General features: G+C 39.6%; 2 protein-coding genes, 3 long non-coding RNA genes and 8 other non-coding genes across 13 annotated transcripts; 10 read left to right on the top strand and 3 right to left on the bottom strand.

Annotated features, from left to right (window-relative positions):
• The first annotated feature begins 13,904 nt into the window (after positions 1-13,904).
• Positions 13,905-13,977, top strand: trnav-uac (transfer RNA valine (anticodon UAC)). Its single transcript has one exon. It is a non-coding gene; the product is annotated as a tRNA-Val (tRNA).
• Positions 13,978-15,284: 1,307 nt separating this feature from the next.
• trnar-ucu (transfer RNA arginine (anticodon UCU)) lies at positions 15,285-15,377 on the bottom strand. Its single transcript has 2 exons — positions 15,341-15,377; positions 15,285-15,320 (listed from the first exon to the last, which is right to left on the bottom strand). It is a non-coding gene; the product is annotated as a tRNA-Arg (tRNA).
• Positions 15,378-15,594: 217 nt separating this feature from the next.
• trnav-uac (transfer RNA valine (anticodon UAC)) lies at positions 15,595-15,667 on the top strand. The gene has a single exon. It is a non-coding gene; the product is annotated as a tRNA-Val (tRNA).
• A 1,306-nt stretch (positions 15,668-16,973) lies between these two features.
• On the bottom strand, positions 16,974-17,066 carry trnar-ucu (transfer RNA arginine (anticodon UCU)). Its single transcript has 2 exons — positions 17,030-17,066; positions 16,974-17,009 (listed from the first exon to the last, which is right to left on the bottom strand). It is a non-coding gene; the product is annotated as a tRNA-Arg (tRNA).
• Positions 17,067-17,283: 217 nt separating this feature from the next.
• trnav-uac (transfer RNA valine (anticodon UAC)) lies at positions 17,284-17,356 on the top strand. Its single transcript has one exon. It is a non-coding gene; the product is annotated as a tRNA-Val (tRNA).
• A 12,104-nt stretch (positions 17,357-29,460) lies between these two features.
• Positions 29,461-39,743, top strand: LOC148836261 (cell surface glycoprotein CD200 receptor 1-B-like). Its single transcript, XM_088912601.1, has 4 exons — positions 29,461-29,642; positions 31,028-31,102; positions 36,612-36,917; positions 37,955-39,743. The coding sequence occupies exons 1-4, from the start codon at positions 29,579-29,581 to the stop codon at positions 38,263-38,265; spliced, it is 756 nt and encodes a 251-aa protein (XP_088768727.1). The 5' UTR covers positions 29,461-29,578; the 3' UTR covers positions 38,266-39,743.
• Positions 39,744-45,037: 5,294 nt separating this feature from the next.
• Positions 45,038-49,299, top strand: LOC148836260 (uncharacterized). The gene is made up of 3 exons (XR_016090973.1): positions 45,038-45,420; positions 46,212-46,523; positions 48,296-49,299. It is a non-coding gene; the product is annotated as an uncharacterized LOC148836260 (long non-coding RNA).
• A 20,637-nt stretch (positions 49,300-69,936) lies between these two features.
• Positions 69,937-70,009, top strand: trnav-uac (transfer RNA valine (anticodon UAC)). The gene has a single exon. It is a non-coding gene; the product is annotated as a tRNA-Val (tRNA).
• A 1,306-nt stretch (positions 70,010-71,315) lies between these two features.
• On the bottom strand, positions 71,316-71,408 carry trnar-ucu (transfer RNA arginine (anticodon UCU)). The gene is made up of 2 exons: positions 71,372-71,408; positions 71,316-71,351 (listed from the first exon to the last, which is right to left on the bottom strand). It is a non-coding gene; the product is annotated as a tRNA-Arg (tRNA).
• A 217-nt stretch (positions 71,409-71,625) lies between these two features.
• Positions 71,626-71,698, top strand: trnav-uac (transfer RNA valine (anticodon UAC)). The gene has a single exon. It is a non-coding gene; the product is annotated as a tRNA-Val (tRNA).
• Positions 71,699-83,812: 12,114 nt separating this feature from the next.
• LOC148836256 (cell surface glycoprotein CD200 receptor 1-B-like) lies at positions 83,813-94,095 on the top strand. Its single transcript, XM_088912429.1, has 4 exons — positions 83,813-83,994; positions 85,380-85,454; positions 90,964-91,269; positions 92,307-94,095. Exons 1-4 carry the CDS (start codon positions 83,931-83,933, stop codon positions 92,615-92,617), a joined length of 756 nt encoding a protein of 251 aa, XP_088768555.1. The 5' UTR covers positions 83,813-83,930; the 3' UTR covers positions 92,618-94,095.
• Positions 94,096-99,388: 5,293 nt separating this feature from the next.
• On the top strand, positions 99,389-103,650 carry LOC148836255 (uncharacterized). The gene is made up of 3 exons (XR_016090955.1): positions 99,389-99,771; positions 100,563-100,874; positions 102,647-103,650. It is a non-coding gene; the product is annotated as an uncharacterized LOC148836255 (long non-coding RNA).
• Positions 103,651-115,914: 12,264 nt separating this feature from the next.
• LOC148836254 (uncharacterized) lies at positions 115,915-120,176 on the top strand. The gene is made up of 3 exons (XR_016090956.1): positions 115,915-116,297; positions 117,089-117,400; positions 119,173-120,176. It is a non-coding gene; the product is annotated as an uncharacterized LOC148836254 (long non-coding RNA).
• Positions 120,177-127,774: the final 7,598 nt, after the last annotated feature.

The following is a 127,774-nucleotide window of genomic DNA, read 5'->3' as shown; positions in this document are numbered from 1 at the left end:
AAAACTCAATGTAATGTTAGACAGCTACAGTTACAATACACTATGTGCATTCACAGTTTCCGTTCACTGGAATGCAAGGAGGAAGAAATAGCAGAAAGAGATTACTGGGCTCATATTAACTAATGAATTGCAGCTAAGTAGGGGAGGTTTGAGCTCTTTTTTAACATGGGTGCTCAACTCCAGGAGGTTTAAATCTTCACCTCCACCTTTTTTTTGAGCAAAGAAAAGGCTTTTCAGATTGTAAGAAAAGCAGTAATCTTCTGTCCCCCCAGGAATCCCAGGATTGACGTTGCGCAACCCTGGTTTGTAAGCTCAGAGCTCTCTAGATCAGGGGTTCCCAGTCCTGGTCCCGAAGTCCAGCAAGCTGCCGGTTTTCATTCCAGCCCAACTTAATTGTTCAGCTCTGAAGCCTTATGTGAACTTTTAAGTTGGAATTTTTTTTTTTTACTTCATACATGCAATAGTTAAAAGCCAACTTCTAACATATTTAAAAACAGAAAACAGTCAAACAATTCAATTCCCATTATTCAGTCCACTAAGGGTGCACACTCTGCAGGACAATCTGCTGGTGAACTCCAGGTCTGGATCAGCATTTTTTGGTTGCATTTGGAGTAATTTCTCCCTCTCATAAATAATGGAGGCATCAACTTGTCATGATCGTCATCCCTCCTCAAGGACGCTCCGACCCTTTCAAATTTTAGTTAATTATGTGCACCTGCCTGTTATTATTTAAGCCTGGCGCTTTCGCTATTCCTCGCTTAGCATTGGAAGATCGACGCCACAAGGCTTGCCTATTCCCCGGACTCGCGGGTAGCCCGTGGGTAGGCCTTATTCCCTGGCGTCCTGACCATCTGAGTCTGGGGCTGGGAGCGCCTGGCCTCGTTATCCTGTTTTTAACTCCCTTTTCCTGTTCCGGATCCCGTTCCAGATTTTAACCTTGTCTGTCTTGGATGGTTCTCGCGGCACCTTGACCCTGGACTGCGCCCCAGTTTCCTTTTTGGACTGTTTGGACTTTTTCGCTTGTGCCAAGCCCCCCAAATACTGGATCACCATCCTCACGACCCCTGTCTAACATCCTGTCCTGATCCTTCAGCGTTTTTTCCCAGTTGTCCTTTTCCAGTTATAATGGATATTAAAAGTCTACACACCCTTATTCAAATTGCAGGTTTTTCTGATGTAAAGCCAGAAATCAAGATAAATCATGTCAGACATTTTTCCATCTTTAATATAACCTTGCAACCAACAAAATTCAGGAGAAAAACAAACAGATAATTATTAGGAAAAATAATTGAAATTAAAAACCTACAACACCCTGGTTGCATAAGTGTGCACCCCCCAACTAATACTTTGTGGAAGCACCTTTTGCATTTAACACAGCAGTAAGTCTTTGTGAATAAGTCTCTATCAACTTAAGTCTCTATCAACACCTGGACTTTGCAATTTTATCCCACTCTTCCTTGTAAAAAAGTTCAAGCTCCTTCATATTGCCAGGGTATCTCCTGTGCACAGCCCTCTTTAGGTCATTCTAGGTTTTCTATGGGATTGAGGTCTGGTCTGATTGAGCCATTCCAAGACTTTGATCTTCCCTTTCTGAAGCCATTCCTTGGTTGACTTGGATGTGTGCTTTGGGTCGTTATCATGTTGGAAGGTATAATTCCTCTTCATCTTCAGCTTTCTGACAGAGGCCAGCAGGTTTTGTGCCAAAATATCTTGATATTTTGAGCTATTCATTATCCCATCTATCTTGACTAGAGCCCCTGTCCCAGCTGAAGAGAAGCAGCCCCAAAGCATGATGCTGCCACCACCATGCTTCATAGTAGGTATGGTGTTCTTTGGATGATGAGCTGTGTTGTCTTTGCACCAAACATATCTTTTAGAATTAAGGCCAAAAAGTTCACCCTTTTTCTCATCAGACCATAAGACATTTTCTCCATGTACCTATGTCAGAAAGCCATAGGTAAACTAGCTGGTGCTAAATTACAAATAACCAGAGGCGGAGTCGTAATCCATAAGGAAGCCGAGAGTCAAAACCAGAACGAGAGCAGAAGTACCAAAACCGAAACCAGGAGACGTAGATGGAGAACAAACCAGGGTCAGGCAGCCAAAAACCAAGTAGTAAATAACAATAAGACTGGGAGTAGCTCTAGCCAGGAAAATCCTACGTCCGTCTCCTGAGAGCATAGGCCTCATCCCCGACACCTCCCACTTCCTGAGCCCGGGGTCTGGAGGATCTCGCCCCGTCACCCTTGGGCCTCCATCTTTTGGCTGTGTTCGTGTTTTCCCCCTTCCCGGGGATTTTAACCTTGTCGCGTCCCAGGATGGATTACTCGCTGCTGGACTCCCAGACTGTGCCCTGACCTGCCTTTGGACCCGTTTGGGTTTGGATGCCATTCTTTGTCTCCCCCGTTCACTGTCTCACGGATTGTCACTATTATTTTTTGCACTATTAAACCCCTGTGTGTTTCCTTTTACCACGCCTCCTGTTTTCTCCAGCTCTTACAGCATCACATCATACAAGACCTGGCACGGATCTCAGTTCGTGGCCGTAACATTATTTTTCCTAATAATTATCTATTTGTTTTTCTCTTGAATTTTGTTGCTTGCAAGATCACATTAAAGATGGAAAAATGTCTGACATGGTTTATCTTGATTTCTGGCTTTTCATCACAAAAACCTGCAATTTCAATAAGGGTGTTTAGACTTTTTATATCCACTGTACTTCTGGATTATACTGTACCATGTCCATAGGGTCCTAAGCTATGCACTTCACGGGAGCCTGGACCAGCACCCGTAACACAACTATTGTAACAAAATATATAAACACAACCATCAACAACAAAAACACTGTAATGCTGCCATTACCAGTCAGTTCTTACAGCTCATGTCACTGTAGATAGCGCTGCTAATATAGTATTAACAGTTTCTTACAGCGCATGTTCATCACTTTACTGCAAAACATTTTCATAAATTTCCCTGCATTTCTAAAAAATAATCTGCAAGTACAGAAAACTAGCTCTTGAAATTGATGGAGAAATTGAAATGGAAAATAATGGCCACTTTGCTGACCTTCTAAATAATCAGGACTTTGCTACAGCAACCTACTGTGGTCATATCATAAAAGCTGAAACTTTCGTAACTAGACAAAACAGAAACGAAATCTGCTACTATCTATAGAGTTCCCCTGTTAACACACGGGGGGACTGAAACCACTGTGAATTAGCACTCTGATGTACAATTAGTCTGAAACTTAGTGTGTAAGTATTAGATCTTTAATCCTGGACTTTTCCTGAATGTTGGAAAAAACATATACCAATAGCAGTTGCATGTTCCTCTAATTAATTTAAATACAGGTATCAAAAGAATCATTTTTGCTGTCACAAGATGTTTTAAATGCATGGAGATAAAAACTTTTCTTCCATTAAGTGTGCCCTGCATTGCTACAGAGCTGTAATGAGCCTTCAGGTTCTCAATTTACCTGGAATAATTACTAATTGATAGTTAATTATTATTGCTATCTAATGTCCGAGCCCCCAACACAGAGCTCGTTCTAAGGCTTAATTGGATACAAAAGGTAAGATGGTATAGCAGCTCATCACTAAAATTAAACTCACAAAAATTAGAACACGGGATCTTACAAACTCTCGGAGTAAGGACGAATAGTAGCTTGTTTTTGTTTTTGCAGCTACTGAAGAAATTGGACCACTTCCTGATTTGATTACTGAAGTCAGTGGCTGTTTCCTTCTGATTTTACCACTGAAGACACATTGAGTTTGAAAGTTGGAGAGTACATGAGTTGCACTGACTGCTTTACTCAGGAAAATTGTTTTTACATTCAGTCTTTAATTATAGTAGATGTACTACTATTGTTGATGAAAATTATTTTTAAATTTGTATGTTAAAAAGTTGATTTTATTTATTTTCCAAATAAATATAATGATATCAGACTAATTGCACATAAAAATGATGTTTGTATGAAAAAACACAGTTTAGAATAGAAAACGAGAAGCATCTTTACTTGAAAAAAAAAGAATTTTAGTTCATTTCTTGATATGGCACTTTCGCCATCAACGTCGGCATTCACCAAGGATCGGCCCTTTCGCCCCTGCTCTTTGTGCTCTGCATGGAGACGGCGACGGCCGACCTCCAGGCACCTCACCCGTGGTCGCTGCTTTACGCCGACGATGTCTTCTTGGCGGATGAAGAACGTTCATTGTAATAAAGACCTTGTGCTGACATTCCGTGATGTGATTAAGGTATTCTCACACTGGGCACCTCTTTTCTTCTTTTGAAACATAAATACAGCACATGTTTAGTTTGGTTTTGGTAACCAGTCCTGGTTATGTTAGAACCTAAGGTGTGCAATTCATTTCGCAGTGGAACCTGGAACTCAATCCTCCAGAAGCCCAGGATAGAAAGGCAAGAAGCAGCCAAGTGTTTATCTTGCAGAACACTTCTGTAGTAACTGCACTTTCCTGCAAGGACTCACCCTGTTCACTCACTGTTTTGGTATAGTGATGCACTCCGCTGGGGGATTTTATTGCAGATGGCCTCAGTGTCTCAACACTGACCTCATCTCTTCTGATACAAGGAGAGATGGGCATCCAACAGGACTGCAAGAGGCTGAAATGAGACAGTATTGAAGAATTGAAGAGTAGGAGAAGGCAGTAACTCTGCTTAAATCCCATCCAGCACATTGGAGTTCAGTACAAGGTGATCTAACGTTTACATTGGCCCAGCTGGAGAGCATTGAGGAAGATTACGTTTGAAACAATTTCTGCTGAAAGGGATACCATCACCTGCCACCACCAGGCCCTCTGAGAGCACATGGGAGTTCTGATGAATACAGTGCAAAGAGATACCTTTATCTTATACCTTCATCTTTAAACTCCCTCACTATGCTCCCTTACTCTACAACGTATTAGGCAGGAGCATTGTCATCGTACAGCCTGATCTTTATAGATCTCAGCAACTAAGCAGAACAAGGCCATGTCAGTAGTGGGTTACCATTAATGCCTTAAGCAATAATACTGAATGATAGTGATCAATTCAGAAGTACATTGAACATGAACCTAACAGTCCTGTAAATTTCCTGTGAGCTTCACCAAACCTTTGGTTATGCCTCTAAAAATTAAATTATCTGTACTCTTTTTCTTTTTACTCTTGATTTGTGAACATTGCTACACATCTACAACACATGGAAGAGAGTCAAAGTTCGTACTGGAGACAAATCCGGAGCTGCGATACAATTCTTGTAAGATATAAGTTTTAAAGAGGCATTGGGGATGACAGTAAATTGCAGAGACAACAAATTTGGGAAAGTAACAATGACTGCTTCACTGAGGCTGCTTTCACTTTAAATGATGCTTTAATTTATGGAAGGTGATACCCGTGGAAATTAAAATTAGAGAGACCCAACCCAAATGAGAAAACAATTGGAAAATGTGTGGTTTCGTGCCAGCTTCTTCTGGGGGGTGGCAATTTATCAGAATGATGGTAGCTTCTGTTTCTAACACAGTTGCTTTCATTTCTTGTTTTGTTCAGAAGCACAGTACAGAAAACTGTGTACTACCTTTGTTTTCGTCTTTTTTGGGCACACAGTCAAGAGTCTGAGCAAACCTGAAGCATGAGGCTATTAGAGGTTACGTAAAGTGAGAACCACAGTTTCCTTGAGCAGGACATTCAAATTTCTATTCTGTCTGCTGGCTTACATTTACTTTTATAGAGTCCAGTGACGGAGAAGCAGTGAGGTGACACTGTGACTTGCCTGTGCAGTAGCCCTGTGCAGGGGTACGAGCTCCTGCTGTAAACTGTATGTCTCTTTTAATTCTGCAGTCACACAGCATGCAAGTGGACACAGTTGTCTGTGCTTTTGTTCTACTGCTGAGACAAATTCAAACTCAATGTAAGAGAAACACCAGCTCCAGTAAATAGTAATAACAGAAAATATCTGTAGGAAGGTAGTAGCCTTACCATTGCTGTTAAGAGCAGACAGTACTGTATGGTTTTTAGCACTGCCCTTGGTCATGCTCATGTCTTTCCATAGCACAATATGGCAGAACTTGGTGAAACATAAAAGGAACTTCATAATTTAGAATAATGCAAGCACTGTTAATTAAAACTCAAAGGAAAATCTTGCCAAAAGACACAATTATTAAAATGTGCTCCCTTAAATGTACAGAGAGAACACTGGAACTACACTGATAATTATATTTAAACGTTTATTTATTATTTCTTAATACTTATTTTGGTCACAATTCAAGTGTCCTTGCCATTTATACTCTATACTTTACACAAGAGAGATGCACATTTAAAAACTGTTTTAGCAAAAAGACTGTGGGAGTCTGGAACACAGTACTTGCCATTTTGTTAAAGCCAATACTATGGAATCTTTCAAGAAAAGGCTGAATGAGATCTGTAGATAAATTAGTCACTAATTACCTAATGGACTAAGGGAACATTCGGCCCAAGTAGTCAATCAGGTTGATAGCAGTTAAATACTAAACTCCTCCCATTTGCAACATTACAAAAGTTATCAATTTGTTATCAATTTTTTCAACTTTCATTTTTAGTTCGTTTTTGGAGGAGATCATCATAAATTGCAGTCTAGCTCATAAACAAATGGTACATAATGGAAACGTTTAATTATGTCACAAAACTCTTTCTCGAAAACAATGTTTAAATTATTTTTTACAGAATTTGTAATGTAAGTTTTATCACGGGGAAAGATGTGTCTCTACAATGTTTGAACTGGACAGCTAAGGGACTATGGCTTGAAAAATGGGAATTCAACAGGACCAATGGGACTGAGTTTTGGGTGCTTTTCCGGTCTGACAAGAATACTGTAAAGAGCAGTTGTGGTGATTCCAGAATCACAATAATGAAGAAGCACGGCAGTCATTTTCTTCACATATCACACTTTCAGAGTTCTGATGAAGGGAGTTACAGGTGTCAGATTGCTGAGACTAATGGGATGCATACGATGCATTTTAAAGTATCTGCACAAGGTGAGTAAAAAGATTGCTGACACTTGACAATACCAAATACTCTGTGTGTGGTGTGTGTTTTTTTTCTTTATAAACAGCGCATCATTTTCTAAAGTCACATTCATGACCAAGAAATTGAGAAAACAATGGAGACTCTAATAAAATAAAATTTAGTTTAGATGAATGCAGCAGAGCATATGGATCTGACTAACAAAGTTAACAATAACACACAAACACTGTTGTATTTATTTTCTGGCTGCACTACCTGAATGGAGAAAGGAGACCCACTGCTTTGACCCCTTAGACTCCTCGGCCTAGAACTGCATACTCAGCTACACTGTGTCATCAGTGTACATCACAAAACCTTTTATTTAACTACCTTGTCCTACCTAGTACCTTGTGTGTAAAAAATGTTCATAGCAAGTTAAAGACAAGTGCACGATTATGGGTAAAGATTTTAACAAAATTCAAAAAGTGTAATCTCAGTCTGTAACTGACAAAAGAATTCAGTGCTTAATCAAGACATATTTAGAAGAAGATATTACAGAGCGACACATTGACATGAGTGACTGTTTATAGGCCAACAATACAGGCAGTATGCGGTACAAAAAAGTATTCATCAGATCTGTTCACGACTTGGTTTGTATCATTCAAGGTGGTTTCCTTCCCGTGTTCAAAGAAAAGCAAATTAAGAAACAAATAAAAAATCACTTTTGAAATCTGAAATTGAAGTGAGTGTACATTATATACACCCATTCAACTCTCCTGTCCACATGTTCACTGAGTTAGATTAACATGGCTGGCTTCCTTCCTCACAGGCAGAAACACGTGAAAAGTCTTGGATGGTTTAAGACAGGGGTGTCCAAACTTTTTTTATTGTAGGCCAGATGGAAAACAAAATATAGAGTGGCAGGCCACAGGCTACCCCTAATAATAAAAATAAACAATACCCGATATAAGTGCATTCCAATAACCAAATTGCCTTTTAATTTAGGATACCACCCTAATAGGTGAGTTTTAAGCATTTTGTACTGTAAGCTTGAAATGACCTATATAAATAATAATATTATCTAATTTTTATATACCTGTAAGATTTCACAACGTTTACTAACTAGTGATGACTCTACTAATGGGAGGTTTTTTCTACTAAGTCAGGTGTGAGTGTTGTTGTGGAGATTCGGAGCACATCAGACACACTTGCCTCTGAACTCGGGGGAAAAGTATCGAGTTAAGGGCGGTAAGGGCTGAAGGAAACAGGGGGCGTAATTCGGGGGGAAAAACACACAGGGTTTTAATAGTGCAACAAAGTATCTGTGACAGTTCCTGAAACTGGCCCCCAAATCCGAGCGGGTCTGAAGGAGGGTCAGTGCACAGTCCATGAGTCCAAAGCCATCAGATCCTCAGGCATTCAGCAGCCTGGTGATAGGCGGGGCCTCGCGACATCCGAACCCTAATGCTGAGCCATGACCACTGGAGGCACTGGGAATAAATAGAGGGAGACAAAACAAGGCACACCTGGAGAATATACCAGCAATCACGCAGAGCTAATGATGGGAGAAGTGGAGCATCCTCTTGGGGAGGGATGTCGACTATGACATTTGTGTTCAAATTTGTATTTGTTGTTACTTTTAATACAATGGTGAATATAATTGAGGTTCTACCTTTTAGTTTAAGCTTTGAAAATCATGCAATGATTAAGTTAGGCAGGGACATGTCATTGTTTCTTATTTTTGATTTTCTTTAAAAATTGTTTTAAAAATCAGCTTCCCACTTCTACCTTGCCGTAACTATAGTGGGGATGTTCAGGATCTTTGATTTGTTTTGTGGAGCCACTCTTTTTCCTTAGTTCACGCATGCTGCACTTGGGGTTGTTAATAATATTACTTATTATTATTGTTAGATATTAGTTGTATTAAGGGTAACTGTGGTGTCCATCATGGCATTCGGTTCATTTTACTCTGCGCCCAACTTTGGAGCAGTTTGAGAAATGTCGCAAGCCAGATGTTTTATCAATAGCAGGTTTTAGTCTCTCGGTTTACTGGGGATGTATCAGATGTTAAACTGAGGAATCGATATACCCCCACGCCCCAGAAAGGTAAAGGTGATAAAGGTGATAAAAATACATTCAAAAGTGTGCAGTATGTTAACACAAACTCTAACAGAGCCACTTGTGAGAGCAAGGTGACTTTCTGCTCAATTACGTGAGAGCTACAGCACAGTCAGATAGATCTTAAATTCTTTAAGCAACATTAGCTGTTTGCCAAATTCACCTACTTTGCACAGTACACGACTTCTGAGAAGATATCTTTTTCTCTCGTGCAATTTCACCCAAGGTTTATTTTTTATAATTCTGAAACTTGGCCAATTTGCCTCAGGGACTCATTCATAGTCTAATCAAAATAACCCCCCCTCCGGGTCTCATCTCCCTCTGTTCCATGAATCCATGAAGTCAGATCCACAGATATACCGAAACAGTAGTGCACACGGCAATGAATGGCAGTGAGTTCATATACTGTATAAATATACTGTATATACAGTATGAGACAGTACTATACAGTATATGTGAAATATTTTTTCTTAATCCAAATTTAAAGTTAAATAATATAACTGCAATGTAAAAAATATAGCCAAAAGGATCACTCTAAAGGTGAAATTCCAAGCTAAAAAGACAACTCAACGTGTCTTCTCTGTAACACTTCAGTTTACAGCTCGTCCATGGTCATTCATTATTAATAATATATTGCCTTTAAATTGGAACATTTTTACATATATAAAGAGGTGATACACAACGTGTCTCCTCTATAACTCTTCAGTTTACAGAATATATGGTTTAAAGTTTTAAATTTAAAGTTAAATTGTTAAATTCTGAAATTTGGATTAAGACAGAATATAGATTTTCTCAATTCGGATGTAAACCTCAAAGAGATACATCACATTTACAACAAGCTATAATAGTGGACTATTTTTATCTATTCAGCTATGTAAGAAACAAACCAAAAGTAATTCTCTGATCGGGCTTTGATTGGCCTGGGTGCAGCACGCTACATTACAGTCTATTGCCCATTACTACTATAAGGACAATAAAAGCTTTTTTTAAAAAAACAAATGTGAAAATGTTTCCAAAACATCCATTTTACCTGCTTAATTACATGAATCCATATTAGTATTACTATCAAGTGGTATCTTTTTTTTTTACAATAATACAGTAACAGCAAGTGGTGTTCTTACTACGTATTCTTAGAAAAGGATAAAACGTTATAACTTTTTATGAAGTACAGTATAAACTTTATAATGTTAGAACAAGTACATTAAAACCATAACCCACTGTAAGTCACCAAGTTAAAGACTTTGATGCATAAAGTATTTATGAAGAAAGTGGAATACTGGTGTGTACTTTTTTATATTTAGCTACCACTACCATCTACTGTGTGTACATTAGGTACGTATTACGTTATACTACTGTTTTTATTTTCAGCTACCAAAATTTACCTTTGGATTTTCTGCAAGTGGAGGTAAACCTGAAAGAGGCACATCATGGATAATAATAAACTTTTTTTTATATATCCAACTGAGCAATCTTGCTTTTATAAAATATACCTACTTTTAATTAGTGTTTAATTAATGTTTAACATGCTGTAATACACAGTTTAGTAAAACTAATAAAAGTCTAAGCAGTATACAACTTAAATTCTTTAATTGGAAAAAGATTGTCCGGGATATGAAACCTGGTGTTTTCTGGCGAAAGCCCAAATTCTTCACATGCCACGTTAAGCTTTCACTGCTCCACCTGGCGGTTTTACAAAGTAGTGCAACCCTATTTGAAAAAACTGTGGTACCCGCAGCCCCTGAACTGCAAACTACTGCAGTATTCCCTGTGCATTTTGAATGGCTGGATCTGTACTTATTACAAGTGAAAATTATCCCTTTAGTTGAGCAATATCTCCAGCTCATTGATAAGACCTGAGTGCCGAATTCATGTTATCTCCCGAGGGGGTTGCTTTCTATTAGCAACATGCTAGAACAATTCTGGATATACTGTCCTTAAATATGCAAATAAAATCACTGCACTATAAAGATAACTTACAAATCCATATATAAAGTCACAACTATGATCACGTGCTCTGTTGACTTGGAAATTATGTCTCTTTTGGAAAAATCTCTGTCTTTAAAGTCAGCATTGACCTTATACAAGTAACATGGTTGAACATGTCTGTGCTAAAGGTCTTGAGCACTCAAGTTAAAGACATTTAGTAATCTTTACATCTCTAATGAAAATTATGTTTTTTTTCTTTCTTGCAGGATCTGCCTTACATTGAACCATAATATGTATATGTGGAAAAGACCAATACAATCTACAACAGGTCATTTTTGGCTGTGATTAAATCTTTCCTGCCTGATACTGTGCATCAAACAGCCTTGGTTTATCATTAAATACCACATTCAAGCTTATACTGCAGTTCTCACTGACTTGCTCTCTTGTTCCTTGAGTACTAATGGACTAGTTTTCACTTATTGACTGTTATGTTAAAAGAGTCTCATATTTAAAATTTGGAGCATGTGAAACAAATTTCCTAGTTTTTTAACTAGTAATTTTATTTTTCAATTAAGTAATAGATCTGTGGAACACGGCCCTTCCTGTCAATTTGATGTCAAATGGCTGGATGAAACAGAACGTTATCTCAGTACATTGGTCATGGTCAGAAAGATATCTGTTTCAGTCTTAAAGAAGTAGCTCACCACAGATAGGAAAATGATTCTTTAAGCACCTAGAAAAAGGAAAATACAGGAATCTACTTTGAGCTTCAAGAAGGAAATGTGACTATTTTCAGCAAATGGTAGCATTTCTTTGAAAGTTGCAGACACCATAGCTAGAGGCTTTCAGGAGTCTTTCCAGAAACTGATTTTGTTCAATCTGGCAGCACATGTAACAATTCACAAGACAGGTTAAGAGGAGCTAACGAGTCTGAAGTTCACTGAATCCGTAATTTGTTTCAGCAGACTAGAAGTGCTGAAGGTGTGGGGATTTATTGTGCAGTAACTGTTCACAGCTCTTATGTTATAAATATATAAAGTAGCTCTTTACTTGAACATGTTAAATGTTGTATAATAATAATAATAATAATTAATAATTGCTTACACTTATATAGCGCTTTTCTGGACACTCCACTCAAAGCGCTTTACAGGTAATGGGGACTCCCCTCCACCACCACCAATGTGCTGCATCCGCCTGGATGTATCATCGTTTGGATGGGAAATTGCATTTAAAGGCCCACTGCCCAATTCATTTACATCTTAATCAGATTTGGTTGTACTCAGACATGGGATTTAGGTTCCAGTCCCTTTGGGGGCATGGGTTTGTAATGCCACCGCTGCTAGAGTGCATTGCAGTGCACGGGATGTGTTTAAAAGCCACTTTGCAGAAAAATAGCAGGAAGAAGAGAGGCACGTAGAAGCCTTCTAACAGGAGGGCTTCTATGCTGGTGAGAGCACACTGGCTTAGAGTTTCTTAGGTCTTTCAGACTCTTTGGGGTGTTTTCTAACCTGCTGGTTGGAAGACTTGATCAAGCTGTCTAATCACCAGGAATGATCCTGTCAAACGCCATAAGTAGTGCATGGTTGTATTTGTGAAAGGTGACGGGGCAGAGAAGAAAAAAAACACTCCACAAAACTAAGCATTCAGTGAAATAATTTTAATTTGATTTCAGTTTGCCTCCCGACCTTTCTCTATTATGTCTTTAAGTAAAATATATGCAGTCTGACTACACCACCCTCAATACAGGTGAGGGAACCTTTTCTTATAATGCTCAGGTTCTTTTACTCCCAGACTAATTCACAGGCAAGACACCAACATGGCTTAATCAGACATGTATTCAATTCAGATAGGACAAAAGTACTAAACAACTCCAGCCCCATTAGGTGAATGCCTGTACACGAACACCAAGGAACAAAGAGTTACATGTGACTAATAAGCAAATGCTCTAAATAAAATAGCAAAACAACCCACTTGATCCACTTCAAAAAGGCTACCCAGTAATATTTTTGTTGTAAGGCCAGCCACACCAAATTAAACCAGAATAAGTTACAATCTCCAGCCACTTTCAGTTTATGTACGTAAAAAAGAACTAAAATGGAATTAAATTTGTACAAAAATCCCCAACAACAAACATTAAACCTCAATTACGATTTCAGCCTTATCCGTACAGAGAACAATAAAAACGGCATACTAAAAGGGACCATGAAATACAGAGAACCTGAACAGAGAGGGAAGGAAGTCCCGGAAACTGTCACTATAAAAAACTCCAAACCATCTGCTGTAATACTTGATCAATCCAAGCGGGAAGAAAATAAAACTAAATACATTACTGATGCCCGTCTTTCTCAGCACTCATCCAGTACACTCTCCCACCTCAAGTTCTTACAACAAAAATAGATGCAGGCCAGCAATTGCAAGACACAGATCCGTTCTACCCCGCTCAGTCAACTCCAGCTTTAAAATCTGCCATCACAACTTAAAAAAAGCCAGCCGTAGTAAAAACACAATCGATCCTGTGGCCACTCATATTCAGAAAAAACACCACAAAGAAAAAGCTACTGATTTCACTTGATTTCCCATTACAAGTGATCTTAAAGAGCTGTGGATTTTCAAATCTATTGCAAAACGCTTGTGGGGAGATGACAAATGATGACACTGAATCACTGTTCTCCTGACCTTTCACCCGAACCTATAACCCTACCGTTCTGTGACATCACCAGTTACTTTAGAATTCTACACATTCCTGTGTCCACAGCACGGAGGACAGTGTCCCAGATCTGAAGCAGCAAAATCAGACGCAACAGCTGGAATACAGATCGTATTGTACACTGTCACAAGAGGGGTTCCCGTGCGGATCCTATTCCTTCTGGAGGCAGACTCTGTCCTAAGGTTCCATAGTGTAGTGGTTATCACGTCTGCTTTACACGCTGTAGGGCCTGGGTTCGATCCCCAGTGGAACCAAGATCGTTGTTCCTCCTAACCCCGTCCCCCAAAAGCCATCGCATCCTTCCTTTAACGTGATGAGTAAAATAGTAAAGATGTCTCTACCGTGAAATACTTGCAGCGTTAATGGTGTCAGAGCAAGGTGATCGCTCGGACGTGGTCTACTCCTGCCTCGTGTGCGACTGCGCTTCCTAGCAAACACAAAGGGGCTGCTGGTCTCCCTCAAGTTTTCCACAGTTCCTGTTCATCTCCCAGAATCACCAATGCACACACTGACTAGAAAAAGACATGAATATCACACGAGTTCCCCTTTTATGTTCTAAGTACATCAACATTCACTATTACCCCAAGACACAGAAAACCAGCATCTGCAGCCCCAAAAGATACTTCCAAGGGCCACAATGGATTCCCACGGGTCAGCAGTCCTTTTAGGTAACAAAGAGAGGGCGTTAGAAAGTCTATGACGCTACAAAGAAGAGCAGCTGCACATAGAAGAGGGATGCCACACATCCAATTTCCCAAATCTCTCTTTGGGCTATGTGGGGAGTCCTCCTGCAGGCTGCACCATGCATTCCCCTCATTTCAATAGCGGTTCACCAGGCCAGTTTCTATGGTCCTTGCCTAGAGCTAATCAAAGTCTCTGCACAGTACCTCCATTCCACTGCCAATGGCTCGCGTGATCTGCAGTTCCTGGACCCATGGTTCCTCTCCTGTGTGGTCTCGCAGCCTGCGGTTTCCCTTGCGCTGCCTGTCCTGGGTCGAGGGCTTTGCGGAAAGAGAGAGTGCCCCTCTATTCAGGCTCCCATCTTCTTAGCCCTTCCGTTAGCCACTCCCCCCCCCCCACCCAGGGGGTTTTCCACTGCTTATCAGGAGGAGGCCTGGGTCGTTTGAGAACTGGGAGTATGCAGACCTTAGGTGTTATGGGCCCTATCACTTCTTTGTTTCCTGCCCCCTCCCCCTCTGCCCAAGGTGTGGTTCAAACTGGCTCAGCAGCCACTCACACCTCTGTGCCTCAGTACCTAAGGTGTGTTAATTGCTTCCTGTCAGGATGGCCAGTGTCTTCTTAACCTGCTGCTAATTGTGACCTGTTCGTCATCTGCATGAGGCGATCGTCAGTGCTCGCGGAACAAAAGAGAAGGGGGCGCTTTTAGGGCTTGGCGGTTGTGCTTCGACCAAAGCCATCTTCTGAGCACCTTAGAACACTCTCAGGCGCATCCAGTACACACCATAAGGAGAAACACGTTCCACAGCAGAGGGATGACACTTCTACTTGAAATGCGAGCTCTTTCAGAAAGAATGAGCACACTGCGAATTAGTGCAAAGGTCGACTCTGGTGGGACTCGAACCCACAACCTTTGAATGTCTTCACACACTCACCGTCTAGAAGTCCAATGCGCTATCCATTGCGCCACAGAGCCACTGCTCACCTGACCTTTCACCCGAACCTTTAACCCTACCGTTCTGTGACATCACCAGTTACTTTAGAATTCTACACATTCCTGTGTCCACAGCACGGAGGACAGTGTCCCAGATCTGAAGCAGGAAAATCAGACGCAATACAGATCGTATTGTACACTGTCACAAGAGGGGTTCCCGTGCGGATCCTATTCCTTCTGGAGGCAGACTCTGTCCTGAGGTTCCATAGTGTAGTGGTTATCACGTCTGCTTTACACGCAGTAGGGCCTGGGTTTGATCCCCAGTGGAACCAAGATCGTTGTTCCTCCTAACCCCGTCCCCCGAAAGCCATCGCATCCTTCCTTTAACGTGATGAGTAAAATAGTAAAGATGTCTCTACCGTGAAATACTTGCAGCGTTAATGGTGTCAGAGCAAGGTGATCGCTCGGACGTGGTCTACTCCTGCCTCGTGTGCGACTGCGCTTCCTAGCAAACACAAAGGGGCTGCTGGTCTCTCTCAAGTTTTCCACAGTTCCTGTTCATCTCCCAGAATCACCAATGCACACACTGACTAGAAAAAGACATGAATATCACACGAGTTCCCCTTTTATGTTCTAAGTACATCAACATTCACTATTACCCCAAGACACAGAAAACCAGCATCTGCAGCCCCAAAAGATACTTCCAAGGGCCACAATGGATTCCCATGGGTCAGCAGTCCTTTTAGGTAACAAAGAGAGGGCGTTAGAAAGTCTATGACGCTACAAAGAAGAGCAGCTGCACATAGAAGAGGGATGCCACACATCCAATTTCCCAAATCTCTCTTTGGGCTATGTGGGGAGTCCTCCTGCAGGCTGCACCATGCATTCCCCTCATTTCAATAGCGGTTCACCAGGCCAGTTTCTATGGTCCTTGCCTAGAGCTAATCAAAGTCTCTGCACAGTACCTCCATTCCACTGCCAATGGCTCGCGTGATCTGCAGTTCCTGGACCCGTGGTTCCTCTCCTGTGTGGTCTCGCAGCCTGCGGTTTCCCTTGCGCTGCCTGCCCTGGGTCGAGGGCTTTGCGGAAAGAGAGAGTGCCCCTCTATTCAGGCTCCCATCTTCTTAGCCCTTCCGTTAGCCACTCCCCCCCCCCACCCAGGGGGTTTTCCACTGCTTATCAGGAGGAGGCCTGGGTCGTTTGAGAACTGGGAGTATGCAGACCTTAGGTGTTATGGGCCCTATCACTTCTTTGTTTCCTACCCCCTCCCCCTCTGCCCAAGGTGTGGTTCAAACTGGCTCAGCAGCCACTCACACCTCTGTGCCTCAGTACCTAAGGTGTGTTAATTGCTTCCTGTCAGGATGGCCAGTGTCTTCTTAACCTGTTGCTAATTGTGACCTGTTCGTCATCTGCATGAGGCGATCGTCAGTGCTCGCGGAACAAAAGAGAAGGGGGCGCTTTTAGGGCTTGGCGGTTGTGCTTCGACCAAAGCCATCTTCTGAGCACCTTAGAACACTCTCAGGCGCATCCAGTACACACCATAAGGAGAAACACGTTCCACAGCAGAGGGATGACACTTCTACTTGAAATGCGAGCTCTTTCAGAAAGACCGAGCACACTGCGAATTAGTGCAAAAGTCGACTCTGGTGGGACTCGAACCCACAACCTTTGAATGTCTTCACACACTCACCGTCTAGAAGTCCAATGCGCTATCCATTGCGCCACAGAGCCACTGCTCACGTGACCTTTCACCCGAACCTTTAACCCTACCGTTCTGTGACATCACCAGTTACTTTAGAATTCTACACATTCCTGTGTCCACAGCACGGAGGACAGTGTCCCAGATCTGAAGCAGGAAAATCAGACGCAATACAGATCGTATTGTACACTGTCACAAGAGGGGTTCCCGTGCGGATCCTATTCCTTCTGGAGGCAGACTCTGTCCTGAGGTTCCATAGTGTAGTGGTTATCACGTCTGCTTTACACGCAGTAGGGCCTGGGTTCGATCCCCAGTGGAACCAAGATCGTTGTTCCTCCTAACCCCGTCCCCCGAAAGCCATCGCATCCTTCCTTTAACGTGATGAGTAAAATAGTAAAGATGTCTCTACCGTGAAATACTTGCAGCGTTAATGGTGTCAGAGCAAGGTGATCGCTCGGACGTGGTTTACTCCTGCCTCGTGTGCGACTGCTCTTCCTAGTGTTAGAAAGTCTTTGACGCTACAAAGAAGAGCAGCTACACATAGAGGACCCCTATCAATTCTTTGTTTCCTGCCACCTCCACCTCTGCCCAAGGTGTGGTTCAAACTGGCTCAACAGCCACTCACACCTCTGTGCCTCAGTACCTAAGGTGTGTTAATTGCCTCCTGTCAGGATGGTCAGTGTGTTCTTATCCTGTTTCTAATTGTGCCCTGCTGTTGTTTGTTGTCTGCCTCAGAAAACTTGAAGTGTAAAATCTTGGGGTGGAGGCATACATTTCACAATCCTGGCTACTAACGCAACTTAATTAATCACAGCCTGTTCCTCCTTCTACAGTTTGCATTCTGTGACAATCTCAAATTCAAGCCACAGAGCTGTCTAAACCTTTACTCAGTGCGGTATGAGGTTTGATGTAAACTGTATTGACGGGAAAGTGTATTTTAAGGCCCACTGCCTAATGCCCTTACATTTCACTTAGGCGCTCGTTAGTGATCGCGGAAAAATAGAGAAGAAGGCACTTTTAGGGCTGGGGTCTTGGGTTTGCGCAGCCAAGTGGCATAAGGTGCTGATTTTTAGGTTTCAGGGGGGTGGGCTCGAATTCCACCGGTGTCAGAGCGCATTGCATCGCACGGGATGTGTTTTAAAGCAACTTCACAGAAAAATATCAGAAACAAGAGAGCCATGTAGAATCTTTCTAAAAGGAGGGCTTCTACACCAGGGAGGCTTTGCGTTTCTTTGGTCTTTCAGAGTCTTCGGGGCATTTTTTAAACTGCTGGTTAGATGACGCGATCAAGCTATCTAGTCACCAGGAATGATCCATTCAAACGCCAAAGTAGTGCATGGTAGTAGGTGACGGGGCAGAGAAGAAAAAAAGAACACTCCACAAGACTAAGCAGTCAGTAAAATAGTTTTTATTTGATTTCAGTTTGCCTCCCGACCTTTCTCTATTATGTCTTTAAATAAAATAAATGCAGTCTGACTACACCACCCTCAATACAGGTGAGGGAACTTTTTCTTATAATGCTCAGGTTCTTTTACTCCGCTGACCCATACTAATTCACAGGCAAGACACCAACTTGACTTAATCAGACATGTATTCAATTCAGATACACCAAACAACTCCTGCTACTGTAAGACTAAGAAGCAAATGCTTAAAATTAGATAGCGAAACAACCCACTTGCTCCTGAAGGACTGAATGCGTCGACCAAATCCATTTGTTGAGCACCTTAGAAGACTCTCAGATGCATCAAGTACGCACCATAAGGAGAAAGGCAAGTAACAGCAAACGGTGACACTTCTACTTGAAATACAAGCTCTTTAAGAAGAGCAAAGACACTGCAAGTTAGTGCAGAAGGTAACTCTGGGGGTATTTGAACCCACACCCTTTAGATGCCTTTTTTAACATCAATGTTCAGAAATCTAATGAGCTATTCATTGCCCCACAGAGCAATGCCTTTCCTGGTTTTTCACCTGACCTTTTAAACTTACCATTCTGTGACCTCACCAGTTACTTTAGAATTCTGTAAGCAGTTTTAATGTCTACTTTTGACGCAGAAGAGCCTGTTCAATCCCTGGTGTGAGCATGTTTGTTGCTCGTCATAACATTTTAATTCCATTTTAATCTCCACTGTCCAATCACATTACATCACAATCAGATGCTGATTAGTTCTTGAAGAAAAAGATAAGAAGGCACTTTCATGAGTGTACCTCAGGCTTAGTGTGGCCCAGTGGTCACGTTTGCTAGTTTTTTAACTTTAGTTCCTTCAAGTTAATGGGTTGGAATCCAACCACTGCCAAAGCACATTGCAATGCAAAGAAGCATTTTAATGATACTGTGCAGAAAAACGAATGAAAACAGAAAAAAGCCTGAAAGAAAGAAATCTTTTACACTCGTGAAAGCATGCAAATTTTGCATTTGTTAGATTACACATGTAATAATAATAATAATAATAATTTCTTACACGTATATAGCCCTTTTCTGGACACTCCACTCAAAGTGCTTTACAGGTATTGGGGATGCCCCTCCACCAATGCACAGCATCCACCTGGATGATGTGACGGCAGCCATAGTGCACCAGAATGCTCCCCACACATCAGCTATCAGTGGGGAAGAGAACAGAGTGATGAAGCCAATTCATAGATGGGGATTCTTAGGGGGCCATGATTGGTAAAGGCCAATGGGACGCTGGAGTTCCACCCCTATTCTTTTCAAGAAAAGCCCCAGGATTTTTAATGACCACTGAGAGGCAGGACCTTGACTTTACAACTCATCTAAAGAACAGCACCATTTTACAGTATAGTATCCCGCTCACTATACTGGGCCATTAGGACCCACACAGACAGCAGGGTGAGCACCCCCTGCTAGCCACACTAACACCTCTTCCAGCAGCAACTAGCTTTTTCCAGGAAGTCCCCCATTCAATTACTGACTAGGCTCACAACTGCTTAGCTTTAGGGGGTTGCCATTTTTGAGATGCAGGGTGATATGGCTTCTGGCGTTTACAGTACTCTATATAACTCTTAAAGGCTTTTAAAACATCTTGAACAAATTTTCTCATCACCAGAAATGATGCTTTCAAATACAGTTAGTATTGGAAGGTTGTATTTGCTCCTAACAAGTTCCAGATTTTCCAATTTCCTATGACAAAAGTTTAAGAGAGATTATCGCTCTCTACAGACAACAACAAAAAAACACAAGAAACACAAGGGACGTGTATTTATTGTGAGTCCAAGTTGGGCAGCACACACTTAAGGGTCTTTGCTGCAAGTGGATCCCCAATGTCACCACACCCCTTTCAGACCACTGGGCAAATTTTCTGCTCTACCATTGGAGCTAATTCCCCTTTTCATGTACTCTCCTCTGAGAGTAGTGCTGTATATGGCCCCCCTCCGGGCCTCTCTTCCATAGTAATACACTAAATGAGAGCCTTTTGGACTTTTTACCTGCCTTGTTATTGTTTTTGACACATTCCATCTAAATAATAGCTCGACTGAGGGTCTCTGACCCATATTATTTGCAGTTCCCAAAGCCCAGAGACCAGTCCGCCCAAGCTACACCACCCTTGACCAGTCCCCTGTACCAGCTCCACTCACTGTTTTGTCACTGTCTCAGCCCTGGCCTGTCACATGGACTTAGGTCATCATGGTATGGACAGATGCCTTATGGGAATAGGAGTTCTACTGCTACTAAGTCCCTTATGGGTAGTATCAGTGCCAGGATACCCTTCAATTTTGTGTCAGTTTTACAATATCTGTGTTGGTGTGACAGATGCACACCAACCTCTGTCAGTGTCTAGGTTCTGTAGTGTCCTCACTGCCATAGCAGCCACAGGCTAGGACTCTGGTACCTTCTGGTATCTCCTGAACCATAGCAGACACCTATCTCTATGGGCAGTGTACAGCACACATTTTACAAAGACTTCTGAGCCTTGGCTCAGCAAAGTCTTCACCTTTTGTGGTAGATACCCACATCTCTTGGTCTTTGACCTGAGTTTAACAAAAAAGTTTCAAGGAGAAATTCTTATATGCTACATAGTCCTATCTGTTCTGTTCTATATCATGTCCTATAAAAGAAAATCCAACGTGTTTCACCATTTCCAAATCTGTTCAGTCTTGTTATCTAGGTATGCTTCCTTCTGTCTCCCTGAGGAAGAAAGACAGCACAGTTCTTCGGTTGTCTGTAACATCCTTTTCAGTCTCCAGAGTCCTACACAACTTGTTCTTTTGTACTCCCTGGATAAGCTCTACAAAAATACAGGATAGAAAAAGAAAAGAGCCCCCATGTCTCCTTGCTCCAGCCTCTGAAATCTACTCTTCAGTGGCCAAAGCTTATATATCCCCTCTCAGACCAGAACTCTAGGGTTTGAATAAGGGGCCAGGGTCTCAAGGTGATCACAACAGGGAAGGAGTAAAGGGGAGACAGGCATCTTTCAAACCAAATAACTGTTAATGATCAGGAGGCACAGAGCACTGTCCCAGCTTCTCCAGGATAATCAGGTAGGATGCCTGGAAGGAGGTGTCAATGAAATACTGATCACACTGTACGGTGCCTCACTACGTTAGTGCATTGTAATGTGCAGGGCAATATGTACAAATTGCAAATACCTAACAATGAATTATCTGATTGCAAATATTGACAGTAGTATAGCAATGCACTGTAATATTGGTTGAAATCATAAGTGACAACAAAGGCAACCGCTGAGCTTGGATGAAAAGTGGCCTGTGGAAAAAGTGTTTACCCCAGTCTATGGAAGTAGGCATGAGAAGTTCAGTAAAGTCAGTTCACTCTGATAATCACACCATGTGGTGACAGTAGCCCAGGCAGCAGGAAGTGAATGTGTCAAACCAGTTTCTCAGTATCTGAGAACAGACAATGCTCTTCTGGATCTGAAGAGGTTTGTCCAAATGTAGGAGAGCTGAAGAGCCTTGATAGTTGTAACAGTTTATTAAGTATAGTTGTATAGCTATAGTTGTTGTTAAGGATTGTTGTAACAGTTTATTAAGCACTGGAAGTCTCAGGACATTCAAAGACATGACAGAGAACTGGTGTTTTAAGGTTTTATGCTTCTCTGCAACTTTGAACCTGGTGATTTGTGGTAAGCTTCCCCACGTTGTCTGAGAGATCTAAATGATGTGTCAACATAAACACTCAAACACACACTTAGATCCTCTTCTCGCTCTAAGCTTCCCCATTTGTTTTTAAAGTTTGTGCTTTCTACTGTTGTGGAATTTTATCGAAGAAGAGCCAGGAGAGGTATTCTCATTCACTCAGTAAGGTATTTATTCATATTGCAATATGGGAAAAAGCCATCGCCCGTCTGTGCAGAGAAGTGAAAGCTGATTCAAAAGCAAGCAGGGAGAGCCCTTGTTTTATATCTTTTTTAAGCTAATGCAACACTTCAAGGACAGGCAAAGCAGTAATTTTCCATTCCTTATAGGTTTCTGCTTTAAGCAAAGAAGAGCAGTTATTCAAATAGTTTCTCATACTCCCTTCTTCAAGCAGCAGAGATAAACATTATTAAAACATCCCGTGCCCTTGACGAGTTGGGTGCTATCACACTTTGTTCTAAGTATCCAGCTGCTTCTGCAGCACAGCTCTGTCCGTAAACAACATTTTTAGGATAAAACACCTTTTCTCAGTAACTTTCCATTACACTACCTACAGAACTAAGTGCATTTGTCTATACTAATAATAATCTGTCAGGTGTTAGACCAGTCTTGAATTTTATCTAAAAAAAATATTTTCATTTGCTGCTTCTATGGTATATGCAAATCCTCTTAATCAGGTGTCATCTGAAAAGTTGACTAGTTTAATAACTATCCATATCCATATCAAAATCCATATCTTTGGCATACATTAGGAATTAGCAGAGGTCTTAGTACATATCCCTGTGGTACATATCCCTCACCCCAATTTGAGCATTCTTCATTTATCTTTTTCCTTTATCTACATCTCCTGGTTTCCATTTCAGTAAATTTTTTGTGTGTCATTGGAGGAAAGCCTCAGTCGATGTATTTAACTATGACTAAACTTTTGGGAATAATTTAATTCCATTCATATATTGTTCTTTACAGAATCAGGTACACACAGTAGAAGAGAGAGTAGAGTACTTTACTTTATAAGAGTATAAACTTATTTTTCCTATGAGAAAATCCAATCTGCTATAGAGTAATTTATTTGGTTACTATGAACCAAAAGACAATACAGTAAATCCTAAAATCTTACAAATGCTTATATTAAATGAGGCATCATAGAAACAAAAAAACAGAAAGCAAGACTGTTGAGACCCCAAGTTTCTAGGGGTAAAGGGGTGTAACATTTAGGATGGATTTGGATGCAGGTGGATTTCTGGTGAGGACTTAGCAAGCGTGACAACAAGTTTGGTGCAAAAAGGATTTATTTTAAAGTGAATACGTGAGTGGTACGTAATAGGACACAATAACACACAGGGAAAGGGAACTAGAGTGGTGCAAAGAGAAGAAAATAACAAACAAAATGGAGCTGGCTAATAAAATGAGGGGAAGCTGATCTAACTACAAAACAAAACCCGAAGCATTCGGTCTTCTGTGTCTTCTAACACCCTAGCTAAACCTTCAGTAACTACTCAAAACCATACAAGACAAAAGGCACTCACCCGCCCTAAACTAGTGTTACTAATACAAAGATCAACTACGTGTGTACAATGTACCCAACAACCTAAACTAACCCTTAACACAAAAGTTCACACAAATACACAAGTGACTATGAATACAAATAAGTGAAAACAAAAGAAGACACAAGGAATAGGATACAAAGGAGCACAGAGGTTGATATAACACGTTTGGGCAAGGTAATGGCGAAATAAAGGAAAATACAAACAAACAAACGTACAAGGAGACAAATATAAAACAACAAAGCCGAAGCTGTACGAAAACACACACACACAAAGCGAAACGAACGAAAATGGAGAAGCGAAGCCGAAGCAAAACGAAAGTGAAATGAAGCTGAGCCGAGCAGAACCAAAGTCAAGCGAAAGGGCCCTTCATTCTGAAAACCTCCAAGTTAAATATTGAATAAGCTGACTTCTGGTTGGCCGAGAAGCTGATTGATGATGATGTAATACGGAAACAATGGTGTAATGATGGACCAGTGGGGAGGGAGAACAATCAAAGTCAGGAAGTGTGGAACATAGCGACAAAAACACACATGGACCACACACTGGAACGTAACAAAGACAATGAAAATAAAATGAAATAATTGCAGGTAAAATAGTAAAAAAATAAGGGACTGTTTTACTGAGAACGAAAAGAGAGTCACATACACCAACCATTTGCATTTACAATACCTGCTGAACATATTGGGATAGCAATTTGTATTTGTGATTATGAGATCCATATGAATGAGTACAATATATGTATTATTTTGCCAATTCCAGGCAAACGTGACCATCTTACAACAAAATCATAGTTGGTGTTCGACACAGTAACCATAACATCTAGAAAACGTTCACTTTAAATGCATTTCAGAAATTAAAAGTCACTGCAGAAACTTTGACGTCTTGTCTGTTCTTGGCATCTTCTTCCTTTAATTTTCTCTTCTGCTGTAAAATGCTGCTCAATTGGATTTTAATCTGGAGATCGGCTTGGCCAGTCTAAGGCATTCTAACATTTTTTCTGATAATATATAATATAATGTTTTTTAGCTCAAGTGAGCCATGTATGACATTATCTCCTCCATGCCTCTCAGATGAGCCAGTGTTTTTGGAAGATTTGCAATTCTTTTTTCTCCACACCCTAACTTCTCCATCACTTTGGTAGAGGTCTATCTTGGTCTCATATGTCCATGAAACATTATTCCAATGTTTTGTCTTAGTGTTTCCAACCAATCAGTACTACCGTGATAGGTTTAAATCATGTGATATATCCTTCTGCTGTCTTACTTTTCTAGGAACTTTGGTTTTAATAATAATAACTTTTATCTATAAAGCAAATTTCCAAACTCAAAGATGCTGTACATTGTGAGTAAAGAAAAAGACAAAAAAAGTACAATTAAAAGTAACCAAAGAAATAAATAAACAAGAGCATACAGGTTTTTATTGATGTGGGCGATCGGCCGTAAACCTGGAATGTGTTGATGAGCTGCTGATGAGGCAGCTTCAATTCGAAAGGAACAAACAGAATTTATCAACAGTAAATCCAGACTTTGCAAGAACTTCATTCAGATTATAGGAAAAACAGTTACATTACATTACAGGACTTTTCCATTAGCAAAAAGAGGATCAGTGGGAGTTGCTCCTTGAAAGACGAGAAGCTGAAGATAATAGAGTAGAGGTTCTTAAGGGCTGATGTAGAAAGGCTTAAATTGGTCATACGCAGATCTTATTTTACATTAATTTTACATTTGAGAAGAGGTGGAAGGATGGAAAACATCTTAAGGAAGTCCAGTAGGAACTGAGGGTGTGAGGTGCAAATATAGAGTAGTATTTTACATCAGCTGGAGGTAGTGATGGAAAGGGCGATACAGGGGAATACAAGATCTGAATAAGGATGACCTGGACGGGGATCTTGTTAGAATCCAGGGATAATATCCTAAACTTTGAAAACATGAAAGAGAAATCAGAAATATTATTGAAATTACATACAGGGATGTGAGCTGCACCAATTAGAAATTATTCTTAAGAGAAAGCCTTTGAGATGACTGAGGAATTTCATGATAAGTTTAGAAGATGTTTCTTTGTTAAGTATAAACGGCAACATTATATGACTTAATAAGCATTCATTGTTTCCAATTGTGGCCTCAAAAGAAGCATGTATGAAAGCTGGAAACTGTTTGAATAAAGAGGAGCAATGATAAGAAGGAGAGAGCTGTAGCTGTAAAAAACTTTTCGGAAAGAAGATTCATCATAAAAAACAACTCATTCCATTTTTTAAAAGAAGCACCACCACCAAAGTTTTACCTCAAATTGCAAAGTAGGACTGGGGTAAGGATCATACTAATGATGCAAGTTTGAGAAGATGTGAACTAAAAGGTATAGCCTGCATGGCATAGTTTAGGTGGCCCAGCAGAGACAGAAGTTCCTTACGTGCAAAATGTAACTGACAGCAAGGTGGGAAAATACAATGGGATGCAGTCACGAGGAAGGTAGGATGTCAGTCAGAGCTGGGGCTGAAGTGATGGCATCAGGAGCAGCAAGGGCTCTTTTTTAACTTTTCTGCGTGTTTTTCGGAGCACGGCCCGATGAATGTGAGGAGAGGCTCAGTCGGTCAGCAGGCAGACTCTTTGCATCTGATTGGATGACATCATCAGGTGATGCATAAGTTTACTGGAAGCCCAGGACTTGTTTGTTGGACACCTTTAATATGTAAAAAGCTGCAACTCTCCTAGTTGTATATTGTGAACAGATTTTGGGTTAAAGGAGAGTATGATGAGGGTTTTTCTAAATCCAGTTAATAAAGGCAGGAAAGGTCTCATCCACTTTGAAACATGATCTGCAAACGTCACAGCAGGTTTGTGTTCGTCCAGAGCAGCCTGGGTTTGCAGGAGAAATAAAAGAAGGGCTGTGAGGCTGGATTTTTTTATAGTGACTGAATGACAATGGCAAATTCCAGTCTTTCGAAAGGCATGGAATCTTGGAAAGGGACTGGGGGATGAGGCTGGATGAGGTTCATAAGCGAATGACTGAGATGGCAAAGCAGCAGATGAAGCACCTGCAGGTACAGGGAAAATGTGGATTATGATTGAGATCCAAAAATATTAATTGGAACAGCAAGCTGGAATATCCATTGCAAAGTGAAAATAAACAGCAGTATTAATAAAGGTAGGGAAAAACAGAGTTGCAGAAAGATGTATCCCAATGAGAGAAGGGGATTGTGTACAGTATTTCTAGTATTTTAGGTGAGATGATGTCACAAGTGATTGCGAATGACTGGCAGCTGAGACTGATTGAATTTGGTTATCATCCCTCCCGAACTTTCATTATAAACTCCATTTACTGATACAACCTTGTTCTCTTGGTCTCAGCAGTTAACCCATTTCCTGTCACCATTTACCAAAGGGACACAAACCCACCCAGTGCAGTGATGAAGAGCTCTGGTAACTTCTTTGTGAGCTGAGGGTCTGAGTCAAAGAGCCAAAGAACTCAATGGTCATTGATTATTAATTTGGCTCAACCTTTTATCAAAAGTGACTTCATGTGCACAGTCTGCAACTGTACTGCAAGCAACTGTGTTGCTAAAGGGTACAACAGTAATGCTCCTCCTGTGATCTGAACCCACAACTTACCAGTTATTAGTCCATTGCATGGATTATTAGTTCAGTCCTGCATAGATGGTGCTACAACTATTTAATAGCTCTGAATTTTAAATGTATTTGCATCTTTCAATACTGTGTTGATGATTAAAATACTGAAGGAATGGAAATCTAAAAGATTTTAATTCATTAACAGTCAGTTTAATGCCCTGCATATGTTAGTGAAGTAATCAACAATGCTCAGTCTTAGTTACAGTAAAGTACTACAGGGCTGGATGCTATCGTAAGCTAAAGAAGTGCTCTAAGCAGTAATCATTCACTTTGACATTAAACAGCTTTCACTGTTTATTTTCAGCTTCTGCTGTGTTATGTCAGATAATAATCAACTGTTTCCATATAGTTTAGATGGTAATATAATGATTTACACCTTAACAGCACTTAGTGCCGAAAACCACAACTTCCTGCAGTGACTATTTTTTTACTTTTGAAAGGTTAAATGGTATCAAGGCAGGAACTCAATTCACTATTTGCAACAGATGACTTTTAACAGGAGTGGAATTTGGAAGAAACATGGAGCGGTTAGCTTGTACACCACAACAGCCTTAGTTTGTGACTAAGAACCACATTCAGGCTCAGAGTTCTCACTGATCTGCTATCATGTTTCTTGTGCCTCAATGGACTAATTACTGGTTATTTGACTCACATGTTCCATGTGAGTCACTTTAAGACTTTGAAGAACACAAAACTAACGTTGTATTCTCTTTTTCACGCAAGAAGTTTCAACTAACAAATATGAATAATTGTAAAGGTTGGAATTTTACACTTAAATGAAATATTACATTTGTGATACTGAACATTATCATTGTGAGACAGGTCATGGTCAGAACTCTTTAGCCAATATCTGTTTTAATTTTAAAGTAGGAGTTACCTAACTTGTGCATAACCTTTGGGACACCACATTGCTCGATCAGCTCAGACTGCTTTTTAGGAACTTTGCTATCACAGCTCACCAAAGATATGAAAAGGATCCTTTAAACCATAGTTGTATAATGTCTTTATGACCTTTATAAATGTTGATTTCCAAAGCATTCTAATTTGACACTTCTGCTGAATATTTGCCTCTAGATCAGGTCAGGGATTTGCAAAACACATTGAATATTGTTACAGGCTGAGGTAGATGAAAATGAAGGTGTCTCTAAGAGTCTAGACACAATGGGTAATACCTACTGTAACCTAGTGTTGCTCCACTTCCACTTCTACTTCCCAGAGCTTCAAACCAAGAGATGTTTACTTAGTTGTGCTCAGTGTGAGACATACTGGTCAAAATAATCTTCTGGTTTACCTTAGTTATTTAAGTTCTGGGTAAATGGTTAAGTGTCAATCAACAGTCCAGACATATGAGATCAGATCAAGACAGAGAAAGGAGGGAAAAAAGAGAAGACCATGAGGGAAATACAGACTGCAAGAGAGAGATGAGACAAGAGCAGACAGAACTTAAAGCATGTGCCAGGCAAACGTTCCTCGTTCGACAACATCCAAAAACACCCAATTGAAACGAAGTATTTGAATCTTACTTAAGAGAGTTACTGTAGCTATGCTGTAATTTGTAGGGAACTTGGTGTTCCTGAGTGAAGAATTTGTCTGTTTAGACTGCTTCTCCTGCTTAGTGGGTGCATTTTAGAATAGGGAGATAGGCTCCAGGATATAACTTTGTGGCGTCCGGGTTAGAGAAAGACAGATTTAATTGTAGGTTATATTCTATTTAGTTTAGAAGTCAGTCTTGGGTGCCAACAGAAAACCTCTCCTGCGCATAGTCACTGTCTTGACCCTTCTCAAGAGTTCACCTCATTTAGTCTTCCACACTAGCAGTCAAGTGCCTGATTGATCTGCCACTTCATTCTCCACTACTATGTACCATTTACAAATGCCTAAAATTGAATTGTCTGATTAGTAATATTAACGTCACTGTAGCAATTCACTGTATCAGTAATATAGGTAACAACAAACGTGACTGCTGAGCTTGGATGAAAAGTGGACAGTGGAAAAGTGATTACCCCAGTATATGCGTACAGCAAGTAGGCTTGAGAAGTTCTGTAAAGCCTGTGCACTCTGATAATCACACCACGTGCTTATAGTGGAAAAAATAGCCCAGGCAGCAGGAAATGAATGTTTCAAGACAGTTTCTCAGTATCTGAGAAGAACAGACAATGCTCTGCTGGATCACCAGTGATTTATCTAAATATAGGAGAGCCTGGCTGACTCGGACAGTTGCCTTGTAACAGTTTAGTGAGCACTGAAAGTCTTGGGACTGTTGAAGACATGACAGAGAACTGGATAATTAAGATTTTATGCTGCTTTGCAGCTCTGAGTGTGGTGATTCATGGTAAGCCCATGTCTTTCTCAATATCCCAGGTGTATCTAAGATGTATATTGAATTCTCATGTACTTTTTGTGTTCCTTTGAGTTTAAACAGAGCACAAAAGACTTGTGATTTTCAAACTGGATTTAAAATGTTACTGTCAAGTATTTTGTTATTTTATGTTGGATTCTCATTAACAAAACATTTTTGACTTAGTATATTTTAAGTATTTGAGGTGCATGAAACATCTCAGTAAATCAATATGTATATCAAAGCTCAGTGTCCCATAAAATTTACTGTTTCTTCACAATGACATTTTAGAGGAATGGTCACAAACCAGAGGGGACCATTTGACCCATCTAGCCCATTTGGTAGTGAGAAGTTAATTGATCTGAGGAACTCATCCTGAACCAGAGGGTATCAGCTTTACAATATGCCTGGGCAACTTGTTCTACACTCCCCTCAACCCTTTGTGTAAAGTCCACTGTTTTGACTTTTTCTGTGACTTTGATGATTTTGAAAACTTGTATGACTTCCCCTCATAGTTTCCTCTGTTGAAGACAGTTATTTCAGAAAGTCAGTGTAGGATATTCCTTAAAGTCCCTTAATACAATTGTTTGCTCTTTACTGGACTGATTCCAGAGCACCATCATCATTATTGTAACCTGGTAACCAAAATATTAACATTCTAAAACTCTAGAATATTCAAAATATAGCAAATTCTAAATGAGGCCTGTCTAGTGCATTGTACAATTGTAACACGGTATCCCTTAATTTGAATTACATACTATTGACCATATAGCCTAACAGTTTGTTTGCCTTTTATTGCTTCCCCATATTGTCTGGGAAATGGAAATGATGTGTCAACATAAACCCTGAAGTGTCTTTTTGTTTTTCATAAGTAGCCTCTTTTAGCTCAAAGCTTCCCACTTTGTATTTATTGTTTTTGTGTTGTACTTGCAAAACTCATTGAAAAACTTGCATTTTTCTACATAAAAAATAATCTGTCAGGTGTTTGACCAGTCTTGACTTTTAGCTAAATGTTTTGGATTTTCATTTGCAGCTTATACAGTGCTTGCTATTCGACTTAATCAGGTATCATCTGATAAAATGACTAGTTGAATAACTATACCAGAATCTATAACAGAGATATAAATTAGGGAAACAGCAGAGGTCCTAGTAAATATCTGTGTGGTACTCCACTAATTACATCACCTTCATCCCTCATCTACACCCTCTGTTTTTATGTATTAACCATTTTAAAACCAAATGCATACATTTCCCTTCCTGTTGTGAGTTTTAAATGTACTTCCAAATAGTTTTCACTGGTGTCCCCTAGTTCATGTTTCACTGTTGATTCTGAAGATGTCCACTTGGTCAGCTTTGACTAATATTGATTTCCCTTGTAGGCGATGCTGCTAATGTCACTGAAGAAAAGCTACAGTCAACACCCATAACATCAACTAAACCATTGGGAGTAATGGGTAATCTTTCATTCCATTCACATGCTTTTATTTGCAGTATCAGTCATATACAGTAAAATGTAATGAATTTTCCCCTCAAAAGAAAAAATTGTTATGTTTATGAATTTATTTTAATGTGAAAATAGAATATGTTATAAGGTAATTCATGACAACAGAAACTAAATCAAGTAATTTCAGATTTAAAAAATAGGGACTGTTTTAATGAGAAAGAAAACAGTCACATTACATTTACACTGACAATTTGCATTTACATTGCCAACCAAACATATTGGGATAGCAATTTGTATTTGTGATTATTACATCAATATAAGCAATATAAATGAGTACAATATTTATTTTATTATTGGCAATTCCAGGCATACTTGTGACCATATCACAACAAAATCAAACTTGCTGTTCAACACAGTGACCATAACAACTAGAACACTTTCACTTTAAATACATTTCAGAATGTAAAAGTCATTGCAGATATTTTGACTTCTTATCTGATCTTGACATGTTTTGCCTTCAGTTTTCTCTTCAGCCTGTAATATACTACTCAATCAAATTTAAATCTGGAGATGGATCTGGACAGTATAATATTTTCTAATATATTTTCCTAATGAATATAAGTGAGCTATGCATTACATTACCTCCTCCATTACCTCCATTACCTCCTCCAAACTCCTCCAGTGTTTTTTTGGAGCATCTGCAGTTCCTTTTTTTCTCCACACCCTAACTGTAATGTGAGCCAGTCCAGGCTCCCATGAAGCGTAGTTCAGGATGTAAGTAAGAAAGTGGAGAAGGACATCAGGGGAAGGTTCAACAGGATAAGATGGGTAGACAGACAGGGGGGTGTGACGACAGTGATCCGGTGCTTGAGGGGTGTGGTAAGTGCAAACAAATCCAGACAGTCCAAAGGGGGAATCCGGGGCGCAGTCCAAAGTCCAAAACCGGGGGATCCATCCAAGACGATACAAACAAGGTTAAAATCCGGAACAGGATCCAGAACAGGGACAGGGAATAAAACCAAGGTAACGAGGCCAGGCGCTCCGAGCCCCAAATGGTCAGGACACAGTGATGAACCTACGCCGTCGGGTCTCTCCTGGACCCGCTGGTAGGCGGGCTTCCGGACGACCGTCTTCCAATGAAGAGCGGGGAATAGCGAGAGCACCAGGCTTAAATAAGGAGGCAGAACAGGGGGCAGGTGCACGTAATCAACTGAAATACGAAAGGGCAGGAGCGCCCTTAAGAGGAGGGATAATGATCATGACACTAACTTCTCCATCGCTTTTGTAGAGGTCTGTCTTGGTCTCATATGTCCATGAAACATATTCATCTTAGTGTTTCCAACCAATCAGTACTATCATAAGAGGTTTAAATCATGTGATGTGTGCATTATAGTTCTACTGTCTCAGTTTTCTATGAACTGTGGTTTTAATAATAATAACATTTATTTATAAAGTGCCTTTCCAAACCCAAGGACGCTGTATATTGTGAATAAAGAAAAAGACAAAAAAAGTACAATTAAAAGTAAACAAAAAACAAACAAGAGCATACAGGTTTTTATAGATGTAGGCAATCAGACATAGACCTTGGTAAAAATGTCAATTTTCAGTTTGGATTTGAAGAGAGTTAAAGAAGTTGTCTTTTGTAGAGTCTGAGGAAGGTCATTCCATAACACTGGAGCAGTGAGAGAAAAGGCACGGTCACCAAAAGTCTGTAATTTAGTCCTGAATACAGTGAGTAGAGGACCAGCCTCAACTGAATGGGGCCTACGGGAGGGAGTGTATACATGGAGAAGGTCGGAGATGTATGATGGAGCCAGATTGTTTAGAGCCTTGAAAATCAGTAACAAGATCTTATATTGAATACTGTATGTGACTTTATAGACCCACTCCTAGTGTAGGAGTCATATGTTGCCAGGGTCCAGTGTGAGTTAGTATTCTAGCTGCAGTTTTGAACATATTGCAACTTGTTGAGAAGAGAGGTTTGGATCCCATAGAGCAGTGGTTCTCAAACCTTTTGGACCAAGTACCACCCCTGATCAAAGCATCCAAGTACCATCTACAAGTCATCTTCTCATATGAACTAAAGAAAATCTCAATGACCAACATGAGCACGCTCACACACTCACACACACATATAATAAAAATAGTACTGAGCACTAATTTAATTAATATCGTACCACCTTGTAGCCATTTTCTGACACTTGCTAACACTAGCAGTGCTGTCTGTGTCAGGTTCAGTGCAAGAGCTAGTGTCCATGGCCAATAGGGTTACCATACATCTGGATTTTCCTGGCCATGTCCTCTATTTTGATCCTTATATCTCCGTCTGGGGGGAATTTTCAAATATGCAGAAACGTCCGGGATTTCAACCCCATTATTTTCACCATGAAGAATAATTAACAAAAGTTATAAAGATAGTTAAAAAGAGAGAATTTCTTAACTTCTCTAGTTCACTTCACAACCTATGTTATCAGTCAGTTTTCGTCCTGTACGTGTATGATTATGTCATGAGAGAGCGAATTTGTGCATCAATATCAGTGTCTTTACTCAGTCTCTGCAGTGCAGAAGCATTCCCTCGAAAGGCTCCCTATTTTGTTTCTCATTTTCCTACTCTCAAACACAATGTAAGTGTAAATTCACAGCAGAACTAAAAATAACATTTCCATGTTGTCAAAGTGGCAGAGAAGACTGGGAAGCTGAATGTTTGGTGTGTAAGCCTTGTACTTTTGTCTCCGTGACAGATAAAGGTGTACTTGACTTGCAAGCTCATGTTGACTCAGAAAAACACATAAAGGCAATTCGAGGAGAGAGTTTGTCAACTAAATTAACAGATTATTTTGTAAAATCTGGCAGCAAAACAGAGGATACTGCTATTGCAGCAGAGGGGACTTATGCATTTCACACAGTTAAACATCATCACAGTTACTTTACCAATGAACATAAAACATGGGATATTTTGAAAACCCTCTTCATCCCATCCCTCTTCCCAGATAAGCCATTAGGAAAGTTTCTCAGGGTGTTCTCTTTTTCTGATGTTCAAATATGGTAACCCTAGTGGCCGATGTATAATCCTCCTCGTTCTCAATGGGTGTGCATGATCTATCGGAGCTGGCGTCAGTACTCTTGGCATCTATTCCTTTCAGCCATGACATAATACTTGATTTTTGCGAGGTATTCATTTTCGATCACTTGTTCTGTTGGCGAATGTGGCTCTAAGCTGCGTCTCTGAAAGCTCGAGAGGAGTATGAACGCTCAAGTATTAGGGCGTGCTGTATCAACGTAGCTAAGTACGTAGACTGCGTATTTGACACATAAACCAATTTTATTAAAACAGAAAATATGAAAACCCGTCTCAAGCTTTCTGAAACCAATTAAGTAAACTACAGTTAAAAAATGTACATAATTTTTAATTATTCAATTTTTAATTCCCAATTTTTCAGTGCACACGACAAATTTCCAGGGTCATTTGGTGTACCACCAGGGGGCGCTCCACGTACGACAGTTCGAGAACACCTGCCTAGAGTAGAGTTGATTTTGATACCTTCATTCCACATTCTGGAGTTTTTGGTGATTTCAGGGACAGGTGTTTTAAGTTTTTCCCTTACAGCTATGACAATTTTCCTGTTATCAATTGCAAAAGCTGCAGGATATTCCAAATTTTTCATTTTTTGTATTTTCACTTTGACTTTGGACATGAAACACTGAAGTCAAAGAATAAACAGATTTATAGAAAGGTTAACAACCCAACAATGAACACCGGTCCATCAAGAGACATCTATCAGCCAATTGTCCCAATATATGCGCTCTTTCAAAATAACAGTTCAATGCAGTTAATTTATTTAATCAGCCCAAGTGGATAGAAGTGAATTGATTTAAAACTAGAAGAGTACAGTATTCATTGTGTAGGTTCCAGTTTAACATTCACTCTTTCAATACTTTTGGAGAGCACTGTACTTTATGTTAAGCTTTATGTTAGTGCTGCACTAAGTGAAATATCAGTAATGTAATGGTGCAGATAAAGTCCAGAATATTAATATTATGAGTGCATGAGATGCACAGTAATTGCAAACTGTACAACAAAAGTACAACAAGGAGAGATCATTTCCCTGCTCATTGATAAGAATTTTACAGTTTTACATAATGTGGCTTTTTTGTTTTTACATATTACTGTATATGCAAATTCCACTACAAAAATATATTAACTCCTCTGACAAAACTACTCCAGCACAACCTACAGCCTTGCCTCCCAGCATGCCTTGCAGCAATTGGACAGCTGAGATTGGGCCAGTGAGCTCTGGTGATGTCCAGGTCCCATTGCACCCAAACAGAGTGACCTTCTTGTTCAAAGAAAGGTTGGTCTCCTGATTCCCACAATAAATCAATGCATGAAAAAGTGCTAAGACCACTCATCATGATGCTAATTACAGTGGCCAAACAGAGATGCCAGTAAGCTTTAACACCTTTCTGACACTCCAGGGATCCCGTGGAAATACACAGAAATTGTAAATAGGAAGAAAGAAGCAGGAAAATCCATCCAAGAAATTCATTGTTCAAACATCTGATGGTTCTTCAGTACCTGCAGTACACGTACATCACAAGTCAGTTGATCACCTGACTAAGAGAAGCCCTTTATGATGATTTTTAATGTGAGTTACCAAGCTGGCTAGTATGAATAAAAGCAAGACAGCAGTGTAATAATGAAGAATGGTCTAAAAGACTGCAGATCGAGTCTCACTTTGTACAGAAAACTTGGAGAAAGATGAATCTGTAATACAAAAAAGAGAAAAGACATGGACAAGACACACCTAATTGCTTAATAAAAAGACAAGGAGATTAAAGCAGTGCAACATTAAGGAGCAGAAGTTACAGAAGTGTTTTGTAACAATTATAATAATATTAAAAAATATTATTTGTTCTGTGTAAATATATTACAAATGTCATCCCAAGAATAAAATGAAATCTAAAAACAACCATCATATGTCTTGAAAGTAGCTATTTATCAGGCAGCCTTCACTCTCTTACTTTTAATACTGTGACCATTGCCAATAACTATTATATTTTCTCATATTGATAATTTGTCAACTTTTCGTTGATGTCAGTAATATGATAATTACTGAAAATTAAATAATTATAATTGAATACTACAAAACACTTGTTGCCTTTTAGTCAAAACACTGAGACAAATACATTTTTTCGTCTTCCTAATTTAGTGTTTTAAGCACAAATTTGTTTTTACTAAGGAAGGACAGTGAACACCAGTCCATCCCGGGCACACACAGACACATGCAACACACCAGGTCCAATATTCCCAAAAGCCAATTAATCTACTGTACTAGTACTGTATGTCTTTCGACTGTGGGAGGAGACCAGCGCACCAGGAGGAAAACATTCAAAATCCACAAAGTTGGCACCCCAGTTCACTCTTCCTAGTGCCCCAGTGCTGAGAGGCAGCAAAGCTAACCACTGTGCCACCATGGTAGCTGAAGTCATGTGTTATTAATTCCATTTTATTTACACAGAACACAGAAGTGAGATTGTTGAACTGGACAGGAGTGTTGATCTGATGTGCACAAACCAGACCTGGAACAACATGATGTTTGTTGTCTGGAAGAAAAAGAAAGAAGGGAAAGAGGAGTGTAATATAGCAAAGAGTACCAGTGAGCCAGAAGTTAATTCCTGTAAGGATGGAAAAAGGATACAAAACAGACAGAATGGAACATATCTGCACATCCCTCATTTTCAGTACAAGGATGAAGGGATTTACTACTGTGAGGTAGTTTATAAGGGAGGCTTGCACGCTTCACAGATCAACGTGTCTGCTAGAGGTAAGAAAAATCTCTCTAATCGACGGATTTTAATAAAGTGTCTCCACAAATTGTAGGTTTTACTGTGACATTATGATGGAATGGAATACTTAGAAATGATTTGAAAGTTTTTGTTTTGTAAAAAATAACACTGTTCCTCACAGATCAGATTCCAGTTGTTTATGAACATACTTATCATCATTACAACCATCTCCATCACATTTCAGTATGCAAAGATAAATTATTCTGGAACTAAAACTCACGCATCCCACTGCAGTGCTTTCTGCACCTGCTTTGGAAAGCCTGAAATGTGACATTTAGCTGACATATTTAAATGCATTTCAAGGCGTAAGAAAGTTCTGTTCTTCTTGAAGGCAGTTCCACTGTGGTATGTACAGTAGTTATGTTGAACAGCCCTCAGAGTTCAACAGCTCAACGGGATTCTGGAAACTCCAGTGGTCAGTTAGAAAGACTGAACTTTTAAATGTTCATTTCACCTTACACAAGTGAATTGTAAGTATAATTTATTATGTTTTGAAAGCAGCTTTCCACAATAATGAAATGGACTGTATAAGATATTGTGAGAAAGCAGTTAGTCCAGATAAAATGGAGATTCCTATATGGACTTTCTGTGTTGCTCATTTGATGAGTCTGCAATCTGGAGGTCAGAAGGCAGATACTCTGTGCATGCTACTAGCCTGAGGGAGAAGAGCTGAGCAGGTACCTAAAGAACTAAGAGTTTTTGAGAACATTCAGTCAGTAGCTTATAGAGGAACGTAGGTTTTTTTTTGGTGTTTGTTTGGTTTGTGATGTCTTTTTTTGTTCCCTGCCCTGTAAACAGAATAGCTCTGGTTTTAACCTTACAGCTATTATAGCTATATGTGTGTCTATTGTCCTTGACCATGTGATCTAAACCCTATGTTAAAGATCCTGCTACAACAAGCCCAGTGGGCTGTCACAATATATTCATCTTTAGAACATATATTCAGAATATCCAGATGTGAACATTTTCTGGGGTAAGTTTTGAATTGACAGCTATCTTGCCTCTCTTCCTCAAGTTCCACCGAAGATAAATTTGGTGTATGACATCATCCAGAAGATGGCCACTTGTACAGCAGCGAACAGTAAACCAGCTGCCAACATTTCCTGGATTGGAGTGTCGAACTGGACCCAGAAAACCACCAAGAATTCAGATCACACGTACACTGTGGAGAGCTCGGCCAGCATCCCTGACAACACATCCCTGCAGAATGTGTCCTGTTTAGTTGAGCACCCAGTTTGGAAGAAGGGTGTACATAAGACCCTCGGACTACTTCTTGAAAGTATGTCACATGCTACTAAAAACTTTACAGTGAAGAGAATTGCTTAGTCTGTCATTAGTTTGTATATTGCAAGTTTAGAAGCAAACAAGAAGTTGATGAAAAGGAGTGAGATGACTTTTAATAGCACAAGTGTCACAGGGCTCAAATTACAAAGTACAGTAAAGTCACAAGTCTTTCAGTTTACCACTTTAATTTAATTTCTCAGTGTTTGAGTTTAATATGGGTTAGATTTATTATTAGTCTGTGTTTCTTATTCTGTACATTAGACACTGGAAAGTGCATTTGTGAGATTACGGAGTAATTCTTTCTCAAGGAAATTGTCAAAGGGATTAAGAAAGTGAAAATGTACAGGAAACAAATCCTAACCCTTCTATCAGTGTCACTTGTTCTGTGAGTCATTTTGACTCTATTATTTTTGGTGCTGAGAGACAAATCTGCAAAGAAACTAAAATGAGTTATAGCCAAAACCTTTCCAGGTTCTGAAATGTATTACCTTTTTCCACACAAGGAAAGAAAAATATCAACAATTAGTTACTTAATTCAACTTTGAAATATCCAAATAAATTGCATTTTTTTTTGGGGGGGGGCAGCACATATGTTGCCGTGTAGCGCTCGATACCTCCGTGCTAGCTGTGTGGAGTTGGTTCTCCCAGTGTTCACATGGGTTTCCTCCGGGTGCTCTGATTTCCTCCCACATTCTAAAGACAAACTGGTAGGTTAATTGACTTCTGGTGTGAGTGCATGTGTGTGCCCTGTGGTGGACTGGCAGCCCACCCATGGTGTATTCTGTCTTCCACCCATTGCTAGTCAGGTTAGAATCCAGCTTCGGCACAACCTTGTATTAAATAAAACATTTTTTTTTTAGAAAATGGCCAAATGTTTGTTGATGCAGCAATGACAAAGTACATTTTCTTTTAGATCTGGGTTTGTCTTTCTCATCTTTCCCTCTCACATGGACGATCATTTCTGTAAGCTTATCCAGCTTAGTAGTTCTTAGTCTTGCAGTGTCCTTCTTTGTGAGAAATCATCTGAGCAAAACCAGGTGTGTATCATTAGCCTTTTTTACACATTTAATTTATTATTTAAATTAGCATTCCTGTGAAACTGCTGCATGCTGCAAACTGTAAATGTAAAACCCATATCAGTTTGTGACGTAACAAACGTATTATCTTATTATTATTATACTGTTCTTGCAAGAGATCTATTTTCTTTTCATGGTTTGCAATTTCCCACAAAGGCAAAGCTGTCATTGGGTGACTCTGGCCCCATAACTGCAATTAATCCTCTTTAAGGAGGTCCATAGAATGTAAGATTTTGACCTGAAATGGGGTCTACATACTGTATACAGCAACAAAACAGAATGAAAGGGGGGAAACTGCTTGTTGTTTGCCAGAGATATATGGTTAAGTGCTTGCAAAAGGCTGTTTCTCCACTGTTCATTCTGTTTTGTCACTGTACTCCCTAAAGTGCTGCTGCTGTGATCATCTGCACATGTGTCAGTAAACCTTACCAACATGGATCTGAACTGCGTGACACTGGAATTTAATTTGTTCAACACTTTGTAATAACAAGTAAAGAAAACTGCCTTTAGTTTTTCCTAATTTGCAATATGTTATGTGCTACCATTTGCTAGTACAGTCCTGGTCCCGAAGTCCAGCAAGCTGCCGGTTTTCATTCCAGCCCAACTTAATTGTTCAGCTCTGAAGCCTTATGTGAACTTTTAAGTTGGAATTTTTTTTTTTTACTTCATACATGCAATAGTTAAAAGCCAACTTCTAACATATTTAAAAACAGAAAACAGTCAAACAATTCAATTCCCATTATTCAGTCCACTAAGGATGCACACTCTGCAGGACAATCTGCTGGTGAACTCCAGGTCTGGATCAGCATTTTTTGGTTGCATTTGGAGTAATTTCTCCCTCTCATAAATAATGGAGGCATCAACTTGTCATGATCGTCATCCCTCCTCAAGGACGCTCCGACCCTTTCAAATTTTAGTTAATTATGTGCACCTGCCTGTTATTATTTAAGCCTGGCGCTTTCGCTATTCCTCGCTTAGCATTGGAAGATCGACGCCACAAGGCTTGCCTATTCCCCGGACTCGCGGGTAGCCCGTGGGTAGGCCTTATTCCCTGGCGTCCTGACCATCTGAGTCTGGGGCTGGGAGCGCCTGGCCTCGTTATCCTGTTTTTAACTCCCTTTTCCTGTTCCGGATCCCGTTCCAGATTTTAACCTTGTCTGTCTTGGATGGTTCTCGCGGCACCTTGACCCTGGACTGCGCCCCAGTTTCCTTTTTGGACTGTTTGGACTTTTTCGCTTGTGCCAAGCCCCCCAAATACTGGATCACCATCCTCACGACCCCTGTCTAACATCCTGTCCTGATCCTTCAGCGTTGTTTCCCAGTTGTTCTTTTCCAGTTATAATGGATATTAAAAGTCTACACACCCTTATTCAAATTGCAGGTTTTTCTGATGTAAAGCCAGAAATCAAGATAAATCATGTCAGACATTTTTCCATCTTTAATATAACCTTGCAACCAACAAAATTCAGGAGAAAAACAAACAGATAATTATTAGGAAAAATAATTGAAATTAAAAACCTACAACACCCTGGTTGCATAAGTGTGCACCCCCCAACTAATACTTTGTGGAAGCACCTTTTGCATTTAACACAGCAGTAAGTCTTTGTGAATAAGTCTCTATCAACTTAAGTCTCTATCAACACCTGGACTTTGCAATTTTATCCCACTCTTCCTTGTAAAAAAGTTCAAGCTCCTTCATATTGCCAGGGTATCTCCTGTGCACAGCCCTCTTTAGGTCATTCTAGGTTTTCTATGGGATTGAGGTCTGGTCTGATTGAGCCATTCCAAGACTTTGATCTTCCCTTTCTGAAGCCATTCCTTGGTTGACTTGGATGTGTGCTTTGGGTCGTTATCATGTTGGAAGGTATAATTCCTCTTCATCTTCAGCTTTCTGACAGAGGCCAGCAGGTTTTGTGCCAAAATATCTTGATATTTTGAGCTATTCATTATCCCATCTATCTTGACTAGAGCCCCTGTCCCAGCTGAAGAGAAGCAGCCCCAAAGCATGATGCTGCCACCACCATGCTTCATAGTAGGTATGGTGTTCTTTGGATGATGAGCTGTGTTGTCTTTGCACCAAACATATCTTTTAGAATTAAGGCCAAAAAGTTCACCCTTTTTCTCATCAGACCATAAGACATTTTCTCCATGTACCTATGTCAGAAAGCCATAGGTAAACTAGCTGGTGCTAAATTACAAATAACCAGAGGCGGAGTCGTAATCCATAAGGAAGCCGAGAGTCAAAACCAGAACGAGAGCAGAAGTACCAAAACCGAAACCAGGAGACGTAGATGGAGAACAAACCAGGGTCAGGCAGCCAAAAACCAAGTAGTAAATAACAATAAGACTGGGAGTAGCTCTAGCCAGGAAAATCCTACGTCCGTGTCCTGAGAGCATAGGCCTCATCCCCGACATCTCCCACTTCCTGAGCCCGGGGTCTGGAGGATCTCGCCCCGTCACCCTTGGGCCTCCATCTTTTGGCTGTGTTCGTGTTTTCCCCCTTCCCGGGGATTTTAACCTTGTCGCGTCCCAGGATGGATTAATCGCTGCTGGACTCCCAGACTGTGCCCTGACCTGCCTTTGGACCCGTTTGGGTTTGGATGCCATTCTTTGTCTCCCCCGTTCACTGTCTCACGGATTGTCACTATTATTTTTTGCACTATTAAACCCCTGTGTGTTTCCTTTTACCACGCCTCCTGTTTTCTCCAGCTCTTACAGCATCACATCATACAAGACCTGGCACGGATCTCAGTTCGTGGCCGTAACATTATTTTTCCTAATAATTATCTATTTGTTTTTCTCTTGAATTTTGTTGCTTGCAAGATCACATTAAAGATGGAAAAATGTCTGACATGGTTTATCTTGATTTCTGGCTTTTCATCACAAAAACCTGCAATTTCAATAAGGGTGTTTAGACTTTTTATATCCACTGTACTTCTGGATTATACTGTACCATGTCCATAGGGTCCTAAGCTATGCACTTCACGGGAGCCTGGACCAGCACCCGTAACACAACTATTGTAACAAAATATATAAACACAACCATCAACAACAAAAACACTGTAATGCTGCCATTACCAGTCAGTTCTTACAGCTCATGTCACTGTAGATAGCGCTGCTATTATAGTATTAACAGTTTCTTACAGCGCATGTTCATCACTTTACTGCAAAACATTTTCATAAATTTCCCTGCATTTCTAAAAAATAATCTGCAAGTACAGAAAACTAGCTCTTGAAATTGATGGAGAAATTGAAATGGAAAATAATGGCCACTTTGCTGACCTTCTAAATAATCAGGACTTTGCTACAGCAACCTACTGTGGTCATATCATAAAAGCTGAAACTTTCGTAACTAGACAAAACAGAAACGAAATCTGCTACTATCTATAGAGTTCCCCTGTTAACACACGGGGGGACTGAAACCACTGTGAATTAGCACTCTGATGTACAATTAGTCTGAAACTTAGTGTGTAAGTATTAGATCTTTAATCCTGGACTTTTCCTGAATGTTGGAAAAAACATATACCAATAGCAGTTGCATGTTCCTCTAATTAATTTAAATACAGGTATCAAAAGAATCATTTTTGCTGTCACAAGATGTTTTAAATGCATGGAGATAAAAACTTTTCTTCCATTAAGTGTGCCCTGCATTGCTACAGAGCTGTAATGAGCCTTCAGGTTCTCAATTTACCTGGAATAATTACTAATTGATAGTTAATTATTATTGCTTATCTAATGTCCGAGCCCCCAACACAGAGCTCGTTCTAAGGCTTAATTGGATACAAAAGGTAAGATGGTATAGCAGCTCATCACTAAAATTAAACTCACAAAAATTAGAACACGGGATCTTACAAACTCTCGGAGTAAGGACGAATAGTAGCTTGTTTTTGTTTTTGCAGCTACTGAAGAAATTGGAACACTTCCTGATTTGATTACTGAAGTCAGTGGCTGTTTCCTTCTGATTTTACCACTGAAGACACATTGAGTTTGAAAGTTGGAGAGTACATGAGTTGCACTGACTGCTTTACTCAGGAAAATTGTTTTTACATTCAGTCTTTAATTATAGTAGATGTACTACTATTGTTGATGAAAATTATTTTTAAATTTGTATGTTAAAAAGTTGATTTTATTTATTTTCCAAATAAATATAATGATATCAGACTAATAGCACATAAAAATGGTGTTTGTATGAAAAAACACAGTTTAGAATAGAAAACGAGAAGCATCTTTACTTGAAAAAAAAAGAATTTTAGTTCATTTCTTGATATGGCACTTTCGCCATCAACGTCGGCATTCACCAAGGATCAGCCCTTTCGCCCCTGCTCTTTGTGCTCTGCATGGAGACGGCGACGGCCGACCTCCAGGCACCTCACCCGTGGTCGCTGCTTTACGCCGATGATGTCTTCTTGGCGGATGAAGAACGTTCATTATAATAAAGAACTTGTGCTGACATTCAGTGATGTGATTAAGGTATTCTCACACTGGGCACCTCTTTTCTTCTTTTGAAACATAAATACAGCACATGTTTAGGTTGGTTTTGGTAACCAGTCCTGGTTATGTTAGAACCTAAGGTGTGCAATTCATTTCGCAGTGGAACCTGGAACTCAATCCTCCAGAAGCCCAGGATAGAAAGGCAAGAAGCAGCCAAGTGTTTATCTTGCAGAACACTTCTGTAGTAACTGCACTTTCCTGCAAGGACTCACCCTGTTCACTCACTGTTTTGGTATAGTGATGCACTCCGCTGGGGGATTTTATTGCAGATGGCCTCAGTGTCTCAACACTGACCTCATCTCTTCTGATACAAGGAGAGATGGGCATCCAACAGGACTGCAAGAGGCTGAAATGAGACAGTATTGAAGAATTGGAGAGTAGGAGAAGGCAGTAACTCTGCTTAAATCCCATCCAGCACATTGGAGTTCAGTACATGGTGATCTAACGTTTACATTGGCCCAGCTGGAGAGCATTGAGGAAGATTACATTTTTGACAAAATTTCTGCTGAAAGGGATACCATCACCTGCCACCACCAGGCCCTCTGAGAGCACATGGGAGTTCTGATGAATCCAGTGCAAAGAGACACCTTTATCTTATACCTTCATCTTTAAACTCCCTCACTATGTTCCCTTACTCTACAACGTATTAGGCAGGAGCATTGTCATCGTACAGCCTGATCTTTATAGATCTCAGCAACTAAGCAGAACAAGGCCATGTCAGTAGTGGGTTACCATTAATGCCTTAAGCAATAATACTGAATGATAGTGATCAATTCAAAAGTACATTGAACATGAACCTAACAGTCCTGTAAATTTCCTGTGAGCTTCACCAAACCTTTGGTTATGCCTCTAAAAATTAAATTATCTGTACTCTTTTTCTTTTTACTCTTGATTTGTGAATATTGCTACACATCTACAACACATGGAAGAGAGTCGAAGATTGTACTGGAGACAAATCCGGAGCTGCAATACAATTCTTGTAAGATATAAGTTTTAAAGAGGCATTGGGGATGGCAGTGAATTGCAGAGACAACAAATTTGGGAAAGTAACAATGACTGCTTCACTGAGGCTGCTTTCACTTTAAATGATGCTTTAATTTATGGAAGGTGATACCCGTGGAAATTAAAATTAGAGAGACCCAACCCAAATGAGAAAACAATTGGAAAATGTGTGGTTTCGTGCCAGCTTCTTCTGGGGGGTGGCAATTTATCAGAATGATGGTAGCTTCTGTTTCTAACACAGTTGCTTTCATTTCTTGTTTTGTTCAGAAGCACAGTACAGAAAACTGTGTACTACCTTTGTTTTCGTCTTTTTTGGGCACACAGTCAAGAGTCTGAGCAAACCTGAAGCATGAGGCTATTAGAGGTTACGTAAAGTGAGAACCACAGTTTTCTTGAGCAGGACGTTCAAATTTCTATTCTGTCTGATGGCTTACATTTACTTTTATAGAGTCCAGTGACGGAGAAGCACTGAGGTCACACTGTGACTTGCCTGTGCAGTAGCCCTGTGCAGGGGTACGAGCTCCTGCTGTAAACTGTATGTCTCTTTTAATTCTGCAGTCACACAGCATGCGAGTGGACACAGTTGTCTGTGCTTTTGTTCTACTGCTGAGACAAATTCAAACTCAAGGTAAGAGAAACACCAGCTCCAGTAAATAGTAATAACAGAAAATATCTGTAGGAAGGTAGTAGCCTTATCATTGCTGTTAAGAGCAGACAGTACTGTATGGTTTTTAGCACTGCCCTTGGTCATGCTCATGTCTTTGCATAGCACAATATGGCAGAACTTGGTGAAACATAAAAGGAACTTCATAATTTAGAATAATGCAAGCACTGTTAATTAAAACTCAAAGGAAAATCTTGCCAAAAGACACAATTATTAAAATGTGCTCCCTTAAATGTCCAGAGGGAACACTGGAACTACACTGATAATTATATTTAAATGTTTATTTATTATTTCTTAATACTTATTTTGGTCACAATTCAAGTGTCCTTGCCATTTATACTCTATACTTTACACAAGAGAGATGTGCATTTAAAAACTGTTTTAGCAAAAAGACTGTGGGAGTCTGGAACACAGTACTTGCCATTTTGTTAAAGCCAATACTATGGTATCTTTCAAGAAAAGGCTGAATGAGATCTGTAGATCAATTAGTCACTAATTACCTAATGGGCTAACGGAACATTCGGCCCAAGTAGTCAATCAGGTTGATAGCAGTTAAATACTAAACTCCTCCCATTTGCAACATTACAAAAGTTATCAATTTGTTATCAATTTTTTCAACTTTCATTTTTAGTTCGTTTTTGGAGGAGATCATCATAAATTGCAGTCTAGCTCATAAACAAATGGTACATAATGGAAACGTTTAATTATGTCACAAAACTCTTTTTCGAAAACAATGTTTAAATTATTTTTTACAGAATTTCAGCATGTAAGTTTTATCACGGGGAAGGATGTGTCTCTACAATGTTTGAACTGGACAGTTAAGGGACTATGGCTTGAAGAATGGGTTTTCAACAGGACCAGCGGGACTGAGCGTTCAGTGCTTTTCCGGTCTGACAACAATACTGTAAACAGCAGTTGTGGTGATTCCAGAATAACAATAATGAAGAAGCACGACGGTCATGTTCTTCACATATCACACTTTCAGAGTTCTGATGAAGGGAGTTACAGGTGTCAGATTATTGACACTAATGGGATACATACGATGCATTTTAAAGTATCTGCACAGGGTGAGTAGAACACCATTTGTAAAAAGATTGTTGACACTTGACAATACCAAATACTCTGTGTGGTGATTGGCAATTGTTATTTTTTCTCTATAAACGGCACATCATTTTCTGAAGTCACATTCATAACCAAGAAATTGAGAAAACAATGGACACTCTAATAAAATACATTTTAGTTTAGATGAATGCAACAGAGCATATGGATGAGACTTACAAAGTTAAAAATAACACACAAACACTGTTGTATTTTTTTTTCTGGCTGCACTACCTGAATGCAGAAAGGAGACCCACTGCTTTGACCCCTTAGACTCCTTGGCCTGGGACTGTATACTCAGTTACACTGTGTCATCAGTGTACATCACAAAACTTTTTATTTCATTACCCTGTCTTTCCTAGTACCTTGTGTGTAAAAGAAGTTTAAAAATGTTCATAGTAAGTTAAAGACAAGTCCATGTTTATGGGTAAAGATTTTAACAAAATTCAAAAAGTGTAATCTCAGAGTGTAAAGACAAAAGAATTCAGCGCTTAATCAAGACATATTTAGAAGATATTACAGAGTGACACATTGACATGAGTGTGTTTATAGGCCAACAATACAGGCAGTATGCCTACATTAGTACAATACAGGCAGTATGTGGTACAAAAAAAAGTATTAATCAGATCTGTTCACGACTTGGTTTGTATCATTCAAGGTGGTTTCCTTCCTGTGCTCAAAGAAAAGCAAATTAAGAAACAAATAAAAAATCACTTTTGAAATCTGAAATTGAAGTGTGTGTACATTATATACACCCATTAAAATCTGCTGTCCACATGTCCAGTTAGATTAACATGGCTGGCTTCCTTCCCCACAGGCAGAAACAGATGAAAAGTCTTGGATGGTTTAAGACAGGGGTGTCCAAACTTTGTTTATTGGGGGCCAGTTGGAGAACAAAATATGGTGCGGCGGGCCACAGGCTACCTCTAATAATAAAAATAAACAAATAATACCTGATATAAGTGCATTCCAATAGTCAAATTGCCATTTAATTTAGGGGACTACCCTAATAGGTGAATGTTACGCATTTTGTACTTTAAGGTTGAAATGACCTATCTAAATAATAATATTATTTACTTTTTATATACCAGTAAGATTTCACAAAGTTTACTAACTAGTGATGACTCTACTAATGGGAACAGTGATGCTGTGCCTTGGACTGCAGAATCGCTATTGAGTCAGGTGTGAGTGTTGTTGTGGAGATTCGGAGCACATCACAGACACTCTTGCCTCTGAACTCAGGGGAAAAGTATTAATTTTATCAGCGTGGCTGGAATCTCCTGCATTCGCTGTCAATTTTTTTGATTCTTTGGTTCTGCGATTTTGAAAAGCTTGCTAACCTTAAGGTACAGAAATAAAGTTTTGAAGAGGGTAAAGAGGAGGAGGGGGGTAGCTAATCAGTTTTGAGATTTGATTTTATGTGATGGTGACACTTAGTGTTCCAAATAGGAACTGCATATTTTACTTAATACTGGGCCAAATATAATTATAGTTTTTGTGGGCCATTTCAGTAACGGTGGCAGGCCGCAACTGGCCCATGGGCCATAGATTTAAGACTTCGGTCCAAGCTACTCAAATTGTAGTCAAATCCAACCCTTAACATTTCACTTTCTCAATCATTTAGTGCTCAAGTGTCCAATAACCATAGAGTGTTTCTACAATTGCAGTATCGTCTTACGGTTTGTGAATTTATCTACAAAATAAGAGTTGGGTGCCTTGACTCTACTTTTTTTTTCTTCAGGTAATGAAAGTGATGGAATAGTATTCAGTGAAACCAGTTCGGATGCACGATGGAGGATATATGCTTCTGCTGGAGTTATAAGTGTTGCATTGATTTTAGCCATAATTTTCCAGAGAAATATAAAAGCAGGTTAGAAATTCAGATTTGATTTTGATTAACAATTAAGTGATTTCTAACTTAACATGGTGTTTAAATGTTTGCGTGTACTAGAACACACAATGAACCTGTTACGGCCCGGACGTCCAGAACAAGACGAAGACAGAGGCGCTAATTACTTAACCTACCACCTTGCTCAATCACTCTCTCCCTATTAAAGTATTTAAGCAATATTCCTTTTGAGCTTTCTACCTGCTTTGGTGTTCTCTCTCAGTCTACACGGCTCCTGATCTTTCACGTTTCGAACTACTCTCCTTGGATCACGATCTGGCCTGAGGTTTGCACATTCCCTCAAGGTAAAGGACTTCTGACTCCCGTTTTCGACAACTCTTTAGATTGTGACTTTGTTTTGGCTGCTGTCTCGCCTCCTGAACTGGCACAGGATCCTACTCCATCTGCTCTGTAAACCCATCCGCAACAGAACCCTATTCTCAATTGTTCAATATTAACGATAATTGGTTGTAATGGAAAGTTACTGAGAAGAAGTGTTTTATCCTAAAAATGTTGTTTACGGGCAGAGCTGTGTTGCAGAAGCAGCTGGATTCTTAGAACAAAGTGTGATTGCACCCAGCGAGTCAAGGGCACGGGATGTTTTAATAACGTTTATCTCTGCCGCCTGAAAAAGGCGGATGAGAAACCATTTGCGTAACTACTCTCTTTCTTTGCTTAAAGCAGAAACCTATAAGGAATGGAAAATTCCTGCTTCTCCAATCCTTGAAGTGTTGTATCAGCAAAAGATATAAAACAAGGCACCCTCCCGACGCGCTTTGAATCCGCTTCCACTGTCTGCACAGTCAGGAGGTTGCTGTTCCCATATTGCAGTATGAATAAATGCCTTACTGAATGAATGAGAACACCTCTCCTGTCTCTTCTTTGATAAAATTCCACGACACAGTTCTCCCCTGGAATGCTGATTTAAAATTGAATAATGAAATTTACTCTCTTTGCAAAACAGCATTAGAATCCCTTCTTTCAGTTTAATTCAAATTTTGTATTAATGTTTAATGTATTAATTTAAATTACATTAACATATTAATGATGCATGCCTCACCTAATAGATTGCTTGACTGCATTTGTTGTCTTTTCATATTGCATAAGGAATCAAATGCATGTTTTGAAGCCTCAATCCATGATAATACTGGTCCTGAAAAACAAAACAGGCACATAGTTGGGCCTAAAGAGGAAATCAGATAAAATACCCATTGCTTAAACTGTAACAAATATATTACTATTGTTTAATGTCATTCTTAAATGACAATGTGAAAGCTGGAGATTTAGTTGGAATGTAAAGTGTTTTAAGAGCAAGAGATTGCAGCATCAAATCCATAGTGTGTGACCTACTGACAGCACTTAATTTTTTCAAGTACACTCCAAGCAGAATCAGCCAAGGAATATCAAAACCCTCTAAGCAGTGTTCGTCAAAGCAAAAACTGGTGATGGAATAGTTGCTGTAAGCAGAATAAAGAATCTTACGTTTGCAATAAAATACACAGATAGGATTATAGACTTGGATCTCCCCTGGAGGTCTGCCCTGAAAGGATGTTTTTCAGTAGAAACACAAGACATTAAAACCAATAATGAAAAGAAAAGAAAATAGTTTGATTATACATTCAATTATACATTCAAACCCTTAAGCAATTAATACTTAATACTTAAGAATTACAGCTGTATTACAACTGTAGTTGGAAATCTACGATTATCCAGGGGATAACTGAGTGAGATTCTACAATGAGACTGCACTGCCATGATAACAGTGAATTACTAATCTTACATTACTGATTAAGAAGCTGCATAATTATGTGTAATGTATCTCTCTGAAATATTTTGTGGCTGAAAGGTAAGGGAAACAGAAATGCTCCATATCTCCTTATTAAACTCAGGGCTGAAAGGCGGTAGCGGTTAGATACAGCTTAAGTGCTGAAACAACATAAAAGGCGCAAAATATAGAAAGCTCACTGGCGAAAAAAATATGAAGTAGCAAATGCACAGCAGATCAGCTAATGACAGAGCCCTGAGTGAAGGGTGGGGGAAGTATTTCAAGGAAATGGAAGTAATAAAGAAATAATAAACTAGTCAGAAGACCATTGTTAAAGTCTGCCTGAGTATGTTCTAACAGCTACAGAGGTGTGTGGTCCCACATGAGCAAGCGGGACTGATTAGCGGCACACACCCGGACATGACATAATTGTGAGGTTTCTGTAAAGATTATACTTTTCTGCTTTATATTAGATTCTTTTTCTTCGTGGAATGCCAATACAAAGTACTGTACTAGAGAGCTTTTTGGTAATCAAATTTCAGTTCCAACTGGTGAGAAAGCTGTTAATAATGAATAATGAAGATAGAAAAAGTAAAAAATTATGTTACCAAAATAATTTTAAAAACTCATTAAAACTCATTTAAAAAGATCAGCTGTGTTTTAAGTGTGATCCAAGACTGCAAGTGCGTCTAAATGCTTCAAGGTCAGTTTTTCATATTGAACTTCCACAACTTGTCAACAATCCCAGTGATGCTTCCTCTGAGAGTGCTCAGTGGGTGGTGTGCTGATTTTGTTGAAAATACTGTGATTTTTGCTGAATGTAAGCATGTTACTTTGATAAAATTGAACTATTGTAAATTTAAAGAGCAAATATAAATTCTTATACGGTATGATCAGTAGGAAGACAGTGCACCCAGAATTTACTGCTTGTAAAACTGGCTGTATGTGGAGGATCTCTCCACTATGCACATCATTTCCATACCTCCTCCCTCCTCATCCAAATTCTCTGGTTCCCTTCTCTCCAGCTTCTCTCTTCTTGACTCAGCATCCCTCAACAAACTAGTTACACGCATGAAACCCACCACATCTATCTTAGATCCCATTCCCACCACTTTATTCCAGTGCTGTTTCTTTTCTCTCTGACCCATTGTCCTCAATATTTTACATGAATCCTTGAGCACTGGCGTTGTACCAACGGTCCTCAAAACTGCTGCCATTACCCCCGTGCCAAAAAAGCCTAACATGGCTCTCGACAATCTTAACAATTTTCGCCCCATCTCCAACTTACCCTTTCTTTATAAAATTCTGGAACGTGCTGTCACACTTCAGTTACATAACCACCTCATGACAAACAACCTTTTTGAACCCCTCCAATCTGGCTTCCGTCAACTTCACAGCACAGAAATGGCCCTTGTCAAAGTCACCAACGATCTTCTAATAGCTTCTGATTCTGGTTCTCTTTCTATACTCATCCTTCTTGATCTCAGTGCTGCTTTTGACACTGTTGACCATAACATCTTACTCTCCCGTCTTGAGACTGTGTTTGGAGTTTCTGACACTCCCCTCAAATGGGTTTCTATACTCATCCTTCTTGATCTCAGTGCTGCTTTTGACACTGTTGACCATAACATCTTACTCTCCCGTCTTGAGACTGTGTTTGGAGTTTCTGACACTCCCCTCAAATGGTTCAAATCTTACCTCACTGATCGCTGTCTCTCTTAACGGGTACAGGTCTGAAATTGGTCTTGTTTAAGTCTGGTGTCCCTCAGGGCTCAATACTGGGCCCCTTGCTCTTCAGCATTTACATGTTCCCTCTTGGTCAGCTTTTAAGATCACATGGACTCAACTTTCATTTTTACGCTGATGATACTCAAATATACATCCATACCAAACCTGACACTGACATGGCTGTCTCTATTCTATCTAATTGCACCTCTGACATAAACATTTGGATGACTCAAAACTTCCTTCATCTCAACTGTGACAAGACTGAAGTCATGCTTATCGGTACCCCCCATCAACTTCGTAAAGCCAGTCCTGTTACCCTTTCTGTAGATGGCTCTGTACTTGAGCTTCAATCAAAATTGAAAAACCTTGGGGCTATATTCGATTCTGGCTTAACATTCGACCCACATGTGCAGCGTACTGTCAAAACATCTTTTTTTCACCTTAGAAATATCGCAAAACTACGCCCTATGCTATCATTAACTGTGGCTGAAAAGCTGATCAACACATTTGTATTCTCTCGAATTGACTACTGTAATGCTCTACTCGCAGGGGTATCAAAATCTACTCTGAACAAACTGCAGTATGTCCAAAATTCAGCAGCCAGAATCCTGACCAGGTCTAGTGCAAGTGTTCACATTACTCCTGTCCTGGAGTCCTTGCACTGGCTTCCGGTCAAATTCCGTGTAGACTTTAAAATCCTCATGCTCACCTATAAGGCTCTGCATGGCTTGGCACCTCAATACCTGTCTGAACTATTATCGCCCTACTCCCCACCTCGCAACCTCCGCTCTTCAAATTCTGCCCTCCTTACTGTCCCCCAAGCCCGTCTACATTGTATGGGTGACAGGGCCTTCTCCTATTATGCCCCCAAGCTCTAGAACTCTTTGCCCAAGGATATCAGAGAGTCACCCTGTCTAAACTCCTTCAAATCCAGACTCAAAACCCTCTTCTTCAGAAAAGCCTTTACTTAACTGCTTCCATTCTTCACCCCTCTGCTCTTCTTAGTACCACCATCCACAGTCTCCCCTATATATTGTAATTGTGTCTTATCTTGTGTATTCTCCTTATTTATTGTTATACTCTTATTTATTGTTATTGTCATCCTGTAAAGCGCTTTGAGAAGCCACCTTTAAGGCGCTATATAAAATAAAGTTTATTATTTATTATTATTATTATTATTATTATATGCACAAACTCCCTTTAATACAGGGAATATGGAACCAGGGCTGAGCCTGCACCAACCCTAGTCTGGACCTGCAAACTACTTGCCTTTATGTTTCCCCTCAAGTCTGAAACCTCTGACCTGATCTCTATTTGTCAGTGACACAGCAGGTGTTGGCTTGTACTTTATTTCTCACCATAAGACTGAACCTTTTCTCTGTATACTGTCTAGCTACAAGACCTGTCTGTCCCAAAACCAGACCAGATAACTCTTTCCAAGATTTGGACTTTCTGTACCCATAGGCTTGTGGTAGTGTGTTGATGGTGATACTCTGATTTTCATCAAGAAACTGCTGGATTCTTGTATAAATTAATTACCAACTACCAAATGGACTATGTGGACTGAATAAACTCCTATATATGACATTTTTTTTATCAGATTGCAATCAATGGATTTATCTCCTAACTTGGAACAATGTGAAAATCTAATTTCGTTCTCTCCCTGGACTATACCTCAACTGCCCTCTATTGGCGTAAACCAGCATTGACAATTCAGATCCAGCAGCTCTGTTACACTAGACGTCTAATCCCGTTTTTGCTTCAGTTGTGTGTGTGTTGATGTACAGCATTTTCAGGTGTAAAGCATTCTTAAATCAAATTATTTTATTATCAGTCATAAGCTTAATTAACTTACTAGAATAAGAACATGGATAGAAAACTTGTTAATAATCAGGAAACCTAAGATCATCTTAGAGACACAACCCTCAGTTGGGGTGGTGTAAGTAGTGGTGTGCTGCAGGGATCTGTTCTGGGCTTACTCATTTTTCTAGATTGATCTTTATCCGAGATGCTGATGAAAAATAAATTAAATTTTCAGATGATGCAAACATAGAGGTAGTGGCAAACAGAAATTGCAGTAAGGGAATTATAGAAAGTCTTAGATATAATCAAGTAGTGTACAAACAATGCAAGAGGAATTTAACTGTAATCTGTCAGAAGTGATCAACACAGTAGACAATACTGAAGATTTTGAAGATTTTACTGTGTACTTATTTCTATATCCTTCTGTGTCCAATTATTTTGGGGAAAGAAATATACTGTATAAGCAAACAGACTGATTCAACAAATAACAAGAAGTTTGGAATTTAATTCCAGACAAGTTATGCAAGTTCTACAATGCACTAGTAAAACATTATTTAGACTGTTGTGCTCTGCTTTGATCACCAGGCTCAAACTTTTTAAAATAAAATTATTTTGAGTTTTTTCCATGGTGTTGTGCCACACATGTTTTGAAGCTCTGCATTGTTGCCACCAACAATTCTTCCATACTGCCCATTTTACTTTTCTAATCTCTAATCATCTGTGCAGTTTTCCTACACTTTGACTTTAGAGTGTCCCCACAAAAAGTCACAAATCTGTTTTTGAAATCACTCAGTCCTCAAATTGGATCAAAAGTTTTGGTGTGAAACCTTTAGTGTTCCTATGCAAAAAGCAGATCAGCTCTTTCAATAGGACAAAATAAGCGGTTCGCTGTTTTCTTGTATCCTGTATGTAAAAAAGACACATGAAAGCACATCCCAGAATAAAGACTGCACCATCTGTGCAACCACTAGGTTCTTTTAACCATGTCCTCACACTAGTGTACATAAAACCACAAGCTGAGTACTTCCTCCTTTAAGAGGACAGTGTTCTGCAAAAGCATGCATCATTGAAGTAAACTTTTCTCCAGATTGAGCAGCTCTGCTGAGCAGACACCTACAACCTTCTTCTATCTTCAAAGACCTGTCACTAGCCACAGTCTCTACCAAGTGTAATCTCCAGGCCAATATAGGCTATTGCTTAGCCAATAACTTGCTGTGCTGGGCTCAATAACTGCACTCCACCCTAATCAAAGGCATTTTCTTAAATAATATGCAAGACAGGAGGCCAAGCTAAAAAGCAATACTGTTTTCCTGAGGCCGCTTGGTGGTTTTATTATTCCACGGCATTCTGGAAGTACACAACAGGAAGATAAAACATTTTATAAAAGACAATGGATTGCTGTGAGTTACATGACAGTTGTCATGAGAATTAATCTGCAAGTCTGCATGATTTCTGAGGCGAGAGCTGTCCAAAGATCACATGACATAAACGAAACCAAGTAGGTTTTCATTCTGTAACTGAGGTAGAGTTAAAGCTGACTTTGCCTGCAGCAGCACCTGTGGTCTGCAAATTACTTTATCTGCCTCATGAGGTGTGATCGCAGGTTTGCTAGTGTACTTGTATAAACAGTGTTTTAAAGTGTTTTCTTGCTTTATTCTTTCTCACTTGGAGATGGAAGGCCAGGGGAAGAGCTGGGCATTTTCATTGGAGGAGAGAAAGACACTCTGTAGAAATCACTTGATGATAAACAACTATTTGTGAAATCATTAAAAAAGAATTGAAAGGCTTAAGCAAACAGCAGAATTGTGCTGCTCATGTATTGCTGTTGTTTTATTTGGTTTGACCGACCCCTAAAAAATCATTAAAAAGTATTTTGCCTAAAGGCAAGTGCATAGATATGCAGAATAATGTAAGCAGCAATAACTATATCTTCATTTGCTTGTTGCTTTCATTGAGTGGTTAGTGAAGGGTCGAGTCACTTTAATTCTCTCCTCAAGGATATTGATTTAGACTAGAATCTATGAAAGAAGAGAGATACAACATGTTTCATACAACATGCATCAGTTAGAAACTGCTGATTTGGAGAAATAAGAAAATGCCCATTGCTTCCTTATTTATGGTTTATGGGTCTTTATGTATTTCATGCATTATAATCAGTGCATTTTAATTTAATTGCAGATTTGTTCAATCGATACAAGGAGCCCTTGGCGCAGCTCATTGCAATAAGAAGGGGATTTGCCAGTCCCACTAGGGTGAAATGATAAGAGAATGGCCACTAGAGGCCACCCAAGTTTGCCTAATTTGAAAACTCAATGTAATGTTAGACAGCTACAGTTACAATACACTATGTGCATTCACAGTTTCCGTTCACTGGAATGCAAGGAGGAAGAAATAGCAGAAAGAGATTACTGGGCTCATATTAACTAATGAATTGCAGCTAAGTAGGGGAGGTTTGAGCTCTTTTTTAACATGGGTGCTCAACTCCAGGAGGTTTAAATCTTCACCTCCACCTTTTTTTTGAGCAAAGAAAAGGCTTTTCAGATTGTAAGAAAAGCAGTAATCTTCTGTCCCCCCAGGAATCCCAGGATTGACGTTGTGCAACCCTGGTTTGTAAGCTCAGAGCTCTCTAGATCAGGGGTTCCCAGTCCTGGTCCCGAAGTCCAGCAAGCTGCCGGTTTTCATTCCAGCCCAACTTAATTGTTCAGCTCTGAAGCCTTATGTGAACTTTTAAGTTGGAATTTTTTTTTTTTACTTCATACATGCAATAGTTAAAAGCCAACTTCTAACATATTTAAAAACAGAAAACAGTCAAACAATTCAATTCCCATTATTCAGTCCACTAAGGGTGCACACTCTGCAGGACAATCTGCTGGTGAACTCCAGGTCTGGATCAGCATTTTTTGGTTGCATTTGGAGTAATTTCTCCCTCTCATAAATAATGGAGGCATCAACTTGTCATGATCGTCATCCCTCCTCAAGGACGCTCCGACCCTTTCAAATTTTAGTTAATTATGTGCACCTGCCTGTTATTATTTAAGCCTGGCGCTTTCGCTATTCCTCGCTTAGCATTGGAAGATCGACGCCACAAGGCTTGCCTATTCCCCGGACTCGCGGGTAGCCCGTGGGTAGGCCTTATTCCCTGGCGTCCTGACCATCTGAGTCTGGGGCTGGGAGCGCCTGGCCTCGTTATCCTGTTTTTAACTCCCTTTTCCTGTTCCGGATCCCGTTCCAGATTTTAACCTTGTCTGTCTTGGATGGTTCTCGCGGCACCTTGACCCTGGACTGCGCCCCAGTTTCCTTTTTGGACTGTTTGGACTTTTTCGCTTGTGCCAAGCCCCCCAAATACTGGATCACCATCCTCACGACCCCTGTCTAACATCCTGTCCTGATCCTTCAGCGTTTTTTCCCAGTTGTCCTTTTCCAGTTATAATGGATATTAAAAGTCTACACACCCTTATTCAAATTGCAGGTTTTTCTGATGTAAAGCCAGAAATCAAGATAAATCATGTCAGACATTTTTCCATCTTTAATATAACCTTGCAACCAACAAAATTCAGGAGAAAAACAAACAGATAATTATTAGGAAAAATAATTGAAATTAAAAACCTACAACACCCTGGTTGCATAAGTGTGCACCCCCCAACTAATACTTTGTGGAAGCACCTTTTGCATTTAACACAGCAGTAAGTCTTTGTGAATAAGTCTCTATCAACTTAAGTCTCTATCAACACCTGGACTTTGCAATTTTATCCCACTCTTCCTTGTAAAAAAGTTCAAGCTCCTTCATATTGCCAGGGTATCTCCTGTGCACAGCCCTCTTTAGGTCATTCTAGGTTTTCTATGGGATTGAGGTCTGGTCTGATTGAGCCATTCCAAGACTTTGATCTTCCCTTTCTGAAGCCATTCCTTGGTTGACTTGGATGTGTGCTTTGGGTCGTTATCATGTTGGAAGGTATAATTCCTCTTCATCTTCAGCTTTCTGACAGAGGCCAGCAGGTTTTGTGCCAAAATATCTTGATATTTTGAGCTATTCATTATCCCATCTATCTTGACTAGAGCCCCTGTCCCAGCTGAAGAGAAGCAGCCCCAAAGCATGATGCTGCCACCACCATGCTTCATAGTAGGTATGGTGTTCTTTGGATGATGAGCTGTGTTGTCTTTGCACCAAACATATCTTTTAGAATTAAGGCCAAAAAGTTCACCCTTTTTCTCATCAGACCATAAGACATTTTCTCCATGTACCTATGTCAGAAAGCCATAGGTAAACTAGCTGGTGCTAAATTACAAATAACCAGAGGCGGAGTCGTAATCCATAAGGAAGCCGAGAGTCAAAACCAGAACGAGAGCAGAAGTACCAAAACCGAAACCAGGAGACGTAGATGGAGAACAAACCAGGGTCAGGCAGCCAAAAACCAAGTAGTAAATAACAATAAGACTGGGAGTAGCTCTAGCCAGGAAAATCCTACGTCCGTCTCCTGAGAGCATAGGCCTCATCCCCGACACCTCCCACTTCCTGAGCCCGGGGTCTGGAGGATCTCGCCCCGTCACCCTTGGGCCTCCATCTTTTGGCTGTGTTCGTGTTTTCCCCCTTCCCGGGGATTTTAACCTTGTCGCGTCCCAGGATGGATTACTCGCTGCTGGACTCCCAGACTGTGCCCTGACCTGCCTTTGGACCCGTTTGGGTTTGGATGCCATTCTTTGTCTCCCCCGTTCACTGTCTCACGGATTGTCACTATTATTTTTTGCACTATTAAACCCCTGTGTGTTTCCTTTTACCACGCCTCCTGTTTTCTCCAGCTCTTACAGCATCACATCATACAAGACCTGGCACGGATCTCAGTTCGTGGCCGTAACATTATTTTTCCTAATAATTATCTATTTGTTTTTCTCTTGAATTTTGTTGCTTGCAAGATCACATTAAAGATGGAAAAATGTCTGACATGGTTTATCTTGATTTCTGGCTTTTCATCACAAAAACCTGCAATTTCAATAAGGGTGTTTAGACTTTTTATATCCACTGTACTTCTGGATTATACTGTACCATGTCCATAGGGTCCTAAGCTATGCACTTCACGGGAGCCTGGACCAGCACCCGTAACACAACTATTGTAACAAAATATATAAACACAACCATCAACAACAAAAACACTGTAATGCTGCCATTACCAGTCAGTTCTTACAGCTCATGTCACTGTAGATAGCGCTGCTAATATAGTATTAACAGTTTCTTACAGCGCATGTTCATCACTTTACTGCAAAACATTTTCATAAATTTCCCTGCATTTCTAAAAAATAATCTGCAAGTACAGAAAACTAGCTCTTGAAATTGATGGAGAAATTGAAATGGAAAATAATGGCCACTTTGCTGACCTTCTAAATAATCAGGACTTTGCTACAGCAACCTACTGTGGTCATATCATAAAAGCTGAAACTTTCGTAACTAGACAAAACAGAAACGAAATCTGCTACTATCTATAGAGTTCCCCTGTTAACACACGGGGGGACTGAAACCACTGTGAATTAGCACTCTGATGTACAATTAGTCTGAAACTTAGTGTGTAAGTATTAGATCTTTAATCCTGGACTTTTCCTGAATGTTGGAAAAAACATATACCAATAGCAGTTGCATGTTCCTCTAATTAATTTAAATACAGGTATCAAAAGAATCATTTTTGCTGTCACAAGATGTTTTAAATGCATGGAGATAAAAACTTTTCTTCCATTAAGTGTGCCCTGCATTGCTACAGAGCTGTAATGAGCCTTCAGGTTCTCAATTTACCTGGAATAATTACTAATTGATAGTTAATTATTATTGCTATCTAATGTCCGAGCCCCCAACACAGAGCTCGTTCTAAGGCTTAATTGGATACAAAAGGTAAGATGGTATAGCAGCTCATCACTAAAATTAAACTCACAAAAATTAGAACACGGGATCTTACAAACTCTCGGAGTAAGGACGAATAGTAGCTTGTTTTTGTTTTTGCAGCTACTGAAGAAATTGGACCACTTCCTGATTTGATTACTGAAGTCAGTGGCTGTTTCCTTCTGATTTTACCACTGAAGACACATTGAGTTTGAAAGTTGGAGAGTACATGAGTTGCACTGACTGCTTTACTCAGGAAAATTGTTTTTACATTCAGTCTTTAATTATAGTAGATGTACTACTATTGTTGATGAAAATTATTTTTAAATTTGTATGTTAAAAAGTTGATTTTATTTATTTTCCAAATAAATATAATGATATCAGACTAATTGCACCTAAAAATGATGTTTGTATGAAAAAACACAGTTTAGAATAGAAAACGAGAAGCATCTTTACTTGAAAAAAAAAGAATTTTAGTTCATTTCTTGATATGGCACTTTCGCCATCAACGTCGGCATTCACCAAGGATCGGCCCTTTCGCCCCTGCTCTTTGTGCTCTGCATGGAGACGGCGACGGCCGACCTCCAGGCACCTCACCCGTGGTCGCTGCTTTACGCCGACGATGTCTTCTTGGCGGATGAAGAACGTTCATTGTAATAAAGACCTTGTGCTGACATTCCGTGATGTGATTAAGGTATTCTCACACTGGGCACCTCTTTTCTTCTTTTGAAACATAAATACAGCACATGTTTAGTTTGGTTTTGGTAACCAGTCCTGGTTATGTTAGAACCTAAGGTGTGCAATTCATTTCGCAGTGGAACCTGGAACTCAATCCTCCAGAAGCCCAGGATAGAAAGGCAAGAAGCAGCCAAGTGTTTATCTTGCAGAACACTTCTGTAGTAACTGCACTTTCCTGCAAGGACTCACCCTGTTCACTCACTGTTTTGGTATAGTGATGCACTCCGCTGGGGGATTTTATTGCAGATGGCCTCAGTGTCTCAACACTGACCTCATCTCTTCTGATACAAGGAGAGATGGGCATCCAACAGGACTGCAAGAGGCTGAAATGAGACAGTATTGAAGAATTGAAGAGTAGGAGAAGGCAGTAACTCTGCTTAAATCCCATCCAGCACATTGGAGTTCAGTACAAGGTGATCTAACGTTTACATTGGCCCAGCTGGAGAGCATTGAGGAAGATTACATTTTGACACAATTTCTGCTGAAAGGGATACCATCACCTGCCACCACCAGGCCCTCTGAGAGCACATGGGAGTTCTGATGAATACAGTGCAAAGAGATACCTTTATCTTATACCTTCATCTTTAAACTCCCTCACTATGCTCCCTTACTCTACAACGTATTAGGCAGGAGCATTGTCATCGTACAGCCTGATCTTTATAGATCTCAGCAACTAAGCAGAACAAGGCCATGTCAGTAGTGGGTTACCATTAATGTCTTAAGCAATAATACTGAATGATAGTGATCAATTCAGAAGTACATTGAACATGAACCTAACAGTCCTGTAAATTTCCTGTGAGCTTCACCAAACCTTTGGTTATGCCTCTAAAAATTAAATTATCTGTACTCTTTTTCTTTTTACTCTTGATTTGTGAACATTGCTACACATCTACAACACATGGAAGAGAGTCAAAGTTCGTACTGGAGACAAATCCGGAGCTGCGATACAATTCTTGTAAGATATAAGTTTTAAAGAGGCATTGGGGATGACAGTAAATTGCAGAGACAACAAATTTGGGAAAGTAACAATGACTGCTTCACTGAGGCTGCTTTCACTTTAAATGATGCTTTAATTTATGGAAGGTGATACCCGTGGAAATTAAAATTAGAGAGACCCAACCCAAATGAGAAAACAATTGGAAAATGTGTGGTTTCGTGCCAGCTTCTTCTGGGGGGTGGCAATTTATCAGAATGATGGTAGCTTCTGTTTCTAACACAGTTGCTTTCATTTCTTGTTTTGTTCAGAAGCACAGTACAGAAAACTGTGTACTACCTTTGTTTTCGTCTTTTTTGGGCACACAGTCAAGAGTCTGAGCAAACCTGAAGCATGAGGCTATTAGAGGTTACGTAAAGTGAGAACCACAGTTTCCTTGAGCAGGACATTCAAATTTCTATTCTGTCTGCTGGCTTACATTTACTTTTATAGAGTCCAGTGACGGAGAAGCACTGAGGTGACACTGTGACTTGCCTGTGCAGTAGCCCTGTGCAGGGGTACGAGCTCCTGCTGTAAACTGTATGTCTCTTTTAATTCTGCAGTCACACAGCATGCAAGTGGACACAGTTGTCTGTGCTTTTGTTCTACTGCTGAGACAAATTCAAACTCAATGTAAGAGAAACACCAGCTCCAGTAAATAGTAATAACAGAAAATATCTGTAGGAAGGTAGTAGCCTTACCATTGCTGTTAAGAGCAGACAGTACTGTATGGTTTTTAGCACTGCCCTTGGTCATGCTCATGTCTTTCCATAGCACAATATGGCAGAACTTGGTGAAACATAAAAGGAACTTCATAATTTAGAATAATGCAAGCACTGTTAATTAAAACTCAAAGGAAAATCTTGCCAAAAGACACAATTATTAAAATGTGCTCCCTTAAATGTACAGAGAGAACACTGGAACTACACTGATAATTATATTTAAACGTTTATTTATTATTTCTTAATACTTATTTTGGTCACAATTCAAGTGTCCTTGCCATTTATACTCTATACTTTACACAAGAGAGATGCACATTTAAAAACTGTTTTAGCAAAAAGACTGTGGGAGTCTGGAACACAGTACTTGCCATTTTGTTAAAGCCAATACTATGGAATCTTTCAAGAAAAGGCTGAATGAGATCTGTAGATAAATTAGTCACTAATTACCTAATGGACTAAGGGAACATTCGGCCCAAGTAGTCAATCAGGTTAATAGCAGTTAAATACTAAACTCCTCCCATTTGCAACATTACAAAAGTTATCAATTTGTTCAACTTTCATTTTTAGTTCGTTTTTGGAGGAGATCATCATAAATTGCAGTCTAGCTCATAAACAAATGGTACATAATGGAAACGTTTAATTATGTCACAAAACTCTTTCTCGAAAACAATGTTTAAATTATTTTTTACAGAATTTGTAATGTAAGTTTTATCACGGGGAAAGATGTGTCTCTACAATGTTTGAACTGGACAGCTAAGGGACTATGGCTTGAAAAATGGGAATTCAACAGGACCAATGGGACTGAGTTTTGGGTGCTTTTCCGGTCTGACAAGAATACTGTAAAGAGCAGTTGTGGTGATTCCAGAATCACAATAATGAAGAAGCACGGCAGTCATTTTCTTCACATATCACACTTTCAGAGTTCTGATGAAGGGAGTTACAGGTGTCAGATTGCTGAGACTAATGGGATGCATACGATGCATTTTAAAGTATCTGCACAAGGTGAGTAAAAAGATTGCTGACACTTGACAATACCAAATACTCTGTGTGTGGTGTGTGTTTTTTTTCTTTATAAACAGCGCATCATTTTCTAAAGTCACATTCATGACCAAGAAATTGAGAAAACAATGGAGACTCTAATAAAATAAAATTTAGTTTAGATGAATGCAGCAGAGCATATGGATCTGACTAACAAAGTTAACAATAACACACAAACACTGTTGTATTTATTTTCTGGCTGCACTACCTGAATGGAGAAAGGAGACCCACTGCTTTGACCCCTTAGACTCCTCGGCCTAGAACTGCATACTCAGCTACACTGTGTCATCAGTGTACATCACAAAACCTTTTATTTAACTACCTTGTCCTACCTAGTACCTTGTGTGTAAAAAATGTTCATAGCAAGTTAAAGACAAGTGCACGATTATGGGTAAAGATTTTAACAAAATTCAAAAAGTGTAATCTCAGTCTGTAACTGACAAAAGAATTCAGTGCTTAATCAAGACATATTTAGAAGAAGATATTACAGAGCGACACATTGACATGAGTGACTGTTTATAGGCCAACAATACAGGCAGTATGCGGTACAAAAAAGTATTCATCAGATCTGTTCACGACTTGGTTTGTATCATTCAAGGTGGTTTCCTTCCCGTGTTCAAAGAAAAGCAAATTAAGAAACAAATAAAAAATCACTTTTGAAATCTGAAATTGAAGTGAGTGTACATTATATACACCCATTCAACTCTCCTGTCCACATGTTCACTGAGTTAGATTAACATGGCTGGCTTCCTTCCTCACAGGCAGAAACACGTGAAAAGTCTTGGATGGTTTAAGACAGGGGTGTCCAAACTTTTTTTATTGTAGGCCAGATGGAAAACAAAATATAGAGTGGCAGGCCACAGGCTACCCCTAATAATAAAAATAAACAATACCCGATATAAGTGCATTCCAATAACCAAATTGCCTTTTAATTTAGGATACCACCCTAATAGGTGAGTTTTAAGCATTTTGTACTGTAAGCTTGAAATGACCTATATAAATAATAATATTATCTAATTTTTATATACCTGTAAGATTTCACAACGTTTACTAACTAGTGATGACTCTACTAATGGGAGGTTTTTTCTACTAAGTCAGGTGTGAGTGTTGTTGTGGAGATTCGGAGCACATCAGACACACTTGCCTCTGAACTCGGGGGAAAAGTATCGAGTTAAGGGCGGTAAGGGCTGAAGGAAACAGGGGGCGTAATTCGGGGGGAAAAACACACAGGGTTTTAATAGTGCAACAAAGTATCTGTGACAGTTCCTGAAACTGGCCCCCAAATCCGAGCGGGTCTGAAGGAGGGTCAGTGCACAGTCCATGAGTCCAAAGCCATCAGATCCTCAGGCATTCAGCAGCCTGGTGATAGGCGGGGCCTCGCGACATCCGAACCCTAATGCTGAGCCATGACCACTGGAGGCACTGGGAATAAATAGAGGGAGACAAAACAAGGCACACCTGGAGAATATACCAGCAATCACGCAGAGCTAATGATGGGAGAAGTGGAGCATCCTCTTGGGGAGGGATGTCGACTATGACATTTGTGTTCAAATTTGTATTTGTTGTTACTTTTAATACAATGGTGAATATAATTGAGGTTCTACCTTTTAGTTTAAGCTTTGAAAATCATGCAATGTTTAAGTTAGGCAGGGACATGTCATTGTTTCTTATTTTTGATTTTCTTTAAAAATTGTTTTAAAAATCAGCTTCCCACTTCTACCTTGCCGTAACTATAGTGGGGATGTTCAGGATCTTTGATTTGTTTTGTGGAGCCACTCTTTTTCCTTAGTTCACGCATGCTGCACTTGGGGTTGTTAATAATATTACTTATTATTATTGTTAGATATTAGTTGTATTAAGGGTAACTGTGGTGTCCATCATGGCATTCGGTTCATTTTACTCTGCGCCCAACTTTGGAGCAGTTTGAGAAATGTCGCAAGCCAGATGTTTTATCAATAGCAGGTTTTAGTCTCTCGGTTTACTGGGGATGTATCAGATGTTAAACTGAGGAATCGATATACCCCCACGCCCCAGAAAGGTAAAGGTGATAAAGGTGATAAAAATACATTCAAAAGTGTGCAGTATGTTAACACAAACTCTAACAGAGCCACTTGTGAGAGCAAGGTGACTTTCTGCTCAATTACGTGAGAGCTACAGCACAGTCAGATAGATCTTAAATTCTTTAAGCAACATTAGCTGTTTGCCAAATTCACCTACTTTGCACAGTACACGACTTCTGAGAAGATATCTTTTTCTCTCGTGCAATTTCACCCAAGGTTTATTTTTTATAATTCTGAAACTTGGCCAATTTGCCTCAGGGACTCATTCATAGTCTAATCAAAATAACCCCCCCTCCGGGTCTCATCTCCCTCTGTTCCATGAATCCATGAAGTCAGATCCACAGATATACCGAAACAGTAGTGCACACGGCAATGAATGGCAGTGAGTTCATATACTGTATAAATATACTGTATATACAGTATGAGACAGTACTATACAGTATATGTGAAATATTTTTTCTTAATCCAAATTTAAAGTTAAATAATATAACTGCAATGTAAAAAATATAGCCAAAAGGATCACTCTAAAGGTGAAATTCCAAGCTAAAAAGACAACTCAACGTGTCTTCTCTGTAACACTTCAGTTTACAGCTCGTCCATGGTCATTCATTATTAATAATATATTGCCTTTAAATTGGAACATTTTTACATATATAAAGAGGTGATACACAACGTGTCTCCTCTATAACTCTTCAGTTTACAGAATATATGGTTTAAAGTTTTAAATTTAAAGTTAAATTGTTAAATTCTGAAATTTGGATTAAGACAGAATATAGATTTTCTCAATTCGGATGTAAACCTCAAAGAGATACATCACATTTACAACAAGCTATAATAGTGGACTATTTTTATCTATTCAGCTATGTAAGAAACAAACCAAAAGTAATTCTCTGATCGGGCTTTGATTGGCCTGGGTGCAGCACGCTACATTACAGTCTATTGCCCATTACTACTATAAGGACAATAAAAGCTTTTTTTAAAAAAACAAATGTGAAAATGTTTCCAAAACATCCATTTTACCTGCTTAATTACATGAATCCATATTAGTATTACTATCAAGTGGTATCTTTTTTTTTTACAATAATACAGTAACAGCAAGTGGTGTTCTTACTACGTATTCTTAGAAAAGGATAAAACGTTATAACTTTTTATGAAGTACAGTATAAACTTTATAATGTTAGAACAAGTACATTAAAACCATAACCCACTGTAAGTCACCAAGTTAAAGACTTTGATGCATAAAGTATTTATGAAGAAAGTGGAATACTGGTGTGTACTTTTTTATATTTAGCTACCACTACCATCTACTGTGTGTACATTAGGTACGTATTACGTTATACTACTGTTTTTATTTTCAGCTACCAAAATTTACCTTTGGATTTTCTGCAAGTGGAGGTAAACCTGAAAGAGGCACATCATGGATAATAATAAACTTTTTTTTATATATCCAACTGAGCAATCTTGCTTTTATAAAATATACCTACTTTTAATTAGTGTTTAATTAATGTTTAACATGCTGTAATACACAGTTTAGTAAAACTAATAAAAGTCTAAGCAGTATACAACTTAAATTCTTTAATTGGAAAAAGATTGTCCGGGATATGAAACCTGGTGTTTTCTGGCGAAAGCCCAAATTCTTCACATGCCACGTTAAGCTTTCACTGCTCCACCTGGCGGTTTTACAAAGTAGTGCAACCCTATTTGAAAAAACTGTGGTACCCGCAGCCCCTGAACTGCAAACTACTGCAGTATTCCCTGTGCATTTTGAATGGCTGGATCTGTACTTATTACAAGTGAAAATTATCCCTTTAGTTGAGCAATATCTCCAGCTCATTGATAAGACCTGAGTGCCGAATTCATGTTATCTCCCGAGGGGGTTGCTTTCTATTAGCAACATGCTAGAACAATTCTGGATATACTGTCCTTAAATATGCAAATAAAATCACTGCACTATAAAGATAACTTACAAATCCATATATAAAGTCACAACTATGATCACGTGCTCTGTTGACTTGGAAATTATGTCTCTTTTGGAAAAATCTCTGTCTTTAAAGTCAGCATTGACCTTATACAAGTAACATGGTTGAACATGTCTGTGCTAAAGGTCTTGAGCACTCAAGTTAAAGACATTTAGTAATCTTTACATCTCTAATGAAAATTATGTTTTTTTTCTTTCTTGCAGGATCTGCCTTACATTGAACCATAATATGTATATGTGGAAAAGACCAATACAATCTACAACAGGTCATTTTTGGCTGTGATTAAATCTTTCCTGCCTGATACTGTGCATCAAACAGCCTTGGTTTATCATTAAATACCACATTCAAGCTTATACTGCAGTTCTCACTGACTTGCTCTCTTGTTCCTTGAGTACTAATGGACTAGTTTTCACTTATTGACTGTTATGTTAAAAGAGTCTCATATTTAAAATTTGGAGCATGTGAAACAAATTTCCTAGTTTTTTAACTAGTAATTTTATTTTTCAATTAAGTAATAGATCTGTGGAACACGGCCCTTCCTGTCAATTTGATGTCAAATGGCTGGATGAAACAGAACGTTATCTCAGTACATTGGTCATGGTCAGAAAGATATCTGTTTCAGTCTTAAAGAAGTAGCTCACCACAGATAGGAAAATGATTCTTTAAGCACCTAGAAAAAGGAAAATACAGGAATCTACTTTGAGCTTCAAGAAGGAAATGTGACTATTTTCAGCAAATGGTAGCATTTCTTTGAAAGTTGCAGACACCATAGCTAGAGGCTTTCAGGAGTCTTTCCAGAAACTGATTTTGTTCAATCTGGCAGCACATGTAACAATTCACAAGACAGGTTAAGAGGAGCTAACGAGTCTGAAGTTCACTGAATCCGTAATTTGTTTCAGCAGACTAGAAGTGCTGAAGGTGTGGGGATTTATTGTGCAGTAACTGTTCACAGCTCTTATGTTATAAATATATAAAGTAGCTCTTTACTTGAACATGTTAAATGTTGTATAATAATAATAATAATAATTAATAATTGCTTACACTTATATAGCGCTTTTCTGGACACTCCACTCAAAGCGCTTTACAGGTAATGGGGACTCCCCTCCACCACCACCAATGTGCTGCATCCGCCTGGATGTATCATCGTTTGGATGGGAAATTGCATTTAAAGGCCCACTGCCCAATTCATTTACATCTTAATCAGATTTGGTTGTACTCAGACATGGGATTTAGGTTCCAGTCCCTTTGGGGGCATGGGTTTGTAATGCCACCGCTGCTAGAGTGCATTGCAGTGCACGGGATGTGTTTAAAAGCCACTTTGCAGAAAAATAGCAGGAAGAAGAGAGGCACGTAGAAGCCTTCTAACAGGAGGGCTTCTATGCTGGTGAGAGCACACTGGCTTAGAGTTTCTTAGGTCTTTCAGACTCTTTGGGGTGTTTTCTAACCTGCTGGTTGGAAGACTTGATCAAGCTGTCTAATCACCAGGAATGATCCTGTCAAACGCCATAAGTAGTGCATGGTTGTATTTGTGAAAGGTGACGGGGCAGAGAAGAAAAAAAACACTCCACAAAACTAAGCATTCAGTGAAATAATTTTAATTTGATTTCAGTTTGCCTCCCGACCTTTCTCTATTATGTCTTTAAGTAAAATATATGCAGTCTGACTACACCACCCTCAATACAGGTGAGGGAACCTTTTCTTATAATGCTCAGGTTCTTTTACTCCCAGACTAATTCACAGGCAAGACACCAACATGGCTTAATCAGACATGTATTCAATTCAGATAGGACAAAAGTACTAAACAACTCCAGCCCCATTAGGTGAATGCCTGTACACGAACACCAAGGAACAAAGAGTTACATGTGACTAATAAGCAAATGCTCTAAATAAAATAGCAAAACAACCCACTTGATCCACTTCAAAAAGGCTACCCAGTAATATTTTTGTTGTAAGGCCAGCCACACCAAATTAAACCAGAATAAGTTACAATCTCCAGCCACTTTCAGTTTATGTACGTAAAAAAGAACTAAAATGGAATTAAATTTGTACAAAAATCCCCAACAACAAACATTAAACCTCAATTACGATTTCAGCCTTATCCGTACAGAGAACAATAAAAACGGCATACTAAAAGGGACCATGAAATACAGAGAACCTGAACAGAGAGGGAAGGAAGTCCCGGAAACTGTCACTATAAAAAACTCCAAACCATCTGCTGTAATACTTGATCAATCCAAGCGGGAAGAAAATAAAACTAAATACATTACTGATGCCCGTCTTTCTCAGCACTCATCCAGTACACTCTCCCACCTCAAGTTCTTACAACAAAAATAGATGCAGGCCAGCAATTGCAAGACACAGATCCGTTCTACCCCGCTCAGTCAACTCCAGCTTTAAAATCTGCCATCACAACTTAAAAAAAGCCAGCCGTAGTAAAAACACAATCGATCCTGTGGCCACTCATATTCAGAAAAAACACCACAAAGAAAAAGCTACTGATTTCACTTGATTTCCCATTACAAGTGATCTTAAAGAGCTGTGGATTTTCAAATCTATTGCAAAACGCTTGTGGGGAGATGACAAATGATGACACTGAATCACTGTTCTCCTGACCTTTCACCCGAACCTATAACCCTACCGTTCTGTGACATCACCAGTTACTTTAGAATTCTACACATTCCTGTGTCCACAGCACGGAGGACAGTGTCCCAGATCTGAAGCAGCAAAATCAGACGCAACAGCTGGAATACAGATCGTATTGTACACTGTCACAAGAGGGGTTCCCGTGCGGATCCTATTCCTTCTGGAGGCAGACTCTGTCCTAAGGTTCCATAGTGTAGTGGTTATCACGTCTGCTTTACACGCTGTAGGGCCTGGGTTCGATCCCCAGTGGAACCAAGATCGTTGTTCCTCCTAACCCCGTCCCCCGAAAGCCATCGCATCCTTCCTTTAACGTGATGAGTAAAATAGTAAAGATGTCTCTACCGTGAAATACTTGCAGCGTTAATGGTGTCAGAGCAAGGTGATCGCTCGGACGTGGTCTACTCCTGCCTCGTGTGCGACTGCGCTTCCTAGCAAACACAAAGGGGCTGCTGGTCTCCCTCAAGTTTTCCACAGTTCCTGTTCATCTCCCAGAATCACCAATGCACACACTGACTAGAAAAAGACATGAATATCACACGAGTTCCCCTTTTATGTTCTAAGTACATCAACATTCACTATTACCCCAAGACACAGAAAACCAGCATCTGCAGCCCCAAAAGATACTTCCAAGGGCCACAATGGATTCCCACGGGTCAGCAGTCCTTTTAGGTAACAAAGAGAGGGCGTTAGAAAGTCTATGACGCTACAAAGAAGAGCAGCTGCACATAGAAGAGGGATGCCACACATCCAATTTCCCAAATCTCTCTTTGGGCTATGTGGGGAGTCCTCCTGCAGGCTGCACCATGCATTCCCCTCATTTCAATAGCGGTTCACCAGGCCAGTTTCTATGGTCCTTGCCTAGAGCTAATCAAAGTCTCTGCACAGTACCTCCATTCCACTGCCAATGGCTCGCGTGATCTGCAGTTCCTGGACCCGTGGTTCCTCTCCTGTGTGGTCTCGCAGCCTGCGGTTTCCCTTGCGCTGCCTGCCCTGGGTCGAGGGCTTTGCGGAAAGAGAGAGTGCCCCTCTATTCAGGCTCCCATCTTCTTAGCCCTTCCGTTAGCCACTCCCCCCCCCCACCCAGGGGGTTTTCCACTGCTTATCAGGAGGAGGCCTGGGTCGTTTGAGAACTGGGAGTATGCAGACCTTAGGTGTTATGGGCCCTATCACTTCTTTGTTTCCTACCCCCTCCCCCTCTGCCCAAGGTGTGGTTCAAACTGGCTCAGCAGCCACTCACACCTCTGTGCCTCAGTACCTAAGGTGTGTTAATTGCTTCCTGTCAGGATGGCCAGTGTCTTCTTAACCTGTTGCTAATTGTGACCTGTTCGTCATCTGCATGAGGCGATCGTCAGTGCTCGCGGAACAAAAGAGAAGGGGGCGCTTTTAGGGCTTGGCGGTTGTGCTTCGACCAAAGCCATCTTCTGAGCACCTTAGAACACTCTCAGGCGCATCCAGTACACACCATAAGGAGAAACACGTTCCACAGCAGAGGGATGACACTTCTACTTGAAATGCGAGCTCTTTCAGAAAGACCGAGCACACTGCGAATTAGTGCAAAAGTCGACTCTGGTGGGACTCGAACCCACAACCTTTGAATGTCTTCACACACTCACCGTCTAGAAGTCCAATGCGCTATCCATTGCGCCACAGAGCCACTGCTCACGTGACCTTTCACCCGAACCTTTAACCCTACCGTTCTGTGACATCACCAGTTACTTTAGAATTCTACACATTCCTGTGTCCACAGCACGGAGGACAGTGTCCCAGATCTGAAGCAGGAAAATCAGACGCAATACAGATCGTATTGTACACTGTCACAAGAGGGGTTCCCGTGCGGATCCTATTCCTTCTGGAGGCAGACTCTGTCCTGAGGTTCCATAGTGTAGTGGTTATCACGTCTGCTTTACACGCAGTAGGGCCTGGGTTCGATCCCCAGTGGAACCAAGATCGTTGTTCCTCCTAACCCCGTCCCCCGAAAGCCATCGCATCCTTCCTTTAACGTGATGAGTAAAATAGTAAAGATGTCTCTACCGTGAAATACTTGCAGCGTTAATGGTGTCAGAGCAAGGTGATCGCTCGGACGTGGTTTACTCCTGCCTCGTGTGCGACTGCTCTTCCTAGTGTTAGAAAGTCTTTGACGCTACAAAGAAGAGCAGCTACACATAGAGGACCCCTATCAATTCTTTGTTTCCTGCCACCTCCACCTCTGCCCAAGGTGTGGTTCAAACTGGCTCAACAGCCACTCACACCTCTGTGCCTCAGTACCTAAGGTGTGTTAATTGCCTCCTGTCAGGATGGTCAGTGTGTTCTTATCCTGTTTCTAATTGTGCCCTGCTGTTGTTTGTTGTCTGCCTCAGAAAACTTGAAGTGTAAAATCTTGGGGTGGAGGCATACATTTCACAATCCTGGCTACTAACGCAACTTAATTAATCACAGCCTGTTCCTCCTTCTACAGTTTGCATTCTGTGACAATCTCAAATTCAAGCCACAGAGCTGTCTAAACCTTTACTCAGTGCGGTATGAGGTTTGATGTAAACTGTATTGACGGGAAAGTGTATTTTAAGGCCCACTGCCTAATGCCCTTACATTTCACTTAGGCGCTCGTTAGTGATCGCGGAAAAATAGAGAAGAAGGCACTTTTAGGGCTGGGGTCTTGGGTTTGCGCAGCCAAGTGGCATAAGGTGCTGATTTTTAGGTTTCAGGGGGGTGGGCTCGAATTCCACCGGTGTCAGAGCGCATTGCATCGCACGGGATGTGTTTTAAAGCAACTTCACAGAAAAATATCAGAAACAAGAGAGCCATGTAGAATCTTTCTAAAAGGAGGGCTTCTACACCAGGGAGGCTTTGCGTTTCTTTGGTCTTTCAGAGTCTTCGGGGCATTTTTTAAACTGCTGGTTAGATGACGCGATCAAGCTATCTAGTCACCAGGAATGATCCATTCAAACGCCAAAGTAGTGCATGGTAGTAGGTGACGGGGCAGAGAAGAAAAAAAGAACACTCCACAAGACTAAGCAGTCAGTAAAATAGTTTTTATTTGATTTCAGTTTGCCTCCCGACCTTTCTCTATTATGTCTTTAAATAAAATAAATGCAGTCTGACTACACCACCCTCAATACAGGTGAGGGAACTTTTTCTTATAATGCTCAGGTTCTTTTACTCCGCTGACCCATACTAATTCACAGGCAAGACACCAACTTGACTTAATCAGACATGTATTCAATTCAGATACACCAAACAACTCCTGCTACTGTAAGACTAAGAAGCAAATGCTTAAAATTAGATAGCGAAACAACCCACTTGCTCCTGAAGGACTGAATGCGTCGACCAAATCCATTTGTTGAGCACCTTAGAAGACTCTCAGATGCATCAAGTACGCACCATAAGGAGAAAGGCAAGTAACAGCAAACGGTGACACTTCTACTTGAAATACAAGCTCTTTAAGAAGAGCAAAGACACTGCAAGTTAGTGCAGAAGGTAACTCTGGGGGTATTTGAACCCACACCCTTTAGATGCCTTTTTTAACATCAATGTTCAGAAATCTAATGAGCTATTCATTGCCCCACAGAGCAATGCCTTTCCTGGTTTTTCACCTGACCTTTTAAACTTACCATTCTGTGACCTCACCAGTTACTTTAGAATTCTGTAAGCAGTTTTAATGTCTACTTTTGACGCAGAAGAGCCTGTTCAATCCCTGGTGTGAGCATGTTTGTTGCTCGTCATAACATTTTAATTCCATTTTAATCTCCACTGTCCAATCACATTACATCACAATCAGATGCTGATTAGTTCTTGAAGAAAAAGATAAGAAGGCACTTTCATGAGTGTACCTCAGGCTTAGTGTGGCCCAGTGGTCACGTTTGCTAGTTTTTTAACTTTAGTTCCTTCAAGTTAATGGGTTGGAATCCAACCACTGCCAAAGCACATTGCAATGCAAAGAAGCATTTTAATGATACTGTGCAGAAAAACGAATGAAAACAGAACAAAACAGAAAAAAGCCTGAAAGAAAGAAATCTTTTACACTCGTGAAAGCATGCAAATTTTGCATTTGTTAGATTACACATGTAATAATAATAATAATAATAATTTCTTACACGTATATAGCCCTTTTCTGGACACTCCACTCAAAGTGCTTTACAGGTATTGGGGATGCCCCTCCACCAATGCACAGCATCCACCTGGATGATGTGACGGCAGCCATAGTGCACCAGAATGCTCCCCACACATCAGCTATCAGTGGGGAAGAGAACAGAGTGATGAAGCCAATTCATAGATGGGGATTCTTAGGGGGCCATGATTGGTAAAGGCCAATGGGACGCTGGAGTTCCACCCCTATTCTTTTCAAGAAAAGCCCCAGGATTTTTAATGACCACTGAGAGGCAGGACCTTGACTTTACAACTCATCTAAAGAACAGCACCATTTTACAGTATAGTATCCCGCTCACTATACTGGGCCATTAGGACCCACACAGACAGCAGGGTGAGCACCCCCTGCTAGCCACACTAACACCTCTTCCAGCAGCAACTAGCTTTTTCCAGGAAGTCCCCCATTCAATTACTGACTAGGCTCACAACTGCTTAGCTTTAGGGGGTTGCCATTTTTGAGATGCAGGGTGATATGGCTTCTGGCGTTTACAGTACTCTATATAACTCTTAAAGGCTTTTAAAACATCTTGAACAAATTTTCTCATCACCAGAAATGATGCTTTCAAATACAGTTAGTATTGGAAGGTTGTATTTGCTCCTAACAAGTTCCAGATTTTCCAATTTCCTATGACAAAAGTTTAAGAGAGATTATCGCTCTCTACAGACAACAACAAAAAAACACAAGAAACACAAGGGACGTGTATTTATTGTGAGTCCAAGTTGGGCAGCACACACTTAAGGGTCTTTGCTGCAAGTGGATCCCCAATGTCACCACACCCCTTTCAGACCACTGGGCAAATTTTCTGCTCTACCATTGGAGCTAATTCCCCTTTTCATGTACTCTCCTCTGAGAGTAGTGCTGTATATGGCCCCCCTCCGGGCCTCTCTTCCATAGTAATACACTAAATGAGAGCCTTTTGGACTTTTTACCTGCCTTGTTATTGTTTTTGACACATTCCATCTAAATAATAGCTCGACTGAGGGTCTCTGACCCATATTATTTGCAGTTCCCAAAGCCCAGAGACCAGTCCGCCCAAGCTACACCACCCTTGACCAGTCCCCTGTACCAGCTCCACTCACTGTTTTGTCACTGTCTCAGCCCTGGCCTGTCACATGGACTTAGGTCATCATGGTATGGACAGATGCCTTATGGGAATAGGAGTTCTACTGCTACTAAGTCCCTTATGGGTAGTATCAGTGCCAGGATACCCTTCAATTTTGTGTCAGTTTTACAATATCTGTGTTGGTGTGACAGATGCACACCAACCTCTGTCAGTGTCTAGGTTCTGTAGTGTCCTCACTGCCATAGCAGCCACAGGCTAGGACTCTGGTACCTTCTGGTATCTCCTGAACCATAGCAGACACCTATCTCTATGGGCAGTGTACAGCACACATTTTACAAAGACTTCTGAGCCTTGGCTCAGCAAAGTCTTCACCTTTTGTGGTAGATACCCACATCTCTTGGTCTTTGACCTGAGTTTAACAAAAAAGTTTCAAGGAGAAATTCTTATATGCTACATAGTCCTATCTGTTCTGTTCTATATCATGTCCTATAAAAGAAAATCCAACGTGTTTCACCATTTCCAAATCTGTTCAGTCTTGTTATCTAGGTATGCTTCCTTCTGTCTCCCTGAGGAAGAAAGACAGCACAGTTCTTCGGTTGTCTGTAACATCCTTTTCAGTCTCCAGAGTCCTACACAACTTGTTCTTTTGTACTCCCTGGATAAGCTCTACAAAAATACAGGATAGAAAAAGAAAAGAGCCCCCATGTCTCCTTGCTCCAGCCTCTGAAATCTACTCTTCAGTGGCCAAAGCTTATATATCCCCTCTCAGACCAGAACTCTAGGGTTTGAATAAGGGGCCAGGGTCTCAAGGTGATCACAACAGGGAAGGAGTAAAGGGGAGACAGGCATCTTTCAAACCAAATAACTGTTAATGATCAGGAGGCACAGAGCACTGTCCCAGCTTCTCCAGGATAATCAGGTAGGATGCCTGGAAGGAGGTGTCAATGAAATACTGATCACACTGTACGGTGCCTCACTACGTTAGTGCATTGTAATGTGCAGGGCAATATGTACAAATTGCAAATACCTAACAATGAATTATCTGATTGCAAATATTGACAGTAGTATAGCAATGCACTGTAATATTGGTTGAAATCATAAGTGACAACAAAGGCAACCGCTGAGCTTGGATGAAAAGTGGCCTGTGGAAAAAGTGTTTACCCCAGTCTATGGAAGTAGGCATGAGAAGTTCAGTAAAGTCAGTTCACTCTGATAATCACACCATGTGGTGACAGTAGCCCAGGCAGCAGGAAGTGAATGTGTCAAACCAGTTTCTCAGTATCTGAGAACAGACAATGCTCTTCTGGATCTGAAGAGGTTTGTCCAAATGTAGGAGAGCTGAAGAGCCTTGATAGTTGTAACAGTTTATTAAGTATAGTTGTATAGCTATAGTTGTTGTTAAGGATTGTTGTAACAGTTTATTAAGCACTGGAAGTCTCAGGACATTCAAAGACATGACAGAGAACTGGTGTTTTAAGGTTTTATGCTTCTCTGCAACTTTGAACCTGGTGATTTGTGGTAAGCTTCCCCACGTTGTCTGAGAGATCTAAATGATGTGTCAACATAAACACTCAAACACACACTTAGATCCTCTTCTCGCTCTAAGCTTCCCCATTTGTTTTTAAAGTTTGTGCTTTCTACTGTTGTGGAATTTTATCGAAGAAGAGCCAGGAGAGGTATTCTCATTCACTCAGTAAGGTATTTATTCATATTGCAATATGGGAAAAAGCCATCGCCCGTCTGTGCAGAGAAGTGAAAGCTGATTCAAAAGCAAGCAGGGAGAGCCCTTGTTTTATATCTTTTTTAAGCTAATGCAACACTTCAAGGACAGGCAAAGCAGTAATTTTCCATTCCTTATAGGTTTCTGCTTTAAGCAAAGAAGAGCAGTTATTCAAATAGTTTCTCATACTCCCTTCTTCAAGCAGCAGAGATAAACATTATTAAAACATCCCGTGCCCTTGACGAGTTGGGTGCTATCACACTTTGTTCTAAGTATCCAGCTGCTTCTGCAGCACAGCTCTGTCCGTAAACAACATTTTTAGGATAAAACACCTTTTCTCAGTAACTTTCCATTACACTACCTACAGAACTAAGTGCATTTGTCTATACTAATAATAATCTGTCAGGTGTTAGACCAGTCTTGAATTTTATCTAAAAAAAATATTTTCATTTGCTGCTTCTATGGTATATGCAAATCCTCTTAATCAGGTGTCATCTGAAAAGTTGACTAGTTTAATAACTATCCATATCCATATCAAAATCCATATCTTTGGCATACATTAGGAATTAGCAGAGGTCTTAGTACATATCCCTGTGGTACATATCCCTCACCCCAATTTGAGCATTCTTCATTTATCTTTTTCCTTTATCTACATCTCCTGGTTTCCATTTCAGTAAATTTTTTGTGTGTCATTGGAGGAAAGCCTCAGTCGATGTATTTAACTATGACTAAACTTTTGGGAATAATTTAATTCCATTCATATATTGTTCTTTACAGAATCAGGTACACACAGTAGAAGAGAGAGTAGAGTACTTTACTTTATAAGAGTATAAACTTATTTTTCCTATGAGAAAATCCAATCTGCTATAGAGTAATTTATTTGGTTACTATGAACCAAAAGACAATACAGTAAATCCTAAAATCTTACAAATGCTTATATTAAATGAGGCATCATAGAAACAAAAAAACAGAAAGCAAGACTGTTGAGACCCCAAGTTTCTAGGGGTAAAGGGGTGTAACATTTAGGATGGATTTGGATGCAGGTGGATTTCTGGTGAGGACTTAGCAAGCGTGACAACAAGTTTGGTGCAAAAAGGATTTATTTTAAAGTGAATACGTGAGTGGTACGTAATAGGACACAATAACACACAGGGAAAGGGAACTAGAGTGGTGCAAAGAGAAGAAAATAACAAACAAAATGGAGCTGGCTAATAAAATGAGGGGAAGCTGATCTAACTACAAAACAAAACCCGAAGCATTCGGTCTTCTGTGTCTTCTAACACCCTAGCTAAACCTTCAGTAACTACTCAAAACCATACAAGACAAAAGGCACTCACCCGCCCTAAACTAGTGTTACTAATACAAAGATCAACTACGTGTGTACAATGTACCCAACAACCTAAACTAACCCTTAACACAAAAGTTCACACAAATACACAAGTGACTATGAATACAAATAAGTGAAAACAAAAGAAGACACAAGGAATAGGATACAAAGGAGCACAGAGGTTGATATAACACGTTTGGGCAAGGTAATGGCGAAATAAAGGAAAATACAAACAAACAAACGTACAAGGAGACAAATATAAAACAACAAAGCCGAAGCTGTACGAAAACACACACACACAAAGCGAAACGAACGAAAATGGAGAAGCGAAGCCGAAGCAAAACGAAAGTGAAATGAAGCTGAGCCGAGCAGAACCAAAGTCAAGCGAAAGGGCCCTTCATTCTGAAAACCTCCAAGTTAAATATTGAATAAGCTGACTTCTGGTTGGCCGAGAAGCTGATTGATGATGATGTAATACGGAAACAATGGTGTAATGATGGACCAGTGGGGAGGGAGAACAATCAAAGTCAGGAAGTGTGGAACATAGCGACAAAAACACACATGGACCACACACTGGAACGTAACAAAGACAATGAAAATAAAATGAAATAATTGCAGGTAAAATAGTAAAAAAATAAGGGACTGTTTTACTGAGAACGAAAAGAGAGTCACATACACCAACCATTTGCATTTACAATACCTGCTGAACATATTGGGATAGCAATTTGTATTTGTGATTATGAGATCCATATGAATGAGTACAATATATGTATTATTTTGCCAATTCCAGGCAAACGTGACCATCTTACAACAAAATCATAGTTGGTGTTCGACACAGTAACCATAACATCTAGAAAACGTTCACTTTAAATGCATTTCAGAAATTAAAAGTCACTGCAGAAACTTTGACGTCTTGTCTGTTCTTGGCATCTTCTTCCTTTAATTTTCTCTTCTGCTGTAAAATGCTGCTCAATTGGATTTTAATCTGGAGATCGGCTTGGCCAGTCTAAGGCATTCTAACATTTTTTCTGATAATATATAATATAATGTTTTTTAGCTCAAGTGAGCCATGTATGACATTATCTCCTCCATGCCTCTCAGATGAGCCAGTGTTTTTGGAAGATTTGCAATTCTTTTTTCTCCACACCCTAACTTCTCCATCACTTTGGTAGAGGTCTATCTTGGTCTCATATGTCCATGAAACATTATTCCAATGTTTTGTCTTAGTGTTTCCAACCAATCAGTACTACCGTGATAGGTTTAAATCATGTGATATATCCTTCTGCTGTCTTACTTTTCTAGGAACTTTGGTTTTAATAATAATAACTTTTATCTATAAAGCAAATTTCCAAACTCAAAGATGCTGTACATTGTGAGTAAAGAAAAAGACAAAAAAAGTACAATTAAAAGTAACCAAAGAAATAAATAAACAAGAGCATACAGGTTTTTATTGATGTGGGCGATCGGCCGTAAACCTGGAATGTGTTGATGAGCTGCTGATGAGGCAGCTTCAATTCGAAAGGAACAAACAGAATTTATCAACAGTAAATCCAGACTTTGCAAGAACTTCATTCAGATTATAGGAAAAACAGTTACATTACATTACAGGACTTTTCCATTAGCAAAAAGAGGATCAGTGGGAGTTGCTCCTTGAAAGACGAGAAGCTGAAGATAATAGAGTAGAGGTTCTTAAGGGCTGATGTAGAAAGGCTTAAATTGGTCATACGCAGATCTTATTTTACATTAATTTTACATTTGAGAAGAGGTGGAAGGATGGAAAACATCTTAAGGAAGTCCAGTAGGAACTGAGGGTGTGAGGTGCAAATATAGAGTAGTATTTTACATCAGCTGGAGGTAGTGATGGAAAGGGCGATACAGGGGAATACAAGATCTGAATAAGGATGACCTGGACGGGGATCTTGTTAGAATCCAGGGATAATATCCTAAACTTTGAAAACATGAAAGAGAAATCAGAAATATTATTGAAATTACATACAGGGATGTGAGCTGCACCAATTAGAAATTATTCTTAAGAGAAAGCCTTTGAGATGACTGAGGAATTTCATGATAAGTTTAGAAGATGTTTCTTTGTTAAGTATAAACGGCAACATTATATGACTTAATAAGCATTCATTGTTTCCAATTGTGGCCTCAAAAGAAGCATGTATGAAAGCTGGAAACTGTTTGAATAAAGAGGAGCAATGATAAGAAGGAGAGAGCTGTAGCTGTAAAAAACTTTTCGGAAAGAAGATTCATCATAAAAAACAACTCATTCCATTTTTTAAAAGAAGCACCACCACCAAAGTTTTACCTCAAATTGCAAAGTAGGACTGGGGTAAGGATCATACTAATGATGCAAGTTTGAGAAGATGTGAACTAAAAGGTATAGCCTGCATGGCATAGTTTAGGTGGCCCAGCAGAGACAGAAGTTCCTTACGTGCAAAATGTAACTGACAGCAAGGTGGGAAAATACAATGGGATGCAGTCACGAGGAAGGTAGGATGTCAGTCAGAGCTGGGGCTGAAGTGATGGCATCAGGAGCAGCAAGGGCTCTTTTTTAACTTTTCTGCGTGTTTTTCGGAGCACGGCCCGATGAATGTGAGGAGAGGCTCAGTCGGTCAGCAGGCAGACTCTTTGCATCTGATTGGATGACATCATCAGGTGATGCATAAGTTTACTGGAAGCCCAGGACTTGTTTGTTGGACACCTTTAATATGTAAAAAGCTGCAACTCTCCTAGTTGTATATTGTGAACAGATTTTGGGTTAAAGGAGAGTATGATGAGGGTTTTTCTAAATCCAGTTAATAAAGGCAGGAAAGGTCTCATCCACTTTGAAACATGATCTGCAAACGTCACAGCAGGTTTGTGTTCGTCCAGAGCAGCCTGGGTTTGCAGGAGAAATAAAAGAAGGGCTGTGAGGCTGGATTTTTTTATAGTGACTGAATGACAATGGCAAATTCCAGTCTTTCGAAAGGCATGGAATCTTGGAAAGGGACTGGGGGATGAGGCTGGATGAGGTTCATAAGCAAATGACTGAGATGGCAAAGCAGCAGATGAAGCACCTGCAGGTACAGGGAAAATGTGGATTATGATTGAGATCCAAAAATATTAATTGGAACAGCAAGCTGGAATATCCATTGCAAAGTGAAAATAAACAGCAGTATTAATAAAGGTAGGGAAAAACAGAGTTGCAGAAAGATGTATCCCAATGAGAGAAGGGGATTGTGTACAGTATTTCTAGTATTTTAGGTGAGATGATGTCACAAGTGATTGCGAATGACTGGCAGCTGAGACTGATTGAATTTGGTTATCATCCCTCCCGAACTTTCATTATAAACTCCATTTACTGATACAACCTTGTTCTCTTGGTCTCAGCAGTTAACCCATTTCCTGTCACCATTTACCAAAGGGACACAAACCCACCCAGTGCAGTGATGAAGAGCTCTGGTAACTTCTTTGTGAGCTGAGGGTCTGAGTCAAAGAGCCAAAGAACTCAATGGTCATTGATTATTAATTTGGCTCAACCTTTTATCAAAAGTGACTTCATGTGCACAGTCTGCAACTGTACTGCAAGCAACTGTGTTGCTAAAGGGTACAACAGTAATGCTCCTCCTGTGATCTGAACCCACAACTTACCAGTTATTAGTCCATTGCATGGATTATTAGTTCAGTCCTGCATAGATGGTGCTACAACTATTTAATAGCTCTGAATTTTAAATGTATTTGCATCTTTCAATACTGTGTTGATGATTAAAATACTGAAGGAATGGAAATCTAAAAGATTTTAATTCATTAACAGTCAGTTTAATGCCCTGCATATGTTAGTGAAGTAATCAACAATGCTCAGTCTTAGTTACAGTAAAGTACTACAGGGCTGGATGCTATCGTAAGCTAAAGAAGTGCTCTAAGCAGTAATCATTCACTTTGACATTAAACAGCTTTCACTGTTTATTTTCAGCTTCTGCTGTGTTATGTCAGATAATAATCAACTGTTTCCATATAGTTTAGATGGTAATATAATGATTTACACCTTAACAGCACTTAGTGCCGAAAACCACAACTTCCTGCAGTGACTATTTTTTTACTTTTGAAAGGTTAAATGGTATCAAGGCAGGAACTCAATTCACTATTTGCAACAGATGACTTTTAACAGGAGTGGAATTTGGAAGAAACATGGAGCGGTTAGCTTGTACACCACAACAGCCTTAGTTTGTGACTAAGAACCACATTCAGGCTCAGAGTTCTCACTGATCTGCTATCATGTTTCTTGTGCCTCAATGGACTAATTACTGGTTATTTGACTCACATGTTCCATGTGAGTCACTTTAAGACTTTGAAGAACACAAAACTAACGTTGTATTCTCTTTTTCACGCAAGAAGTTTCAACTAACAAATATGAATAATTGTAAAGGTTGGAATTTTACACTTAAATGAAATATTACATTTGTGATACTGAACATTATCATTGTGAGACAGGTCATGGTCAGAACTCTTTAGCCAATATCTGTTTTAATTTTAAAGTAGGAGTTACCTAACTTGTGCATAACCTTTGGGACACCACATTGCTCGATCAGCTCAGACTGCTTTTTAGGAACTTTGCTATCACAGCTCACCAAAGATATGAAAAGGATCCTTTAAACCATAGTTGTATAATGTCTTTATGACCTTTATAAATGTTGATTTCCAAAGCATTCTAATTTGACACTTCTGCTGAATATTTGCCTCTAGATCAGGTCAGGGATTTGCAAAACACATTGAATATTGTTACAGGCTGAGGTAGATGAAAATGAAGGTGTCTCTAAGAGTCTAGACACAATGGGTAATACCTACTGTAACCTAGTGTTGCTCCACTTCCACTTCTACTTCCCAGAGCTTCAAACCAAGAGATGTTTACTTAGTTGTGCTCAGTGTGAGACATACTGGTCAAAATAATCTTCTGGTTTACCTTAGTTATTTAAGTTCTGGGTAAATGGTTAAGTGTCAATCAACAGTCCAGACATATGAGATCAGATCAAGACAGAGAAAGGAGGGAAAAAAGAGAAGACCATGAGGGAAATACAGACTGCAAGAGAGAGATGAGACAAGAGCAGACAGAACTTAAAGCATGTGCCAGGCAAACGTTCCTCGTTCGACAACATCCAAAAACACCCAATTGAAACGAAGTATTTGAATCTTACTTAAGAGAGTTACTGTAGCTATGCTGTAATTTGTAGGGAACTTGGTGTTCCTGAGTGAAGAATTTGTCTGTTTAGACTGCTTCTCCTGCTTAGTGGGTGCATTTTAGAATAGGGAGATAGGCTCCAGGATATAACTTTGTGGCGTCCGGGTTAGAGAAAGACAGATTTAATTGTAGGTTATATTCTATTTAGTTTAGAAGTCAGTCTTGGGTGCCAACAGAAAACCTCTCCTGCGCATAGTCACTGTCTTGACCCTTCTCAAGAGTTCACCTCATTTAGTCTTCCACACTAGCAGTCAAGTGCCTGATTGATCTGCCACTTCATTCTCCACTACTATGTACCATTTACAAATGCCTAAAATTGAATTGTCTGATTAGTAATATTAACGTCACTGTAGCAATTCACTGTATCAGTAATATAGGTAACAACAAACGTGACTGCTGAGCTTGGATGAAAAGTGGACAGTGGAAAAGTGATTACCCCAGTATATGCGTACAGCAAGTAGGCTTGAGAAGTTCTGTAAAGCCTGTGCACTCTGATAATCACACCACGTGCTTATAGTGGAAAAAATAGCCCAGGCAGCAGGAAATGAATGTTTCAAGACAGTTTCTCAGTATCTGAGAAGAACAGACAATGCTCTGCTGGATCACCAGTGATTTATCTAAATATAGGAGAGCCTGGCTGACTCGGACAGTTGCCTTGTAACAGTTTAGTGAGCACTGAAAGTCTTGGGACTGTTGAAGACATGACAGAGAACTGGATAATTAAGATTTTATGCTGCTTTGCAGCTCTGAGTGTGGTGATTCATGGTAAGCCCATGTCTTTCTCAATATCCCAGGTGTATCTAAGATGTATATTGAATTCTCATGTACTTTTTGTGTTCCTTTGAGTTTAAACAGAGCACAAAAGACTTGTGATTTTCAAACTGGATTTAAAATGTTACTGTCAAGTATTTTGTTATTTTATGTTGGATTCTCATTAACAAAACATTTTTGACTTAGTATATTTTAAGTATTTGAGGTGCATGAAACATCTCAGTAAATCAATATGTATATCAAAGCTCAGTGTCCCATAAAATTTACTGTTTCTTCACAATGACATTTTAGAGGAATGGTCACAAACCAGAGGGGACCATTTGACCCATCTAGCCCATTTGGTAGTGAGAAGTTAATTGATCTGAGGAACTCATCCTGAACCAGAGGGTATCAGCTTTACAATATGCCTGGGCAACTTGTTCTACACTCCCCTCAACCCTTTGTGTAAAGTCCACTGTTTTGACTTTTTCTGTGACTTTGATGATTTTGAAAACTTGTATGACTTCCCCTCATAGTTTCCTCTGTTGAAGACAGTTATTTCAGAAAGTCAGTGTAGGATATTCCTTAAAGTCCCTTAATACAATTGTTTGCTCTTTACTGGACTGATTCCAGAGCACCATCATCATTATTGTAACCTGGTAACCAAAATATTAACATTCTAAAACTCTAGAATATTCAAAATATAGCAAATTCTAAATGAGGCCTGTCTAGTGCATTGTACAATTGTAACACGGTATCCCTTAATTTGAATTACATACTATTGACCATATAGCCTAACAGTTTGTTTGCCTTTTATTGCTTCCCCATATTGTCTGGGAAATGGAAATGATGTGTCAACATAAACCCTGAAGTGTCTTTTTGTTTTTCATAAGTAGCCTCTTTTAGCTCAAAGCTTCCCACTTTGTATTTATTGTTTTTGTGTTGTACTTGCAAAACTCATTGAAAAACTTGCATTTTTCTACATAAAAAATAATCTGTCAGGTGTTTGACCAGTCTTGACTTTTAGCTAAATGTTTTGGATTTTCATTTGCAGCTTATACAGTGCTTGCTATTCGACTTAATCAGGTATCATCTGATAAAATGACTAGTTGAATAACTATACCAGAATCTATAACAGAGATATAAATTAGGGAAACAGCAGAGGTCCTAGTAAATATCTGTGTGGTACTCCACTAATTACATCACCTTCATCCCTCATCTACACCCTCTGTTTTTATGTATTAACCATTTTAAAACCAAATGCATACATTTCCCTTCCTGTTGTGAGTTTTAAATGTACTTCCAAATAGTTTTCACTGGTGTCCCCTAGTTCATGTTTCACTGTTGATTCTGAAGATGTCCACTTGGTCAGCTTTGACTAATATTGATTTCCCTTGTAGGCGATGCTGCTAATGTCACTGAAGAAAAGCTACAGTCAACACCCATAACATCAACTAAACCATTGGGAGTAATGGGTAATCTTTCATTCCATTCACATGCTTTTATTTGCAGTATCAGTCATATACAGTAAAATGTAATGAATTTTCCCCTCAAAAGAAAAAATTGTTATGTTTATGAATTTATTTTAATGTGAAAATAGAATATGTTATAAGGTAATTCATGACAACAGAAACTAAATCAAGTAATTTCAGATTTAAAAAATAGGGACTGTTTTAATGAGAAAGAAAACAGTCACATTACATTTACACTGACAATTTGCATTTACATTGCCAACCAAACATATTGGGATAGCAATTTGTATTTGTGATTATTACATCAATATAAGCAATATAAATGAGTACAATATTTATTTTATTATTGGCAATTCCAGGCATACTTGTGACCATATCACAACAAAATCAAACTTGCTGTTCAACACAGTGACCATAACAACTAGAACACTTTCACTTTAAATACATTTCAGAATGTAAAAGTCATTGCAGATATTTTGACTTCTTATCTGATCTTGACATGTTTTGCCTTCAGTTTTCTCTTCAGCCTGTAATATACTACTCAATCAAATTTAAATCTGGAGATGGATCTGGACAGTATAATATTTTCTAATATATTTTCCTAATGAATATAAGTGAGCTATGCATTACATTACCTCCTCCATTACCTCCATTACCTCCTCCAAACTCCTCCAGTGTTTTTTTGGAGCATCTGCAGTTCCTTTTTTTCTCCACACCCTAACTGTAATGTGAGCCAGTCCAGGCTCCCATGAAGCGTAGTTCAGGATGTAAGTAAGAAAGTGGAGAAGGACATCAGGGGAAGGTTCAACAGGATAAGATGGGTAGACAGACAGGGGGGTGTGACGACAGTGATCCGGTGCTTGAGGGGTGTGGTAAGTGCAAACAAATCCAGACAGTCCAAAGGGGGAATCCGGGGCGCAGTCCAAAGTCCAAAACCGGGGGATCCATCCAAGACGATACAAACAAGGTTAAAATCCGGAACAGGATCCAGAACAGGGACAGGGAATAAAACCAAGGTAACGAGGCCAGGCGCTCCGAGCCCCAAATGGTCAGGACACAGTGATGAACCTACGCCGTCGGGTCTCTCCTGGACCCGCTGGTAGGCGGGCTTCCGGACGACCGTCTTCCAATGAAGAGCGGGGAATAGCGAGAGCACCAGGCTTAAATAAGGAGGCAGAACAGGGGGCAGGTGCACGTAATCAACTGAAATACGAAAGGGCAGGAGCGCCCTTAAGAGGAGGGATAATGATCATGACACTAACTTCTCCATCGCTTTTGTAGAGGTCTGTCTTGGTCTCATATGTCCATGAAACATATTCATCTTAGTGTTTCCAACCAATCAGTACTATCATAAGAGGTTTAAATCATGTGATGTGTGCATTATAGTTCTACTGTCTCAGTTTTCTATGAACTGTGGTTTTAATAATAATAACATTTATTTATAAAGTGCCTTTCCAAACCCAAGGACGCTGTATATTGTGAATAAAGAAAAAGACAAAAAAAGTACAATTAAAAGTAAACAAAAAACAAACAAGAGCATACAGGTTTTTATAGATGTAGGCAATCAGACATAGACCTTGGTAAAAATGTCAATTTTCAGTTTGGATTTGAAGAGAGTTAAAGAAGTTGTCTTTTGTAGAGTCTGAGGAAGGTCATTCCATAACACTGGAGCAGTGAGAGAAAAGGCACGGTCACCAAAAGTCTGTAATTTAGTCCTGAATACAGTGAGTAGAGGACCAGCCTCAACTGAATGGGGCCTACGGGAGGGAGTGTATACATGGAGAAGGTCGGAGATGTATGATGGAGCCAGATTGTTTAGAGCCTTGAAAATCAGTAACAAGATCTTATATTGAATACTGTATGTGACTTTATAGACCCACTCCTAGTGTAGGAGTCATATGTTGCCAGGGTCCAGTGTGAGTTAGTATTCTAGCTGCAGTTTTGAACATATTGCAACTTGTTGAGAAGAGAGGTTTGGATCCCATAGAGCAGTGGTTCTCAAACCTTTTGGACCAAGTACCACCCCTGATCAAAGCATCCAAGTACCATCTACAAGTCATCTTCTCATATGAACTAAAGAAAATCTCAATGACCAACATGAGCACGCTCACACACTCACACACACATATAATAAAAATAGTACTGAGCACTAATTTAATTAATATCGTACCACCTTGTAGCCATTTTCTGACACTTGCTAACACTAGCAGTGCTGTCTGTGTCAGGTTCAGTGCAAGAGCTAGTGTCCATGGCCAATAGGGTTACCATACATCTGGATTTTCCTGGCCATGTCCTCTATTTTGATCCTTATATCTCCGTCTGGGGGGAATTTTCAAATATGCAGAAACGTCCGGGATTTCAACCCCATTATTTTCACCATGAAGAATAATTAACAAAAGTTATAAAGATAGTTAAAAAGAGAGAATTTCTTAACTTCTCTAGTTCACTTCACAACCTATGTTATCAGTCAGTTTTCGTCCTGTACGTGTATGATTATGTCATGAGAGAGCGAATTTGTGCATCAATATCAGTGTCTTTACTCAGTCTCTGCAGTGCAGAAGCATTCCCTCGAAAGGCTCCCTATTTTGTTTCTCATTTTCCTACTCTCAAACACAATGTAAGTGTAAATTCACAGCAGAACTAAAAATAACATTTCCATGTTGTCAAAGTGGCAGAGAAGACTGGGAAGCTGAATGTTTGGTGTGTAAGCCTTGTACTTTTGTCTCCGTGACAGATAAAGGTGTACTTGACTTGCAAGCTCATGTTGACTCAGAAAAACACATAAAGGCAATTCGAGGAGAGAGTTTGTCAACTAAATTAACAGATTATTTTGTAAAATCTGGCAGCAAAACAGAGGATACTGCTATTGCAGCAGAGGGGACTTATGCATTTCACACAGTTAAACATCATCACAGTTACTTTACCAATGAACATAAAACATGGGATATTTTGAAAACCCTCTTCATCCCATCCCTCTTCCCAGATAAGCCATTAGGAAAGTTTCTCAGGGTGTTCTCTTTTTCTGATGTTCAAATATGGTAACCCTAGTGGCCGATGTATAATCCTCCTCGTTCTCAATGGGTGTGCATGATCTATCGGAGCTGGCGTCAGTACTCTTGGCATCTATTCCTTTCAGCCATGACATAATACTTGATTTTTGCGAGGTATTCATTTTCGATCACTTGTTCTGTTGGCGAATGTGGCTCTAAGCTGCGTCTCTGAAAGCTCGAGAGGAGTATGAACGCTCAAGTATTAGGGCGTGCTGTATCAACGTAGCTAAGTACGTAGACTGCGTATTTGACACATAAACCAATTTTATTAAAACAGAAAATATGAAAACCCGTCTCAAGCTTTCTGAAACCAATTAAGTAAACTACAGTTAAAAAATGTACATAATTTTTAATTATTCAATTTTTAATTCCCAATTTTTCAGTGCACACGACAAATTTCCAGGGTCATTTGGTGTACCACCAGGGGGCGCTCCACGTACGACAGTTCGAGAACACCTGCCTAGAGTAGAGTTGATTTTGATACCTTCATTCCACATTCTGGAGTTTTTGGTGATTTCAGGGACAGGTGTTTTAAGTTTTTCCCTTACAGCTATGACAATTTTCCTGTTATCAATTGCAAAAGCTGCAGGATATTCCAAATTTTTCATTTTTTGTATTTTCACTTTGACTTTGGACATGAAACACTGAAGTCAAAGAATAAACAGATTTATAGAAAGGTTAACAACCCAACAATGAACACCGGTCCATCAAGAGACATCTATCAGCCAATTGTCCCAATATATGCGCTCTTTCAAAATAACAGTTCAATGCAGTTAATTTATTTAATCAGCCCAAGTGGATAGAAGTGAATTGATTTAAAACTAGAAGAGTACAGTATTCATTGTGTAGGTTCCAGTTTAACATTCACTCTTTCAATACTTTTGGAGAGCACTGTACTTTATGTTAAGCTTTATGTTAGTGCTGCACTAAGTGAAATATCAGTAATGTAATGGTGCAGATAAAGTCCAGAATATTAATATTATGAGTGCATGAGATGCACAGTAATTGCAAACTGTACAACAAAAGTACAACAAGGAGAGATCATTTCCCTGCTCATTGATAAGAATTTTACAGTTTTACATAATGTGGCTTTTTTGTTTTTACATATTACTGTATATGCAAATTCCACTACAAAAATATATTAACTCCTCTGACAAAACTACTCCAGCACAACCTACAGCCTTGCCTCCCAGCATGCCTTGCAGCAATTGGACAGCTGAGATTGGGCCAGTGAGCTCTGGTGATGTCCAGGTCCCATTGCACCCAAACAGAGTGACCTTCTTGTTCAAAGAAAGGTTGGTCTCCTGATTCCCACAATAAATCAATGCATGAAAAAGTGCTAAGACCACTCATCATGATGCTAATTACAGTGGCCAAACAGAGATGCCAGTAAGCTTTAACACCTTTCTGACACTCCAGGGATCCCGTGGAAATACACAGAAATTGTAAATAGGAAGAAAGAAGCAGGAAAATCCATCCAAGAAATTCATTGTTCAAACATCTGATGGTTCTTCAGTACCTGCAGTACACGTACATCACAAGTCAGTTGATCACCTGACTAAGAGAAGCCCTTTATGATGATTTTTAATGTGAGTTACCAAGCTGGCTAGTATGAATAAAAGCAAGACAGCAGTGTAATAATGAAGAATGGTCTAAAAGACTGCAGATCGAGTCTCACTTTGTACAGAAAACTTGGAGAAAGATGAATCTGTAATACAAAAAAGAGAAAAGACATGGACAAGACACACCTAATTGCTTAATAAAAAGACAAGGAGATTAAAGCAGTGCAACATTAAGGAGCAGAAGTTACAGAAGTGTTTTGTAACAATTATAATAATATTAAAAAATATTATTTGTTCTGTGTAAATATATTACAAATGTCATCCCAAGAATAAAATGAAATCTAAAAACAACCATCATATGTCTTGAAAGTAGCTATTTATCAGGCAGCCTTCACTCTCTTACTTTTAATACTGTGACCATTGCCAATAACTATTATATTTTCTCATATTGATAATTTGTCAACTTTTCGTTGATGTCAGTAATATGATAATTACTGAAAATTAAATAATTATAATTGAATACTACAAAACACTTGTTGCCTTTTAGTCAAAACACTGAGACAAATACATTTTTTCGTCTTCCTAATTTAGTGTTTTAAGCACAAATTTGTTTTTACTAAGGAAGGACAGTGAACACCAGTCCATCCCGGGCACACACAGACACATGCAACACACCAGGTCCAATATTCCCAAAAGCCAATTAATCTACTGTACTAGTACTGTATGTCTTTCGACTGTGGGAGGAGACCAGCGCACCAGGAGGAAAACATTCAAAATCCACAAAGTTGGCACCCCAGTTCACTCTTCCTAGTGCCCCAGTGCTGAGAGGCAGCAAAGCTAACCACTGTGCCACCATGGTAGCTGAAGTCATGTGTTATTAATTCCATTTTATTTACACAGAACACAGAAGTGAGATTGTTGAACTGGACAGGAGTGTTGATCTGATGTGCACAAACCAGACCTGGAACAACATGATGTTTGTTGTCTGGAAGAAAAAGAAAGAAGGGAAAGAGGAGTGTAATATAGCAAAGAGTACCAGTGAGCCAGAAGTTAATTCCTGTAAGGATGGAAAAAGGATACAAAACAGACAGAATGGAACATATCTGCACATCCCTCATTTTCAGTACAAGGATGAAGGGATTTACTACTGTGAGGTAGTTTATAAGGGAGGCTTGCACGCTTCACAGATCAACGTGTCTGCTAGAGGTAAGAAAAATCTCTCTAATCGACGGATTTTAATAAAGTGTCTCCACAAATTGTAGGTTTTACTGTGACATTATGATGGAATGGAATACTTAGAAATGATTTGAAAGTTTTTGTTTTGTAAAAAATAACACTGTTCCTCACAGATCAGATTCCAGTTGTTTATGAACATACTTATCATCATTACAACCATCTCCATCACATTTCAGTATGCAAAGATAAATTATTCTGGAACTAAAACTCACGCATCCCACTGCAGTGCTTTCTGCACCTGCTTTGGAAAGCCTGAAATGTGACATTTAGCTGACATATTTAAATGCATTTCAAGGCGTAAGAAAGTTCTGTTCTTCTTGAAGGCAGTTCCACTGTGGTATGTACAGTAGTTATGTTGAACAGCCCTCAGAGTTCAACAGCTCAACGGGATTCTGGAAACTCCAGTGGTCAGTTAGAAAGACTGAACTTTTAAATGTTCATTTCACCTTACACAAGTGAATTGTAAGTATAATTTATTATGTTTTGAAAGCAGCTTTCCACAATAATGAAATGGACTGTATAAGATATTGTGAGAAAGCAGTTAGTCCAGATAAAATGGAGATTCCTATATGGACTTTCTGTGTTGCTCATTTGATGAGTCTGCAATCTGGAGGTCAGAAGGCAGATACTCTGTGCATGCTACTAGCCTGAGGGAGAAGAGCTGAGCAGGTACCTAAAGAACTAAGAGTTTTTGAGAACATTCAGTCAGTAGCTTATAGAGGAACGTAGGTTTTTTTTTGGTGTTTGTTTGGTTTGTGATGTCTTTTTTTGTTCCCTGCCCTGTAAACAGAATAGCTCTGGTTTTAACCTTACAGCTATTATAGCTATATGTGTGTCTATTGTCCTTGACCATGTGATCTAAACCCTATGTTAAAGATCCTGCTACAACAAGCCCAGTGGGCTGTCACAATATATTCATCTTTAGAACATATATTCAGAATATCCAGATGTGAACATTTTCTGGGGTAAGTTTTGAATTGACAGCTATCTTGCCTCTCTTCCTCAAGTTCCACCGAAGATAAATTTGGTGTATGACATCATCCAGAAGATGGCCACTTGTACAGCAGCGAACAGTAAACCAGCTGCCAACATTTCCTGGATTGGAGTGTCGAACTGGACCCAGAAAACCACCAAGAATTCAGATCACACGTACACTGTGGAGAGCTCGGCCAGCATCCCTGACAACACATCCCTGCAGAATGTGTCCTGTTTAGTTGAGCACCCAGTTTGGAAGAAGGGTGTAAATAAGACCCTCGGACTACTTCTTGAAAGTATGTCACATGCTACTAAAAACTTTACAGTGAAGAGAATTGCTTAGTCTGTCATTAGTTTGTATATTGCAAGTTTAGAAGCAAACAAGAAGTTGATGAAAAGGAGTGAGATGACTTTTAATAGCACAAGTGTCACAGGGCTCAAATTACAAAGTACAGTAAAGTCACAAGTCTTTCAGTTTACCACTTTAATTTAATTTCTCAGTGTTTGAGTTTAATATGGGTTAGATTTATTATTAGTCTGTGTTTCTTATTCTGTACATTAGACACTGGAAAGTGCATTTGTGAGATTACGGAGTAATTCTTTCTCAAGGAAATTGTCAAAGGGATTAAGAAAGTGAAAATGTACAGGAAACAAATCCTAACCCTTCTATCAGTGTCACTTGTTCTGTGAGTCATTTTGACTCTATTATTTTTGGTGCTGAGAGACAAATCTGCAAAGAAACTAAAATGAGTTATAGCCAAAACCTTTCCAGGTTCTGAAATGTATTACCTTTTTCCACACAAGGAAAGAAAAATATCAACAATTAGTTACTTAATTCAACTTTGAAATATCCAAATAAATTGCATTTTTTTTTGGGGGGGGGCAGCACATATGTTGCCGTGTAGCGCTCGATACCTCCGTGCTAGCTGTGTGGAGTTGGTTCTCCCAGTGTTCACATGGGTTTCCTCCGGGTGCTCTGATTTCCTCCCACATTCTAAAGACAAACTGGTAGGTTAATTGACTTCTGGTGTGAGTGCATGTGTGTGCCCTGTGGTGGACTGGCAGCCCACCCATGGTGTATTCTGTCTTCCACCCATTGCTAGTCAGGTTAGAATCCAGCTTCGGCACAACCTTGTATTAAATAAAACATTTTTTTTTTAGAAAATGGCCAAATGTTTGTTGATGCAGCAATGACAAAGTACATTTTCTTTTAGATCTGGGTTTGTCTTTCTCATCTTTCCCTCTCACATGGACGATCATTTCTGTAAGCTTATCCAGCTTAGTAGTTCTTAGTCTTGCAGTGTCCTTCTTTGTGAGAAATCATCTGAGCAAAACCAGGTGTGTATCATTAGCCTTTTTTACACATTTAATTTATTATTTAAATTAGCATTCCTGTGAAACTGCTGCATGCTGCAAACTGTAAATGTAAAACCCATATCAGTTTGTGACGTAACAAACGTATTATCTTATTATTATTATACTGTTCTTGCAAGAGATCTATTTTCTTTTCATGGTTTGCAATTTCCCACAAAGGCAAAGCTGTCATTGGGTGACTCTGGCCCCATAACTGCAATTAATCCTCTTTAAGGAGGTCCATAGAATGTAAGATTTTGACCTGAAATGGGGTCTACATACTGTATACAGCAACAAAACAGAATGAAAGGGGGGAAACTGCTTGTTGTTTGCCAGAGATATATGGTTAAGTGCTTGCAAAAGGCTGTTTCTCCACTGTTCATTCTGTTTTGTCACTGTACTCCCTAAAGTGCTGCTGCTGTGATCATCTGCACATGTGTCAGTAAACCTTACCAACATGGATCTGAACTGCGTGACACTGGAATTTAATTTGTTCAACACTTTGTAATAACAAGTAAAGAAAACTGCCTTTAGTTTTTCCTAATTTGCAATATGTTATGTGCTACCATTTGCTAGTACAGTCCTGGTCCCGAAGTCCAGCAAGCTGCCGGTTTTCATTCCAGCCCAACTTAATTGTTCAGCTCTGAAGCCTTATGTGAACTTTTAAGTTGGAATTTTTTTTTTTTACTTCATACATGCAATAGTTAAAAGCCAACTTCTAACATATTTAAAAACAGAAAACAGTCAAACAATTCAATTCCCATTATTCAGTCCACTAAGGGTGCACACTCTGCAGGACAATCTGCTGGTGAACTCCAGGTCTGGATCAGCATTTTTTGGTTGCATTTGGAGTAATTTCTCCCTCTCATAAATAATGGAGGCATCAACTTGTCATGATCGTCATCCCTCCTCAAGGACGCTCCGACCCTTTCAAATTTTAGTTAATTATGTGCACCTGCCTGTTATTATTTAAGCCTGGCGCTTTCGCTATTCCTCGCTTAGCATTGGAAGATCGACGCCACAAGGCTTGCCTATTCCCCGGACTCGCGGGTAGCCCGTGGGTAGGCCTTATTCCCTGGCGTCCTGACCATCTGAGTCTGGGGCTGGGAGCGCCTGGCCTCGTTATCCTGTTTTTAACTCCCTTTTCCTGTTCCGGATCCCGTTCCAGATTTTAACCTTGTCTGTCTTGGATGGTTCTCGCGGCACCTTGACCCTGGACTGCGCCCCAGTTTCCTTTTTGGACTGTTTGGACTTTTTCGCTTGTGCCAAGCCCCCCAAATACTGGATCACCATCCTCACGACCCCTGTCTAACATCCTGTCCTGATCCTTCAGCGTTTTTTCCCAGTTGTCCTTTTCCAGTTATAATGGATATTAAAAGTCTACACACCCTTATTCAAATTGCAGGTTTTTCTGATGTAAAGCCAGAAATCAAGATAAATCATGTCAGACATTTTTCCATCTTTAATATAACCTTGCAACCAACAAAATTCAGGAGAAAAACAAACAGATAATTATTAGGAAAAATAATTGAAATTAAAAACCTACAACACCCTGGTTGCATAAGTGTGCACCCCCCAACTAATACTTTGTGGAAGCACCTTTTGCATTTAACACAGCAGTAAGTCTTTGTGAATAAGTCTCTATCAACTTAAGTCTCTATCAACACCTGGACTTTGCAATTTTATCCCACTCTTCCTTGTAAAAAAGTTCAAGCTCCTTCATATTGCCAGGGTATCTCCTGTGCACAGCCCTCTTTAGGTCATTCTAGGTTTTCTATGGGATTGAGGTCTGGTCTGATTGAGCCATTCCAAGACTTTGATCTTCCCTTTCTGAAGCCATTCCTTGGTTGACTTGGATGTGTGCTTTGGGTCGTTATCATGTTGGAAGGTATAATTCCTCTTCATCTTCAGCTTTCTGACAGAGGCCAGCAGGTTTTGTGCCAAAATATCTTGATATTTTGAGCTATTCATTATCCCATCTATCTTGACTAGAGCCCCTGTCCCAGCTGAAGAGAAGCAGCCCCAAAGCATGATTCTGCCACCACCATGCTTCATAGTAGGTATGGTGTTCTTTGGATGATGAGCTGTGTTGTCTTTGCACCAAACATATCTTTTAGAATTAAGGCCAAAAAGTTCACCCTTTTTCTCATCAGACCATAAGACATTTTCTCCATGTACCTATGTCAGAAAGCCATAGGTAAACTAGCTGGTGCTAAATTACAAATAACCAGAGGCGGAGTCGTAATCCATAAGGAAGCCGAGAGTCAAAACCAGAACGAGAGCAGAAGTACCAAAACCGAAACCAGGAGACGTAGATGGAGAACAAACCAGGGTCAGGCAGCCAAAAACCAAGTAGTAAATAACAATAAGACTGGGAGTAGCTCTAGCCAGGAAAATCCTACGTCCGTCTCCTGAGAGCATAGGCCTCATCCCCGACACCTCCCACTTCCTGAGCCCGGGGTCTGGAGGATCTCGCCCCGTCACCCTTGGGCCTCCATCTTTTGGCTGTGTTCGTGTTTTCCCCCTTCCCGGGGATTTTAACCTTGTCGCGTCCCAGGATGGATTACTCGCTGCTGGACTCCCAGACTGTGCCCTGACCTGCCTTTGGACCCGTTTGGGTTTGGATGCCATTCTTTGTCTCCCCCGTTCACTGTCTCACGGATTGTCACTATTATTTTTTGCACTATTAAACCCCTGTGTGTTTCCTTTTACCACGCCTCCTGTTTTCTCCAGCTCTTACAGCATCACATCATACAAGACCTGGCACGGATCTCAGTTCGTGGCCGTAACATTATTTTTCCTAATAATTATCTATTTGTTTTTCTCTTGAATTTTGTTGCTTGCAAGATCACATTAAAGATGGAAAAATGTCTGACATGGTTTATCTTGATTTCTGGCTTTTCATCACAAAAACCTGCAATTTCAATAAGGGTGTTTAGACTTTTTATATCCACTGTACTTCTGGATTATACTGTACCATGTCCATAGGGTCCTAAGCTATGCACTTCACGGGAGCCTGGACCAGCACCCGTAACACAACTATTGTAACAAAATATATAAACACAACCATCAACAACAAAAACACTGTAATGCTGCCATTACCAGTCAGTTCTTACAGCTCATGTCACTGTAGATAGCGCTGCTAATATAGTATTAACAGTTTCTTACAGCGCATGTTCATCACTTTACTGCAAAACATTTTCATAAATTTCCCTGCATTTCTAAAAAATAATCTGCAAGTACAGAAAACTAGCTCTTGAAATTGATGGAGAAATTGAAATGGAAAATAATGGCCACTTTGCTGACCTTCTAAATAATCAGGACTTTGCTACAGCAACCTACTGTGGTCATATCATAAAAGCTGAAACTTTCGTAACTAGACAAAACAGAAACGAAATCTGCTACTATCTATAGAGTTCCCCTGTTAACACACGGGGGGACTGAAACCACTGTGAATTAGCACTCTGATGTACAATTAGTCTGAAACTTAGTGTGTAAGTATTAGATCTTTAATCCTGGACTTTTCCTGAATGTTGGAAAAAACATATACCAATAGCAGTTGCATGTTCCTCTAATTAATTTAAATACAGGTATCAAAAGAATCATTTTTGCTGTCACAAGATGTTTTAAATGCATGGAGATAAAAACTTTTCTTCCATTAAGTGTGCCCTGCATTGCTACAGAGCTGTAATGAGCCTTCAGGTTCTCAATTTACCTGGAATAATTACTAATTGATAGTTAATTATTATTGCTATCTAATGTCCGAGCCCCCAACACAGAGCTCGTTCTAAGGCTTAATTGGATACAAAAGGTAAGATGGTATAGCAGCTCATCACTAAAATTAAACTCACAAAAATTAGAACACGGGATCTTACAAACTCTCGGAGTAAGGACGAATAGTAGCTTGTTTTTGTTTTTGCAGCTACTGAAGAAATTGGACCACTTCCTGATTTGATTACTGAAGTCAGTGGCTGTTTCCTTCTGATTTTACCACTGAAGACACATTGAGTTTGAAAGTTGGAGAGTACATGAGTTGCACTGACTGCTTTACTCAGGAAAATTGTTTTTACATTCAGTCTTTAATTATAGTAGATGTACTACTATTGTTGATGAAAATTATTTTTAAATTTGTATGTTAAAAAGTTGATTTTATTTATTTTCCAAATAAATATAATGATATCAGACTAATAGCACATAAAAATGGTGTTTGTATGAAAAAACACAGTTTAGAATAGAAAACGAGAAGCATCTTTACTTGAAAAAAAAAGAATTTTAGTTCATTTCTTGATATGGCACTTTCGCCATCAACGTCGGCATTCACCAAGGATCAGCCCTTTCGCCCCTGCTCTTTGTGCTCTGCATGGAGACGGCGACGGCCGACCTCCAGGCACCTCACCCGTGGTCGCTGCTTTACGCCGATGATGTCTTCTTGGCGGATGAAGAACGTTCATTATAATAAAGAACTTGTGCTGACATTCAGTGATGTGATTAAGGTATTCTCACACTGGGCACCTCTTTTCTTCTTTTGAAACATAAATACAGCACATGTTTAGGTTGGTTTTGGTAACCAGTCCTGGTTATGTTAGAACCTAAGGTGTGCAATTCATTTCGCAGTGGAACCTGGAACTCAATCCTCCAGAAGCCCAGGATAGAAAGGCAAGAAGCAGCCAAGTGTTTATCTTGCAGAACACTTCTGTAGTAACTGCACTTTCCTGCAAGGACTCACCCTGTTCACTCACTGTTTTGGTATAGTGATGCACTCCGCTGGGGGATTTTATTGCAGATGGCCTCAGTGTCTCAACACTGACCTCATCTCTTCTGATACAAGGAGAGATGGGCATCCAACAGGACTGCAAGAGGCTGAAATGAGACAGTATTGAAGAATTGGAGAGTAGGAGAAGGCAGTAACTCTGCTTAAATCCCATCCAGCACATTGGAGTTCAGTACATGGTGATCTAACGTTTACATTGGCCCAGCTGGAGAGCATTGAGGAAGATTACATTTTTGACAAAATTTCTGCTGAAAGGGATACCATCACCTGCCACCACCAGGCCCTCTGAGAGCACATGGGAGTTCTGATGAATCCAGTGCAAAGAGACACCTTTATCTTATACCTTCATCTTTAAACTCCCTCACTATGTTCCCTTACTCTACAACGTATTAGGCAGGAGCATTGTCATCGTACAGCCTGATCTTTATAGATGTCAGCAACTAAGCAGAACAAGGCCATGTCAGTAGTGGGTTACCATTAATGCCTTAAGCAATAATACTGAATGATAGTGATCAATTCAAAAGTACATTGAACATGAACCTAACAGTCCTGTAAATTTCCTGTGAGCTTCACCAAACCTTTGGTTATGCCTCTAAAAATTAAATTATCTGTACTCTTTTTCTTTTTACTCTTGATTTGTGAATATTGCTACACATCTACAACACATGGAAGAGAGTCGAAGATTGTACTGGAGACAAATCCGGAGCTGCAATACAATTCTTGTAAGATATAAGTTTTAAAGAGGCATTGGGGATGGCAGTGAATTGCAGAGACAACAAATTTGGGAAAGTAACAATGACTGCTTCACTGAGGCTGCTTTCACTTTAAATGATGCTTTAATTTATGGAAGGTGATACCCGTGGAAATTAAAATTAGAGAGACCCAACCCAAATGAGAAAACAATTGGAAAATGTGTGGTTTCGTGCCAGCTTCTTCTGGGGGGTGGCAATTTATCAGAATGATGGTAGCTTCTGTTTCTAACACAGTTGCTTTCATTTCTTGTTTTGTTCAGAAGCACAGTACAGAAAACTGTGTACTACCTTTGTTTTCGTCTTTTTTGGGCACACAGTCAAGAGTCTGAGCAAACCTGAAGCATGAGGCTATTAGAGGTTACGTAAAGTGAGAACCACAGTTTTCTTGAGCAGGACGTTCAAATTTCTATTCTGTCTGATGGCTTACATTTACTTTTATAGAGTCCAGTGACGGAGAAGCACTGAGGTCACACTGTGACTTGCCTGTGCAGTAGCCCTGTGCAGGGGTACGAGCTCCTGCTGTAAACTGTATGTCTCTTTTAATTCTGCAGTCACACAGCATGCGAGTGGACACAGTTGTCTGTGCTTTTGTTCTACTGCTGAGACAAATTCAAACTCAAGGTAAGAGAAACACCAGCTCCAGTAAATAGTAATAACAGAAAATATCTGTAGGAAGGTAGTAGCCTTATCATTGCTGTTAAGAGCAGACAGTACTGTATGGTTTTTAGCACTGCCCTTGGTCATGCTCATGTCTTTGCATAGCACAATATGGCAGAACTTGGTGAAACATAAAAGGAACTTCATAATTTAGAATAATGCAAGCACTGTTAATTAAAACTCAAAGGAAAATCTTGCCAAAAGACACAATTATTAAAATGTGCTCCCTTAAATGTCCAGAGGGAACACTGGAACTACACTGATAATTATATTTAAATGTTTATTTATTATTTCTTAATACTTATTTTGGTCACAATTCAAGTGTCCTTGCCATTTATACTCTATACTTTACACAAGAGAGATGTGCATTTAAAAACTGTTTTAGCAAAAAGACTGTGGGAGTCTGGAACACAGTACTTGCCATTTTGTTAAAGCCAATACTATGGTATCTTTCAAGAAAAGGCTGAATGAGATCTGTAGATCAATTAGTCACTAATTACCTAATGGGCTAACGGAACATTCGGCCCAAGTAGTCAATCAGGTTGATAGCAGTTAAATACTAAACTCCTCCCATTTGCAACATTACAAAAGTTATCAATTTGTTATCAATTTTTTCAACTTTCATTTTTAGTTCGTTTTTGGAGGAGATCATCATAAATTGCAGTCTAGCTCATAAACAAATGGTACATAATGGAAACGTTTAATTATGTCACAAAACTCTTTTTCGAAAACAATGTTTAAATTATTTTTTACAGAATTTCAGCATGTAAGTTTTATCACGGGGAAGGATGTGTCTCTACAATGTTTGAACTGGACAGTTAAGGGACTATGGCTTGAAGAATGGGTTTTCAACAGGACCAGCGGGACTGAGCGTTCAGTGCTTTTCCGGTCTGACAACAATACTGTAAACAGCAGTTGTGGTGATTCCAGAATAACAATAATGAAGAAGCACGACGGTCATGTTCTTCACATATCACACTTTCAGAGTTCTGATGAAGGGAGTTACAGGTGTCAGATTATTGACACTAATGGGATACATACGATGCATTTTAAAGTATCTGCACAGGGTGAGTAGAACACCATTTGTAAAAAGATTGTTGACACTTGACAATACCAAATACTCTGTGTGGTGATTGGCAATTGTTATTTTTTCTCTATAAACGGCACATCATTTTCTGAAGTCACATTCATAACCAAGAAATTGAGAAAACAATGGACACTCTAATAAAATACATTTTAGTTTAGATGAATGCAGCAGAGCATATGGATGAGACTTACAAAGTTAAAAATAACACACAAACACTGTTGTATTTTTTTTTCTGGCTGCACTACCTGAATGCAGAAAGGAGACCCACTGCTTTGACCCCTTAGACTCCTTGGCCTGGGACTGTATACTCAGTTACACTGTGTCATCAGTGTACATCACAAAACTTTTTATTTCATTACCCTGTCTTTCCTAGTACCTTGTGTGTAAAAGAAGTTTAAAAATGTTCATAGTAAGTTAAAGACAAGTCCATGTTTATGGGTAAAGATTTTAACAAAATTCAAAAAGTGTAATCTCAGAGTGTAAAGACAAAAGAATTCAGCGCTTAATCAAGACATATTTAGAAGATATTACAGAGTGACACATTGACATGAGTGTGTTTATAGGCCAACAATACAGGCAGTATGCCTACATTAGTACAATACAGGCAGTATGTGGTACAAAAAAAAGTATTAATCAGATCTGTTCACGACTTGGTTTGTATCATTCAAGGTGGTTTCCTTCCTGTGCTCAAAGAAAAGCAAATTAAGAAACAAATAAAAAATCACTTTTGAAATCTGAAATTGAAGTGTGTGTACATTATATACACCCATTAAAATCTGCTGTCCACATGTCCAGTTAGATTAACATGGCTGGCTTCCTTCCCCACAGGCAGAAACAGATGAAAAGTCTTGGATGGTTTAAGACAGGGGTGTCCAAACTCTGTTTATTGGGGGCCAGTTGGAGAACAAAATATGGTGCGGCGGGCCACAGGCTACCTCTAATAATAAAAATAAACAAATAATACCTGATATAAGTGCATTCCAATAGTCAAATTGCCATTTAATTTAGGGGACTACCCTAATAGGTGAATGTTACGCATTTTGTACTTTAAGGTTGAAATGACCTATCTAAATAATAATATTATTTACTTTTTATATACCAGTAAGATTTCACAAAGTTTACTAACTAGTGATGACTCTACTAATGGGAACAGTGATGCTGTGCCTTGGACTGCAGAATCGCTATTGAGTCAGGTGTGAGTGTTGTTGTGGAGATTCGGAGCACATCACAGACACTCTTGCCTCTGAACTCAGGGGAAAAGTATTAATTTTATCAGCGTGGCTGGAATCTCCTGCATTCGCTGTCAATTTTTTTGATTCTTTGGTTCTGCGATTTTGAAAAGCTTGCTAACCTTAAGGTACAGAAATAAAGTTTTGAAGAGGGTAAAGAGGAGGAGGGGGGTAGCTAATCAGTTTTGAGATTTGATTTTATGTGATGGTGACACTTAGTGTTCCAAATAGGAACTGCATATTTTACTTAATACTGGGCCAAATATAATTATAGTTTTTGTGGGCCATTTCAGTAACGGTGGCAGGCCGCAACTGGCCCATGGGCCATAGATTTAAGACTTCGGTCCAAGCTACTCAAATTGTAGTCAAATCCAACCCTTAACATTTCACTTTCTCAATCATTTAGTGCTCAAGTGTCCAATAACCATAGAGTGTTTCTACAATTGCAGTATCGTCTTACGGTTTGTGAATTTATCTACAAAATAAGAGTTGGGTGCCTTGACTCTACTTTTTTTTTCTTCAGGTAATGAAAGTGATGGAATAGTATTCAGTGAAACCAGTTCGGATGCACGATGGAGGATATATGCTTCTGCTGGAGTTATAAGTGTTGCATTGATTTTAGCCATAATTTTCCAGAGAAATATAAAAGCAGGTTAGAAATTCAGATTTGATTTTGATTAACAATTAAGTGATTTCTAACTTAACATGGTGTTTAAATGTTTGCGTGTACTAGAACACACAATGAACCTGTTACGGCCCGGACGTCCAGAACAAGACGAAGACAGAGGCGCTAATTACTTAACCTACCACCTTGCTCAATCACTCTCTCCCTATTAAAGTATTTAAGCAATATTCCTTTTGAGCTTTCTACCTGCTTTGGTGTTCTCTCTCAGTCTACACGGCTCCTGATCTTTCACGTTTCGAACTACTCTCCTTGGATCACGATCTGGCCTGAGGTTTGCACATTCCCTCAAGGTAAAGGACTTCTGACTCCCGTTTTCGACAACTCTTTAGATTGTGACTTTGTTTTGGCTGCTGTCTCGCCTCCTGAACTGGCACAGGATCCTACTCCATCTGCTCTGTAAACCCATCCGCAACAGAACCCTATTCTCAATTGTTCAATATTAACGATAATTGGTTGTAATGGAAAGTTACTGAGAAGAAGTGTTTTATCCTAAAAATGTTGTTTACGGGCAGAGCTGTGTTGCAGAAGCAGCTGGATTCTTAGAACAAAGTGTGATTGCACCCAGCGAGTCAAGGGCACGGGATGTTTTAATAACGTTTATCTCTGCCGCCTGAAAAAGGCGGATGAGAAACCATTTGCGTAACTACTCTCTTTCTTTGCTTAAAGCAGAAACCTATAAGGAATGGAAAATTCCTGCTTCTCCAATCCTTGAAGTGTTGTATCAGCAAAAGATATAAAACAAGGCACCCTCCCGACGCGCTTTGAATCCGCTTCCACTGTCTGCACAGTCAGGAGGTTGCTGTTCCCATATTGCAGTATGAATAAATGCCTTACTGAATGAATGAGAACACCTCTCCTGTCTCTTCTTTGATAAAATTCCACGACACAGTTCTCCCCTGGAATGCTGATTTAAAATTGAATAATGAAATTTACTCTCTTTGCAAAACAGCATTAGAATCCCTTCTTTCAGTTTAATTCAAATTTTGTATTAATGTTTAATGTATTAATTTAAATTACATTAACATATTAATGATGCATGCCTCACCTAATAGATTGCTTGACTGCATTTGTTGTCTTTTCATATTGCATAAGGAATCAAATGCATGTTTTGAAGCCTCAATCCATGATAATACTGGTCCTGAAAAACAAAACAGGCACATAGTTGGGCCTAAAGAGGAAATCAGATAAAATACCCATTGCTTAAACTGTAACAAATATATTACTATTGTTTAATGTCATTCTTAAATGACAATGTGAAAGCTGGAGATTTAGTTGGAATGTAAAGTGTTTTAAGAGCAAGAGATTGCAGCATCAAATCCATAGTGTGTGACCTACTGACAGCACTTAATTTTTTCAAGTACACTCCAAGCAGAATCAGCCAAGGAATATCAAAACCCTCTAAGCAGTGTTCGTCAAAGCAAAAACTGGTGATGGAATAGTTGCTGTAAGCAGAATAAAGAATCTTACGTTTGCAATAAAATACACAGATAGGATTATAGACTTGGATCTCCCCTGGAGGTCTGCCCTGAAAGGATGTTTTTCAGTAGAAACACAAGACATTAAAACCAATAATGAAAAGAAAAGAAAATAGTTTGATTATACATTCAATTATACATTCAAACCCTTAAGCAATTAATACTTAATACTTAAGAATTACAGCTGTATTACAACTGTAGTTGGAAATCTACGATTATCCAGGGGATAACTGAGTGAGATTCTACAATGAGACTGCACTGCCATGATAACAGTGAATTACTAATCTTACATTACTGATTAAGAAGCTGCATAATTATGTGTAATGTATCTCTCTGAAATATTTTGTGGCTGAAAGGTAAGGGAAACAGAAATGCTCCATATCTCCTTATTAAACTCAGGGCTGAAAGGCGGTAGCGGTTAGATACAGCTTAAGTGCTGAAACAACATAAAAGGCGCAAAATATAGAAAGCTCACTGGCGAAAAAAATATGAAGTAGCAAATGCACAGCAGATCAGCTAATGACAGAGCCCTGAGTGAAGGGTGGGGGAAGTATTTCAAGGAAATGGAAGTAATAAAGAAATAATAAACTAGTCAGAAGACCATTGTTAAAGTCTGCCTGAGTATGTTCTAACAGCTACAGAGGTGTGTGGTCCCACATGAGCAAGCGGGACTGATTAGCGGCACACACCCGGACATGACATAATTGTGAGGTTTCTGTAAAGATTATACTTTTCTGCTTTATATTAGATTCTTTTTCTTCGTGGAATGCCAATACAAAGTACTGTACTAGAGAGCTTTTTGGTAATCAAATTTCAGTTCCAACTGGTGAGAAAGCTGTTAATAATGAATAATGAAGATAGAAAAAGTAAAAAATTATGTTACCAAAATAATTTTAAAAACTCATTAAAACTCATTTAAAAAGATCAGCTGTGTTTTAAGTGTGATCCAAGACTGCAAGTGCGTCTAAATGCTTCAAGGTCAGTTTTTCATATTGAACTTCCACAACTTGTCAACAATCCCAGTGATGCTTCCTCTGAGAGTGCTCAGTGGGTGGTGTGCTGATTTTGTTGAAAATACTGTGATTTTTGCTGAATGTAAGCATGTTACTTTGATAAAATTGAACTATTGTAAATTTAAAGAGCAAATATAAATTCTTATACGGTATGATCAGTAGGAAGACAGTGCACCCAGAATTTACTGCTTGTAAAACTGGCTGTATGTGGAGGATCTCTCCACTATGCACATCATTTCCATACCTCCTCCCTCCTCATCCAAATTCTCTGGTTCCCTTCTCTCCAGCTTCTCTCTTCTTGACTCAGCATCCCTCAACAAACTAGTTACACGCATGAAACCCACCACATCTATCTTAGATCCCATTCCCACCACTTTATTCCAGTGCTGTTTCTTTTCTCTCTGACCCATTGTCCTCAATATTTTACATGAATCCTTGAGCACTGGCGTTGTACCAACGGTCCTCAAAACTGCTGCCATTACCCCCGTGCCAAAAAAGCCTAACATGGCTCTCGACAATCTTAACAATTTTCGCCCCATCTCCAACTTACCCTTTCTTTATAAAATTCTGGAACGTGCTGTCACACTTCAGTTACATAACCACCTCATGACAAACAACCTTTTTGAACCCCTCCAATCTGGCTTCCGTCAACTTCACAGCACAGAAATGGCCCTTGTCAAAGTCACCAACGATCTTCTAATAGCTTCTGATTCTGGTTCTCTTTCTATACTCATCCTTCTTGATCTCAGTGCTGCTTTTGACACTGTTGACCATAACATCTTACTCTCCCGTCTTGAGACTGTGTTTGGAGTTTCTGACACTCCCCTCAAATGGGTTTCTATACTCATCCTTCTTGATCTCAGTGCTGCTTTTGACACTGTTGACCATAACATCTTACTCTCCCGTCTTGAGACTGTGTTTGGAGTTTCTGACACTCCCCTCAAATGGTTCAAATCTTACCTCACTGATCGCTGTCTCTCTTAACGGGTACAGGTCTGAAATTGGTCTTGTTTAAGTCTGGTGTCCCTCAGGGCTCAATACTGGGCCCCTTGCTCTTCAGCATTTACATGTTCCCTCTTGGTCAGCTTTTAAGATCACATGGACTCAACTTTCATTTTTACGCTGATGATACTCAAATATACATCCATACCAAACCTGACACTGACATGGCTGTCTCTATTCTATCTAATTGCACCTCTGACATAAACATTTGGATGACTCAAAACTTCCTTCATCTCAACTGTGACAAGACTGAAGTCATGCTTATCGGTACCCCCCATCAACTTCGTAAAGCCAGTCCTGTTATCCTTTCTGTAGATGGCTCTGTACTTGAGCTTCAATCAAAATTGAAAAACCTTGGGGCTATATTCGATTCTGGCTTAACATTCGACCCACATGTGCAGCGTACTGTCAAAACATCTTTTTTTCACCTTAGAAATATCGCAAAACTACGCCCTATGCTATCATTAACTGTGGCTGAAAAGCTGATCAACACATTTGTATTCTCTCGAATTGACTACTGTAATGCTCTACTCGCAGGGGTATCAAAATCTACTCTGAACAAACTGCAGTATGTCCAAAATTCAGCAGCCAGAATCCTGACCAGGTCTAGTGCAAGTGTTCACATTACTCCTGTCCTGGAGTCCTTGCACTGGCTTCCGGTCAAATTCCGTGTAGACTTTAAAATCCTCATGCTCACCTATAAGGCTCTGCATGGCTTGGCACCTCAATACCTGTCTGAACTATTATCGCCCTACTCCCCACCTCGCAACCTCCGCTCTTCAAATTCTGCCCTCCTTACTGTCCCCCAAGCCCGTCTACATTGTATGGGTGACAGGGCCTTCTCCTATTATGCCCCCAAGCTCTAGAACTCTTTGCCCAAGGATATCAGAGAGTCACCCTGTCTAAACTCCTTCAAATCCAGACTCAAAACCCTCTTCTTCAGAAAAGCCTTTACTTAACTGCTTCCATTCTTCACCCCTCTGCTCTTCTTAGTACCACCATCCACAGTCTCCCCTATATATTGTAATTGTGTCTTATCTTGTGTATTCTCCTTATTTATTGTTATACTCTTATTTATTGTTATTGTCATCCTGTAAAGCGCTTTGAGAAGCCACCTTTAAGGCGCTATATAAAATAAAGTTTATTATTTATTATTATTATTATTATTATTATATGCACAAACTCCCTTTAATACAGGGAATATGGAACCAGGGCTGAGCCTGCACCAACCCTAGTCTGGACCTGCAAACTACTTGCCTTTATGTTTCCCCTCAAGTCTGAAACCTCTGACCTGATCTCTATTTGTCAGTGACACAGCAGGTGTTGGCTTGTACTTTATTTCTCACCATAAGACTGAACCTTTTCTCTGTATACTGTCTAGCTACAAGACCTGTCTGTCCCAAAACCAGACCAGATAACTCTTTCCAAGATTTGGACTTTCTGTACCCATAGGCTTGTGGTAGTGTGTTGATGGTGATACTCTGATTTTCATCAAGAAACTGCTGGATTCTTGTATAAATTAATTACCAACTACCAAATGGACTATGTGGACTGAATAAACTCCTATATATGACATTTTTTTTATCAGATTGCAATCAATGGATTTATCTCCTAACTTGGAACAATGTGAAAATCTAATTTCGTTCTCTCCCTGGACTATACCTCAACTGCCCTCTATTGGCGTAAACCAGCATTGACAATTCAGATCCAGCAGCTCTGTTACACTAGACGTCTAATCCCGTTTTTGCTTCAGTTGTGTGTGTGTTGATGTACAGCATTTTCAGGTGTAAAGCATTCTTAAATCAAATTATTTTATTATCAGTCATAAGCTTAATTAACTTACTAGAATAAGAACATGGATAGAAAACTTGTTAATAATCAGGAAACCTAAGATCATCTTAGAGACACAACCCTCAGTTGGGGTGGTGTAAGTAGTGGTGTGCTGCAGGGATCTGTTCTGGGCTTACTCATTTTTCTAGATTGATCTTTATCCGAGATGCTGATGAAAAATAAATTAAATTTTCAGATGATGCAAACATAGAGGTAGTGGCAAACAGAAATTGCAGTAAGGGAATTATAGAAAGTCTTAGATATAATCAAGTAGTGTACAAACAATGCAAGAGGAATTTAACTGTAATCTGTCAGAAGTGATCAACACAGTAGACAATACTGAAGATTTTGAAGATTTTACTGTGTACTTATTTCTATATCCTTCTGTGTCCAATTATTTTGGGGAAAGAAATATACTGTATAAGCAAACAGACTGATTCAACAAATAACAAGAAGTTTGGAATTTAATTCCAGACAAGTTATGCAAGTTCTACAATGCACTAGTAAAACATTATTTAGACTGTTGTGCTCTGCTTTGATCACCAGGCTCAAACTTTTTAAAATAAAATTATTTTGAGTTTTTTCCATGGTGTTGTGCCACACATGTTTTGAAGCTCTGCATTGTTGCCACCAACAATTCTTCCATACTGCCCATTTTACTTTTCTAATCTCTAATCATCTGTGCAGTTTTCCTACACTTTGACTTTAGAGTGTCCCCACAAAAAGTCACAAATCTGTTTTTGAAATCACTCAGTCCTCAAATTGGATCAAAAGTTTTGGTGTGAAACCTTTAGTGTTCCTATGCAAAAAGCAGATCAGCTCTTTCAATAGGACAAAATAAGCGGTTCGCTGTTTTCTTGTATCCTGTATGTAAAAAAGACACATGAAAGCACATCCCAGAATAAAGACTGCACCATCTGTGCAACCACTAGGTTCTTTTAACCATGTCCTCACACTAGTGTACATAAAACCACAAGCTGAGTACTTCCTCCTTTAAGAGGACAGTGTTCTGCAAAAGCATGCATCATTGAAGTAAACTTTTCTCCAGATTGAGCAGCTCTGCTGAGCAGACACCTACAACCTTCTTCTATCTTCAAAGACCTGTCACTAGCCACAGTCTCTACCAAGTGTAATCTCCAGGCCAATATAGGCTATTGCTTAGCCAATAACTTGCTGTGCTGGGCTCAATAACTGCACTCCACCCTAATCAAAGGCATTTTCTTAAATAATATGCAAGACAGGAGGCCAAGCTAAAAAGCAATACTGTTTTCCTGAGGCCGCTTGGTGGTTTTATTATTCCACGGCATTCTGGAAGTACACAACAGGAAGATAAAACATTTTATAAAAGACAATGGATTGCTGTGAGTTACATGACAGTTGTCATGAGAATTAATCTGCAAGTCTGCATGATTTCTGAGGCGAGAGCTGTCCAAAGATCACATGACATAAACGAAACCAAGTAGGTTTTCATTCTGTAACTGAGGTAGAGTTAAAGCTGACTTTGCCTGCAGCAGCACCTGTGGTCTGCAAATTACTTTATCTGCCTCATGAGGTGTGATCGCAGGTTTGCTAGTGTACTTGTATAAACAGTGTTTTAAAGTGTTTTCTTGCTTTATTCTTTCTCACTTGGAGATGGAAGGCCAGGGGAAGAGCTGGGCATTTTCATTGGAGGAGAGAAAGACACTCTGTAGAAATCACTTGATGATAAACAACTATTTGTGAAATCATTAAAAAAGAATTGAAAGGCTTAAGCAAACAGCAGAATTGTGCTGCTCATGTATTGCTGTTGTTTTATTTGGTTTGACCGACCCCTAAAAAATCATTAAAAAGTATTTTGCCTAAAGGCAAGTGCATAGATATGCAGAATAATGTAAGCAGCAATAACTATATCTTCATTTGCTTGTTGCTTTCATTGAGTGGTTAGTGAAGGGTCGAGTCACTTTAATTCTCTCCTCAAGGATATTGATTTAGACTAGAATCTATGAAAGAAGAGAGATACAACATGTTTCATACAACATGCATCAGTTAGAAACTGCTGATTTGGAGAAATAAGAAAATGCCCATTGCTTCCTTATTTATGGTTTATGGGTCTTTATGTATTTCATGCATTATAATCAGTGCATTTTAATTTAATTGCAGATTTGTTCAATCGATACAAGGAGCCCTTGGCGCAGCTCATTGCAATAAGAAGGGGATTTGCCAGTCCCACTAGGGTGAAATGATAAGAGAATGGCCACTAGAGGCCACCCAAGTTTGCCTAATTTGAAAACTCAATGTAATGTTAGACAGCTACAGTTACAATACACTATGTGCATTCACAGTTTCCGTTCACTGGAATGCAAGGAGGAAGAAATAGCAGAAAGAGATTACTGGGCTCATATTAACTAATGAATTGCAGCTAAGTAGGGGAGGTTTGAGCTCTTTTTTAACATGGGTGCTCAACTCCAGGAGGTTTAAATCTTCACCTCCACCTTTTTTTTGAGCAAAGAAAAGGCTTTTCAGATTGTAAGAAAAGCAGTAATCTTCTGTCCCCCCAGGAATCCCAGGATTGACGTTGTGCAACCCTGGTTTGTAAGCTCAGAGCTCTCTAGATCAGGGGTTCCCAGTCCTGGTCCCGAAGTCCAGCAAGCTGCCGGTTTTCATTCCAGCCCAACTTAATTGTTCAGCTCTGAAGCCTTATGTGAACTTTTAAGTTGGAATTTTTTTTTTTTACTTCATACATGCAATAGTTAAAAGCCAACTTCTAACATATTTAAAAACAGAAAACAGTCAAACAATTCAATTCCCATTATTCAGTCCACTAAGGGTGCACACTCTGCAGGACAATCTGCTGGTGAACTCCAGGTCTGGATCAGCATTTTTTGGTTGCATTTGGAGTAATTTCTCCCTCTCATAAATAATGGAGGCATCAACTTGTCATGATCGTCATCCCTCCTCAAGGACGCTCCGACCCTTTCAAATTTTAGTTAATTATGTGCACCTGCCTGTTATTATTTAAGCCTGGCGCTTTCGCTATTCCTCGCTTAGCATTGGAAGATCGACGCCACAAGGCTTGCCTATTCTCCGGACTCGCGGGTAGCCCGTGGGTAGGCCTTATTCCCTGGCGTCCTGACCATCTGAGTCTGGGGCTGGGAGCGCCTGGCCTCGTTATCCTGTTTTTAACTCCCTTTTCCTGTTCCGGATCCCGTTCCAGATTTTAACCTTGTCTGTCTTGGATGGTTCTCGCGGCACCTTGACCCTGGACTGCGCCCCAGTTTCCTTTTTGGACTGTTTGGACTTTTTCGCTTGTGCCAAGCCCCCCAAATACTGGATCACCATCCTCACGACCCCTGTCTAACATCCTGTCCTGATCCTTCAGCGTTTTTTCCCAGTTGTCCTTTTCCAGTTATAATGGATATTAAAAGTCTACACACCCTTATTCAAATTGCAGGTTTTTCTGATGTAAAGCCAGAAATCAAGATAAATCATGTCAGACATTTTTCCATCTTTAATATAACCTTGCAACCAACAAAATTCAGGAGAAAAACAAACAGATAATTATTAGGAAAAATAATTGAAATTAAAAACCTACAACACCCTGGTTGCATAAGTGTGCACCCCCCAACTAATACTTTGTGGAAGCACCTTTTGCATTTAACACAGCAGTAAGTCTTTGTGAATAAGTCTCTATCAACTTAAGTCTCTATCAACACCTGGACTTTGCAATTTTATCCCACTCTTCCTTGTAAAAAAGTTCAAGCTCCTTCATATTGCCAGGGTATCTCCTGTGCACAGCCCTCTTTAGGTCATTCTAGGTTTTCTATGGGATTGAGGTCTGGTCTGATTGAGCCATTCCAAGACTTTGATCTTCCCTTTCTGAAGCCATTCCTTGGTTGACTTGGATGTGTGCTTTGGGTCGTTATCATGTTGGAAGGTATAATTCCTCTTCATCTTCAGCTTTCTGACAGAGGCCAGCAGGTTTTGTGCCAAAATATCTTGATATTTTGAGCTATTCATTATCCCATCTATCTTGACTAGAGCCCCTGTCCCAGCTGAAGAGAAGCAGCCCCAAAGCATGATGCTGCCACCACCATGCTTCATAGTAGGTATGGTGTTCTTTGGATGATGAGCTGTGTTGTCTTTGCACCAAACATATCTTTTAGAATTAAGGCCAAAAAGTTCACCCTTTTTCTCATCAGACCATAAGACATTTTCTCCATGTACCTATGTCAGAAAGCCATAGGTAAACTAGCTGGTGCTAAATTACAAATAACCAGAGGCGGAGTCGTAATCCATAAGGAAGCCGAGAGTCAAAACCAGAACGAGAGCAGAAGTACCAAAACCGAAACCAGGAGACGTAGATGGAGAACAAACCAGGGTCAGGCAGCCAAAAACCAAGTAGTAAATAACAATAAGACTGGGAGTAGCTCTAGCCAGGAAAATCCTACGTCCGTGTCCTGAGAGCATAGGCCTCATCCCCGACACCTCCCACTTCCTGAGCCCGGGGTCTGGAGGATCTCGCCCCGTCACCCTTGGGCCTCCATCTTTTGGCTGTGTTCGTGTTTTCCCCCTTCCCGGGGATTTTAACCTTGTCGCGTCCCAGGATGGATTACTCGCTGCTGGACTCCCAGACTGTGCCCTGACCTGCCTTTGGACCCGTTTGGGTTTGGATGCCATTCTTTGTCTCCCCCGTTCACTGTCTCACGGATTGTCACTATTATTTTTTGCACTATTAAACCCCTGTGTGTTTCCTTTTACCACGCCTCCTGTTTTCTCCAGCTCTTACAGCATCACATCATACAAGACCTGGCACGGATCTCAGTTCGTGGCCGTAACATTATTTTTCCTAATAATTATCTATTTGTTTTTCTCTTGAATTTTGTTGCTTGCAAGATCACATTAAAGATGGAAAAATGTCTGACATGGTTTATCTTGATTTCTGGCTTTTCATCACAAAAACCTGCAATTTCAATAAGGGTGTTTAGACTTTTTATATCCACTGTACTTCTGGATTATACTGTACCATGTCCATAGGGTCCTAAGCTATGCACTTCACGGGAGCCTGGACCAGCACCCGTAACACAACTATTGTAACAAAATATATAAACACAACCATCAACAACAAAAACACTGTAATGCTGCCATTACCAGTCAGTTCTTACAGCTCATGTCACTGTAGATAGCGCTGCTAATATAGTATTAACAGTTTCTTACAGCGCATGTTCATCACTTTACTGCAAAACATTTTCATAAATTTCCCTGCATTTCTAAAAAATAATCTGCAAGTACAGAAAACTAGCTCTTGAAATTGATGGAGAAATTGAAATGGAAAATAATGGCCACTTTGCTGACCTTCTAAATAATCAGGACTTTGCTACAGCAACCTACTGTGGTCATATCATAAAAGCTGAAACTTTCGTAACTAGACAAAACAGAAACGAAATCTGCTACTATCTATAGAGTTCCCCTGTTAACACACGGGGGGACTGAAACCACTGTGAATTAGCACTCTGATGTACAATTAGTCTGAAACTTAGTGTGTAAGTATTAGATCTTTAATCCTGGACTTTTCCTGAATGTTGGAAAAAACATATACCAATAGCAGTTGCATGTTCCTCTAATTAATTTAAATACAGGTATCAAAAGAATCATTTTTGCTGTCACAAGATGTTTTAAATGCATGGAGATAAAAACTTTTCTTCCATTAAGTGTGCCCTGCATTGCTACAGAGCTGTAATGAGCCTTCAGGTTCTCAATTTACCTGGAATAATTACTAATTGATAGTTAATTATTATTGCTATCTAATGTCCGAGCCCCCAACACAGAGCTCGTTCTAAGGCTTAATTGGATACAAAAGGTAAGATGGTATAGCAGCTCATCACTAAAATTAAACTCACAAAAATTAGAACACGGGATCTTACAAACTCTCGGAGTAAGGACGAATAGTAGCTTGTTTTTGTTTTTGCAGCTACTGAAGAAATTGGACCACTTCCTGATTTGATTACTGAAGTCAGTGGCTGTTTCCTTCTGATTTTACCACTGAAGACACATTGAGTTTGAAAGTTGGAGAGTACATGAGTTGCACTGACTGCTTTACTCAGGAAAATTGTTTTTACATTCAGTCTTTAATTATAGTAGATGTACTACTATTGTTGATGAAAATTATTTTTAAATTTGTATGTTAAAAAGTTGATTTTATTTATTTTCCAAATAAATATAATGATATCAGACTAATAGCACATAAAAATGGTGTTTGTATGAAAAAACACAGTTTAGAATAGAAAACGAGAAGCATCTTTACTTGAAAAAAAAAGAATTTTAGTTCATTTCTTGATATGGCACTTTCGCCATCAACGTCGGCATTCACCAAGGATCAGCCCTTTCGCCCCTGCTCTTTGTGCTCTGCATGGAGACGGCGACGGCCGACCTCCAGGCACCTCACCCGTGGTCGCTGCTTTACGCCGATGATGTCTTCTTGGCGGATGAAGAACGTTCATTATAATAAAGAACTTGTGCTGACATTCAGTGATGTGATTAAGGTATTCTCACACTGGGCACCTCTTTTCTTCTTTTGAAACATAAATACAGCACATGTTTAGGTTGGTTTTGGTAACCAGTCCTGGTTATGTTAGAACCTAAGGTGTGCAATTCATTTCGCAGTGGAACCTGGAACTCAATCCTCCAGAAGCCCAGGATAGAAAGGCAAGAAGCAGCCAAGTGTTTATCTTGCAGAACACTTCTGTAGTAACTGCACTTTCCTGCAAGGACTCACCCTGTTCACTCACTGTTTTGGTATAGTGATGCACTCCGCTGGGGGATTTTATTGCAGATGGCCTCAGTGTCTCAACACTGACCTCATCTCTTCTGATACAAGGAGAGATGGGCATCCAACAGGACTGCAAGAGGCTGAAATGAGACAGTATTGAAGAATTGGAGAGTAGGAGAAGGCAGTAACTCTGCTTAAATCCCATCCAGCACATTGGAGTTCAGTACATGGTGATCTAACGTTTACATTGGCCCAGCTGGAGAGCATTGAGGAAGATTACATTTTTGACAAAATTTCTGCTGAAAGGGATACCATCACCTGCCACCACCAGGCCCTCTGAGAGCACATGGGAGTTCTGATGAATCCAGTGCAAAGAGACACCTTTATCTTATACCTTCATCTTTAAACTCCCTCACTATGTTCCCTTACTCTACAACGTATTAGGCAGGAGCATTGTCATCGTACAGCCTGATCTTTATAGATGTCAGCAACTAAGCAGAACAAGGCCATGTCAGTAGTGGGTTACCATTAATGCCTTAAGCAATAATACTGAATGATAGTGATCAATTCAAAAGTACATTGAACATGAACCTAACAGTCCTGTAAATTTCCTGTGAGCTTCACCAAACCTTTGGTTATGCCTCTAAAAATTAAATTATCTGTACTCTTTTTCTTTTTACTCTTGATTTGTGAATATTGCTACACATCTACAACACATGGAAGAGAGTCGAAGATTGTACTGGAGACAAATCCGGAGCTGCAATACAATTCTTGTAAGATATAAGTTTTAAAGAGGCATTGGGGATGGCAGTGAATTGCAGAGACAACAAATTTGGGAAAGTAACAATGACTGCTTCACTGAGGCTGCTTTCACTTTAAATGATGCTTTAATTTATGGAAGGTGATACCCGTGGAAATTAAAATTAGAGAGACCCAACCCAAATGAGAAAACAATTGGAAAATGTGTGGTTTCGTGCCAGCTTCTTCTGGGGGGTGGCAATTTATCAGAATGATGGTAGCTTCTGTTTCTAACACAGTTGCTTTCATTTCTTGTTTTGTTCAGAAGCACAGTACAGAAAACTGTGTACTACCTTTGTTTTCGTCTTTTTTGGGCACACAGTCAAGAGTCTGAGCAAACCTGAAGCATGAGGCTATTAGAGGTTACGTAAAGTGAGAACCACAGTTTTCTTGAGCAGGACGTTCAAATTTCTATTCTGTCTGATGGCTTACATTTACTTTTATAGAGTCCAGTGACGGAGAAGCACTGAGGTCACACTGTGACTTGCCTGTGCAGTAGCCCTGTGCAGGGGTACGAGCTCCTGCTGTAAACTGTATGTCTCTTTTAATTCTGCAGTCACACAGCATGCGAGTGGACACAGTTGTCTGTGCTTTTGTTCTACTGCTGAGACAAATTCAAACTCAAGGTAAGAGAAACACCAGCTCCAGTAAATAGTAATAACAGAAAATATCTGTAGGAAGGTAGTAGCCTTATCATTGCTGTTAAGAGCAGACAGTACTGTATGGTTTTTAGCACTGCCCTTGGTCATGCTCATGTCTTTGCATAGCACAATATGGCAGAACTTGGTGAAACATAAAAGGAACTTCATAATTTAGAATAATGCAAGCACTGTTAATTAAAACTCAAAGGAAAATCTTGCCAAAAGACACAATTATTAAAATGTGCTCCCTTAAATGTCCAGAGGGAACACTGGAACTACACTGATAATTATATTTAAATGTTTATTTATTATTTCTTAATACTTATTTTGGTCACAATTCAAGTGTCCTTGCCATTTATACTCTATACTTTACACAAGAGAGATGTGCATTTAAAAACTGTTTTAGCAAAAAGACTGTGGGAGTCTGGAACACAGTACTTGCCATTTTGTTAAAGCCAATACTATGGTATCTTTCAAGAAAAGGCTGAATGAGATCTGTAGATCAATTAGTCACTAATTACCTAATGGGCTAACGGAACATTCGGCCCAAGTAGTCAATCAGGTTGATAGCAGTTAAATACTAAACTCCTCCCATTTGCAACATTACAAAAGTTATCAATTTGTTATCAATTTTTTCAACTTTCATTTTTAGTTCGTTTTTGGAGGAGATCATCATAAATTGCAGTCTAGCTCATAAACAAATGGTACATAATGGAAACGTTTAATTATGTCACAAAACTCTTTTTCGAAAACAATGTTTAAATTATTTTTTACAGAATTTCAGCATGTAAGTTTTATCACGGGGAAGGATGTGTCTCTACAATGTTTGAACTGGACAGTTAAGGGACTATGGCTTGAAGAATGGGTTTTCAACAGGACCAGCGGGACTGAGCGTTCAGTGCTTTTCCGGTCTGACAACAATACTGTAAACAGCAGTTGTGGTGATTCCAGAATAACAATAATGAAGAAGCACGACGGTCATGTTCTTCACATATCACACTTTCAGAGTTCTGATGAAGGGAGTTACAGGTGTCAGATTATTGACACTAATGGGATACATACGATGCATTTTAAAGTATCTGCACAGGGTGAGTAGAACACCATTTGTAAAAAGATTGTTGACACTTGACAATACCAAATACTCTGTGTGGTGATTGGCAATTGTTATTTTTTCTCTATAAACGGCACATCATTTTCTGAAGTCACATTCATAACCAAGAAATTGAGAAAACAATGGACACTCTAATAAAATACATTTTAGTTTAGATGAATGCAGCAGAGCATATGGATGAGACTTACAAAGTTAAAAATAACACACAAACACTGTTGTATTTTTTTTTCTGGCTGCACTACCTGAATGCAGAAAGGAGACCCACTGCTTTGACCCCTTAGACTCCTTGGCCTGGGACTGTATACTCAGTTACACTGTGTCATCAGTGTACATCACAAAACTTTTTATTTCATTACCCTGTCTTTCCTAGTACCTTGTGTGTAAAAGAAGTTTAAAAATGTTCATAGTAAGTTAAAGACAAGTCCATGTTTATGGGTAAAGATTTTAACAAAATTCAAAAAGTGTAATCTCAGAGTGTAAAGACAAAAGAATTCAGCGCTTAATCAAGACATATTTAGAAGATATTACAGAGTGACACATTGACATGAGTGTGTTTATAGGCCAACAATACAGGCAGTATGCCTACATTAGTACAATACAGGCAGTATGTGGTACAAAAAAAAGTATTAATCAGATCTGTTCACGACTTGGTTTGTATCATTCAAGGTGGTTTCCTTCCTGTGCTCAAAGAAAAGCAAATTAAGAAACAAATAAAAAATCACTTTTGAAATCTGAAATTGAAGTGTGTGTACATTATATACACCCATTAAAATCTGCTGTCCACATGTCCAGTTAGATTAACATGGCTGGCTTCCTTCCCCACAGGCAGAAACAGATGAAAAGTCTTGGATGGTTTAAGACAGGGGTGTCCAAACTCTGTTTATTGGGGGCCAGTTGGAGAACAAAATATGGTGCGGCGGGCCACAGGCTACCTCTAATAATAAAAATAAACAAATAATACCTGATATAAGTGCATTCCAATAGTCAAATTGCCATTTAATTTAGGGGACTACCCTAATAGGTGAATGTTACGCATTTTGTACTTTAAGGTTGAAATGACCTATCTAAATAATAATATTATTTACTTTTTATATACCAGTAAGATTTCACAAAGTTTACTAACTAGTGATGACTCTACTAATGGGAACAGTGATGCTGTGCCTTGGACTGCAGAATCGCTATTGAGTCAGGTGTGAGTGTTGTTGTGGAGATTCGGAGCACATCACAGACACTCTTGCCTCTGAACTCAGGGGAAAAGTATTAATTTTATCAGCGTGGCTGGAATCTCCTGCATTCGCTGTCAATTTTTTTGATTCTTTGGTTCTGCGATTTTGAAAAGCTTGCTAACCTTAAGGTACAGAAATAAAGTTTTGAAGAGGGTAAAGAGGAGGAGGGGGGTAGCTAATCAGTTTTGAGATTTGATTTTATGTGATGGTGACACTTAGTGTTCCAAATAGGAACTGCATATTTTACTTAATACTGGGCCAAATATAATTATAGTTTTTGTGGGCCATTTCAGTAACGGTGGCAGGCCGCAACTGGCCCATGGGCCATAGATTTAAGACTTCGGTCCAAGCTACTCAAATTGTAGTCAAATCCAACCCTTAACATTTCACTTTCTCAATCATTTAGTGCTCAAGTGTCCAATAACCATAGAGTGTTTCTACAATTGCAGTATCGTCTTACGGTTTGTGAATTTATCTACAAAATAAGAGTTGGGTGCCTTGACTCTACTTTTTTTTTCTTCAGGTAATGAAAGTGATGGAATAGTATTCAGTGAAACCAGTTCGGATGCACGATGGAGGATATATGCTTCTGCTGGAGTTATAAGTGTTGCATTGATTTTAGCCATAATTTTCCAGAGAAATATAAAAGCAGGTTAGAAATTCAGATTTGATTTTGATTAACAATTAAGTGATTTCTAACTTAACATGGTGTTTAAATGTTTGCGTGTACTAGAACACACAATGAACCTGTTACGGCCCGGACGTCCAGAACAAGACGAAGACAGAGGCGCTAATTACTTAACCTACCACCTTGCTCAATCACTCTCTCCCTATTAAAGTATTTAAGCAATATTCCTTTTGAGCTTTCTACCTGCTTTGGTGTTCTCTCTCAGTCTACACGGCTCCTGATCTTTCACGTTTCGAACTACTCTCCTTGGATCACGATCTGGCCTGAGGTTTGCACATTCCCTCAAGGTAAAGGACTTCTGACTCCCGTTTTCGACAACTCTTTAGATTGTGACTTTGTTTTGGCTGCTGTCTCGCCTCCTGAACTGGCACAGGATCCTACTCCATCTGCTCTGTAAACCCATCCGCAACAGAACCCTATTCTCAATTGTTCAATATTAACGATAATTGGTTGTAATGGAAAGTTACTGAGAAGAAGTGTTTTATCCTAAAAATGTTGTTTACGGGCAGAGCTGTGTTGCAGAAGCAGCTGGATTCTTAGAACAAAGTGTGATTGCACCCAGCGAGTCAAGGGCACGGGATGTTTTAATAACGTTTATCTCTGCCGCCTGAAAAAGGCGGATGAGAAACCATTTGCGTAACTACTCTCTTTCTTTGCTTAAAGCAGAAACCTATAAGGAATGGAAAATTCCTGCTTCTCCAATCCTTGAAGTGTTGTATCAGCAAAAGATATAAAACAAGGCACCCTCCCGACGCGCTTTGAATCCGCTTCCACTGTCTGCACAGTCAGGAGGTTGCTGTTCCCATATTGCAGTATGAATAAATGCCTTACTGAATGAATGAGAACACCTCTCCTGTCTCTTCTTTGATAAAATTCCACGACACAGTTCTCCCCTGGAATGCTGATTTAAAATTGAATAATGAAATTTACTCTCTTTGCAAAACAGCATTAGAATCCCTTCTTTCAGTTTAATTCAAATTTTGTATTAATGTTTAATGTATTAATTTAAATTACATTAACATATTAATGATGCATGCCTCACCTAATAGATTGCTTGACTGCATTTGTTGTCTTTTCATATTGCATAAGGAATCAAATGCATGTTTTGAAGCCTCAATCCATGATAATACTGGTCCTGAAAAACAAAACAGGCACATAGTTGGGCCTAAAGAGGAAATCAGATAAAATACCCATTGCTTAAACTGTAACAAATATATTACTATTGTTTAATGTCATTCTTAAATGACAATGTGAAAGCTGGAGATTTAGTTGGAATGTAAAGTGTTTTAAGAGCAAGAGATTGCAGCATCAAATCCATAGTGTGTGACCTACTGACAGCACTTAATTTTTTCAAGTACACTCCAAGCAGAATCAGCCAAGGAATATCAAAACCCTCTAAGCAGTGTTCGTCAAAGCAAAAACTGGTGATGGAATAGTTGCTGTAAGCAGAATAAAGAATCTTACGTTTGCAATAAAATACACAGATAGGATTATAGACTTGGATCTCCCCTGGAGGTCTGCCCTGAAAGGATGTTTTTCAGTAGAAACACAAGACATTAAAACCAATAATGAAAAGAAAAGAAAATAGTTTGATTATACATTCAATTATACATTCAAACCCTTAAGCAATTAATACTTAATACTTAAGAATTACAGCTGTATTACAACTGTAGTTGGAAATCTACGATTATCCAGGGGATAACTGAGTGAGATTCTACAATGAGACTGCACTGCCATGATAACAGTGAATTACTAATCTTACATTACTGATTAAGAAGCTGCATAATTATGTGTAATGTATCTCTCTGAAATATTTTGTGGCTGAAAGGTAAGGGAAACAGAAATGCTCCATATCTCCTTATTAAACTCAGGGCTGAAAGGCGGTAGCGGTTAGATACAGCTTAAGTGCTGAAACAACATAAAAGGCGCAAAATATAGAAAGCTCACTGGCGAAAAAAATATGAAGTAGCAAATGCACAGCAGATCAGCTAATGACAGAGCCCTGAGTGAAGGGTGGGGGAAGTATTTCAAGGAAATGGAAGTAATAAAGAAATAATAAACTAGTCAGAAGACCATTGTTAAAGTCTGCCTGAGTATGTTCTAACAGCTACAGAGGTGTGTGGTCCCACATGAGCAAGCGGGACTGATTAGCGGCACACACCCGGACATGACATAATTGTGAGGTTTCTGTAAAGATTATACTTTTCTGCTTTATATTAGATTCTTTTTCTTCGTGGAATGCCAATACAAAGTACTGTACTAGAGAGCTTTTTGGTAATCAAATTTCAGTTCCAACTGGTGAGAAAGCTGTTAATAATGAATAATGAAGATAGAAAAAGTAAAAAATTATGTTACCAAAATAATTTTAAAAACTCATTAAAACTCATTTAAAAAGATCAGCTGTGTTTTAAGTGTGATCCAAGACTGCAAGTGCGTCTAAATGCTTCAAGGTCAGTTTTTCATATTGAACTTCCACAACTTGTCAACAATCCCAGTGATGCTTCCTCTGAGAGTGCTCAGTGGGTGGTGTGCTGATTTTGTTGAAAATACTGTGATTTTTGCTGAATGTAAGCATGTTACTTTGATAAAATTGAACTATTGTAAATTTAAAGAGCAAATATAAATTCTTATACGGTATGATCAGTAGGAAGACAGTGCACCCAGAATTTACTGCTTGTAAAACTGGCTGTATGTGGAGGATCTCTCCACTATGCACATCATTTCCATACCTCCTCCCTCCTCATCCAAATTCTCTGGTTCCCTTCTCTCCAGCTTCTCTCTTCTTGACTCAGCATCCCTCAACAAACTAGTTACACGCATGAAACCCACCACATCTATCTTAGATCCCATTCCCACCACTTTATTCCAGTGCTGTTTCTTTTCTCTCTGACCCATTGTCCTCAATATTTTACATGAATCCTTGAGCACTGGCGTTGTACCAACGGTCCTCAAAACTGCTGCCATTACCCCCGTGCCAAAAAAGCCTAACATGGCTCTCGACAATCTTAACAATTTTCGCCCCATCTCCAACTTACCCTTTCTTTATAAAATTCTGGAACGTGCTGTCACACTTCAGTTACATAACCACCTCATGACAAACAACCTTTTTGAACCCCTCCAATCTGGCTTCCGTCAACTTCACAGCACAGAAATGGCCCTTGTCAAAGTCACCAACGATCTTCTAATAGCTTCTGATTCTGGTTCTCTTTCTATACTCATCCTTCTTGATCTCAGTGCTGCTTTTGACACTGTTGACCATAACATCTTACTCTCCCGTCTTGAGACTGTGTTTGGAGTTTCTGACACTCCCCTCAAATGGGTTTCTATACTCATCCTTCTTGATCTCAGTGCTGCTTTTGACACTGTTGACCATAACATCTTACTCTCCCGTCTTGAGACTGTGTTTGGAGTTTCTGACACTCCCCTCAAATGGTTCAAATCTTACCTCACTGATCGCTGTCTCTCTTAACGGGTACAGGTCTGAAATTGGTCTTGTTTAAGTCTGGTGTCCCTCAGGGCTCAATACTGGGCCCCTTGCTCTTCAGCATTTACATGTTCCCTCTTGGTCAGCTTTTAAGATCACATGGACTCAACTTTCATTTTTACGCTGATGATACTCAAATATACATCCATACCAAACCTGACACTGACATGGCTGTCTCTATTCTATCTAATTGCACCTCTGACATAAACATTTGGATGACTCAAAACTTCCTTCATCTCAACTGTGACAAGACTGAAGTCATGCTTATCGGTACCCCCCATCAACTTCGTAAAGCCAGTCCTGTTACCCTTTCTGTAGATGGCTCTGTACTTGAGCTTCAATCAAAATTGAAAAACCTTGGGGCTATATTCGATTCTGGCTTAACATTCGACCCACATGTGCAGCGTACTGTCAAAACATCTTTTTTTCACCTTAGAAATATCGCAAAACTACGCCCTATGCTATCATTAACTGTGGCTGAAAAGCTGATCAACACATTTGTATTCTCTCGAATTGACTACTGTAATGCTCTACTCGCAGGGGTATCAAAATCTACTCTGAACAAACTGCAGTATGTCCAAAATTCAGCAGCCAGAATCCTGACCAGGTCTAGTGCAAGTGTTCACATTACTCCTGTCCTGGAGTCCTTGCACTGGCTTCCGGTCAAATTCCGTGTAGACTTTAAAATCCTCATGCTCACCTATAAGGCTCTGCATGGCTTGGCACCTCAATACCTGTCTGAACTATTATCGCCCTACTCCCCACCTCGCAACCTCCGCTCTTCAAATTCTGCCCTCCTTACTGTCCCCCAAGCCCGTCTACATTGTATGGGTGACAGGGCCTTCTCCTATTATGCCCCCAAGCTCTAGAACTCTTTGCCCAAGGATATCAGAGAGTCACCCTGTCTAAACTCCTTCAAATCCAGACTCAAAACCCTCTTCTTCAGAAAAGCCTTTACTTAACTGCTTCCATTCTTCACCCCTCTGCTCTTCTTAGTACCACCATCCACAGTCTCCCCTATATATTGTAATTGTGTCTTATCTTGTGTATTCTCCTTATTTATTGTTATACTCTTATTTATTGTTATTGTCATCCTGTAAAGCGCTTTGAGAAGCCACCTTTAAGGCGCTATATAAAATAAAGTTTATTATTTATTATTATTATTATTATTATTATATGCACAAACTCCCTTTAATACAGGGAATATGGAACCAGGGCTGAGCCTGCACCAACCCTAGTCTGGACCTGCAAACTACTTGCCTTTATGTTTCCCCTCAAGTCTGAAACCTCTGACCTGATCTCTATTTGTCAGTGACACAGCAGGTGTTGGCTTGTACTTTATTTCTCACCATAAGACTGAACCTTTTCTCTGTATACTGTCTAGCTACAAGACCTGTCTGTCCCAAAACCAGACCAGATAACTCTTTCCAAGATTTGGACTTTCTGTACCCATAGGCTTGTGGTAGTGTGTTGATGGTGATACTCTGATTTTCATCAAGAAACTGCTGGATTCTTGTATAAATTAATTACCAACTACCAAATGGACTATGTGGACTGAATAAACTCCTATATATGACATTTTTTTTATCAGATTGCAATCAATGGATTTATCTCCTAACTTGGAACAATGTGAAAATCTAATTTCGTTCTCTCCCTGGACTATACCTCAACTGCCCTCTATTGGCGTAAACCAGCATTGACAATTCAGATCCAGCAGCTCTGTTACACTAGACGTCTAATCCCGTTTTTGCTTCAGTTGTGTGTGTGTTGATGTACAGCATTTTCAGGTGTAAAGCATTCTTAAATCAAATTATTTTATTATCAGTCATAAGCTTAATTAACTTACTAGAATAAGAACATGGATAGAAAACTTGTTAATAATCAGGAAACCTAAGATCATCTTAGAGACACAACCCTCAGTTGGGGTGGTGTAAGTAGTGGTGTGCTGCAGGGATCTGTTCTGGGCTTACTCATTTTTCTAGATTGATCTTTATCCGAGATGCTGATGAAAAATAAATTAAATTTTCAGATGATGCAAACATAGAGGTAGTGGCAAACAGAAATTGCAGTAAGGGAATTATAGAAAGTCTTAGATATAATCAAGTAGTGTACAAACAATGCAAGAGGAATTTAACTGTAATCTGTCAGAAGTGATCAACACAGTAGACAATACTGAAGATTTTGAAGATTTTACTGTGTACTTATTTCTATATCCTTCTGTGTCCAATTATTTTGGGGAAAGAAATATACTGTATAAGCAAACAGACTGATTCAACAAATAACAAGAAGTTTGGAATTTAATTCCAGACAAGTTATGCAAGTTCTACAATGCACTAGTAAAACATTATTTAGACTGTTGTGCTCTGCTTTGATCACCAGGCTCAAACTTTTTAAAATAAAATTATTTTGAGTTTTTTCCATGGTGTTGTGCCACACATGTTTTGAAGCTCTGCATTGTTGCCACCAACAATTCTTCCATACTGCCCATTTTACTTTTCTAATCTCTAATCATCTGTGCAGTTTTCCTACACTTTGACTTTAGAGTGTCCCCACAAAAAGTCACAAATCTGTTTTTGAAATCACTCAGTCCTCAAATTGGATCAAAAGTTTTGGTGTGAAACCTTTAGTGTTCCTATGCAAAAAGCAGATCAGCTCTTTCAATAGGACAAAATAAGCGGTTCGCTGTTTTCTTGTATCCTGTATGTAAAAAAGACACATGAAAGCACATCCCAGAATAAAGACTGCACCATCTGTGCAACCACTAGGTTCTTTTAACCATGTCCTCACACTAGTGTACATAAAACCACAAGCTGAGTACTTCCTCCTTTAAGAGGACAGTGTTCTGCAAAAGCATGCATCATTGAAGTAAACTTTTCTCCAGATTGAGCAGCTCTGCTGAGCAGACACCTACAACCTTCTTCTATCTTCAAAGACCTGTCACTAGCCACAGTCTCTACCAAGTGTAATCTCCAGGCCAATATAGGCTATTGCTTAGCCAATAACTTGCTGTGCTGGGCTCAATAACTGCACTCCACCCTAATCAAAGGCATTTTCTTAAATAATATGCAAGACAGGAGGCCAAGCTAAAAAGCAATACTGTTTTCCTGAGGCCGCTTGGTGGTTTTATTATTCCACGGCATTCTGGAAGTACACAACAGGAAGATAAAACATTTTATAAAAGACAATGGATTGCTGTGAGTTACATGACAGTTGTCATGAGAATTAATCTGCAAGTCTGCATGATTTCTGAGGCGAGAGCTGTCCAAAGATCACATGACATAAACGAAACCAAGTAGGTTTTCATTCTGTAACTGAGGTAGAGTTAAAGCTGACTTTGCCTGCAGCAGCACCTGTGGTCTGCAAATTACTTTATCTGCCTCATGAGGTGTGATCGCAGGTTTGCTAGTGTACTTGTATAAACAGTGTTTTAAAGTGTTTTCTTGCTTTATTCTTTCTCACTTGGAGATGGAAGGCCAGGGGAAGAGCTGGGCATTTTCATTGGAGGAGAGAAAGACACTCTGTAGAAATCACTTGATGATAAACAACTATTTGTGAAATCATTAAAAAAGAATTGAAAGGCTTAAGCAAACAGCAGAATTGTGCTGCTCATGTATTGCTGTTGTTTTATTTGGTTTGACCGACCCCTAAAAAATCATTAAAAAGTATTTTGCCTAAAGGCAAGTGCATAGATATGCAGAATAATGTAAGCAGCAATAACTATATCTTCATTTGCTTGTTGCTTTCATTGAGTGGTTAGTGAAGGGTCGAGTCACTTTAATTCTCTCCTCAAGGATATTGATTTAGACTAGAATCTATGAAAGAAGAGAGATACAACATGTTTCATACAACATGCATCAGTTAGAAACTGCTGATTTGGAGAAATAAGAAAATGCCCATTGCTTCCTTATTTATGGTTTATGGGTCTTTATGTATTTCATGCATTATAATCAGTGCATTTTAATTTAATTGAAGATTTGTTCAATCGATACAAGGAGCCCTTGGCGCAGCTCATTGCAATAAGAAGGGGATTTGCCAGTCCCACTAGGGTGAAATGATAAGAGAATGGCCACTAGAGGCCACCCAAGTTTGCCTAATTTGAAAACTCAATGTAATGTTAGACAGCTACAGTTACAATACACTATGTGCATTCACAGTTTCCGTTCACTGGAATGCAAGGAGGAAGAAATAGCAGAAAGAGATTACTGGGCTCATATTAACTAATGAATTGCAGCTAAGTAGGGGAGGTTTGAGCTCTTTTTTAACATGGGTGCTCAACTCCAGGAGGTTTAAATCTTCACCTCCACCTTTTTTTTGAGCAAAGAAAAGGCTTTTCAGATTGTAAGAAAAGCAGTAATCTTCTGTCCCCCCAGGAATCCCAGGATTGACGTTGTGCAACCCTGGTTTGTAAGCTCAGAGCTCTCTAGATCAGGGGTTCCCAGTCCTGGTCCCGAAGTCCAGCAAGCTGCCGGTTTTCATTCCAGCCCAACTTAATTGTTCAGCTCTGAAGCCTTATGTGAACTTTTAAGTTGGAATTTTTTTTTTTTACTTCATACATGCAATAGTTAAAAGCCAACTTCTAACATATTTAAAAACAGAAAACAGTCAAACAATTCAATTCCCATTATTCAGTCCACTAAGGGTGCACACTCTGCAGGACAATCTGCTGGTGAACTCCAGGTCTGGATCAGCATTTTTTGGTTGCATTTGGAGTAATTTCTCCCTCTCATAAATAATGGAGGCATCAACTTGTCATGATCGTCATCCCTCCTCAAGGACGCTCCGACCCTTTCAAATTTTAGTTAATTATGTGCACCTGCCTGTTATTATTTAAGCCTGGCGCTTTCGCTATTCCTCGCTTAGCATTGGAAGATCGACGCCACAAGGCTTGCCTATTCCCCGGACTCGCGGGTAGCCCGTGGGTAGGCCTTATTCCCTGGCGTCCTGACCATCTGA

This window comes from Atractosteus spatula, chromosome 4, assembly GCF_055471065.1.
Source record: "Atractosteus spatula isolate fAtrSpa1 chromosome 4, fAtrSpa1.hap1, whole genome shotgun sequence".
Classification (NCBI taxonomy): domain Eukaryota; kingdom Metazoa; phylum Chordata; class Actinopteri; order Semionotiformes; family Lepisosteidae; genus Atractosteus; species Atractosteus spatula.
Note: the sequence above shows the minus strand (reverse complement) of the source record. Positions and strands in the feature narration are given on the sequence as shown.

What these genes read in the sequence shown, in the direction of transcription:
- LOC148836261 (XM_088912601.1), top strand. Translation starts at nt 29,579, where the DNA reads ATGACAGAGAACTGGATAATTAAGATTTTATGCTGCTTTGCAGCTCTG. An exon ending in TCTGAGTGTGGTGATTCATG is followed by an intron (nt 29,643 to 31,027) that starts GTAAGCCCATGT and finishes TTTCCCTTGTAG; the next exon opens with GCGATGCTGCTAATGTCACT. An exon ending in GATCAACGTGTCTGCTAGAG is followed by an intron (nt 36,918 to 37,954) that starts GTAAGAAAAATC and finishes CTCTTCCTCAAG; the next exon opens with TTCCACCGAAGATAAATTTG.
- LOC148836256 (XM_088912429.1), top strand. Translation starts at nt 83,931, where the DNA reads ATGACAGAGAACTGGATAATTAAGATTTTATGCTGCTTTGCAGCTCTG. An exon ending in TAAACCATTGGGAGTAATGG is followed by an intron (nt 85,455 to 90,963) that starts GTAATCTTTCAT and finishes TTATTTACACAG; the next exon opens with AACACAGAAGTGAGATTGTT. An exon ending in GATCAACGTGTCTGCTAGAG is followed by an intron (nt 91,270 to 92,306) that starts GTAAGAAAAATC and finishes CTCTTCCTCAAG; the next exon opens with TTCCACCGAAGATAAATTTG.